The sequence below is a fragment of the Hemibagrus wyckioides genome, linkage group LG13, assembly GCF_019097595.1.
Source record: "Hemibagrus wyckioides isolate EC202008001 linkage group LG13, SWU_Hwy_1.0, whole genome shotgun sequence".
NCBI lineage: Eukaryota > Metazoa > Chordata > Actinopteri > Siluriformes > Bagridae > Hemibagrus > Hemibagrus wyckioides.
In genome coordinates, this window is record NC_080722.1 from 17,592,621 (window position 1) to 17,722,515 (window position 129,895).

The following is a 129,895-nucleotide window of genomic DNA, read 5'->3' on the forward strand; positions in this document are numbered from 1 at the left end:
TGCCAGAATTCATTCTATATCATTGTACCAGAGTTAACACAACAGAGATTTATGATTGGTATCTGATTCTGCAATTTTCACAATTATAATTATTAGGATCGTGTGACAAAAAATTGTAAAATTATAACCTGGAAAATGATACTATATTTTTGTGTTGGAACTGAAAGTGATGTTCTTGGAGACAGAAAGGTGAGACGTGAATAGGAAAAGCAGGCATAATAAATTATAATAAAGGTTTATCACCAGCTTTTGATAGTGGAGATACCATAGTCTACAGAGATAAGTGAGAGACTCGTGCAAGGCTGCTTCGGTCAATGTAGACTGTGGTGAAGATCACAGGCTTTTTTGGGGTCGTGTCGTGACTCATCAGGCGGTGTTCAGCATAGGGCTTGAGTGGCTTCATGTACGCAGTGAAACAGTGAAACTGACTGTCTTTTTTTTGCTCGTCTGCTTTTAAGGCTGTTGCAAGAGTGAAACAGGGTTAAACACGTAAAGAGATCTAGATTCAGAAAGTGACTCATGAAAAAGTTAAGATTTAATTATGCATAGCATGTATATTAATGCATGTATCAATGCATGTAGCATGTATATGAATGCAATACAAATAAAACATAATTCATCTGATCGTGCTAAAATCTTCAGATTAACAGGAGTTACATATATGAGAAAATGTGGTTATATGACACTAAGTGAACAAATAGTAAGTGGATCTGAACATTTGGAAAGGCACACTTCAGAGTTGGGCTTGGGAAAAGTAAAACAGCCAACAGCTCCATCCAGTGGTATAAACACATCCAGAAAAAGAAGGTTACCATGTATTCATTACTTAGGTTTTCTACAAGTATCTATAATTCTAATAACTGTAAATTTGATTAAATGTTATTTAAATCTCAGGACATAACACATAAACACATCTCAGGGAAAATAAATAAAATATGAAAAACCTCCCATTTCCATAAGATTTCCATTACACAACAAAATAACAGAAAGAAAGAGAGAAAGAAAGAAAGAAAGAATAACTTTGTTCTCTGAATGTAAAATGTGAAAGATTATCCTAATATTCATGCTTGAATGGAACGGCATTAATGTACAGATATCTTTATCTTTGTTGCTTGTAGGTCACAATGAACTTCCAGGTCTCCACCATGTGGTTCAATTCGATCTCATCTGGGAAGGCTTCCTCCACATCTAGGGGAACATCAAGATTTTTGCGCTCCATATAGGAGGCCAGGGTTTCTTTGACGCTGATGAAGAAGAAAGAATGAATTTAGCAAACATCCAATACAATTTGGTAGCTGATCTACTTGACTACTAGAGTCAGTTCATGTTCTCACCTCCAGGAAGGTTTGTAGGTGTTAGTTGCTCTCTGGCTTTTCAGGTTCAGCAACATAAATTCATGCATTTCAAGAAGCCAGACATCCACAGAGCTCTTAGTCACAAAATTGATCAGTAGCTTTTCCTCATTTTCCCTTAGTGCGTGCTGATACTCTGCTGGAATTCCTAAGAATGGATCCTGAGTAGAGGAGTAGAAAATAAATGAATAAAGATATTCATGAATCTGATGTGAAGGTATTACATTATCTTGCTTTATGGATAAAAAACATTATTCTTTACCCTCTTTAGGCGAAGCATATGTTCAGACTTGAGTGAAGTAAGGAGCTGCCATACAGCCACACAGTGCTTCAGACTACATCTACCCAGAGTCTTCACATCATATAATGGAAAAAACACAGTAGATCAGATAAAACACTGTACTGATAAGAATTATGGATTTCTTATCACACCTTTTATTATATTATATATACCTTTTATTTTATTATATATTAAGTTCAGTTTTATGTTAAAATCTTTATCTCTATAACCACTGACTGACCTTAAGGATATGAGGAGCAGTCTGGTTCCCCATGTGTAGTCTTGTTTCCAGGTACTCCTCCAGAGGCATGTGCTCAACTCCTCCAGTCATAGCCAGGAAGCCCAGAGCAACCTCCACGGCTGAAAGAGTCTCACAGACATCACTGAGAGACTGTAGCTCAGATATCAGTCCAGAGGAACTCAAAGAGGTCAGGGGTTCCTGACAAATGCACATAAAAGCTCTAATATTAGTGCCTTTATTTGCATAGAAATGGTGTTGAACTTCTACATACTTCGAACAATCCATTTAAGGCTGCCAGCAGGAGTTAAGTAGATAAATTCCCTTTTAGAGTTGTTGGATTTTAATCATCTTTATACTTTTAATAGCAAATTATGTTTATATGCAGAATATGCTGATGAATGTTCAACATCTCTTACATGCTGTTGAGGATCATTGTTGTAAAGTGATTTGAATTGAAATCCATGTGTGTTTCTTACCTGAGACACTTTTTCTCTTATCTCTTTTAATATATGCTCATAATTGCGTTCTTGTCTGCTGACCAGAGTAGGAATTCCCTGAAATAAAATGACAAAATTCAGTAAAAATTACAATATATTACAATCTGATATGGATGTTTTTCTTATCCTTCACAGTGTAGGATATTACTATCATATTAATAAAACAACATATTACAATATATTATCATATATCATATACAGTGGTTTGCAACGAACTGGATTGCAACGAATATCGGATAATGAGTTTTCATTTAAGGGGGGCTCAGCCCCCAGTAAGGGTATAATAGTAAAACATAAAAAATAAAAAAATAAATAAAATAAAATAAACGTTTGACTAACAGGGAGTACTGAACAAGCTAAATACGAGACTTCCTGATCTCACACACACACACACACACACTTATCCTCTAGCCCTCGCTCTGCGACGCTGCGGTCTGCGGATTGAAGAATGCACTGAAAGACGGGGAGGAGCCGAAGTCTGCCGCCGTTTTCATAAGAAATTTAAAAGGGGCTGAGGCGATCACGAATTTGTGTACAGTTTATGGAGAATCACAGAATTTTTTGGGGGGGTTAAGTAGAAATGTTAAAGCTCCCCTAAAAATGGCCTAGACAATAGAGATGAAGCAGTTTACACGGGTCGTCTGTTCTGAAAGCATCATCTGTGATTGCTTGTGTTATAACCCCACGCTATCTGTTCACTAGCCATGTCTCCGAAAAAGGGTAAATCAGGCATCAGTGTTGCCAAGAGGAAAGTTGTGAGATCAACCATCGAGTTGAAACAGATTAATTTGTTTTACATTATTTCCAATGGGGAAAAATAATTTGGTTTTCGACCAGACTTTTGGAACGAATTAGGGTCGAACACAGAGGTACCACTGTATATCATATCATAGTGTGCAAACATGCAAAGGATTCAAATAGGGTTTTATCACTCGTTATTGCTGTTCACTTACAGTCAGCGTGATCTGGGGTTTGCCTTGTAAGAAGCGGGTGAAGACTTGTTGCTGGATCTTGTGTAGGTCGTATTCAGACAGTGTCTCCTGTCCACGCTCCATGCTGTATTGGCAGTTAGACAGCACCAGGGGGAGCAAGTCTCTGTCCACCTCATACCGGATCACATGCAGGTCACTTAGTTCTGCAAGGCTTACCATGTAGCTATGCAAGAGGACAACCAAAGATCATCCATGTTTAATGATTCAAAATATAAAATCCTATTAAAATCCTAATACAGTATACAGTACCTGTTATTTTCCCCTGTGTGTTGGCTGGCTGCACTGACCAGCTGGTTATGCAGAGAGACCAAGTAGCTGAGCAGTGCAGTAGCACACAGCCCAGCTCCCTGCCTCCGAGGAATCAGCACTTGCAACTCGCTACTCTCATCAAGATCCGCATTGCAATAATCTCCAGGTACATTCACCTCATCTACACAGACACACAAGAGCCAGAACTTGACTATATATATATAAAACTCTAAACAGTAGAAGTCTTAAACTGTACTTGTTATTGTGAGGGTAAGGATGCTCAGAGGATGCTGTTGTTCTCTAAATAGTAGACATCACACACTCACAGTTGGCCAAGGAGGTCCGCAGCTGATTCCATGAAGTCAGGAAAATATGAATGCGCTTCTTGTACCAGCTCCGGGCAGATGCTAGCAAAGTACAAAATGTTATGTTGTTTAGCCAAATTACAAGAAGAAGAAGAAGAAGAAGAAGAAGAAGAATTACCAGATGGCTGTTTCTCAATAAAATCCTCGATTGTTCCACAGATCAACTCAGGCACATTCTGAAACTTTTTAACTAGGTTCCTCTGCAAAGCCAATATGTCTGGAAGGAAGCTGACCAGCCGGAATTCAGGCTCCTTCACAGTACAACAGAAAAGACAGTCTTATTGCAACATCACAACTTAGTCATTAAAACTACAGCTTATTTCCACACACAAGACATAGAAATGGGATAAAGAAGCACTGAAATGAAGACGCAAATAACCTTCTGTAGAAACCTCCAGAGTAGAGGAAAGTGATCTTTGCCATCATTCTGCTCAACAATGTGTGTGAGGCTAAGCAGAGACCCTTTTTCCCTGCAGCTCCATACAGAAGAGCTGTGAAGTACAGACTGCTGGGGCAGGGAGGGCAGGAACGTCCGTGGGTCTCTGTACATCAGCTTCAGGATGGGATCAGACGACACACGGGCATCTTCCCTCATGGTTTCATTCACCTTTTTAAGCTTACGTTCCAGCTTCTATAATCCAGCATGAGAAAAGTCTTAGGGACTCAGCTTTCATGACCAAAATGTAAATGCAAAAAATTAAGCATTGTGGTGATAGTAAGCATTGTGAGATTGTGGTGTGAGTGGCATTTTCATCACCAGTGCAGGAAGGTGTAAGCATGTTTTTTTTTGTATTAACTAATTCATATTAGCTGCTCTATGCTCTATAATAGCAATTAGTTTTGTTAGCCATTATGCTATATATTTAGTTCCATGTACAGTGGAACTTAGTAGCCAACTGAGTTGTTTGTTTTAATTGTTGCAGACAAAATAATTTAATCTGTTATATTTAGCAGTAGTTATATTTTTACTAAAACAGGATGTTATTTGCTTGTAGTCAGGAAAATTCTGCCCCTGTGTCTGCATTCCAACAGATGATAAAATGTTATCCACCCTTCTTGTGCCACTTCAGCCACACCATTTAGATGATTTCTTTATGCTCTAGAAATTCCTAATGGGTAAAAATGGAAAATTGGCCTATTTTTAAACCAAATTAGCAACATGTCATTTTTATCTCATTAATATACATTTGCAACTGCATGACAATACATCAAAAATATACTCATTGGCTAAGACTTGATAGTACTTCTGTAAGTCTTTCTGGCTAAGGGCATCTGCCAAATGATGTAAATGTAAATCAAAGCCTAAAACCATTATATATTTCTTCCTAAATGGACCAATGTAACATCCTAGTGTTGTGTAGTACATCAGTGCTTGCCTTCAATTTGGGATTAATGACATTATGAGCCAACGTTATCTCCCAGGCATTCCTGGCTTCCTTGGTTGAGAGGAGGTTATCATAGCCAGCAGGCCCTACAAAGGATCATTATTTTCAACAGGTTACTTAAGAAACTAAGCACTTGTTGCAAACATCCTCTTATATAACAAGTCTTACATTGAACATTCTGAGGAGGCTCCAGGGCCCAGCTGAGCATCAAGTGTACAGAAGTGACTGTGTCATCAACTCCTTTCCCCAGAGCTCTGCCTAGATGTTCCAAATCCTTCATCAGATGCCTCATCAAAAACTCATAGGGATCCTGTACTTGAGGTCGGATGATCTGTGCGATATACTGGGAAATGTATGCAGTTGTGTTTTAGTGTAAAGGAATTGTGAATTTATGAAATTAGCTTTAATTATTGTAGTGCATTAGTAAACATACCTGAGGCTGTTCTGATGCTCCAAGCAGCATGGCCAGATGGGTCATCATTCTGACCAATGTAAAGGGAGTCAGAGACAAACTTTTTGTATCAAGAGCATTTGGGTTATCTCTTCTCTGTGGATCTCCCAGAATGTGGCCTGTCTGTGTCCGATCCCCTCTAAAAAACACATGCTGAGTTACTCTAGGTATTTTAATCTTTCATTTGAACTAAAATCTCATGGTTTTATTTCACATTTATACCATAAAAAATATGTCTTAATTTATTAGATGACTCACTCTTTACGCATTTTATTGAAACCTTGCACGGGTTGATGACTGATTCCTCCCACAGTTTCTCCACACTCCAAACATCTCCCCAGCCGAGTGGGTCTGCCACACTGCAGAAGACAGCAGTGATCAATCTCCTTTTATCTTAAATTCATCATTACAGTCTAAAACATCAAATTAGTTAAAAAGCAGTTGAATCTTAGGCAGATGCAAGTTCATATACATTTGACTCTATTGAATTATATGCATGCCTGTTTGTCATATGTTATTATTTCATTTTAGTTCCTGGACAGCCTTTGGACACAAAAAAGAGGTTGTGTCAGTTTATCTATTTGACATAACAGTAACACAAATGTCCATATGGCAAGCTATTTTTTTCATTTATAGCTTGAATTTATAATGACTCTATTTGAACTCAGATTTCCCCCAAAAATTCTGAGACAATTTTTACAAAAATAATAGCTTAAATAAATATGATTACAATTGTATAGATCATAGTGGCTTCAAAAAATACAATTTTGGTGCAAAAGAAAGAATGACAGTTACCTTGTCAACAACACATGGGTGGCCATTGGGACAGGCTGTAAGAGGGAACAAATAAACAGTATAAAATCATATAATCATATAAAGACTTAAAATTCAACTTAAAATTCAACCTAACTGCAAGCTAGGAGAAGATGTTGCACTGGTGAAACCAGTGAAATTGTGTTAGATTAATTTAAAAAAGTGATTACTAATAAGCAAAATTCTTTGTTCAACTTACTATACCAGGTGAAACCTAGAACCTTTTGTGCTGTTGCCAGCATGTCTTCAGGCATTGTGGGTATAAACGCCATCTGTACAAAATGAGAAAGAGCAACATATAGATACTTATATTGTTGAGGGCAGATGACTCAAAATTCATATTTAGTATAGTTTAGGGTAGTTATGTTGCAAGGGAAACAGGATCACAAGTACCCGCATTGTATCGGGGGAAAAAGACAGTTGTCTAAGGGGAGCCATCACTCCCTCAGTCCCACACAATAGCACAGCCTTCAGATGGATGCACAGTTCTGTGAGGGTGAGTTTTGTGTTTGACTGATGCCTGTCAACACTTAGCTCGCCCAGTCTGTTGTTTATCAGAGTTTCAGCAAACACCTTCATCTCTGGCGTGAAATATTGCAAGCCATGGATGTAATCCTCAAGAGCCTGGCGCTGCTGCAAAACAATAAAACAAAAATACTTGTAATACCGATACATGGAATATAGCTGTTGTGAATGTGGTAGATTTTCTGCTGATTACATGATTTACAAATTAAACACAAAATCCTCAAACCTCTGGTTTGGGATGGGCGACTGGGTTGGCTGCTTGAAATAGACTGGTAACTTCTTGGAAAAGGGCCAGAAGGATATAGAAGGCCTTTCTTTTTGGAGTACAAGTACATGTCTGTAAACAAATGATATAGTACAGAGTATATAAAATCAGAGCCAATGAATCAAAACTTTAAACAAATAAAAACAACCAAACAAAAAAAACAACCAAACAAAAAAAAATACCTTGACCGCTTCATCTATGCTCTGTGTGCTACTCTCAATTACAGCCTTCGCAACTGCCTCACGTACAGATTTATATTCTTTACTATAAATAAGGTACTGGTCCACATGGCCCGTATGCTCTTCCTAAAACACACAGGGTTTTCAGTATATTAGATAATTAAGCATTAACCTAAAAATCAGAACTTGCTTAGTAATTCCCACATAAACATTATTTACTTACCTGTTGTATAAGTTCTTGTGGGAAAAGCCACTGGAACTTAGTTTCCTTTTCCATTCCCCGAGCAGCTTCAATTCCCTTCAGGCTGCAAATCTTTCTGATCAGATACACTCTGTACCAGTCATTCCTACTCTTTTTACAAAGCTCTATCACTATGTCCAAGAACTCCTCCTGATGTTTCTCCATGCTCCCTAACAAAGACATAGAGTGCTACAGGTGATACCCATGCATAGCAGCCATCAACTTCTACAACCATCATTACATTCTCCATTTAACAGGTTCCTAATAGTATAGTACTGTACATCATGATAAATATAAACCAGGTTTAGTTTTGTAGAACTAACTGCTACCTGGTAACATGGTGAGTAGCTGAGCACCCATGTCCAAGCATATACGCAGTCTTGCAATCTGCTTCAGGCTCTCTATGGAGATCTCTTCTGTGGCCATTCCACTTGTGTGCAAAACATACTGCAGGACATCTCTTCCCTCTTGCAGGTATGCCCTCTGCTTATTCATGCAGCACAACTGCTTTTTCTCAAATATAGAATCCTAAAAAATAGATTTTACATATAACAAAATAAAACTTGTAAAAGGAAAATAATCAATTTTATGTCAATTATGAAATGATTAATTACTAAAGTGTTTCATTCCTCTTATACCATATTACAAGTACAATTTTAGATTTATTAATGAATCACACATACAGTTAAACTTATAATATATGTGATGTTAAATGTACATGATTCCGGTTAGTTTTGTTGTTTCCTCAAATTTCATAGACGATAATAAAATAATGCAGAAGATTTAACAAGAAACTGCAAAACGCAACATTCCACATTCTTAGACTCATCATACAATGGAAAAATTAAAGGAAAAACTTTATCTCTGACTGTTTTTTTTAAATAACAAAATGTTTAAAAAAGTTTTTTCTTATTAGACTTAGTAGGAGCATGCACTATATTATATAGAGCTGCTGTTACAGAAAATTACTCAACATCTTCTGACCAGCAGCACTGTGGTGTCCATCTAATTGCATGTTTGTTTGTGACCAGTGTTCTTACCTCAAAGCAATTGATGTACAAAGCATACAGTTCGGTTTTATCAGAGCCATCCAGAATTTTGCTCTGCAGAATATTCGCCAGGTGCTGTTCGAGGTATTCTTTTACTTCATCAAAACTGAGAAAATGTGACACATATATATTAACTTTATGCAGCAATATCTAAAATGTTTTTGGTAAATTATTGCAATGAGCAGCTGGCTAACATATAATCACTGAGCAAGAAGCATTCGGTAATTCATACATATCCGAACATACCTGTATTTGAGGAGGAGTTTAAGCACCATAGATCTTATAACAGGATTTCTGTCCACGCAATCATTGAATGGTGAGAGAGCTTTGGTATGGATATGACTGTGTGCTGATAGAGAGGACAGGAAATACATCTTACTACCATTGGCAGTAACATATATTACTGTATGTCCTATTGTACATATATGTATATGTGTGTTTATTTACAACAGTCATACAGTGTAGCTTACCTTGAGATAAGGAATCTGGCTTTGCCTCAACCATGAGGAAGGACAATAGGTGCAGAATGACACCTCTGGATGGAGGAGAATTATCCTTAAAACAAACTGTGGACACTACCTCTATAAAAAAGGCATTGCACCGCTGTCTGAACTGGGCGTTTAATTTGAGACCAGCTCTGAAAAATCATCATACACAGATAATTACATGTAATAGATCTGATAATGTCTGAGCACAAATAAATATATAATTGGAACTAACTTATTTAAAACTACTGTTGTTTTAAGCCATGAGTGTAGAAACAGAGACCTACCGAACATCCTCAGAGACCTTCTGCTCAAAGTCGTCTGGCACAGGTTGTGTACACAGAGCACAGAACATCTGGCCTGGAATAAGCCACCGTCTGATGCAAGGCTGGCAGAAGATATGATTGCATGGCAGTTCCACAGGGTCTTGAGGTTCTACCCTACATATGGGGCACGTCTGGTGGCCAAACCTTTGTTGGACAGGGATTAAATGCATTAAAATAAGACTTAAAAAAGAGACTGAAAATGACAGGTCAGAGGAGCATCAGTGGACATCTTACCTGAATATGAGATCAGTCGCTGCTTCCTTACAGGATCTGAGTATGTCAATCACACCCACAAAGGTTTTCTCCAATTTCATGTCTGAACTTTTCTCAAGCACCTGTGACAAAAAATGAGAAGTAAAAACAGTGACTTAAACATTACTTACTCACATTACTTACTTATGTATTTTACATTACAATTAGTAAGTGATAATTTGTATAGAATATCTTTGCATGTGTAGAACCAGCTAAACAGTTACTGCCTGTACGTCATCATAGATGCTACAGACAGTCTGGGAGTTGACAATGCTGCTACTGGTTTAAGTAACACACAAAACTGATTTGTCTTTTCGTCAGATTTTGCAGTAATAAATAGATGTTGCTATATTGTTATAATAATTTATAAGGATCATGTTTTCATATTACTGAGTAAGAAATGTTTTGCTGGATATGTGTGTGTTCTGCTGATAAACAAGTATAGATCCTCACCTTCCCTAGGTTTCGAGCGCCCTCCATAACCAGCGATTTTAGCCTATCGTCTTCAGCCTCAATATCCAACAGTACATGCTCCACAAACAGAGCCAGGGTGAAGATACGTCTCCATCGATTTCTGGCACACACATTATAGGTATAATAAGTGCAAGTAGTGTAAGAAGAAATTGGAAATATTGATGACTGTACTACTAGTTATAACGCACAATGTTTTATAAAAATAAAAGAACATTGTTATAGTAATAATGAAATTTAGTTAACTTTAATAATAATAATAATAATAATAATAACAGAAATCATCCAAACAACACTGTGCTGAAGAAACTATATAATGAATCATCACTAATGACTAGATGAAAAATTATCACTAGAGAACAAAGCAGTTGCAAATTGGAAGTGATTGTCCTGTTGAAACTTACTGGATAAGCTTCACCATTTCACGACTCCTCTCGCCGTACTGCTTAAGGCTCTGTTCTGAACACACCACTTCAATAGGGACTTGAAGTTTCATCACCTGCTTCAGCCAGTGTTTCTGGAGGTCCTGGGTCAATTCCTGGAACTCAATGTGCTCCAAACACGCAAGAGCACCAAACACATCTAAAACCTTTAAAAAAAATAGTACATATATTTTAAAATAATATATAGCCTGGAAGAAATATCAATTCATATTATATGTCATTATAATGCCAACAGGAAACATAATACACAAAATTATCTATTGTTACAGACACTGTTATATGTTAGTAAATAAAAGAACAACTAATTATCATCTACACAGTATAATGATATTACAGTAAAGAATAAACCATGACAGAGGTCTTATTGAGAAAGTTGAAACTAGATACTAGACAATACCATTTCAGTTGTTTGCATCACATGCGGATTTCCTTGTAAAGACAGGACCACTTGAGGCAGGATGGATATCATCCTGGAGAAATTCTGCAGTCGTTTCTGGAACTCGTGATAAGCGGAGTGGACCAGTGGCAAGGAGAGTTCATTTTCCACTGAGCTGCCTCGCCTCCTGCACAGCTCATGCACACAGCTTGTCATGGCTGCACACAGCAACTAGAAGAGCCAATTATAAAGTCACTATATAATATAATATAGTTTATATAAGAACAGTTTAACCTTACAGAATGTGTTATTAACATCTATTAAAAATAATAAAACCTAAACACTGAATAAGCTTACTTGTTGTTCACCAACAGATGACACTTTCATCGTTAAAGCAACAAAATCTTGAAGATATCTTTGGAAAAATTCTTTCTGCATTTTTTTGTCCACACTTTCAAAATATTCGCCTAGAACAGTTCGCTTGAAGACCTCCTCAAACTGCTTGTGGGATTGATCTATGGGGAGGGAAAAATCTCTGTTTATAATATTGTTAATCACTTAATTAGGAACACATCCACATTTGCTCATGGAATTATCCAATCAGCCAAACAAGTGGCAGCAGTGCACAGATTTTAGGCATTGTGTTTTCAGCATTCAATAACTTTAAGATATGATACATATGAAAAGACAGTCACCCTCTTTCTGTAAGGTGTGCTCCCAGAGGTCATCTAACAGATCTTTAATCCTCCAGCTAAAGGGCATAGTGCAGGACATAGTTCTTCCTCCGGACATATGGCTTTGGATCTGGATGGTCTGTGGCTCAGAGCTATGCACAAACATTTAACCTTTTTGTAAATTCATGGCAGTGATAACAAGATGTACAGCACTGATTTGGTAGTTTAATTAACATACATTTATACAACACAGTGAATAATTAAGGTGACTTACATTTGCCTAGTTTGGATGTATGGTATATCCAGCACTGCTTTGTTGTCAAAAATGAGAAGCCATAGATTTTTTACTTCATCCTCGCTGTTTGTGTCAAGCAGAAGGTCCAGATTGCAGTTACGGTCGATGACAGAAATCAGCTGTGCCAGGAAAGGAATGATCACTGCCTGTACTCTGCGCCACAGGGTGTGTCTATCAACAAATATTCACAAAAAAAGCATTAAAATTAAAACAGTACTGTACATTAAACGTGTAATCACAAATAAAACAGTTGCTCTATAAGTAAAATGTGACATTCATAAAAACATTCTGTTCCTCAACAGTGTGTGCTTACTTAAAGGTTCCTCCCTCTTGTAGAGCATCAATATTTAATGCTTCCCTGGACACCCAGTTTTTCGGCATATCAGCATTCTCCTCACGAATTTTCAACAAGAGATGAAGACGCGTTTTCAATATCTCCATGAACATAACTATTACATAGGAGAAAACATTCTTTATTAAAATGATGAAATTCCTCACCAATATGCAACAGAAAACCAGCTAAAAAAAAGAAAAGACAAACCATTCAGTTGGTCGCTGTTGTCTAAGAGTATAAGCAAAATGTCCACCCTTCTTGTGCTAAGAGTTCCTCCATCTTCAACATCCCTTAGCATGCCCACAGAACTCTGGATACAACTGCGCAGCAGTGCTGTTGTATCAAACACTTTCTCCAATGTCTAAAATACAATTAGTGATGATATAGCCTTGATTATGGCTTAAACAAATAATGAATACTATTTATTACAATGATGCTCTACTTACTGAATCATCAGAATGTTCTTCTGTAAGAACAAAACAGCAACAAATACAACAATTAAAGATTGAAGAATCTTTTTAAAAAAAAATTAAAGAAACTTTCATATTCAAATTATGATTCTGAACATTTCTATGGAATAATACCAGAAGTTTCGTTTGTAGTTTCCTCAAAGAGCTCACAAATAGATACATTTCTCAGATTCCGGACATCTGATACAATCTCTTGAGAACTTCTGAGGTCATCAATGTGAACTGACATCCAATGCCCTATAAAAAAAGATGGGTATAATTTGATTTGATATAATACACTCACAAAAGTGTCCATATTTATATATGCATCAGATATATCTACTTTGTTAATCTACAATTTTAGCAGCTCTGACAGCTTTAGCTACAAGGCAGCTCACTTGTTTATATTTACATACTTTATAATATGTTTTAATTAAACCAAGGAGTTCAGTTTGAGACCAAAGAACCACTGTCGACTGAATATTTTGACTGCTTGTCTATTCTCATTGTGGTGTTTAAAAGTGTTCCACTGATGGAGAGAGGAAGGTTTAAAAACTATGCAAATTAAAGTCTATTGAGATTATTAACGTAATAATGTGAGCACTGAGTAAATGTTTCAACATGTTTAATAGTAAATATTAGGTAAAAATAAATTAACCTCCATGAAATCCAGTGTAGAAGGTTCCACCCTCCATTCTTGGTAGTTTGATGATGAAATACACAAACACCCTGCATTCATCTACTTGTTTAGATCGGATGATTTCATTCATGGATGAGTACCTGCATGGAAACCCAATAGTTTTTTACAATTAAACATATTAATCTCTCTGTGTAGTATATGGTAATCAGTATATGTCAGGCAATATACCACATACCTGGCAGATGCAAGAAGATTTGCACTTGCTGAATCATCCCCAAAATCCATTTGAACTAGAAGAATCTTATCTGTACACTGTGTGTCTAGGAACTGCCTGAAAAGACCATTCCAAAACAAAGAACACCAATAAAAAATAATATTTTTTTTCTTTTTGGTATCTAACCATAGTGGGTAATATTATCCATAGTGAGTGGAAATAGCTGAGGGACAAATTTATACCTTATTTTTTTGAGGAAGGAAAATTCTGTCTCAAACTGTCGCAGTGACAGGAGATCAATGTTGTTAATCCCTGTTTTCTGCTTAAGCTGCTTAATATCTGCAGCAGTCAACAACCTTGAAAAAGTTGTAACCTTCACAAAGCACATAAAACAATAGTGAATATTCTTCACTAAAACCCATTTTTAAATAAAATAAAATATAGCACATGGAAAAAATGGAAAATCCTACCTCTGTAAAAATGTATTGGCTCCAATGTCCCTTTGGGATATGAAAGGCAATGAATTCTGCAAGAGAGTGGTGTTTCTGTTCCTTAAAGTATGTACTGAACAGTTGCTCTGTCTCTGCATCTGGCAAATCGGTATACTCCAACCGTACCACAGAATCTGGGGTGGCACAGTTCAGTAACACATGCTTGGCTTCATTTAACAGTAGGTTTTGGACGTCCGCATCCTCAGTTTCATCTCTCAGTTTCTCCACTACTTGTAGTATCACAGAGGAACAAGTATCCGAATGGTAACCAATGAAAACATCTTGAGGCAAGTATTTGTGTGAACTGGAATGCTGACTTTTTGAAGCCACAAATCGTTCGACCCAGCTCTGTAGTTGAGTGACAGTTTCTTTCTTACTATTCATTAGGACACTGTTGAGGTCAAGGTAGTGTTTTTCGAGTCTGTTAATTAATGGAATGGGGAATTGTTTGTAGACCACGTCTTTCTCCTCAATGACAATAAGTCGGAAGTTTTCGTGCACTCTGCACTTTACACGGTGTGTCCCAAGACCAAGATCAACATATTTCTGACCACCCAGGAAAACATAGTACTGGTTTAATGCATCATAGAGACTTTCGTAAAGATTTTGAAGGTTCAAAAGCACAACAGTCTGGCCAGTTTCCATGCAGATCTTCACACGGTTGATATTCTTACAGACTTGTGTGTACTCCTGATCTTTAGGAAAGCTTGAACCAAAGATGATCTCTGGAAGATTGTTATCCATGAAGATATTTTGCTGAAGAATTTGAAGGCCTGCAAAGTTCTTGGTTAGTATAAGAAGGTAGCGACAGTCCTCATTCTGAGCTTTGCCAGTGATGTTTTGCCTTACCAAATTGATAGTACTGAGATTGTCCATGCAAGGTTTTATGTGAAGCTTTTTGGCAAAGATTTTCAAAGCATCCACGTTATCTAAGCCACTGAAATTTCTCAAGACCGCATGAACAATTTGCTCTGCAGAAGGATTAGAATCTTTGGAAACACCATATAGCATCTTGATTAAGCTGTAGTAATCACGTAATCCAAAAAATCCTTTGTCTTGTGTGCTGCAGATTTTTAGGTAGGCAACTGCCAAAGGCTGGAAAAGATGCTTGATGTTTTCCAGAATGACTGGTTGCAAAGAACAAATTCCAGTGGCTGTTTCAATGAGTTCATTCTCATCTGGGTCCCCTCGGGAGACAAAGATTCCCCTATTCATTTTAGCTGGATCCAAAGCCCAGTTGGAGATGCCAATAAACCCAACCTTTTTATGGGGTAGTGGGTCATCATCAATGCAACCTTCTTCCAATAAGGGATGAAGGGTTTTGAGAGGCATTTTTGGGGAGTCTTCAGCTAGGCCTATCTCATCTAGCACAACAACAGAGACATACTCTTTTAGATTTTTCCCCTCTTGAAAACGAGCACACTGTTTAAATGTGTTAATGATTCCCTCTGCAGTTGAGTGTGGACTGCATTGGTAGGATGTTAGGTGAATCTGTTTTAATTTCCTGTACAGTTCAGAGTGTGCAGCTTGGCCTTGCATTGCATCTGCTACTAAGGTCTTTGCCAGAGACTTTGAGCTCCCAGGCTTACCAACTAAGAACAGTGGAATTCGCAGTTCAATGGACACCACCATCATGAACACATTTTCTTTCAATGCCTTATTTTTAGCAATTGTACCACCTAGGGGTACATCATGAAGAAGAAGGTCTTGTATTTGAGAGATTTCTTGCTTTACTTTCTGGGATTTGTTGTAGCTTGGAAAAAATTTGCAGAGTTTTGTCCAAAATTCCTTTTTCCGCTCCAAGCATGCATGATAGCACACTGCCACTGCCATCAACAGAGCCCATTCAACAGGATCTTTGTCATCTAAAGAGATTGTTTCACCAATACCACGCTTTGAGTGTTTTTGTTTCTTCTTCAAAAACTCTCCCAACTCTTCAAAAAACATTTTGGAATTGGTGTAGAACCATGCAAATACTCGCATGCAACGTTCAACATCTCTTAAACTGACAAAGCTACATTCATCTTTGCTCTTCCGCATGTAGCACTGCGATGCAGACAGGACATCAGTCATCAGCTTGATGTAGTCTTTATTAACTGAATTGTTTTCAACTACACTCTTAACAATTTGATGAATGTACATCTTTTCTGTGTTGTCATCAAGCTGCCCAAAGTCCCACACTAATGGAACCATACTTGGGGGCAATGCATGAACTCTATACACCAGCTGACGGAGAGGAATAGAGCCCAGTTTATCTTGTGTCTGATTAGCTTTCACAATGTATCCCAAACCTGCTCCTTCCAACCTTTCAATCATCTCATCTGAGTGTTTTCTGTAAGGATTGCAAGCTGCGATTACCTGTAGACCAATTTGGGGTTTAAGTTTTTGCCCTTGTACAGAATTGTCACAAAGCACTTCTTTCAGACAGCTGATTGCGTCAGTAGTATTGGCTTCATCAAAGAAAATTACTGAATCAAGGTCATGTTTCTCTTTATTCAAGGATGCAATGGTCTCAGCTTCTTGTACTTTTGTGTAAATGTTATCAGGAGTTGTTCCACCATGAACCTTTACCAATTTCATATTGTCTGCTGGGATTCCACTTCTTTGAAGCTCACACATGAATTTGATAAGTCTTGTCTTTCCACAACCAGTTTCCCCCATGATAATGACAGGAATGCCACATCTAAACCTCATGTGAATTGCCATCATCTTTAAAATATTGTCCATAGTGAGCTGGTAGGTCTCATCAGGATCTAATGCCCATTTAACACCAAGAACACTGCACAAATTCTCAATTTTGTCACTTCTCGGCAAGTCATCAAAATTAATGTTAAAAGGGACCTTGTTATGCTGGAGACCAGTATAGAGCATCTTTGTCATAATATTCTTTCTTATGACTCTGTTAGTCACTGGATCAAAGGCATCAACACCATTCTCATTATTTAACCTGAGGTGGAATCCTATGAAGGTCATGGTTTCATGGTCATCATTGAAAAAGATGTATGGATGGGGCTCTGTCTCCCATCTCTTCCTGATGCGAAATGGAGCCAGATCTTCCTCGTTAGCATCAGTTAGGTCTACTTGCTGTCTTCCGAGACTTTGATCCGAAATGTTTAATGATGGTGTCGCAAAGTCTTTGGCCATTAAAATCATGAAGTCAACCACAAATTTTCTGAAACCTCTCAGAGTGTCTCCAACTATGTCCATGTTGCAGAAAATAGATGTCTCACAATCTTGTAACTGAAGGTTAAGGAACCATGCAAAGTTCCTCAACTCTGCCCATGATGGATCAACAATTCCACAGTAAAAAAACAACATCTGAAGGCATTCTGTATGGGAACCTTCAACTCCACTGAAGGTGAAGTTGTCAAGGTCAATCCCTTCATGAAAGCGCTTCAAATACTGATAAGGCCTCTGATAAGCCTCACTTCTGAAATGCTCGTCATCCATAAGTGGATCTTCAAACTCAAAGCTAGGATCATCTGTTACTCTCATTTCCAGTTCCAAAACTTCTTTAGGTGGTCTGCATTGCACTTTAGGGAAAACTTCAGTGAATGCTGTCTTTGATTCCTGTGAATGAAAATATATTAATATCATAAAGGCGCTCCTATTTCAAAACAAAGTATTGAATAATTTTAATAATTAAGAAAAAAATAGTAAAAAAAAAACAAACAAAAAAAAACACTTACTGTTCTTGAAACAGATCTTCGAAATTCTGTGGTGTGTTCTAACATCTCAATGACATACAAGTGCTGGCTGCTACGTTTCCACATACGTCCTTCAGTATCCATTAGATAGCCAAGTACTAAGAGTTTAAATAAAAACTCATGCAATCCTTTTTGCACCTAAAAAAACAGAGCAATTAATCAAAATATTTACATGTAAATATTTTGCAACCATTCTTTCTGAGTTTCATAGAACTAAATGCTTACCGCTGTTGTAACATCAATATGAAAGATCACAAGTCCATTCTGGTTTTGTGTGTTAAGCAGTGAATGAAGGATAACACTTTCATTAACTACAGGCTCAGTTAAGCGAATGCACTTAAGATTTGAAGTTCCAGGTCTTTCGTATGCCTCAAGCCTTTCATAAAGCCTCTGAACATACAAGGATTTTCCTGAAATAACCAGCAAAATATTTGGATGTTTTTATTCAATTTTACAAAACTATATTAAACTAATGATGAACAATTTTACAGTTTTCTATTACTCACCAACTCCTGCTCGTTTTGATGACACAATTCCAACACATTGTCTGTCTTTGAATACAGTAGCTGCGCTAGACTGTTCTGCTGGCACTGTATAGTGTCTGCAAAGATACATTTGTAGTCTCTCTAAGGATTCTCTTGGCACTATGTGCAGCTTGTAATGACTAAATGCTGAAGGGATGTAAGCATGTTCTTGCTCCAAACTACAAATAATCACAAGTTTGTAATCCTTTCTTGATCCAGAATGAAGTTTGTGAAACAACTGCTCCACAGCATAACTGACTTCATAACTCAAGAGATCAGCATATAACAGGGTGTAGATCTTCTTGCTGATATTTCCAGCATCAAGGCAACGTCTTAGAAAAAGTTCCACATGCTCGCACGGAGTGGTTGAACTGCACAGTAGGACTTCATCGTATGATGGCAGTGGGGCATATTCGCTGGCAGAGTAAACACTGATACAAGTTGTCAGGATTTCTTCTTTAGGGCAAACTATGAGATTGGGACGACCCAACATCAGCCCTTTTGGCAACTCTCGCCTAATCATATTCTGTTCTTCATCTGGGTGTAAAGACATGAAATCTTCTTGGTCATCCTCTTCCTCATCATCCTCAAAATTCCACTTATTGTTCAGCCTCTCAAGAAGTTTCCCTAACCCTGAGATATCCAGTGTATCTGGCAGGAAGGTCTTCATATCTGTGATATACTTATCCCAAATGAAATCTAATTTACCTAATCCAAAATCTTTGTCAGAGACATCTTGCACACTTATATTTAAATCCTCCTCAGATTGTGAATCTTGAAATACAAGGTTCCATGTTTTCCACACAGTAGATGTAGAACACTTGGGGTTGATAAAAGACAGCATCATCAATGCACACTCATCTAAGTCTTCATTTAAATGTTTCAAAGACAGCTGTTCACAAAGATAGACAATTTGCTCAGCGGTGTAATAATTGAGGAAGTAGTTCTCAGACCTCTGTTTTTCCATAAACTTCCTCCAGTCACTTAGGTACCTTTCCATTTTTTTGCAAAGTTTGGGTAGTTGTTCAACAACATTACCATCTATTGCTATTTTTTCAGGAATGCTACTCAAATTAAAGGCTATACTAATATTTTGATTGGTGAGATGATCCAAGCAGTTGATTTTTGCTTCCCAGTGCCTGAATAAGGGGTTTCCAGCAGAAAGAAGCTCAAGAAATATCCCAGCTAGTCTCTGAACATGGTCAAAAACCTTAGGAACAAAGAGAAAATTTTATGGCATCAGAGGCAGCCAACAAGCAGCTCCTAGGCGTGACAAATATCTGACAAAGGCAAACATATATATAGATAGATAGATAGATAGATAGATAGATAGATAGATAGATAGATAGATAGATAGATAGATAGATAGATAGATATAGATATATAGATATAGATATAGATATATAGATATATATTTTTTACCTCAGTGAAATATTCAACCTCATTGTTGTGCTCCGCCTTCCCAGACATAAGCATGAGTTTGTTTTGTAGATCTCTAACATCTTCTAAAGAATAACAGCGTATCTCCTGTTCTTTTCCATGTCCCTCAGGAACATAAAGTTTTAGAGCAGTTTCCATGTTGATCTGTTAAAGAAAATGTATTTATGTATATATGTCCAAATATATTTATAATATTCCAAACACTGCATTTAATTAAACACTTTGTTAAAAGAAAAAAATGCAACCCAGTTAAAAGCAAATAAATGCATATTCATATTCACAAAGTAACATAAATATAAACCTTTTTCTGGTTTTGTGCAGTGATGGAATACACTCCTCTTTCATTTATGGCTGTGGCAAAAGAAAGGGAGGACAATTCCACCGAGCCATGACTCTCCTTCACTGACTTTAGCCAATCCAAGTGTCGAGCAGTATCTCTCTGTTTAGAAACAGTAGATGAAATGCATAAATTTCTTAAATCCAAACATATATGATGGTATTTACAATTCTATTCAATGACTGACCCATAAGCAAAGAAATCTCTGACTTTGTAGCATTTTATTGAATTTACTAACTTTATTATTATTGTTGACTGATTATTAACTTTTGAATTCAAAATACTTTTAAATTATATTGTGATGTACATGGTTTCACACTGATTTCATATTACTTTCATATTCCATAATATGTTAATAACATATTTATTAACTGAAAAAGTCAGATAATACTTAGAAACCAATGAAGGTATTGATTTACTACAAACACAGGCAGAGCACATATTTCCCATTACTGGCAACACAGGCAGAGCACATATTTCCCATTACCGGCAAAAGTAACCTAAAAAAAACAACCACATTGCATACCAGCTTTTTTGCAATGTTGCTGTCACTTTCCAGGGCTTTCCACAGTTTTTCTAGGGCTTTCTTAAAAGCATCAAAATCAGAATCAACATTTAGCCCATAAAGAATGGAAGAATATCCTTGCACGACATCATGAAAACAGGCCACGCGATCGACATCCATGGCATTCTCTCCAGCAGAGATTGTTGCAAGATCAACAAACACTATAAGCTGACTGATATCTGTGAATATCAAAGAGTTTTTAATAGTTAAAAAAATAGTACAAATTAGTACTAATCTAAAATTATTTAACAATTGAGTGATATCTGATATCTGAGCTCAGATGTAGTAAAAGGTGCAATTGCTGAACAAAAACCTTGAGATGTAAAAGTAAAAATCTACATTTAAGGCAAAAGACAATAGAAAGGAAAGCTAAGTGAATATGTTTTAGCCAAGTAAATGGATTACTTTAAGTTTCATATTTTTAATATAGAAACTTGAGTTCAATATCCAAAATGTATCATGATAGATTTAAAAAGACGGAGAAAAATTCCCATGATTTAATCAGCCTACGATTTTACAGTGTACATTATAAACCAGGGTGCAGATAACACATTCCAATTTGATAATATAAATAGATAAAAAATGACACTATCTGTTAGTACTGTCTGTTACAGTATAGTATAATGCACTACAGCCTGTTAGTACTGTCTGTTACAGTATATAGTATAATACACTACAGTCTGTTAGTACTGTCTGTTACAGTATATAGTATAATGTACTACAGTCTGTTAATACTGTTTGTTACAGTATAGTATAATGCACTACAACCTGTCAGTACTGTCTGTTACAATATAATATAATGCACTACAGTCTGTTAATACTGTCTGTTACAGTATAGTATAATGTACTACAGTCTGTTAATACTGTCTGTTACAGTGTAGTATAATGCACTACAACCTGTCAGTACTGTCTGTTACAGTATAGTATAATACACTACAGTCTGATAATACTGTCTGTTACAGTATATAGTATAATGTACTACAGTCTGTTAATACTGTCTGTTACAGTATATAGTATAATGTACTACAGTCTGTTAATACTGTCTGTTACAGTGTAGTATAATGCACTACAACCTGTCAGTACTGTCTGTTACAGTATAGTATAATACACTACAGTCTGATAATACTGTCTGTTACAGTATATAGTATAATGCACTATAGCCTGTTAGTACTGTCTGTTACAGTATAGTATAATGCACTACAGCCTGTCAGTACTGTCTGTTACAGTATAGTATAATACACTACAGTCTGATAATACTGTCTGTTACAGTATATAGTATAATGCACTATAGCCTGTTAGTACTGTCTGTTACAGTATAGTATAATGCACTACAGCCTGTTAGTACTGTCTGTTACAGTATATAGTATAATGCACTATAGCCTGTTAGTACTGTCTGTTACAGTATAGTATAATGCACTACAGCCTGTTAGTACTGTCTGTTACAGTATAGTATAATGCACTACAGTCTGTTAGTACTGTCTGTTACAGTATAAAGTATAATACACTACAGTCTGTTAGTACTGTCTGTTACAGTATATAGTATAATGCACTACAGCCTGTCAGTACTGTCTGTTACAGTATAGTATAATACACTACAGCCTGTTAGTACTGTCTGTTACAGTATACAGTATAATGCACTACAGCCTGTCAGTACTGTCTGTTAAAGTATAGTATAATACACTACAGTCTGATAATACTGTCTGTTACAGTATATAGTATAATGCAGTACAGCCTGTCAGTACTGTCTGTTACAGTATAGTATAATCCACTACAGCCTGTTAGTACTGTCTGTTACAGTATATAGTATAATACACTACAGTCTGTCAGTACTGTCTGTTACAGTATAGTATAATCCACTACAGTCTGTTAGTACTGTCTGTTACAGTATAGTATAATGCACTACAGCCTGTTAGTACTGTCTGTTACAGTATATAGTATAATACACTACAGTCTGTTAGTACTGTCTGTTACAGTATAATATAATGCAATACAGTCTGTTAGTACTGTCTGTTACAGTATATAGTATAATGCACTACAGCCTGTCAGTACTGTCTGTTACAGTATAGTATAATCCACTACAGCCTGTCAGTACTGTCTGTTACAGTATAGTTTAATGCACTACAGCCTGTTAGTACTGTCTGTTACAGTATAGTTTAATGCACTACAGCCTGTCAGTACTGTCTGTTACAGTATAGTTTAATGCACTACAGCCTGTTAGTACTGTCTGTTACAGTATAGTATAATGCACTACAGTCTGTTAGTACTGTCTGTTACAGCATAGTATAATACACTACAGTCTGTTAGTACTGTCTGTTACAGTATAGTATAATGCACTACAGCCTGTCAGTACTGTCTGTTACAGTATATAGTATAATGCACTACAGCCTGTCAGTACTGTCTGTTACAGTATATAGTATAATACACTATAGTCTGTTAGTACTGTCTGTTACAGTATATAGTATAATACACTACAGTCTGTTAGTACTGTCTGTTACAGTATAATATAATGCAATACAGTCTGTTAATACTGTCTGTTACAGTATATAGTATAATGCACTACAGATTGTCAGTACTGTCTGTTACAGTATAGTATAATTCACTACAGTCTGATAATACTGTCGGTTACAGTATATAGTATAATGCACTACAGCCTGTTAGTACTGTCTGTTACAGTATATAGTATAATACACTACAGTCTGTTAGTACTGTCTGTTACAGTATAATATAATGCAATACAGTCTGTTAGTACTGTCTGTTACAGTATATAGTATAATGCACTACAGCCTGTCAGTACTGTCTGTTACAGTATAGTATAATGCACTACAGCCTGTTAGTACTGTCTGTTACAGTATAGTTTAATGCACTATAGCCTGTTAGTACTGTCTGTTACAGTATAGTTTAATGCACTACAGTCTGTTAGTACTGTCTGTTACAGTATAGTATAATGTACTACAGTCTCTTAATACTGTCTGTTACAGTATAGTATAATGCACTACAACCTGTCAGTACTGTCTGTTACAGTATAATATAATGCACTACAGTCTGTTAGTACTGTCTGTTACAGTATATAGTATAATGTACTACAGCCTGTCAGTACTGTCTGTTACAGTATATAGTATAATGTACTACAGTCTGTTAATACTGTCTGTTACAGTATAGTATAATGCACTACAGCCTGTCAGTACTGTCTGTTACAGTATAGTATAATACACTACAGTCTGATAATACTGTCGGTTACAGTATATAGTATAATGCACTATAGCCTGTTAGTACTGTCTGTTACAGTATAGTATAATGCACTACAGCCTGTTAGTACTGTCTGTTACAGTATATAGTATAATACACTACAGTCTGTTAGTACTGTCTGTTACAGTATAATATAATGCAATACAGTCTGTCAGTACTGTCTGTTACAGTATAGTATAATGTACTACAGTCTGTTAATACTGTCTGTTACAGTATAGTATAATGCACTACAACCTGTCAGTACTGTCTGTTACAGTATAATATAATGCACTACAGTCTGTTAGTACTGTCTGTTACAGTATATAGTATAATGTACTACAGTCTGTTAATACTGTCTGTTACAGTATAGTATAATGCACTACAACCTGTCAGTACTGTCTGTTCCAGTATAATATAATGCACTACAGTCTGTTAATACTGTCTGTTACAGTATATAGTATAATGTACTACAGTCTGTTAATACTGTCTGTTACAGTATAGTATAATGCACTACAGCCTGTCAGTACTGTCTGTTACAGTATAGTATAATACACTACAGTCTGATAATACTGTCGGTTACAGTATATAGTATAATGCACTATAGCCTGTTAGTACTGTCTGTTACAGTATAGTATAATGCACTACAGCCTGTTAGTACTGTCTGTTACAGTATATAGTATAATACACTACAGTCTGTTAGTACTGTCTGTTACAGTATAATATAATGCAATACAGTCTGTCAGTACTGTCTGTTACAGTATAGTATAATGCACTACAGCCTGTCAGTACTGTCTGTTACAGTATAGTATAATACACTACAGTCTGATAATACTGTCGGTTACAGTACATAGTATAATGCACTATAGCCTGTTAGTACTGTCTGTTACAGTATAGTATAATGCACTATAGCCTGTTAGTACTGTCTGTTACAGTATAATATAATGCAATACAGTCTGTTAGTACTGTCTGTTACAGTATATAGTATAATGCACTACAGCCTGTCAGTACTTTCTGTTACAGTATAGTTTAATGCACTACAGCCTGTTAGTACTGTCTGTTACAGTATAGTTTAATGCACTATAGCCTGTTAGTACTGTCTGTTACAGTATAGTTTAATGCACTACAGCCTGTTAGTACTGTCTGTTACAGTATAGTATAATGCACTACAGTCTGTTAATACTGTCTGCAATAGTATAGTATAATGCACTACAGCCTGTTAGTACTGTCTGTTACAGTATAGTATAATGCACTACAGTCTGTTAGTACTGTCTGTTACAGTATAGTATAATGCACTACAGTCTGTTAATACTAACCATATTATATTTACAGATTAAACCTCAGGTTAAGAACTTACCTGGCAAGGCCTCTTTGACCCACATAGCAAAGTTTCTGCTACGGTAGAGCTCCTGAAGACACAGTCTGCGACTGTCTGTTATATCTGCCAATACTTTTTTGGCATTTATTAAGTTGTCATCAATCTGATTTAAGATTGTCTCCCTAAAGTCAGCTTTACTCTGAAAAACAGACAATATTTAAATTACATTTCACATCTGTATCTTTTACCCGTAAATTCAATATTTACATAATGTTCAGCATAAAGATTCTTTAATCAGAATTATATTACACATTAATAGATTTGCTTTGATAACTCACAACATCAAGCAGTTTGTTTAGTATTTTGAAGTCTCCTTCTGGGCATAGGGTTTCCTTGACATCCATGATTACTTGAGCTGATTCTGCTGCTAAGTGGAGTTCATGGTATTGTTGGATTTGATGGATTCTTTCCTTAATCCACCGCTTATTATCTCTAGGATTTATTTTGCACATGATTTCCAGATCTTTTCGAAGACCATTGTATTTGCCCTTATAGACCTCAAAGATGCTATCGACCATCTTGAAAGTTATAGAACCATTCATCAAGCTAGTGTATATATTTTGGTACTGAGTGTCGCAAGGCTGAAATATTTTTGCATAGATATCCTCCAGAGTGCATGGGACCATATCTCTAATTGGCTCTGTGTCATCACCATCATCCTCATCTTGCTCTGTCTGTGAGAGTGCTTTGGCTTGGTTCTCCCAGCACATGGAAAAGATGTAGCTGTCTTTCAAATCATGCAGGCGTTTTGCCATCTTTCTAGTAAGCTCGCACAGGTTGAAATATGTGACCATTCCAGTCACTTCTGAAGAATTCTCATCAAGCTGATGAACTTCCATGAATTCATCCAAGCACATTTGCTCCACATTCACTATGTGTTTCTTTTCAAGCTCCGCAATATCAACTGTGAATTATTGAAAAAAATGTTTTTCAAAATCCCACAGAAATTAATTGCATGCCTTCAAGCTATTATTATTATTATTATTATTATTATTATAGTTTCTATAGCATCATTTGTATAATTAATTTCAGAAGTAACTATAGAATAGTTGTATAGCTGAATAGTACTTATTCAAGGACTTGTCTGACAGATGCTCTTTTTAAATGGAATTTTATGAAGAGTCTCCAGTGTTAACAAAGTGTAACATTGGTTTAATGTCAGTATGACTGCCAGGGCTCTCAAAGGCACAAGTGTAAATGATAACAGGAACTAACATGGTTCATGGATGATCCTCTCACATACAGAGCCTTATTAAACTACACCTTGGCCATTACTTCACTAATTGATAGTACTGTGCAGTAAAAGATTTAGGCTGGTGGCAGGGAGTGAATTCAACTTGTGTTTGAAGTCTCATATTTCTGTTTCTGTCTTTAACTAAATAATAATTTGTCCTCTTGCCTCTGCACAAGGTTCTACCCTGTTACACTTTGTATGTTCTGGAGCTACACATAACATAAATTATCAATTAAAATACCTTTGATATGGTTTTGGAGTTTGGAGCACACATGCAGTAAGCATGCAATGAACTCTTTTTCCTGGTAGATGTTCTCAACTTCTTCTTGCCTTTTTCTAAGCAGATTTTTCACAGCTCTTTTGTCTTTGCACCGACCGTCATCACACAAAGCATCTGTGGGGAAGTGTATATTAAGATTTCATTACAATAAAGACCTTGACTAATATCTTACATTCAGCGGGGGTAACATGCATATACTGTATAAAGCTGAATAATTATTGTCTGTCAGGTTTGAGTGATTACCAATCTGTAGAAGCTCAATGAATGCACCATCTCTCTCCAGGATCTGATTCAAGACCTTTATTGTAATATCTCCTTGGATAAATCGTTGTGTGACACAGATGAATGCAGAGCCTGCTATGGCCATTAACTCTTTGGCTTTGTCTGAGAGTTGATCAGTGAGTTTCCCATTTGCACCTGAGGAAAAACCCGATTTAAAACATTGTGCAAAAAAATAACTAACTAACTAACTAACTAACTAACTAACTAACTAACTAAACAAATAAATAAATAAATAAATAAATAAATAAATAAGACTAACAAAGTAGGAGCATGTATCATTCTAAATTCACACCTTGTAGTTGAAAGATTTTACTTGCTGTAGGCCACGTCAGAAGATGTTGTATTACCAGCTCCTCTCCATCTTGATACTTTCCATCCTCAGTCTTTGGCCAAGATTTTAGTACAATTTCAGATACCAGTTTTCCAAACTTACTTAAGTCGCGGTTTTTGAGATTCTCCAGCAAATGCTTCTCAGATCCACTCTGAGTTGTGAAAACAAGAATGACTTTAAACTCACATATTTGTGTAGAGAAATGTGTTTCTTTCACTTTTAAAGAAATGGATAAGATCAGTACCTGACACACAGGTGTGACAGCTTCTAATGCACAGTTTTCAAAAGAGGGAATTAATAATGGAACCTTGGAGTTCAAGTCCTCTACTTGGTTGAAGTAGATTTCAATCTGATGAATTGGCCTTTCCTAATGACAGTAAAATAGTGTGGTGTGTGTAAACATGTGGCAACGTGGATTCAGGTTTTCTGTACATATTTTGTAAGAATTAAACGCTATGCAATTACATACCTGTTTCAATTTTCCTTCAAACTGATTTAAGAATGTTTTACTCCATTCTGAGCAAAACTCCTTGTTAGCAAAAGGCAGTGAAATCAGCTTATTCCACACCTATTTATCAAAAAGTCACAAGATCACAACTATATTCTTAATTTGTCAGCAATGTATATGAAATGAACAGACTACCTACCTCAAGTTCCCAGGCAAAATTGAAACTTAAGTAGCTGTGTGAGTGGTTCAGTAAACGATTAGAGAAGGCGTTTCGGAGCCATTCTCTTATAGTTTTTTCCGCCTGCTCAAACAACTCCTTGCTCTTCCCACTCTGGGCCTCAGCTGATTCCTTTAAAACAACAACTTGTAGTTAAATAAAGAAATAGAATCCTGGCACTAAAGAGACTGGAAAATAACAAATCCCCTCAATCCATACCACCATATGCAAAAAGAGGCTGTGCAACCTAACAAATGACTAAACCATTAAAGTTAATAAGTAGACTTATAAGTGGCACAAGTACAAATAAAGGTACATATGTAAACACTCAATCAACATTTTCATTCTTTGGCTCTCCAGCAAAACACTTTCTTGTGTGTTTTCAACTGACATACTGTGTACTTGTTTTGTGCAATATTGTTTTATCATTTATCACAATTTTTTATTTCGAAATATTATAATAAATCATTTCAATGTACAGAACCAGTAGCCTAGAAAAGACAAAAAATATCAATACCCTGTTAAAGATCAATACTAATATTACTAACTGTGTAGCCAGAGCCTGTAGCAATTGCTAAAAGTCAGGTTAATTGATTCTGCAGTGATCAGAATTAAACAGTTAAAAAAAAAGACAACAGCAAATTTTATTTACTCCTTTTAATTGGTGATCTAATGTTCAGGTGGCCAACCCTTTTTCTGTTAATATTGCTCAGGTTTAGTAGGGTAAGAGACAGCCGATAAGAAAAAAAGACAAAACACAATATTTAATCACCTGCTAATTATCGCTAATAGCATTGTTCCTAAACTATTTTGGTACTTAATTCTAACCCTGGATCACAATCTATATCCATTTTCTCTGAGACTTAACCTTATGTTAAATATATACTTGTCTAAAGTTGCTAAAGTCAATCATACTCTGTTATATCAATCACAACTTCTGAGTTTTAGATATTCCTCCTTGTTTAGTCTTTCCATTTCCTGTTTGCATTATATATAGAGCACATGAACATCCAGAAATATTATATAGCTTGGAACTTTTTTTCATGAAGTTTTTTCATGTCTGTTAATATAATCCTGCACAATATTTCCCTGAGCCTCATTTGGTATATAATGTTAGTTTTTATTTCACATAAATGAACCTTATATTTTCCATTTAACACTGCAGAAAAATAGGGAGCCTATGTGAGCATCTCCTTGCAAGATGAGAGCAGTTAGTTTGGGGAAGGGTGCATGGCTTCCATGATCTTAATGTTGGAGAGTTAAAACACCTGCCCAAATCATTTACATTTTGATTGACTTATCTGCATTTTTATTGGAGAGAAAAAGACTGTACTTTAGGTATCTTTTTTGAGTGATAACTGGTACTAGTGTTCCCTTTCGTTCCTGTTCAGAGACCTCGAGGTACAGAGTGCATTAAAGTGCATTATGTTCTGTGCTCTGTGGTAATTTCCATATTTATGGGTCTTTTCCCTTCACAGTGATGAGTCAGAGAGTGCTACTGAATGGATGCCATTTATTCTAGTCAGTTTTACTTCCACAGACAAAAAAAAAATGCAAGCTAGCAGATTTATAAAAAATAAAATTTCCCTGCAACTCACACACACTCACAGTTTCAACCATTTCCCAATACTACAATAGCCATAATGCAGTTCAACAAGACAGCAATATTTGTTGTCTAGCATAGCATAGCAAAGCTCTGACACAAAATGTGCAATATTCATATGTCCACTAATGTAAAATAAATGACAATAAACATCACAGGATATCGTACCAGTTTAAAGGTCGCGCAGGGATGATAAAATTGATATATTGCACAAGACTACCATGTGCGCAATTATATATAATAACAAATGCAGTTTCAAAAAACACTAAACTGACATGTGAGCTAACATATTAGTTACCATAATATGAAAATGTGTACATTGCACTGGGTGCTGTGAAGTGATAAGAATACACCAGCTTGAAGAACTTAGTTAACTTGAGACAAGTTACTATCACATACACCGAGTAAGGAAATAAAAACAAAATTCTTTTACATTTTTAATATATATTTTGGAAAATAAATAATTTGATCATTTGGAAAATATTTTGGAAAATTATTACCTTTTCAGTGAGATATCCTTTCAGATCCATGATCAGACTGAAAAGTTTCAAGCACTCCAGAGGAACTTCAGAAGTATGTGCATGCTTGTAATGTTGACAAACTTTAGCCAGAAGAGTGAAACACTTCGTCAGGCAAAGTTCACCAAAGTTTTTGTCTTCAAACCTGATAAATATAAATGAGGTTACTTATTGTCTAATTTTTATTTCTTGTCAGTAACATATGGAAATATATAAGGACATACAGTAACAATATAAGGCATTTTGGGGAGCAGGACATATAATGTAAGGCATTTGGGGAGCATGCAAATCCATCACTCAAATGAATTGCATTTGGAAATAGGTTATCATTTACATGCTAGTGCAGAAGTGTTATATAAAAATTCTCAAGGTTGTCTAATGTATTTTAAGGAGCTCATTATTGATACCTGAACTTTTGGCTTTTTATTCTAGCAGGGAGATCTGAAAACAACCGCATCAGGCCCTGTGAAATACATGTAAACATCAATCAAAATGCTTTCTTATTCACTTAATTCTGAGGAAAACTTTTTAAAAAATAGCTTCATAAAATATTAGGTTAATTATTAGGTCATTAATCAGTACTAGGACAGTCATCAAACTGTCACAAATGTGTGTCTGGAATAATATGCACAGACAGCATGCCACTATTTCTACATATTGACAGTCCCACTGTTTTAATTGAAAGACTCAATATTTATGCATGGTAAGATAAACTAAACAAACAGAGTAAGTCTGAGATTTACTTTACCTCTTTGTCATGTTGCAACTCTTTATTGTCCAATCTGTAGTTTAGCATGACCAAAACATCCAGGATATTCACAGAAGACAATGTGGTATATTCCGGCAAATTATTCAAACCCAACACACACATCCAGGAACGGACGAGTAACTGATCTATGACAAGCAGATATTTATGGTTCTCCATAACCTTCAAAAGCGCCCTGTAAATGAGGGGAAACAGAGAGCTGTTTATTGTAAAGGAACAATATTAAGTCTTACATTTTTTCATTCCATCTTGTAGAATATCCGGAAAATGAGTTAAGGTCTTCACCAAGCACTTGAAATAGTTCAAGTGCTATAAACACATTATCTATTATTTAATGAATCTTTGCCCTGTGTTTCTTGTAATAGTGCACTAACCTGTTGCTTAGATTAAATTAGCAATAAAACATAACAAGGAAATACATAAATGATGCTATTATGATATAAACATATGATTAAACACATTCATGAAGATTTGTCAAGTAAAACAATTACCTTGAGTGTTGTGAGTCAGTAACAAAAGGATTTCTGAACCTTTTAAGACCTGCCCAAACCTCAAACTCTTGTCCAGCAATGTTCATATTTGGCTCAAATGGTTTGCTGTCTCTTTCCAAAAAATGCAGAAAAGGAAGAACAAGAATCCAGTTGGTAATTTTTCTGCTCAGTGAAATGTGACAAAACTTTCTGACTGTATCTGCAACCCTGTTAAAAAAAACAAAACAAGTTTGTCTATTAAATAATTAAGAGAGCAACAAATATACCTAACGCGTGTGAGGAGAATATGACAATGTGCATACCGATTTGGCACAACATTATGACTAACACAACCTGCCTAATATTGTGTTGGTACCCCTTTTGCTGATTAAACAGCCCTAACCCATCAAGGCATGGACTCCACTAGATCCCTTAAGGTGTGCTGTGGTATCTGGACTACCAAGATGTTAGTAGCAAATCCTTTAAGTCCTATAACTTACAGAACTTAAAGAATTCTTAAAGGACATTTTTGATAGATACTGACCACTGCAGACCAGGAACACCCCACAAGAGCTACAGTTTTGGAGATCCGCTGATCCAGTGGTCTAGCCATCACAATTTGACCCTTGTCAAACTCACTCCTTACTCCTACTCCACTCCTTACTCCTCACTCCTTACTCCTCACTCCTACTCAATCCTTAGGCTTGCCCATTTTTCCTGCTTCTAACACATCAACTTTGGGGACAAAATGTTCACTTGCTGCCTAATATATCCCACCCACTAACAGGTGCCATGATGAGGAGATAATCAGTGTTATTCACTTCACCTCTCACTGCTCATAATGTCATGCCTGGTTTGTATATGTATACACCACACAATAAATAGAATCATGCAGAAACAGATCAAGAGCTACAGTTAATGTCGATATCAAACATCAGAATGCAGTGACTTTGAACATGATATGGTTGTTGGTGCCAGAGAGTGGGAAACTGGTATTTAAAGATATTCTGGGAGTATCACACAATATGATAACAGTCTCTAAAGTTTACATAAAATATAATGAAAAACAAAACAAATTAAGCAATGAGTATGGGCAGAGGAATGATCTGAGAGAGGTCTGAGGAGAAGATGGCATCAGAGTGCCCAGACTGGTTCCTGTTGACAGGAAGGTTCTCAAATATCCACATCAAACCTTGAGGCAGATGGGATAGAACAGCAGAAGACCATATCAGGTTCTACTCTTGCCAGACAAGAACATAATTCAAGGCTACAGTTCTACGCATGGCTCACTGAAACTGGACAGTTGAAAATTGAAAAAAAAAATATCAGTGTTTTTCCAAACTAAGTCTGTTCAGTTTTGAGCCACCTTTGCTTACTGTAGTTTTAATTTCCTTCTCTAGATGGCCATGAATGGACCCTAAAGTGGTCTTCTGCTATGTAAGCCCACTTACCTCAATTTTGATATGTGCATTCTGTGACATATTTTCTGCTCATCATGTTTATAAAGACTAGTTAATTGAGTTATTGTAACCTCCCTGTCAGCAGGGACCATTCTGACCACTCTCATCAAGAACATATTTCTGCCTGCAGGACTGACATTCAATGGATGTGCTTTTTGCTTGTACCATTAAACTTCCGAGTTTTGTAAGTGAAAATTCCAGGAGATAAGCAGTTTGTAAAATCTGTCCATTACCAACATTCATGCCACGGTCAAAGTCACTGCAATCCCATTAACTGAAAATTAACTGAAACTCTTGATTCATGTATTGCTATCATATGTTTGATGATAAAATAATTGCAAGACTGGGCAAAGGAACAGGTATTCTTATTAAAATGGCCAGTGCATTATATACAACATATACAACATTAATTATTCCTAATGTTAAGCACATTAACTAGAGCAACTATTTATTGAGACTAAAGCCATACCATTCCCCTTGAAGAGGCTGTAAAATCATATTCCAGTAGGAATGGAATTCTTTCTCTGTCAGTTCAGGAAGGCAAAGCAACCAGCCAATATCAAAAACTGTTTTTTGATCAATGTGTAGACTGTATTTTAGATAAACCATCAGAAAGATGAGAACTGCTCTTTTCTGATCTTGATCTTTTCTGCTGTTTGCTTGGACAGAAGAAATCTTGTAGGTCAGAAACTCTGTGAGAAGCCCTCTCACCTAAAAAGCACAATTGATGGAGATTAGAAACAATTAATTTAGTGTTAAAATGCTTTTGTTAAAATGCTTTTAAAATATTTTATGTGGTATATTTATGTTTTTTCATAGTGTGCCATACCTGACTTTCACCATACTGCAAAGAGTCCCATAGTTTTGCTTGTTCTTCATATACATATGGATTTGAATAAGTTTTGAAGAACTGCTCGAGCTGGACAAAGAAGTTTCTCACATTTAGCTGACTCCATTCACCAAGAATATCAATGATTGTTTCCAACATGATCCATCCTGCTATATGTTTTCCTCTCAATAAATCAGCCTTAGTGGTTCCAGTCCAGTTTTTTAATATTCCAAGCACAATGTGTGAAGGCTTTGCACATATTATGTCATCATATTGGTGCCATTCCCCTGCAACACACAAATAATATATTATAGGTATGTCACTTTTATATAGTTCCCTCTAAAGTACTGGAAAGGCAAGGTCAATTCTTTTGCTTTTGGAAAACCCAAGAGCTATATCTTGTGACTTACAGGCCTCTGTAAGCACATAAATGTTTATATATACAACCGCTCAAAAGTTTGGCATCACTCAAAAATTTTATTGTTTTCCAAGGAAACATACACGAAATTAGTCTGAATAGAAAATATAGCAAAAGAACAGGACATGCTGACATGTCAGAGTTAGAAATAATGATTTTGATGGAAATGATTAATGTTTTATTCAAACTTTGCCTTCAGCAAAAAAAAAAAACAACAACACTTTTTGCAGTAATTACAGCCTGGGCATTCTAGCTGTCATTTTTTCAAGATAATCTGGTGAGATTTCACCCCATGCTTCCTGGAGCATCTCCCACAAGATGGATTGGCTGATGGAGTCTTCCTCCGTAGCTGAAATATGCAAGTGATCCCAAACTTTTGAGCAGTAGTGTACATGACAGCACAATCAGAAAAAGACTGAACAAGTATGGCTTTCATGTAAGCGTGACTAGGGAAAAGCCCCTTATCTCAGGAAATAATATGGCAGCAGAAATTAGGTTTGTAAAAATTCCATCTTAATAAAACCACAAATGTTTTGCCTACATAACATCAGCGTTAAGAGTCCTGCCATTTGCACAGGCGCTTCTTATCAACATAAATTTAAGCTTAAATAATTACCTTGTTGTGTAAGAAGTTTTTCCATGATTAACAGACAGCGATTAACAAAGCCCCTTGAATTGTCTTTGTAGATATATTCATATTCAGGTTTTTTTCCTTTCTTGTGAACAACATATTTATAGGGAATAAAATTCCCAACCCACTTTCTGTTGATTTCCAGTTTTCCATGCACAAGAAAACCATTATTTCCTAGGTTTCTGTAGAAAATGGGGGAAAAAGACACCCATAAAAGTGATGGAATTTAGTGAGACAAATCAGAGATTTACCTGGGTGTTCACATTATTTTAATTTTGTTATTTTTTGCTATACATTCATGGTAATGCTAATTCATACTGGCATGCTAGTCCACTCCAGACAGTAGAGTAATGTAAATGAATTCTGAATGGGCTTAATTAACATTCGTCAATTGTAGGACGTATTATTTACATTAACTAAATAACAAAATAATTAAATAATGGTAATCACATTTAAATTATCAATCAAACAAATAAATAAATTGATAGTTAGATAAACAAACAAACAATAAATAAATGGCTTACCTTGTGACCTCCATAGAAATATCCTGAGTCCAGTCCCCAGCTAAACCACCTAATCTTACAGAAACAAAGTCTACTGATGGGTCTATGTTAAAGTCTTTGGATAAGATGGCATGAAAGAAAATGATGATGTCTTTGGGATCCATTTGTTGGTGTGAAGTGCTACTAAGAAATTAAAGAAGTAACCAATTAATAAATAAACCTGTTCTTTAGTGGCTATTAAGGAAGTTGAGAAATTAAATTAAACATACTGCTTCTGGTTGTCCTTTTTCTTCTTTGATGACACTTCTTGAAAACCCACTTCATTATTTTGGCCTGAAGGAACACTTTTCTCCTGAGGCAACGGTTTCCCTGTGTTAAAGCCTGGTTTAGGGGTCTCTGTATCCCTTGTCTTTTGAAGGTCATATGTTTCTTTTATTTGTGATTTAACATCCTCATGTTTAGTTTGCTGTTTGTTGCCAGTATTGTCTGCTTTGGGTTTAGCAGCAGTCCCTTCCTAAATGTTCATTAAACAAAAAATAGACCTAAGGAAGTGATAATAGTGATGATTAGGGTTTTTTTTTAATGTATAACACTTACCTCATTATTAAATGGCCCAAACAATTTTCTGTTTGAGGGATTTTGTTGTTTTTCACCCTGTCCAGTGGTACATTGCAATGTGTGTGTTTCCTCTTTTTTGCTTTCAGTAGTATAGCTGTTTGAAGGCTGTGGAGGAACTGAAGATTGCTGGTTCAGGTTTTGAGACTTTGCTTTCGCAAGATCCCCAGGAGAACCAGTGTCGGGTTTTTCAGTGTTACAATCACATGAAGGAGGCAATAATCCACCTGTGGAAGGCTGTGTCTGACTGATCAACATCACTTTTGTTTCTTCATTCACACTAGGTGGTGACTTGGTTTGGTCCTCTGTCTCTGGTTGTGTTGCAGATTCTGACAGAGCACAGTGTACAGGCTGCAACTTATTATCTGACCTGGGAGGTGAAATATCATCTGTAGTACACTCTGTCTTTAGATTGTTCACAGGATTCGACTTAGAAGAGATATTGTTCATGTTCTTCTCAACATGAACGTCAATGAGTTTGCACTTAGAGTCTGGCCCTACATTAATCTGGCTGGATGCTTCAGATGAAGAGGGCCTTATACCAGGTGGTGCTGGAAATGGCTGGGTAGAGCAATCACTCTCTCCATTTCTTGTACTCCCTGGCAAATCCTGGGGACTTGGAAAATCTGAAGAGGAAGTTTGATGAGACATTCTATCCTGGACAGGGAGTGATGTCTGTGTGTTTTGGGAAGCTGTATCAATCGACAGCCTAACTGTTTCTTTAATTGCGTTTTCACAAGACAAACTGGCGCCATCTTGTGGAACATGTTCTTTGATAGTAGAGATTTCATTGGGTGCTCTCTCAGTGGCATAACCATCTTCACCTTCATTTGTGGCAGCCAGTGATGAGGTGAGACCTGTATTTGAAATTCCCTGCAGGAAATAGAGAGAAACATGTTCCCAATAGTTAAATTCTAGGACAGAAGCCATTTAAAACCATGTTATTGATTACTCTAATTACAAGCTAATTACATTTTCAGATCTTATTACTTTTGTGTGACCAACTCTGTAGCCACACTTGCTTTCAGCTTTTCAAAAAATATTTTGAATGGTAATAACAACTATTAACAAAGAAACACAATGGTTTATCTATACCCTAATATACTTTAAGTTGTCTTTTTTTCTCACATGCACATGCACAGTGAAAATCTTTCTTCACATATCCCATCCTCGGGGGCTGGGATCAGCTTTGATGCAGCACCCCTGGAGCATGTGGGGTTAAGAGCCTTGCTCAAGGGCCCAACGGTGGCAGCTTTGCAGTGCTGGGGCTTGAACCCCAATCTTCTAGTCAACGACCCAGAGCCTTCAATTAACTTTCAGATTCTGTTAAGTTAGGACCAAACATACCAAAGGTATGTTTACCTTTTCTCTGACTCCAGTACTGGGCTCTGAGGATGAATTGGCATCAGTGCCTGTATGTGGTTGGTTTCGTTTTCCCTCTTGTTCTTGTTTAACAAGCTGTTCCTGGGGTTTTCCAACTGCAAAGGGACATCGTTCAGTTATGTATAGGCTTACACTACAGAATATTACTTATTAATGCTCTGATTTTAATCCAGTCTTCTCTGTGTTTTTTTTTTTATTCACAAGCATATAAACACATATTCAGAATCCATGCAACAAAGTTCAGCGTATCCCATTACACATTAGACCAGGTGTGTTACAGGAAGAGAGTCCGTACAGATGTTCTTTTCTTTTAGGATGCAGTATAAAGCTTTAAACTCTCACAAATTGAGGCTCTAGTCTCAAATATAGAAATTTAAGATAAACATAGTGAACACAATTAAGAGATGTTCGTGCGTCTCCCAAAGTCCACTTTCTCATGTTACATTTGTTATAGTTTACGATTTATTATGAGCAAGGCCTATATATTCTGTTGAATTTATGAAGATGAAGTGAATTAGTTTCTGCTGTGTAATATCACAGAAGCATACCTGCAGTGTTGGATGGCTGTGTGTTCAGTCTGTGTCCGCACTCGGGGCAGAAGCGGAAAGACGCCTTTAAAGCGTACCCACAATCTGGACACTGCATCTCCAAACCAAATAAAAAATAAAAAAAAACTCGACTCGAAAAAAAGCGACTACGATTGAAATCAACTGGGGTAGACGAAAAGAAAACCTAACTGCACTGAATGAACTGCCATACTTGCGCACAAGGTTTTGTTGTCCTGTCACAGTCGAAAATAAAAAGAATTTGATGTTTCGCACTACAGCGTTAGTGTCTTGTGATCCACAGGCAGAGAAGCTCTGATAGCAAGACTGGGCGGAATTCTGACGACAAAACCACTACAATTCTACATAGTATGCCAAACTAGCTCAGCGATTAAATGGACTACATAATCAGCCATACTGTTTAGTAGGGTAGTAGGCTAGTTTAAATCGTAGTCTAAGTTTCGTTTTCCACAGATATGACCGCTTGCTTTTGTTTCCTGCCTCTTGGGTGTAGACTTTTCGCATTCAAAGTAGGGCTTTGACATACACCACATCACACTAACAGGCAAAGGGAAAGTAAAACCTATGTACACTTTAAAAAGACACAATTAACCAGATCCATGCTGACTATTCTTTGATAATTTATGAAAATCTTTCTGTTGCCAAAAAATGGAAGTAAACAATTGTACAAAATGAAGACTTCTCTTCAGTGGAATTAAAGAGCCAGAACCTGTTACATCATCAAAATGCCCCTGTGCACAAACGAGGTTCCATAAAGTCAGGGTTTAACAAGTAAAAGAAAAGACCTAGAGTGACCTGCACCTCAACTTTTAGGATGAACTGCAACACGCCTCCTTACCTGGCATCAGTGACTGACCTCACAAATGCCCTTGTGGCTGAATGGACACAAATCCCAGCAGCCATGTTCCAAAATGTAGTGGAAAGATTTTGATTCCTGAACAAGAGAATAAAATATATATATGAAGACTATTCTTCATTCAGAAAACACAAAAACTGTTAGGATAGTATACACAGATCAGGCATTGATGATCAGTGACAGGTGAAGTGAATAACACTGATTATCTCCTAATCATGGAACACCTTTTAGTAGGTGGGATATATTAGGCAGCAAGTGAACATTTTGTCTTTAAAGTTCATGTGTTAGAAGCAGGAAAAATGGGCAAGCATAAGGATTTGAGCGAGTTTGACAAGGGCCTGTGTAACTGTGATGGTTAGACGACTGGATCAGAGCATCTCCAAAAACTGCAGCTCTTGTGAGACTGGTGTTCCTGGTCTGCAGTGGTCAGTATTTATCAAAAGTATCCTTAAAGTCCTGTAAGTCTTTTAAGTCCTGTAAGTATCCTTTAAGTCCTGTAAGTTGCGACTTAAAGGATCTGCTGCTAACATCTTGGTACCAGAAACCACAGCACACCTTCAGGGATCTAGTGGAGTCCATGCCTCAGGACTGTTTTGGCAGCAAAAGGGGGACCAACACAATATTAGGCAGGTGGTCATAATGTTATGCCTGATTGGTGTATGCAGCATATATGATTTTTTAAACTTATTTCTATAACTGTTAATTCACCCCATTGCTCTTTTATTATTATTATTATTATTATTATTATTATTATTATTATTATTATTATTATTATAGGTCTTCATTTACTCTGACAGTGTGTTTGTTATACTTTATTGAAACTCAATAAATATGGGGGGGGGGTAGAAAAAAATTTAAAAAAACAAAAAAATACCTTGACGTCTGCGCAATGCGTCTGCAAAAGCGCAGGCGCTGCTGTGACGTAAGCGCGGGGCGACCAATAGCAATGTAGATGTACGCAGGAAATTTGCGCAGTTGCATAGTGAAGGGTGCAGCCATTATTTTTTTTTTATTATTGGGTGCTTCACTCTTAACTGCACGATGTAGAATAAAACAAGGAAATAATACTAATAATACCGCGTATATTTTTACTAAGCTCTTTTTTAGCTCTTGCTAAACTGAGATTTCTGAGGCACTTTTAAGGGAAGTAGACGCAGGAAGCCCGAGGAGAGTGTAGGTGTCTGTTTGTGCGTAGTTTGTAACACCCACCATAACACGGAACCCTAACATTATTAACACGCACTATTTGAGTCCCAGTGCAGTGATGGACGTGTCGCTGAAAATCGAGTCATCTGAAAGTATTATGCCTCCATCCTGCGATGAAAGTCCAGCTGCAACTGAGTCGACTGCGAGCAATTCTTCCGTAATTGCGGCTCATCATGTCGAGCAGCTTAAGGAGCCGACCCCTGTGTTACTTTGTGAGTGGTACTGGTTACACTTTGTCCAGTAGTCACGAAAACAGTGTTGCATTTCAGATTCTACAGAAAACATTGGTTTAAATACTTGTCATTATTAGCCGCCATACTGACCCTTTTAATACTGTGAAGCAAAAAAATAAATCTCTGTCTCTGATTGTCTTTTATGTGTTCGTGAATTGCAGACCCTATCAGTATAAACAGTGCTGTATCTGTATTTAGAGACCAGAAGGTACCCCATGGTGAGTCCTCTCATATAAGTATGTATAATACATATATACAATATCAACATATCAACTGCATGCATTACAGAAAGCCATGAACATGTAACTAAAATATAACAACGTGTATTACTTTATTATTGTGACTCGAGATGCATCTATATCGATATCTGGTTTCAGTTCAATACCACATCCATTTTTCTTATACTTGTAAAAATGCCCTGATTCCACCATAAGCTAGTGCATGTTGCAGGATGATCTGGATGTATTTCACAATTGATAAAGAAAAGCACACTGTGCTCCCTGAGGAGCGTTTTCTTACAATGCTTCTGAACAAGAGATTAAAATATATATATGAAGACTATTCTTCATTCATAAAAAATGAAAACTGTTCAGGTAGTATACACCGATCAGGCATTTCATTATGAGCACTGAGAGGTGAAGTGAATAACACTGATTAAAATATTTCCTCATCATGGCATACCTGTTGGTGGGTGGGTTATATTAGGCAGCAAGTGAACATTTTGTCCTCAAAGTTGATGCGTTAGAAGCAGGAAAAATGGGCAAGCATAAGGATTTGAGCGAGTTTCAATTGGACAAATTGTGATGGCTAGATGACGGGATCAGAGCATCTCCAAAACTGCAGCTCTTGTGGGGTGTTCCCAGTGTGTATTTCACAATTAACTATGATAAAAAAAAGCACACTGTGTTCTCTGTGGAGCATTTTCCTACAATGCTTACCTGATAGTAACCTGATAAAACACCATTTGGTGTTAAAATGGTACATTTCAAAAGTTGAGGCGAGCGTTGAGGAGTAACGTTTGCATTTAGTGAAACTGTGACTACTGAGAGCGCTTAGATTATGTGACCACTGAGATGCCTTGTGATCACCTTGCATTAATTTTTAATGACCACACTTGCTGTTACCTCTTTGCATACTCATTTAGGTTAACCTTGCACTCTCTCTTTTAAAAATACTTGGTAACTGTCAGTATTGACAGGTACCATGAGACATGCACTCATATTTGGTTGGGAAAACATGATACCATTGCATTCATAATACTTTTCCTAGTTGTTAGCAGGGATGAACCAAGAAAAGGTACTGCAGCACGAGGCTACCCTGAAGCTGTGTCTACTTCATCCGAGTTTACCCACCGTGCTATTGTGCACCTCATTGAAGCAATGCATCGTTGCTGGGACATGTATGGATCGCATGAACGCTCTCGACTCTTCCAGAATGTCCAGAGTGAGCTGGAAAACCTTGGCCACTCACTGCCAGTAGAAAAGATCAGAAGAAAATGGAACAACCTCATTGTCACCTACAAGAGAGTAAAAGAGCGCAGCAGGTTGGGCAGAGGCCAGGCCAAGACCTCATGGGAATACTTTGAGGTATGTTGAATTAGATGGGACACTGAATTGAAATATTATTAATAATTATAGAGTACTTAAACAATACATTTAAATTGTTTTTGCATGGTTTTCATCTTCTAATTTTTTGTGTTGCTTCACATAACAGATGATGGACAAAGTTTTAGGAAAAACAAAGATCAATCAGAGTGACCCTTCATCAGCCACTCTTGTTGGTTATGCAACCACCGCTAAAACAGCTATGAGGTCTGAAGAGCATCAGCCGCACAGTGTGTCAGTCGCTGCAGTGGCCACCCCATGTTTGCTCCCTAGTGGACTCTTCACAACCCCTTCCCCAATTCCTACTCTGGTGACATCCCCATTGCTTTGTAACACATCCCCAAAACCAAATCCAAGCACTTCATGCAGTACAGACACTTCCATGCCCACTGTTTCCCCCAAACCTGCTTTGAAAATCACAAGGCAGCCACTGAAACGAAGGTTTCGACATCTTCAGCTCGGCTCAGTGGCCTCCCGCCTTGCCCAGCAGCAGGGGCACGCAGGTGAGCGTACTGCCCTTCTTCGCAATTTCATCAGCAGTCATGAAGAACGTGCACGCCTGGATGAACAGCGCCAACGCAAAAAGGATGCCCGCAAGCGGAGACAAGAAAGAACATTGGGTAGCATGGCTGAATCGATGGGAAGGATGGCAACAGCCCTGGAGTTAATCTCATCCAAGCAAGACACCATCATTGCCCTGCTCCAGAGACTGTCTGATAAGCATTAAGGAACAAATCAAAAATATGATTTTATTAGATGCAAATGGACCTATGTATATGTGCAATGTTGTTTTTTGCATTTAATATTGGTTATTAATTACAAGTAAATATAAAATATTACTGAAAAGCTGTAACGGTAAAACGTTTTTCTTTTCCTTATTTTGTTAAGCATACTACATTTTCAGTCCAGAACTGCAACCGGTCACCACCTTAAATTGTTCTGATATTTTATTCAAGATATATGTGATTAGAATAGTTTCAGAAATACACATTATGCATATAATGTTTTTGGCTAAGCTTACCTTGTTGACTTTGAGCTAATGAGTCAGGTTGAGCTGTAACTCTTAAATGTGAGTAGAGCAAATAAAAACAGAAGTAATTGATTTTTTCTTAAATACTCATGTCTGTTATTTCACGTGTTTATAGTATTTATCCATAATATCCATTCATACAAAAAAAACATTTTAAGTGAAAAAGGCTTTTCAGCTAAATAAATGATGCACCTTTATGACAAAAAGGAAATCGTAAGGACTAAGAAATTTTACAATAAGCAATAAATGCATGAAATTGTCTAATTTTTTCCAATCACATTACTTGAAACCTAGGTAACTATTAGACGGTGAAAACGTGAAAAGAAAAACGTTTGTGAAAGCTGATGCGACGCTGTCACATGCGCTTCGTGTTTCACTCTAAAAACGGTTCTGATACACGTCCGATGGGAACTGGCCTGAAAAATGTTCAAGTAACTGTAAGATTATATACTCACAGTAGAAAACAATTGCATATAGTGACCGCGTGGCCTAATGGATAAGGCGTCTGACTTCGGATCAGAAGATTGAGGGTTCGAGTCCCTTCGTGGTCGGTTTTTTTATTTGGATTTTCTTCAAATTCCCAAACTAAAACTGGCGAAAGCGTGGCATTACGTATTTTACAAAGAATGTAACGTCTATCGATAAAAAAGATTGCGTACCCAAATGAATGGTCGGCGGCAATAGCATTGTTGAAGAATTTGTAGGTGCAATACCAACGCACAGCAGAGTGGCGCAGCGGAAGCGTGCTGGGCCCATAACCCAGAGGTCGATGGATCGAAACCATCCTCTGCTAATTGCTTTTCACTCCAAATAAGAAAACGTAAACACGTTTACGTACAGAACAATAGTACGTAAAATATGCTATATATAAATAATTAGTTAATTTTGTATTTGGTATTTACTTGAAATAAAACGCTTACATAACACAGTAATACTGTTACATGATTCTTCTCTCAGTGCAAATATCAGACATATCCTAAAAAAGGTATATAAGGTATATATAACTTTAACAAAAATGTTACAAAAAATATATTAATTATAAATAATTAAATTATCAGTTTAACCCAACTGAAGGTATAATGCATATGAGTTTCACTTTTTTTTTTTTTCTTTACCAAATTAAAGCAATAACTGTCATTTCAAGCTATCCAAGTCAAAGTCAATCTGTTCTGTCGATGTTGTCTATCCTTACCTGTCAATTATCTCGGCCAGCAGCTGTTGGCCACTGTCTAAATGGTGAAGTAAAAATAGATCGCAATTTAATCTAGATAATATTTGTCGTGACAGTTCAGCCCTGTTTGCGAACTGTACAGATCGCAAGAAACATAAAAATGCTGTTATAGGAGCTGCAATTTTGTGTTGAAGAAAGGTACGTACTACTTTTGGTTAGTGTACTTGTGTAAATATTTATTTTATGTTATTTTATTTTTTAATAAAATAAAATAAATTATTAATCATTCATGTCCCACCGAGATTCGAACTCGAATATCTGGATTCTGCGGCACGAACGGCTGGTTCAGTCGGCTAATTAGAGCTCAGAGATTGCATTTTTCTCTCGCTTTCTCAGCAAATCACATCGGCCCTTTCCATCTTTCGCCCCCAATCCCTGCGCTGCAAAGATAGACGGGCCAATCCCTGCGCCGCAAAGGTGGACAAAGAAAGAAGGCCGCGCCCATAGCGAGCCAATCGAATCTTTAACGTTTCCATCTTTCTCCGCTAACGTGTGGTCAAGCAAATGTTTCTGCTTTATTTCTGTTTGATGTTATTGCAAAGCTTATTTATTCTGATATAACTATCAGACTCGACATCACGTGGTGTCAATTATAGCTACGACCTCCAGCCAATGAGAGAGCAAGTCAACAGAGTTGAGCGTTGTTGTCAGATCGTGTGGTGTGCGACGCCCTCTTGTGGATCATTTACGAAGCGTCGCGTAGTGTGAACACCACAAGGACAAAAAGACATACAGTGAAGTCACGTAGTCTGAACAGCAAAGCGATCTGCCCACGGTTAAAGTCTTGTAGTGTGACCAGGCCTTAAGAGCTGTTTCTTGTTTAAATCCATGCCTCGATGTTTATCATGTGTTGATTTGCATTATAAGTACATCATAGTGTACTATTATTGGATGGAAATTCCATAAAATTGCATGTTACTGTTCGTTTTTTATTTATGTAATTATTGAATATTATGGTTTAATTATTATTATTCAATTCAACATGCAGAATTTAACTTTCACACTGTCTATTGTCTTCATAGACACTGTTTAGACCAACAGTGGGCAGGCCAGGGGCAAAGATGGAAATTGTGAATGAAACCTACGCCAATTTTAAAAATAAAAACTGTAGAATTTGTTTATTTTCAACAGGTTTTCTACTACTGAGTCTTCAGTGAAGTCTTCAGTATGTCTAAGCCACAAAAATCTCATAAGGCCATGGCAGTTTTCCAGCTGTGGAGGGCAACACACCTGCTCCTTACCAGAGGGTATGCATAGAAAAGACGTAAAGCCACACCATGTAGTATATAGTCTTTTTTAAAAAAAAAAAAAAAAAGTTACAGATAAGTAAATGTCCAGTGCGGGCATGTGACGTCACTTTTTTCCCCAGATTCTCCCACCCAAGTTATTGAGGATCTCAAATATCTCACCTAAACACTTTACCCATTGCTTAAATTTTACTGCCATGAATGTAGTCTGCTAATGGATATTTTATTCATCATGTTGTTTTAGGCATACTGGGGCAAGCTGGTGCTGTTCCCATCGGGCCAGGACTTCTATCAAGCATGGTCCCCACACCAAACCCACATTCGCTGTGTTTGTGGACCCTGGACCCGCAGCCACCAGCACTCCCCAGCCCAGCAGCACTCCACCGTCTGTAACGGTCCATCAGCCAAGCAGTGTTACTCCAACAGCATTTCAACCACTTGTGCCATGTCAGCCATGTGCATACCACTCAGGTGAGTGGAGGGCCAACACTTGCAGAAAGTGTGGTTGTTACAGGACATCGCTAGTACAAGGGCAGAATTTACTGTCCAGTGACAGAGACGATGACAACTATAAAGACTATAAATGACAGCTATAAATCGTCGAAATGGCAGTAAAAGCTTCTTGACTTGACTTGATTTGAACGTATTCTTTGCTTAATCATTATTAATATGTTTTGGGATGTTATTGCATATTTAGTGTGCTTTAACATATATTTAATAATATAAATATTTGTAGGTTTTTGTTTCTAGATTTATACTTTGTTGCTATTTTATAATAAATTGTCACTTCTGTATATTGTTATGGTGTGTGTCTTGTGCTGTATTATTCTTATCTCTGTAAAAAAAAAAAAAAAAAAAAAAAAAAAAAAAAAAAAAAAAAAGACAATATTTCTAACAGTATATACATATAGAGAAGCCATATTTTGCATATAATTAAATAATCGAAATCAACTAACTACACTGGAGTTAAAACTTGACTCATTTTGACAGCAGGAATGTTTCTGTAGACTAACAGTTGCCATTTTAAAACTGATTGCAATGTTTAGTTCTTGTCTGTGCTGGGATTCCAACCATGTCAGTCTTGATGGCAGAGGGACTTGAATTTTTTGTGAATTTTGAGTAAATAAGCAGTGTTTTTTTTAGAAAAATTTCAAAACAAGCGCATATAAATCACACATGGCACTCTATCTTTCCTTTATCGCTTTTATCTTTCTTTTCTTCTCTTTTCTTGCATGCTGGGCCCATAACCCAGAGGTCGATGGATCGAAACCATCCTCCACTAATCGTTTTTTGTAACGTAAAAATTTACTCCAGATAAGAAAAATCTCATAAGCATGTGTACCCAACTGATTAATGTCATGGCTTAGGATATAAAAACATGTGATACGCTAATTATAACATATTAATCGTTATTTGATCTTGTATTAAGGTTGCAAAATGTAGTTTTCACAAATATTTATTTACTAGAACCAAAACAGTTACATAACACATGGAAATACTGTTACATAGATGTTATCACTTTTGGGTTTAAATATGTGTGGTAACAGAGGATGTTTCTTCTATCAGTTCAAATATAAGACATATTCTAAAAAAAAGTATAATATTTACAACTTCAAATTTAACAAAAATTAATTTTAAATAATTATATATATATATATATATATATATATATATATATATATATATATAAATATATATATATATATATATATATAAATATAAATAATTATATAATCATTTTAGTCAAAGTTAATCTGTCGTGCTTGCTTTGTTGAAGATTGGATCTTTTTCTGTTTCAACCTTTCTAAATTTCTTTTCTCTAACCTGTGGAAAAAATAAAGACAATAAATATCTGCAAAGGCAATTATACAGTGGCTTGAATAAGTATTACTGGGTTGCAACCTAGGAATGAAATGGACTGAACCCGGGATAATATAATTCCTCTACACATTTACATAAATCAGGGTTTGGATATAAAAATAAGATCCAGGGGAACAAAATTAAATCTGTTATTTTAAAATGTAAAAAATATGGTACAACAGCAACTCTGTTTAAAGGAGGTTGTCGAACAAAGGCTAGTGACCATTAAAGAAGGCTTTAATCAGAGAAGCAACCAAAAGGGGGCTAAATATTCACCCAGGGCACAGTACATTCATGAAAATGATTCCCGTATGTTAATGAATGGTTATTTAATTGGTTTGATTTCACTAACAATTTTATAAGCCTTTGTCAGATTCACCTTTTAGCCCTCAGGGCAATATCTTCCGCTGATGGCTCTGGTGGTTGCTGACTGGATTCACTAATGATCTCAGAGATTTTCTGTACACAGTCATCCAGGTTCCTCTGTTGGCTTCTGCTAACCTCTGAAGTTACTATTAACTCACCAGCTTTATTGATCCGAGTTTTATTCTGTAAATACAGAAAACGACAGAGCAAATGTTAAAGGGATTAACTTGCTTAAATGCTTATATTGTGATGTACAGACCTGAGCAATGTGTAATAAGCACCATAAAAAATGTTTTTGTCAAAAATACTATTGGATCACAGTGTACTATTTTAGGAATCAGACATTTCACTATTTGACTACTTCTGTGTAAACAACACAATGCCACTGTCTCTTTCTGTACCTTTACGAGGATCTCCTTTCTCACTTCCTCTGGAATCCACTCTGCTGTCTGAACATGAAACCGAACCTCTGCTTTGGTATTGACTGGATTGTGAAGACAAAACAGTAGACAAATAAAATTGTCGCATTTTGGCGTGCACAAAATCGTTAATGAATGGAAATTATAATTCTGTGCATATTGACCGACTAAATACCCATGATACAACCTTTGTTTACGTGTTGACCCCCTGGTCCGCTGCTCCGACTGTAAGTTATTTTAAGTTTATCTGTCATAAAACAATGTAATTTAAGCAGGGATTAAAACACATAGTTGCTCTTATTAGTCACATTAATAGCACGTACGTACCAACTGGGATGTCAGCAGGCGAACCACCCTGTTGAATGTATAAAGCTAATGAGTGTCACTTTTTCCCGAATTAAAGCAATAACTATCATGTCAAGCTATCCAAGTCAGTCAGTCTGTTCTGTTGATGTTGTATACCCTTACCTGTGAATTATCCCAGTGCTTGGCCAGCAGCTGTTGGCCACTGCCTAAATGGCGAAGTATAAATAGATCACAATTTAATCTAGATAATATTTGTCGTGACAGTTCAACCCTGTTTGCGAACTGTACAGATCGCGAGAAACATGCTGTTACGGGAGCTGCCATATTGAGTTGAAGGAAGGTAAGTACTACTTCCGGGTAGTGTACTTGCGTAAATATTACTGAATTCAACTGTCATAAGGTTAGTTTAGGTCCCACCGAGATTTGAACTCGGATCGCTGGATTCAGAGTCCAGAGTGCTAACCATTACACCATGGAACCACACACTCAAAACCACGCTGTAGTGGCAGCTGGGTACAGCTGAGCTATAGCTTCCGGTTAATGGATGTGACTGTTGAAATAAGAGGTTTAACTCAAGCGTTGCCAGTGGCTCAGATTAATATGCATGACATAAGGGCAACGCAACATATGGCTATTTTAATAATTAGATTAATTATTGAATAAAAATTGAATCTGCTTTATTTATTAAAATAAAAGGGAGAAAAAGCTAGGTTCCACCGAGATTTGAACTCGGATCGCTGGATTCAGAGTCCAGAGTGCTAACCATTACACCATGGAACCAGATGATAACACGTGTTCATTTTCGACATTATAAAATTACTAAACTTGTGCTTGGCTACATAGGATTGGACGTCCCTTGCAGAGCACTACATTCACAAACCTATGGTCGAAACAACACACGGAAAACGCTAGATATGTGCACAGATAAAACATCTCAGGGTACTCCATCAGGATCGTAGGGTTAGGGTTAACCCATACATTCACACACTCATTAACAACTACGGCCAAGTTACATTAACCAATCCACCAACTGGCAGGTTTTTGGTAGATTGGAAGAAACTGGACAACCAGGAGATAACCCATGTACACTTCAGTTTCATCACATGTATGTATCCATTTGGTATCCAAATGTAATGTGTTGTAATTTCATGCAAAAACAGAATGACAAGCCCAGTTTCCCTTTAAGACTTTCTGTTGTATGCATAACTGTTGTCATGATCTGTGTCTCATAACAAAATATCCTCACCTAATGTAGAAAATCCAGAATACTGGTACTAAAAACAGATTTTTCTGTTGTTTAAAGGCTATATGAGAGGTTTTGTTGTTTTTTTGTTGAATTAAACAACAATAGCAAAACAGTTTGGCAGTGAAAATTTGTGAGCAGCAGTATGGCTTCATGCCCAGAAAGAGCACAACAGATGCAATCTTTACTCTGAGAATTTTGATGGAGAAGTATAGGGATGGTCAGAGAGAGTTGCACTGTGTGTATGTAGACTTGGAGAAAGTGTATGACAGGGTACCAAGAGAAGAGCTGTGGTATTGTATGAGGAAGTCAGAAGTAGCTGAGAAGTATGTCAGAGTGGTGCAGGATATGTATGAGAGGAGCAGGACAGTGGTGAGGTGTGCTGTTTGTCAGGCAGAATTCAAAGTGGAGGTGGGACTGCATCAAGGATCCGCTCTGGGCCTCTTCCTGTTTGCTGTGGTGATGGACCAGTTGTCAGAGGAGGTCAGACAGGAGTCTCCTTGGACAATGATGTTTGGAGAGGTGGAGAGGTGGAGGTTTGCACTGGAGAGAAGAGGAATGAAAGTCAGTTGTAGTAAGACTGAGTACATGTGTGTGAATGAAAGGGAGAGAAGAGGAACAGTAAGATTACAGGGTGAAGAGGTGAAGAAGGTACAGGAGTTTAAGTACTTGGGGTCAACAGTCCAGAGTAATGGAAAGTGTAGGAAAGAGGTAAAGAAGCGAGTGCAGGCAGGTTGGAATGGGTGGAGAAAGGTGTCAGGAGTTCTGTGTGATGGAAAAATATCGGCGAGAATTAAGGGGAAGGTGTACAAGACAGTGGTGAGACCAGCCATGCTGTATGGTTTAGAGACAGTGTCACTGAGGAAGAGACAAGAGTCAGAGCTAGAGGTAGCAGAGCTGAAGATGTTGAGGTTCTCTTTGGGAGTGACAAGGTTGGACAGGATTAGGAACGAGTACATCAGAGAGACAGCTCATGTTGGACGTTTGGGGGACAAAGTTAGTGAGGCCAGATTAAGATGGTTTGGACATGTTCAGAGCAGGGAGAGTGAGTATATCGGTAGGAGAATGTTGGACATGGAGCTGCCAGGCAGGAGGCAAAGAGGAAGGCCAAAGAGGAGGTATTTGGATGTAATAAATGAGTATATGAAGCTTGTGGGTGCAAGTGTTGAGGATGCAGAAGATAGGTGGAGAGAGATGATTCGCTGTGGCGACCCCTGAAGGGAAAAGCCAAAAGAAGAAGAAGAAGCAAAACAGGTTGGTGTTAGACACAAGTTTCATTTGTTTATTCTGTAGGGGCACAATAATTGACAGTTCTATTATCCCTGAACTATTTAAGGTGATATTGCACCACAAAGAATTAATTTTTGACGATTGGCACAAGTGATGCTCCAAACAGCCATAAGATCTATCGTACACAGCTAAAAACTAAATCAGTCAATTGATTAACTCATTCTGGACACTTATTACAAAAAAATGAAATGCTGTATATTTTTAGTAATATGAGAAATGGAGAGTTTTTACTAAAGTAGCTGTTTGGCTAAAGTTTGTGTTGTGTTAACAGAAATATTGTTTGTCACCTTAAATTTCAGTGACATCGATGTGATGAAATTGTTCATAAATAAAGCTCACCCCAGATGGGACTCGAACCCACAATCCCTGGCTTAGGAGGCCAGTGCCTTATCCATTAGGCCACTGGGGCGGTATTAATAGTTGTGTTTACATAAACTGGGTATAAACTAAACTTAAATTACATTACAAACATAACACTTTGCAAATTTGTAATTTCAATTTAAACTTGGTAAAAATAGGCCTATATTTATGTTATTCATGGAACTCTGACTGTACTGTTTGTTAATTTTACATCGTGCTGTGTTCCCTGCGACATCTATTTTATTTAAACTCATTCGCATTTTACTCATTCTTGAATCTTGAATCTGTCACTGACTGCTTTAGTGTTGCTGTAACTTTTCGTCTTTGTGTACAGCGTGCAAATACACCTACATTACATTCAGTAACAGTTAGCTGGTGGTTGCAGCTCAGAAGGGAGTGTTTCAGCTCGATACCGATTTAACACTGCATAGCACTTTGGAACCAAAACGGATATATTTCAACCTTCAAAATGGGGACAATTGACTGAAATCAGTTGTTAGCTGGGTGTCTAGCAATTCTTAAAACACGGCGTCTCCGATCCGTTGCTCGCTTTGATTATTTTTCCTGTGGATCTTCAGAGCTTCCTGCTGAGAAAGGGGGAGCACAGGAGCGCTTGGTGATACAGCAAAGGGTGTACGTCCCATATCCTACATAGAGCCTAGCTAAAGGAATGGTGTCTTTTTTGACAGTTTCGAGTTAAATCACTTTCACGCACCATGAATTTACTACCATCCAACCCCCACGGAAATGGACTTCTTTATGCTGGATTCAACCAAGATCATGGTAGGCTGTTTTTTTTATTTTCCTTCTCGTTGTTCCTGGTGAGCTAAGCTAACTAACGTCACCATCGCTATGCTTGTGGAGGCGACAGCTTTATTAGCATGCTAGCTAATAGTTTGAGGTCGACTTAGTGTAATTTGGATTGATGGCTCTAGACGTGCTTGTTTTTATTAAGTATATAAAGTAGATAGGTAGAAAAATAAAGATCGCTAGAGTTGTCTTTATCAGGTTTTTTTAAATGACAGCTCGATTAGTTCTCGGTTTGCTAGCTAGAGAGCTAGCTAACTGGCTACCCTTGGTTTGTTTATATACCGAACATGTATGTGTATATATATATATATATATATATATATATATATATATATATATATATATATATTTTTTTTTTTTATTATAACGCCAAGACAACAGTGTGAGCAAAATATTTGTTGTTAGACTGAAAGATATTGCCATGCAAAACATCTAAATATTTGTTTGCTTGGAAAATATATAACGTTATTTCATTCGTATGAATGGCTGCTTGTTTTTTATTAAAATGAATATGTTGGAAAGCACACATTTATAGCTTTCTTAATCTTTTTTTTTCCTCTCCCCCCTCTTCGTTTTTAGGATGCTTTGCATGTGGGATGGAAAATGGCTTCAGGGTGTACAACACAGATCCTCTTAAAGAAAAAGAAAAGCAAGGTGATTGACATGTGACCTGACGGATCACTAAACATTATTAACTTCATCACTGTGCTGTAGAACTTTTATTCTTATATCCATAATATTAACGCAACATCACATTCAATACATCACATCATAAAGGCATCATCACACTCAATACATTATAGCAATGATGATAAATGTATGTGGAAGGCTATATAAGGAAGTCAGTCTACAGTCCAGCACATGATTTTCCAGTATGATCACCTAAAATACACACAAGTATCATAAGTCTCCTGATTATAGCATAGCACAATTTTTTTTCCTCCCCATATTTCTCAACCTGGGTGGATTTCTTTGGATGGTGTCTCTCCAAAATGCTCATGACTAATGAGACTAGGCTTGACTGGGCTTGTGTGTGTTAAACTGCAGCTTATTAAAATCAGCGGCTGTTTGCACACAAGCTTTAGCTACGTCCGCTGTGTGAAAAATGTTTACACCTGTTGCATGGGTGTCGTCGTCCACATCGACAGATTCTGCCACAGGAACGGATGCCATGCAATTTGTGTTGTTATACTTACAATCGTACATTTACTCGCGCCAACTAATGGATTGAAAATGTCTGCCGAGTGTGAAACAAGATAAATGATCAAAATCTACAGTATGTATATGTATGCTTTTAGAATGCAAATAAAACAACACCATAACTAATATGAAAATCAAGACGTCTGGTAGATGATAACAGAGGCAGTCAACGAAGCCAAGGGTGGATTAGGAAGCTGGACAGTCGACTATCTTTTGTATGTTTGCAACAGAGACTGGTAATTTCAATAATTCAGCCCTGCAAAATCTTTTAATAAGCCACTATATCCATATATATATATATATATATATATATATATATATATATATATATCCAGATTACATGTCTCATTAATTATTCATGCTTAAAACCCTGTTGATCATCTAGCCTGTGTATTAGATGCACCGTTGTATTAACGTTTTTTATCGGAAACTAGCCAAGATGTTTTACTTTACAATTACATTTGACTAGACGTAAGATTTAGTCTTGGCTGTAGCACTACGCATGGATGGTGCAAAAGTTATTCATTCTACGTAGGACTTAAAGTGAATTTTTACATCCAGCTGAGTGCTTAGTGCTGGTTTATCTGGATTCACATAATAATGATTTTCAATTCTAAAGGTGTGCATCATTAAATTTGTTCTTTCTTGTGATGGTTTAATAATTCTAACATGCAAATAGATTATATAGCCAAAAGTTTGTGGAAACCTGACCATCACACGGTTCCTTCCCAGACTGTTGCAATAAAAGTAGAAGCATACAAATGTTTTTTTGTTTGCTGTAGCATTAAGATTTCCCTTCACTGAAACTTGAGGTGTAAACTGGTTCCAGCATGACAGTGCCATTGAGTATAAAGCAAAGTCCTTGAAGACATGGTTTGGCAAGTTTGAAGTGTACATTAACCCCAATGAAAACCTTTGGGATGGACTGCACACAGAATGTAGTGGATAATGGAGGTTCTTATAAAATCAAAATGTGTTAATTGTCATGGTTTTGGAACAGGAACATGTGTGTGTGATTGTCAGGTGTCCATATACTTTTAGCCATATAAGCATGCTGCTGTATATGATCACATATGGTTTGATACGCTAGTGGAATTTTACCTCTACACATTGTGTCTGTTACCAGAACTTTTTAACACAAGTCGATTTTAAAGACACAACAAATGCTGCTGAAGTCCTTGAGCTGGAATCTCGTCCACTATGGAAAACATAGCATGAATATTGTATTTTGTAGCACTTCTAGCTTGAAACCATGACTGTGCTACACAAAAATACACAATCTTTTTTTTTTGTTTGTTTTTTTAAATTTCTTTACATAGAACTACATTAAAAAAAAATCTCCTGCCACCTTATCCATATTAAAAGCGACCCCAAGACTGTGCATAAGTAAGTGAGACACAATGTGAGTTTAGAAAGTGTGAACTACGACAGCATGGAGTTGACTGCTGTCATCCGAGCATAAAATGTTCATAATGTGGTCCTGTGACGTTGACTGAAGTTGTGTTTGGCTCACAGAGTTTCTTGAGGGTGGAGTCGGGCATGTCGAGATGCTCTTTCGATGCAACTACCTTGCTCTTGTCGGAGGAGGCAAGAAACCCAAGTACCCACCTAATAAAGGTATGTACTCTTGCATAATATAGGTAAAATAGCATATTGCATACCTTTGCACAGTACATTTTATGTGACATTCTGTATAATGAATGAATGAATGAATTTTGAAGCATTTGTTTGTAGAGGTTCTGCAGAATATTGCAGTAAAAAAATTTTGTAATTTTTGCTGAAGGCTTGGGAAGGCAAAATCGAAGTTGTTTAGGAACAAAAACAGTTTTGAGAATGCTGTGTTAACAAATCTGTAATGTAATGACCTGAAAAAAAATTGGTGTGTTGATGTCTAAGCGTCTTTAAATAACCTTGCGTTTACGTGCCTGAGGCAACCACTTCCGTATCTTGTGGCCTCAACCCAGTCTATCTACACAGTACCTCTTATATGCTTATTACTTATTATATAAACATTTACAACTCTGATTCAAAATGTAAAAATCAAAGGTTGTATCATTATTAATATAATTTACTGTTAAAATGTTACACTGATATGTACACATCCTCCAGCTAGACATGAATTTGATCATACCGATAAGGGGAAAATGAAATGAATAGGAATGTGACTTTGATTTTAAAAAGGCCATTGTAAATCATACTTCCTCAGTAATTGTTTTTGTTTTTTTTTTCCTTTTGAATTAGTTATGATCTGGGATGACCTTAAGAAAAAGACAGTGATTGAGATCGAGTTTTCCACAGAAGTCAAAGCTGTTAAGCTACGAAGAGACAGGTATTTGTCTTTAATTACAAAATGATCAAGCCATACATTTCAAATATTGCATTTCGCACTCATTTCAGCAATACTTTTAAAGCTCTTTACTTAATGTAAAAGAAAGAACCTTTTATTTTTTAGTTAAGATAGTTGAGAACGCATCGGGTAGAGGTGAGATCTGTTTTAACGGCTTCACCGCAACTGAGGAAACTAAAGTGACTTCTTTGCCTTTGCTTGAGGAAATTTCCATTATATGAATGAATGAGTGCATCAACACAGCTCAGCACTGTCAATCCTACACGCCTTTTACTTGAAGTGTTCTAGCACTAACGCTTCAAGTAACTGTTAGTCATTATGCGATCTGACACATCCACACAGTTTTGAACATGCAGAAAATATGACTATTATTTAGACTTAAAAGATCGGTAAATTGCTTATTTAATGAAAGATCTTCTTCATCGTGTTGCCAGGGACTTTTAATTCTGAGGTCAAAACCCAGCCTCTTATACACAAGCAGTATTTTGCAAGTCATGCAGCTAAGAATCAGGAAGCAAATCTACATTGCATCATCTTTCAACTGTAGCTCTTTATATGACTGATGTGGGTGCTAACATCAAATTTAAAAAAAAAAATAGCTGATTACAGCTACGTGATGGTTAATAAAAAATAGCAATCGTCATTTTTGCTCAGTATTAAAATCATGATTGTCACAGATATTCAGCCAGTTTTTCAGCAACAAAACTATGAAACATTGAGTAACATTTTAATCTAATAATAAAATCTCCCATTGTATAAGACTATATTCCTTCATGTGTGTAAAACCTTTCATCAAAATAAGATGAATTACATTTAACACCTAAACCATTTTGAAATATAAACCAGGAGCAAGTCATTTATTGAATCAGTGCCAGTATCTAACATTAGCCTTTATTTAACCTTAGTTGATGCCAGCTAAGATCACCAGTATTGCAATACTGAAATATAAAAAAAAAGGTTTATTATATTATATACAATATGCTTATTATATTATAAATAGATTTGGCAATGAGAACCGACTGACTATACAGCAATTTAGATGACAAATTCTGTATTAAACATTGAAGTAAAACTAAAACTTAGGCCCTGTATTTTATTTTATATTTAACTACAGCTATCCTAAGTTTATCTGATGCATAAGGGTTTTAGGTGGTAGGGTGGTTAATGCATAAAGTTAGAATTTGTGTGTGTGTTTGTATGCTTCCAGAATTGTGGTGGTCCTGGATTCAATGATCAAAGTCTTCACTTTTACACACAACCCTCACCAGCTGCATGTCTTTGAAACATGCTACAACCCTAAAGGTATGTCTCTATTTCACACTCTAATAAACTGTGCTGAAATATTTCACGGGCCTCATTTATCAGGTCTGGAAATGTTTTTATATACCAGTCCGCACTACAAACTGGCACAAGATTTGCTCATGTTATTAAATGGCAGTCATGTGTAACTTACCAAGCGTGATTTACATTCACACCCACAAAACTCTGTAAAAGAGAACTGAAAATGACTAAACAGTGAAAGTGTAGCATTGTCTTAAAACTTCCAGTAAGGCAGCTAAGCTTGTGCAGCATATCAGTTTCTATTGACACACTAACTTTGCCGTCTGTTCTTTGGCAGAATTTCTGTTGTCTATATATAAACTTGACACAATAAGTCATATATAAAACTGAAGTAACTCATACCAACTCACAAGCTCTCATAGGATATGAAACTTTTTTTTTTGTTGTTAAATATATGCCACATTTCTTGTGTAAACACTCTTGTAAATGATTTATGGATGCAGTTGTTCATATCCATTTCATTTTTTTATCAAATCTATTTGTTTCAGATAATGAGGATCATTGTTAGTTTGCACGTTGCATGATGAATTTTCAGTTCTTATTAAATTTAAAATTCTTACTAGATACTGATTTGTTTTATTCCCTAATATCAATATCAGATTGTCGATACAGTTTTTGTCTTTTTGTCTTTGCAGGTTTGTGTGTTCTGTGTCCAAACAGCAACAACTCATTGCTCGCATTTCCCGGCACCCACTCTGGACATGTGCAGATAGTAGACCTAGCCAACACAGAGAGGCCTCCGGTGGACATTCCTGCCCACGAGGGAGCTCTGTGTTGTATTGCCCTCAACCTCCAGGGCACACGGATAGCCACAGCTTCAGAAAAGGTTAGAACCGGATGTGGAAGTATTGACAACAAGCATGAAGATTTTGAACAGTTATTGCTCTCTGAATTTTTTCTGTATGAATGTGTTTAGCACAAAGCATCACAAATTAAAAAATAAATCATGATTTAAAGAAATGATTTATGAGATGTTTTGCTAAAAGAAAAATATGAAGAGGTTTATGGTCTAACTTGCTTTTCATTTCTTCAGGGAACTCTAATCAGAATATTTGACACATCTGCGGGTCATCTGATTCAGGAGCTAAGACGAGGTTCGCAGACTGCAAACATATATTGGTGAGTTGTCAGTTATTTTTATGCTGTGATTCGAAACTCCAAACCACATACAGGTCTCCAAATCACATACAGGTGTGCATAGTAACATGTTTATAACAGTGCATAGTAACGAGTAACATATTTAGCACCTGTGTTTTTTTTTTTTGGCAGCATTAACTTCAACCAGGATGCGTCTCTCATCTGTGTGTCGAGTGACCATGGGACTGTCCACATATTTGCTGCAGAAGATCCCAAAAGGAACAAACAATCAAGGTTTGGGAGAAAATTTGAAGGCAATTGCTGGACATTTCTTTAAAGTAACTGTGTCTTCTCATAGATTCACTGCTTCTTACCTGTAGCCTGTTTTTTTGTTTGTTTGTTTGTTTGTTTGTTCTTTAAACAGTTTGGCCTCAGCCAGTTTCCTCCCGAAGTATTTCAGCTCCAAGTGGAGTTTCTCAAAGTTCCAGGTCCCATCTGGCTCACCCTGTGTCTGTGCCTTTGGAACGGAGCCCAATGCAGTCATAGGTGAAGAGGAGTTGTGTGTTAATTTAGCAGCCTTTAGTTAAAAATTATCCAATCACATGTGACATAGTGCTATAAAAACATCATTCCTGTTGTGAGTAAATATATTATAGATTACAAAATTGGATTACAAATGAATTTGTGGGAAATCATTTCCATTGCAAAGAGTTTGGTGATTTTCTAAGCACACTTACTAACCATTCCTTTTTCTGTTTTCTCTTATCCAGCCATTTGTGCTGATGGCAGCTATTACAAGTTCCTGTTCAACCAAAAAGGGGAGTGTTCCAGGGATGTATATGCCCAGTTCTTGGAAATGACTGATGAGAAGATCTGAACACAGACTGTACTTGGATTCAGTTGATTTTGCTTTTTCATTTCCTGACATTTTTGAATTTTGAAGAATGTCAGAGGAATAACTATATGTGGCATTCCTGACTAAGTGACTCCCGGGTGCAGGAAGACTAAGAGATCTGTAATCTCAATAGTCAGTTTTTAAAGAACTCAAATGAAACTTTGACCACTGAAGAGATGGATGAATAAACTGACTGCAGTCATTCAGTGGAGTGCGAAGAGGGAAACTATTTTTGAACGACAACACTTGCTTTTTAAAAGGTCTTCCATGAGAACTGCTGTTTTATAAGCATAGAGTTGGCTAGAAGAATATTTGTCCACTAACTATCCTACTATAGTGAGTGCCTCTGTCATTACTGAAGAGGAAGGATGAGTGTATGCTTATTCATCAGTCACAATATGTATGTGCATAATAATGGTAGCATTAGGTTTTGTTTTACCTGTTGTATAAATACAAAATGCCAGGCACATGTAACTGCAACAATATAGTACAGCAGAACAACATTTACAATGTAGATATGGTGTTTTTTTTTTCTTTTTCATTCTTTGTTACTTACATGTATGTGCAATTTTCATTTTTTTTTTTTTTTATCAAGTGTTGAGTTGATCTGTCACAACAAATTAGTATTTGCTTATGGCATTTTAATAGTATGTGCATAGCCATGTGTGTTCCATAAATGGATAACAGAGTACAGTCTTTTTCATAATTAGTCTAGACAGACAGAGATCCTATAAAATCAGAATTTGATCAGATATTTTGCATCGCTAAAAAGAAAAAATCAGGGGTGGTTTGAGATTTCAGAAATGATTGGCATATCATTACAGATTTGGAAAGGTGGTATTAATTTCAGTTAGCTAGAGAGAATTTAAGAAATCACCTCTCCTCCATTTTTTGCGCTACCAATGTGACAGGAAACATATTACCAAAGTGCCCAATAGTAAAACCTATACGCTTGAACTGTATTCATTCATTTTTTTCCCCCCAAACCTTGTTGATTAGAAACTTATTTCAAGCTTTTGTCGTGATTGTAAATGTACACGTGATTACACATAATGCAGCAATTGACCATGCTGTAGTTGTACGCTATGACTGAGTTACGCAGGGATACATAGATCACAGTGTATCATGTAACAAATTAAACACGTTGTAAAACAGGGAGTGGTAATTGGTTGATCTGTGCGTGTGCTGATTGGCTAGTTGCAGTGTTTGCCACGCCCACCAATGAAGTCACATATTTACTAACACCAGTAGCTTCTAGTGCAAAGAACCTTACTGACTATATAATTATACTGAAATGTCTTTATTATTATTATTATTATTATTATTATTAGGATGATGTGTTAAATGATTCGAGTCACTTTTCTATAACAAACTTGAGGATCTGATTAAAAAAAAGACTGGAGGTGGCATATGATAATGTTTTCCATAACATTCTCTGAAATAATATGGTTAATAACGATGTAGAAAAATGTCTTTTCTAACCAAAACAGCCTGGAATCTGATGAGTATATGTTTTCTAGATATTTAATTACTAAACCATTACCCCATGCCTGTGTCTGTCATATTATAATTGTCAACTTGTGTACTCAGGTACAAGGACTACAGCGGGCAAAATGGTCTTTTACGACAAAAGCCTTATCTTCGGATGATAATGTCATTTAGTTCATTCTCAGTAACATTGTTTTATACACAGGAAACTGTAACGCAGCCTTCTGGTATCAGACTGTACATTACTAGTGTATTTGAGGAAACAGGACAAGAATCTCCCATTACATGGTGTGACATTAGTGATTAGTTTTTAATACCCAGATCGTTGTAACGTGGTAGTCGTTTAGCCCAGATTTATTTTATGAAAGTAAGTGGCTTCTCAATGCATTGAAGTTGAATCTCACCAATCCGTCTCTTACAGCACACCATTAACATGCGTGTCAGGCTCGAAGTGCAACCTAACCCATCACATTACTCTCTCTCTCACACACACACTCACACACACTCACAGGCTCGCTGTTCAAGCTCTAACCGGTGAAAAGCCGCGTCGCCTACATCATCTGGAACGGGATTGGTCCGTCGCGCTGTCGGTCATCCTTAGCCCCGCCCCCATTGTTTGTTTGGTTCGGTTTTATCCTGTCCTCTTTCTCTCTGTTGCGGCGGTGGGTTGGAGCCGCTGTCCCCGCACTGGCACGCTCCTCCGTTTTCATATCCATCCTCCGATTTGATTCCCCCCCAAAGCCAAATTTTTCAAATTTGTACACCCACAACAAAAGTCATCACGAGCACCCCACTGAAAAGCCTCGTCATTTTAAACCAACGTCAAAAGACTTATTGCCAAGAAAAAAAGATGGCGGGGACGTCGGGGTCGGCAGTGGCCCGGCTCGAGGGCCGAGAATTTGAGTACCTGATGAAGAAGCGCTCGGTGACCATCGGCCGCAACTCGTCGCAAGGCTCGGTGGACGTGAGCATGGGCCACTCGAGCTTCATCTCCCGTAGACACCTCGAGATTTTCACCGCGGGTGAGGACGGCGCCGGCGGCGGAGACTTCTACCTGCGGTGCCTCGGCAAAAACGGGGTGTTCGTGGACGGGGTATTTCAGAGACGCGGGGCTCCTCCTCTCCAGCTTCCCCGAGTGTAAGACCACCAGTGCTTATTACAGCAGTAGATTCAAATCAGCCCTGTATGCACGGCTGAACGCATTTTACACGGTTGCCCCGCGGGTTTTTTTGTTTTGTTTTGCGCGGCAGCACGTGTCTGTTTGGACCAACACACGTCTCTCATGTTTCCTGCTAAAGCCGCACCAGCGTTGCTTAGCATGTTGGCTAACGCTCACTTGCCCCTTCATTGGCTTTCTTCTACACGAATTTTCTACAGCACACATCCCTCGGAACAGTATAGTTTTCTCAAGGCAGGCGTTTGTAGCTATATGCATGGTGTAGATAATGAGTTATTTCAACTAGAACGGCTAAAACTGATTAGCTACAGGGCAACATCCTGTCCTTTAACCCTTTCAGCTCCTCATCTGTGCGCATTTTTTTCGGTATCTGATTGCATTATTGTGTTTTTATATAAACAAATGCAGTGCCCAAGACTTTATCATTACAACTTCAGTCATTTTTCTGCTTAATTTTGCTGGTAGAGGGTATTCGCGTATTGTGAATAATTCTTGTAACGCTGAAGCAATATCAGGACTTTGTGTATCCATACTATAGGAAGCATTGCTTATAACAACACAGCTTACTGTACAAGTTATACTTGGAGACTATAATTTGAGATTTTCAGTCAGATATCAGTTTTACTTTTAGGAATTCCACAAAGCCAATCTAATGGCACTATTTATTTACACCTTTCAAAAGTTGTCTTTGGTTTAAAACGTTTGTTATACCTGAGGACACAGTTTCACAATAGAAAGTTAAGTCATTTATTTCATTAAAAAATGTTGAACATGGAGTAAAGCCCTGTGGCTGTTTTAAACCACAAGTCTTAACTACGTGACATGTTATTTTTACCCACGTTTTACAAATACTTTGGCCATGCAATATTTTTTGTTTTGAATTGCATGAAGTGCACCAAATGTCATTCAGTTCAAGCCAGTCTCAGCGTGGTCTATAAAGATTTAGTAATGCTTCAAATATATCTTTGTGTTAATAAAAAAAAAGAAATATGCCTTATGTAAGCTGGTCATGTTTGTATCCATATATAAACTACAGATGCTTGTGGGTTCTGTTACTGCCTGGCAATTGGGCTTGTGCCTTGTTTACTTCTCTACTACTTTGAGTCTCGATGATAGTAAGGGTCCAGCTTTTTTTATTTTTTTTATATTAGATCAAGTGGTTTTATTATGTCATTGCAAAATATGCTATTCCCTGCATGTCTCTTCAGAGACCAGGTCCAAATGACCCATGAATGTCATCCTCTTTTCTTTTAAAGGTGCACATTTCGCTTCCCCAGCACAAACATCAAGATCACATTCACCGCCCTGTCCAGCAACAAGAAGGATAAGAAGAACGCCGCAGAGTCCCCCGTGAAAGCCGTCCAGCCTCAGATCTCACCACTGACCATCAACATTCCAGATAACATTGCCCACCTGATGAGTCCTCTTCCCTCTCCCACAGGGACAATCAGGTACATCATCACCTCCATGTTCATATTCAGCACCTCTTCATGTGCGGTGTTGCTCTTAAGGAATAAAATCCTGGTATTTTGATGATTCTCAAGAGCAGCCGATTGGAGAGTCCTGCTCCACTCAAGCTATGTTGGTAGAATTGGAGAGAAAGATTTCGAAACTTTCTGCAGCATTTTAGAATTAGAATTTACCTGTTCATTGACAAGTTTTGCTTTTTAGCATGTTACTATGAGTGAACCAAATTCTGCATTTTTGAATATTAACATACTTATGTCAATTGTCAAATGTTTGCTTACTGAATGGTTGCTTTATAAGCCAGAACCAGTGGCAAATGTGCCAACATCTGTTTTAGCTATAGCACTGATTATTTCTAACCCCTAGCTACAGTGATATTGGATACATTTAGAAAATTATGCTTTTCTGCTGTTTGTTAAATCAGTAAGACTGAAGTATGAATTCAGCATGAATTAGAAGATAATTGACTGAAAGGGAAAGGTCTGGGGTTGTGAAAGATGCACATTCGCTTCTGTTAGCGGATATTTTTACTTCAGGTCTGTTTTAATTTTATCTAGGTAAATTTATGAATTTGCTAAAATACTTATTAATTTGTTAGTTTCAGTCTTCAGCCAGCAGATCCAATTAGATGGGACTGTGGTTACTTTAGTAAAAGTGGGGGAGCTTATTATTAGGCAGCAGACAATGGACTATTACCTCACTGTGTTATTACTGTTACATGCCTCTTAAAAACTTTTAATGCCTCATCTGCGACATGCTCATGCACCCACGTGCGTCTGACTGCTAGGATTTTCATAGTAGTAACGTTTGAATTTCATGAGGAAAATTCTCATTGAGTATGCTTTTGGGAGTGGGAACAGTCATCGATGAGAGCTTTTACAACTGCCTTTTGCTTATTCAGAAACCTGGACACAGCTTGTTTGGGTGGACTTGAGGTTGAGCCGGTGATGTAAACAAAAACGTATTTCAAGTGTGTTTCACGCAATCGTCTCAGTATTTAGACAGTTGGCTTTGCAGCTGTTTCTTATTAGGAAGGAACATCTATGTGTAGTCACAGAGCCTGCACAAGATGGGAGTCTTTATTTTAAGCCTAAACTTGTTTTATTAAAGCTGTGAACAAATCTCTAAATAAATCAGCCGAACATGTATTAAAAACATATTTTGCAGGCAAACATTAGCACACAATTAGGAAGAAAGCAGGAAATATGTTAGATAAGGCATGTGATGGTCCACATTCACACCATGTTATGAGTCAGTAATTGCGTACTGACCAATATTTTATGTTTAATGAATTTATTTTATGGAGCAGTTATGAAATCTCTAATGCAGTTGTGTGGTAGCCTAACCTTCAGTTGCTTAGTTGTATAAAATTAAAATACTGATGCTTTAGGTTCATGTTGCCCTTCTAAATGTTATGTGACCTATTAAAACAATTTTTTTTATCCTACCATTTTATCTCAAATTATAGTTATCATAGAATTTCATGTGACATGCATTGAAATCCAAAAATAATAATTAAATAATTTAACAAATTAAGTCATTTAAATTTGAGACAGCAGCATATAGTCATCATGTTTGACTTCCACACTATGTACATTATTAGTTCAGTTGCGAATGCTGATTAGCATAAATCACAAATCATCTTAAACATTACTTGCAGTGAAGAGCAAGCTGATGAACTGGATTAGGCCTGATCGATAATGATTATACTGATACAATATAGAATCAAACGCAAATATAGATTATAGAGTCTGGATGACAAATAGGCAGAAACTAATAGCTAATGTAATAGTGTGCCTTTTATTATTTCTACTTTATTTTTTTTCTATTCCTACGATTATTATATATTATGTCCCGACATTAGATGTGGGTCCACAGTGTTTGGGACACACCCTGATAGTTAATGTGCACTAAAACAATCAGAAGTGTCCGTGTCAACCCTGTTGTCTTTGCCAAAGAATGGCTGCTGATTGGGATATGTTCTTTGAGCATCTACATGATCCTATGCTCTCACCACTGTCCACGTCATTTTAAGACAAGACCTCAGATATTTTCAGAAATGTCAGGACACTATAATAATAAAATAAATGACTGCCTCTATTTTGTACTGCTACCTGAGCAGGTTTGAAAGTCGTTTTTTGTAGACATTATTTTGATGTTATTCCATTGCAATACTTTTTGTTTTGTAAATGACACTTAATAAAACAAGCTTTTTTTTTTTTTTTTTTATTAATGGGTAATAACACAGTGTAATACTATCTATAGCTTATACAGAAATTGTTTGTATCTTTACTGAAGATGAATGAACCTCTTTATCTTGGTCAGGGATGTGGTGGTCTGGATCCTCTTTTAGGAACACCAGGAGGCAGGGACAACCCCTGGATGTGATGCCTGTCCATCACAGGGCACCATGCACACTCATGTGCACTCGCACCTATGGGCTCCTTAGTGTAGCCAGTCTACCTGCTGGCATGTTTCTGGGACATGGGAGGAAACCCACATAGATATCCTGTTTATATTCACCCACCTGCTGACTCTTCAGTAGCTTTAATAACACACTGATCTTGTATTTAAACTTGAAAATTCTCATGCATATGTGATTTGTAGTTTTTGACTATAAATATTTGTAATTTAATTCAGTTTTGTTACACATCCAACAACAGGAAATAATTTCCTGGCCTGCTTTGCTAATAATATTAAGAAAGCATTTATTTTGTTTATCTGATCAGTCATCAGATTTTTTTTTTTTTTTGCTAGTGTTCACTTGGAGGGCTAGATTTAATAAAACAAAACAAATCTGGTCTTGGTCAACTGATGCTGTTCTCCAAGGATGTTTCGGGGTACAGATTGGGATTTTTTTCCTTTAGAAGAATTTCTGTATTGCTACATGTCTTCAGAGAATAAAAAGCTTTGGCTTATCTTGGACATAACCACTAAGCTTAAAGTACACATGATGCCTGGACCAAGCCAGGTACAAACTGGCCAGATATGAATTAGAGTGCTTTATCAAGGCTAACATGTGGAAAATTTTAATCACTTTAGCCCCTTATAAACCTGAATCCAGAGTTGCTGGCAGAGGGTAACCATGCACTGCCTGAATTTATGAATACTAATGCCCACTGGTTTGCTTTTACTGATTTCAGCAAATTAACCAATCTAGTTTTATCGGTGCTTGAAGGGCAGAAGGCTCTTTCGAGTACGCTGGCTGGGAAACTGTCCAACAAGACATCACTTCTCATGGAACAGTTTACTGCTGTTCTTACGGACATTTATAATCCCTCGTTATAATAATAATAATAAACACTATATGCCTAGAACTTTTAGAACATCTCCGTGTTCTTGCCTAAGTCCTGTAACGTTTCTTTAATATTGCTTGAACGACTGATTGGATTGTATCACAGCCCATATATATCAGCAGAAGGTACAGTTTATTAGATGACAGCTCTGCATTAAATGCAGCCATTCCCTCAATAATTATTAGTGAGCATGTGAAAGTTGCTTATAAGCTGTCTCTAAGTAAAGGATCTTCCCAAGGCTCCATACTCAGCCCAGGTCTGGATTGTTTTGGTACCCGTGATTGTACAGCACTGTGTGATGATAAATTGATTAAGATTTTAAGATTTGGTGCTGATTACATGGCAGTAGTTGGGCTGGTTACCTCAGATGACTAGATTGTAGAAAAAAGCTCCGGGACCTGGAAAAGTGGAGCAAGACCAATCTTTAAGTTTCAAATGTGACAAAAACCCCAACATGGTTGTAGATTTTTGAGGCAAATAGTCACCTCACTCCCCCATTACAATAAACAATAAGTCAAAATGAAGGAGAATTTAGCTGTTGTACCTGATGGTCACAATAGACACACAACATTGCTGCATTTTGGTCAGTGTGAAGTCACTTCTCTGAAGCCAGGTAATTTACTTTATCATAGATCCATTTATAGTGTTTCAAGAGACCTGAACACATTGCTGTGTGATATCTTCACTGTACATGCGCACATCTCAGTAGATGTGTTAGCCTACTTGCAAATTTTTTCAGGGTTTTTATAGATAGTGTCAATTAATGTATGACATTTTTTTTTTGGATATTGCATTTTGTGTTGATTATGTCCTACTTCTGACTCCTGTATAAATTCACGTGTCGTTTTAATATAAATGAATTCTTGACTCTCTTTAGGCTTCATACCCGTTACACCATTACCTTTTACAAATCCGAGCATATTTGGCTACATTCGAGTCATCACTTAATGAAGATTAGAGAGCATTATGTTGGTATGGATGCTGTCCATATCATTGGTACGGCTAAATCTGTTCCAGCTCCCAGCTGTGGCTCTGTACCTTATACACTGTGGTTGAAACATTGTGGTTTTTTAAGAGGTGAATTATTGCTGCTCAGGGATTGCCAAGCTATTAATAATGCACAACAGTACTGTAGTTATGGACATGCTTTAGCTTCTTTACCTGTTCCATTTGGCTCCATTACCGACTTTACATGAAAGACTATCAGCATGAAGTACTGTACAGCTCATTGGTAATTATTCTTCAGCATTAATAAAGCATTACACTTCACACAGAATAAGTTCAGCTGTATGATTGTAAGTGTTTTGCTTAGTCAAGAAGTCAGCTTAGTTGAATGACCTTCTTTAAAATACCCTGGTCTGGCTATAGTTTCACTGATATTTAATATGACTTTAAAATGGCTGTTCTATTCTAGACAATAAAAAGCGAGTGTTCCTGTGACACGACAAACATTATTTACAAACATTGTGCCTCATTTTTACTGTGGCTTGATGAACCAGTGCGCTGCAGAAATACCTGGCTGGGTTTTTGACAATTTGCCATTTTTGCACTTGAATCAAAATGTTGACGAATGTTTCCTCCGGATTGTACATTTGAATATATTCAAGTTTAGAGGAGCAGTTCAGTCCACCAGGTGTGCAGTGCTACCTGCAAATTCAGCTAAAAATTACCAGCAAACATAACAAAAAGTTATTCTTTCTCGATGGGTCTACCGAGGCAATTCTCTGTTAAGATTACAAGGGTTAGTGTAAGAGAAATTCTGAAATCTGCCTAAAAATCATGTCAGTCTGTCTCAAAGTGTATTGAACAGGGCTTGATCATGTGACGTAAAGATGACGCATTGTCTTGGTAAACAGGCTTTGAGGCAGAAATCCAGGACAACATATTTGTTTATCTGGTTCAATCTTCAGCACATGAAAACAGACTGGAACAGATGATTACTGCTGCACAGTCATCAGATGGTCATTTATTCAGTATTCGAATAAATTTAAAATGACATGCAACCAGATATTGAGATATGAAATGATGTGCTGTTACGCATAAATAACCTTGGATTCAATATACCAGCACAAAATGTGAGTCATGTGATTCGGTGGTCAATTTCATCCTAGCAAACCTAAGCATTGTTGTGCAACGGGACTGAATACATTTTAAGAGCGGTGTTTAGAATGTATAAATTTTTTAAATCTCTCTGTTCTGTCTTCTTGTTTCCTAAGTGCTGCAAATTCATGTCCATCCAGTCCTCGAGGGGCGGGACTGTCCAGTTACAGAGTAGGGCGTGGGCTCACAGCCGAGCTCATAGGGGACAACTCGCAGTCTGAAAACGATAAAGAAGCCTCTGGAGGAGACAGTCCGAAGGTATGACAACTCTTCTTGCTTAAAGATGACCAATAGTAAAAAGATTAGCACTAGAGTCTCAGTCATTGTGGATAATGTCACACCCACAGACAAATCCAGAGAGTAACTGCTGCATATTTGAGAAATAAATGTAGAAATAGTGGAAAAAACACTTTTTATAATGAATTTCCTGAGAAACAGGGTGTATTGGACAAAGATTCTTCAGTTCCTGAATATTTTATTGATGACAAACTTGATATCGTTGAGTTTTGTTTTTGTTTGATTGTTGTTCTCATGTTTTTGCAAATGTGACTTGAAGGCCTTGACTGATGATGTCACATGGCCCAAAACTGCTGTAATGATGAAGAATTGCAAGCATCTTCAAATATTGCAGCATTTGCTTGATTGACTCCATACTTCAAACCTCATTCTAATGAACACACTTCTAGTTTGCTGCAATATTCAAAACAAGTGGAGTGAAACAGATTTCTTGTAAATCAATACAGAGAATATGAGCCTTTGCCTGAAAGTGATGTTTTCAAGTGATTAAAATGTTCAACATTACAGTACAGTAAATTAAAAAAAAAAAAAAAAAGGACAGTTTTGACTTGATGCACACCCAAGACCCTTAGCATCATATGAGGTAACAGATAGATAGGTAGAATGTAACACATTTGAAGCTTTTTCTGGTGTCGTTCTGGGTGGGATGTCTGGATTTATTCTGCTGTTAGCTAGCTGCGATCGCAGTCACGTAGCTCTCTGTAGACTTGGACCTGTTTTTGAACCCTGTGTTCTCCACTACCAGATATTTAGTTCCCAATTGCCATGGTGATTTTTCTCGCCTGGATTGAATCACACTGTAAGGTTTCGTTCTACCAGTCATTGCCTATGAGTCTCTAACTTGTCAGGATGCCAAAATGCTCCCATACACTAGACTGTGGTAAGCTTTGGCATTGACTATAGGCATTGCTGTTTGTCTCAAGTTAGTACACCAGTGTCTCTTGTGGAAAAGGTTGCTAAGCAGACACCCCTGTAGTCACGTCTTATTCAGTATAAAGAAAAGGTTTACCGAAGCTTGTGTGGACTTGTTTAAATATTAATTTGACCTCACTTAGTTATAAGCAGTATAACACACAGTCTGCTTTTTTTTTTTTTTTTACGGTGTCTGCTGAACGTATGTGGTTTGATACAGACATATTGAATATACAGCCTATCGAATGATGGGTAGCTATACCCAAGATGAACGTTACCCAGTTGAAAGGGAGAAATGGAGATGTTGTAAAGGCACCGATGTTGGTCTAATTCAAAGCTGTCACAGATTCAAGTTCCCTGCGGCTTTAAGCATTAACTGATGCTGTTTTAAACATAATCTGGTTTTGTCTCATACAGAATCAGATGAACAGTTATCTTTCATTCTTTCTAAAGTGTTCACACTACAGTAACTCACTGGATACATAAACAATATAATCTGCAGTATTGGACTTTTCAGCAGAGCTCTGATGCAATTTTGTCCTTTTTCATAGAAAAATGTCATAATGAAATCTGCAGTTGCATCATTGGTTTCATCAAGGAATACAAAGCTGTTTACCACATGGTGTGCATTAGTATGCAGTCTTTCTGCAGCAGAACCGTGCATAGGCACCTTGAGACACAGAGACTAATGCAAAATCCATTCTAATTACTTCCTGTTTTAAAGCAAGTGTACTTTTTCAGTATACTTTAATGAACAAATAAAAATATGATGCATTCCTCTTTTGTATGTGTACAACAGGATGACTCCAAACCACCCTACTCGTATGCCCAACTGATTGTCCAAGCGATTACCATGGCCCCAGATAAACAGCTCACACTGAATGGAATTTACACCCACATCACTAAAAACTACCCATACTACAGAACTGCAGACAAGGGCTGGCAGGTTAGTATTTACTGACCTTTTGAGAAATTTCTGTTTGAAGTATTTTTTAAAATGTCATGTTTTGCCAATCCGTTTAATTTTGTTTTTGTATAACCTCATGTTGCTTAGAAGAGTATAGATAACATATTAATTGTCTCCTCTTTTCTTTTTTTTTTCCTTCCAGAATTCTATTCGCCACAATCTGTCCTTAAATCGCTACTTCATCAAAGTGCCCAGATCTCAAGAAGAGCCCGGGAAAGGCTCATTCTGGAGGATAGACCCCTCCACAGAGGGCAAGCTGATGGATCAGGCCTTCCGTAAAAGAAGGCCTCGTGGTGTTCCCTGCTTCAGGACCCCACTCGGCCCGCAGTCCTCCCGGTATTCAAAGCCACAGGCCCCTGAAGCTAACTCTCCATCAAAATAAATTCTAATGCTTTATTATTGAATTTAATGATGTCTTATTTTTATTATTTTTCTTCCAGGAGTGCCCCAGCCTCTCCTAACCACACGGGGGCACTGTCAGCCCACTCTAGTGGTGTACAGACTCCGGATAGCCTGTCACGAGAAGGCTCTCCTGTTCCCACTGACCCCGAACCCTCCCCTGCCTCTGCCTCTGCTCCAGCTGCTGCAGTTCAGCCCAAATTAGCAGTCATCCAAGAGGCTCGCTTTGCACAGAACACATCAGGTGCGTCTGCAGCAATGAGTAGAAATTTTTTTTTTTTTTTTGCGTTTTAAAGATTTAGAATGTGTGGCTGCCAGAGAAAATCTGTCTGATGTTGCTGCAGTTAAATTGTTAAACTGCCAAAACAGGTTTTATTGACTATAATCTTCTTTGGCATGTCTGCTTTAAGAAAACATATTTCCCTTAACCTATGTGGAAAGGATTTTATTAATGTAAACTTGCCTAGGCTTTCTGCAAATAATATGTTGGGTAAATAAGGAGCCAGTTTCTCAAATGTGGCTGTAAAAATGGCTATGCATATAAGGCAGGTATAAATATAGAGACACAGATGTAGTATGAAAGCTACCATGCCATGGTTCAAAAAAAAAAAAGGAACAATAAAAGGTACTCATTCATCTTCAGTCACAGTGCTCTGGAGCCAGTCCTGTGAACACTGGGCATGAGCTGGGAATACACTGTGATTGGGATGCAAATCCATTGCACCATGCACACATGAAGACATCACACATACTTATTCACACCAATGGGCAATTTAGTGTAGTCAAGTTGGGAGAAAACCCTAGGGGACACAGCAAAAACATGTACAGAAACTCCTCAGAGGCAGTAACCTGAGCTCAGGGTTGGTATAGGGTCCCTAGAGCTGTGAGGTTGCAACACTGTCACAGTATGGTAGTAGTGGTGCTGTTTTTGATTTTTTGCCAATTTCCTTCTTTAATATTTAAAAAAGAGCAGCAGATAAGAAAAACAGACAGAGTTTTATTTTGTGTCAAATATTGAAAAGGGGTTTTAAATTATGCTTATTTTTGTGGTTGAAGGTTATTAGGCAGTTTTGTTCCAAATTGATGCATGTAGTTTATCCTTAGCCACCACTGGCATTGAGCTGAAGTTGATACTGTTTCTCTCACAGGTTCTCCAGTCTCCAGCCAGCCTGTGCTAATCACCGTCCAGCAGCAGCTCCCACAGAGCCTCAAACCAGTGAGCTATGCCGTGGCTACACCAGTCACCACCTCCACCTCCCAGCAGCCCATCATGCAGACCCTCCATGTGGTGCACCAGATCCCAGCCGTCTCAGTGACTGCCGTTACGGGCTTCGCTACAGCCAATGCACGCACACCAGACGAGAAAGTTGTGTGCAAAACAGAACCACAGGAGAATGGGGATCACCAAGAGATCAAAGGTGAGCACTTGAATTTTGACATCGCATTTAATGTAAATTGCCATTGAAGTAGTTGTAAACAATGTTTAGTGCTAAACAATGCAAGATCAATTCACCTCCTCTATATTATTTTTTTTCTTTTTTAGTGAAAGTAGAACCTGTGCCTGCCATCACAACTGCCTCTATAGGTGCAGCTACTCGTGTCCTTCAGACGTCTGCAGCCACTCCCATACAGACAGTTACTATAGTGCAGCAGGCACCGCTGGGACAGCATCAGCTTCCTGTTAAGGCCATCACACAAAACGGCACACATGTAGTGGCTGCAATCCAAGGATCAACAAACACTGGTAAGGAACCTGCACCTGTTTCTTTTTTTTACACATGCTATACAGGAGTTTTAAGAGCATAAAGCACTGCAAAAGATGCAAAGATTGTGTGTTGGATGGGAAAACCCCGCACATGCTCAAATATAGACTCCTGGACCAAAATTGTTTTTTAAATGCATCTCAATCACATGGAATGTTCTAGTACTTTAAAGTTTTATGCACCCAATGTGAAAAGAGAGAGGTTTTCTATGCAAGGTAAAAGTCACTTTTTCGTGAGTCGCATTTAAACATGAGCCTCATTGTCATCTCTTCACTCAGCTGACCTCTATTCTCATATGCACCAGTGCAGAAGTAATCGCTGATTATTTCAGTCACTTCTGTACTGTTCCTGTTGCTGATGCATTTTTATAGGGCCATTTAAACATTTTAAAACTTTGTCTGCTGCCATCTGTGCAATGTGAAAGTGATATTTGTTTGAATTATGTGACAGCCAGAGGTATCCCCAATATCATATAACTGAAAGCTTAGGCTTATTACCATTTCACGTTGGTGCATAGTTATAACATCTTTATCAAATAAGAGACCCTGTGCACGTCTTTAGGCAGACTGACTGTTTCTACTGCTGTTTGTTAAACTGGCTCATTACCCAGCATGATCACTGCAGGCAAACAGCCTAGGAAAGATTACCACAATGATGCAGAACTGTTTTTTTTTTGTTGTTGTTGCAGATGTGTATTTGCTTAGTTATATTATCTATAATATACATGTCAAACTATTATTGGCCGAAAGGTTAAAGTTTATTTGAGATTGTAGGTCAGATTAATCATCTGTGTTTTCAAGGCCATTTGACTTAACTGTTTCAGAAACTTTGCTAGAGGATAAGCTTGAGCACTGGGAGAACCCTAGGATTAATATTACACACAGCTGGTAGTGAGAATAGAATTACATAATTACTACCCCGACTAGGTTCTCTCTGTTTATAACCATAGGGTGAATAGTTTCTCTACAACACATGACATCCAGAACTGCAAAATAATAAATAATATAATCAGTCCCCACAGGATTTTGCATTCATAGACATTAAGCAAACTTGCAATATTCAAAGGGGCTTGCAAATTTTCAAAATTACAATGTGATGTAATAACAGAAATCCAGCCAAAGCTCTCTTCACTTCACATTCATTGAACTGGAGTACACTTTCGTTTTCTGCAAAAAAAAAAAAGCACAACTGTAAAATAAACTTTATTGGCCACAACAAAACACAAAAGACCTGCAAAATCCTTGAAGGACTATATTATAAAAATGGCATCTCAGAATAATATGGACATTTAAAATTCTTTTTTTTAATTGTTTAAAATTAATTTTGTTGTATTTTCCTCTGTGCCCAGTAGCCAGTCCTCTTCACATGCTGGCCACTCACGCCTCTGCGTCAGCTTCTTTGCCCACCAAAAGGCAGAACGGTGACCAGTCCGAGCAGCCTGACCCCAAACGGCTCAAGGCTGATAACGGAGGGGACACGGGGGCCGTTCCCGCCGCAGCAGAGAGGGACACCACCGATTAGAGCTGCCACGTCACTTTCCTTTAACCTCACAAACCCTTCTTAGTTGAGACCACACCCACCATAAAACCCACGTTATCTGTTGTTCAGTCTAAGGTGCCAAACTGGAAAGTGAGAAGCAAATTGGCAGAGAGAAGAGTGATTTAAAGATGGCACAGACACATGCATGATGTGCAAAGGTGAAGAATGACGTGATGAGGTTGTGAGGAGGACAACTAGAAGTGGATGGCAAGAGAATGACAGGAGACCTTTTTAGCAAAAATATTTAAGTACTCACTGACATATGCATACATATATTGATATAGTGTACTTAAAGCTACGAAATGTACTTTAGATCAAACTTAGCAGGAAGGTCCATGCCCCCATCTCTTCTACCTCTGGGCAGAACTTGAAGGTGAAGAGATTGCGATATGGATTTTGCGTTCTCTGGACGAATAGCTGGCAGCCTAACACGCTGGAAATATAACGAGTCCGTTTTAAATTTCAGGAAGCAGCAGGTAACATCCAAACATTCCTGTGTATGCAGGTAATTACACCATATAGGCTGGTCATCTATGGTTTACCTTAACCGTAGCATAACTTTTGATGGATTTATATTGTACATGCAGTAGATCTAAATTATAGGCACACGTCCTTCGTATCCAGCAAGTTGTTAAATATACTGAGAAAATGGGTTAAATTTAAAGAGGTCACATAAGAAATTGCCAAATAGCAAAAAAAAAAAAAAAAAAAAGGAAGAAGAAAAAAAAGAGGTTGGTTGTTAAGCTGTGAACCTGCACACAGTGGCAACTAAATGAGTTTTCATTTTCTTTTAAATACGACTCTCTTCAGCAAAAGTAGAATGAGGAGATTTTTCCTCTATCATGGCAGCTAGCCTCGCTCAATGTCGACCTACCTAATCCAGTCCTTAGTAGATATGCAGTAATTTGTTGTACATGTGTATCTTAGGATATAATTTGTCTGTATTTATGTTCTCCACAGCACAGGTATTTAACAACAAAAACAGTGCTAAAGTGAGTTCAATGGCATTTATCACACCTTTTTCTCGCTTTTTTTTTAAAACATGGACTCGTACATTTATAGAAGTGAATGTAATTGCTTCCTCAAAGAAAACACTATTAATAGAGGACTTGTGTTATTTCAGTTGAAACAAATCCAAATGTTGTTTCTCACCTCCTCAAGAGCTTTTTTTCATATTTTAACAGATAACCTATGAAATAAGGAATATACTTCCATTTGTATTTCACCGAAATATTTCATCAGAGCTTGCATGAAATTGTGTAGAGAGCATATACTGTACCTGAACTGGTTCCTTAGAAAGGAATCAAAAAGGAAGAGAGAGATGGGGGGGGGGGGAGACCAAGAAGAATCTGCTTTGATTCGGACCACACTGCACTTAAAACTCATTAAATGCTATTTCCTTTACTCCCTTGACCCTTTTATGTTTTCAGTATGTCCTTGGCTGTGTTCACTTTGTGTTACAGTTGACAGTTGCCCGTTATTATTATTATTATTATTTTTATGTTCGAACAGCTGAAAGAGATGGCTCGAATGAGATGTATTCCACAAGAAAAAATATGTGGTAGATGTTGTTCTGCTTCAGTGGGTAAATGCATTTTTTACATAAATTAAAAGCTCCATAATTTCTGTTCTAATGGTGTGTGTCGATTGTTTTTGTTGTTTTTCCTACAAAGGCTGAAAATGAGCTGATTATTCTAGCCTGAACCTGGAGAAGACTTAGGAATGTTTACTTTAGAGGGCGCTGTAAGAACACATGATCATCTGACAGCTGCACGTATAAATATAGCTGCGATAGTCCAGATATAGCTGTGTAAATATCCTGCACTGTGAAAAGCTAGATAACCTTTAAAATATTTTTAATAAAGTGTTAGTTTTACAAATATTTATGAAGATAAGGCATCAGAATCAACAAATAATTGCATGGAGGAACAACAACAAAAAGATCTTTAATTAAAGTAAGATCAGCCTTAATGTTAAAAGAAAGCAAGCCCAATTTCAAGAAGTCTACCATTACATGTATAGTAAGTGAATTCAAATATCGGCTTATTAAACTGAATCATGTAACAATACAGTGCTCAAAAAATTAAGGGAAGTCACGCAAAGGATCTTGAATGAAATGTTTAAAAATATTTACATTTATGCATTTTGTAATTTGTTGTGAACTAAATGGTGTGACAATAGTGAATGGAAACTAATATCAATACCCAGTGAGGGCTTGATTCAAAATCACACCGAAAAAGAAAAAAGAAAAATCAAATACAAGCCGATCCAACTCGAATGGATTTCATCATGGCAACTCATAATGTTAGTCAATAGTGTATATGGCCTGTATGCACTCCTGACAATGTACAACCCCTGGCAAAAAGTATGGAATCACCACTCTTGGAAGATGTTCATTCAACTGTTTAATTGTGTAGAAAAAAAACAATCACAGACATGCCACAAAACTATTTTCATTTAACATTCCAACCTTCTGGCTTTATGAAACACAAAAATAAAAAAGAAAGAAAACTGTAGTCAATTGCAACTGTTTTTACAGATCAAACAGATGAAAAAAATATGGAATCACTCAATTCTGAGGAAAATATTATGGAATCACCAAACAAAAACACCACTAGTACTTTGTTGCACCACCTCTGGCTTTTATAACAGCTTGAATTCTCTGAGGCATGGATTTAACTATCGACTAAACTATCAAACAGTATTCTTCATCAATCCGGCTCCAACTTTCTCTTATTGCAGTTGCCAGATCAGCTTTGAAGGTTGGAGCCTTGTCGTAGATTTTCTTTAATTTCCACCACAGATTTTCAGTTGGATTGAGGTCAAATCTCAATATAAACTTGTGCATTTGTTGAGGATGTAATGACTGTCATCTCTCCCATACCTTTACCTGACATACAACCCCATATTAATGATTGTGGAAATTTGCATGTTTTCTTCAGGCAGTTGTCTTTATAAATTTCATTGGAACGGCACCAAACAAAAGTTCAAGCATCATCACCCTGCCCAATGCAGATTCGTGATTCATCACTGAATATCACTCTGATCCAGTCATCCACAGTCCATGAGTGCTTTTCTTTAGCCCACTGAAACCTTGTTTTTTCTGTTTAGATGTTAATGATTTTCTATATGTATATCCCATTTCTTTTAGGCGATTTCTGCCAGTTCGGTCACAGACATTGACTCCACTTTCTGCCCATTTGTTCCTCATTTGTTTTGTTGTGCATTTTCTGTTTTCAAGGCATATTGCTTTATGTTTTCTATCTTGACACTTTGATGTCTTCCTTGGTCTACCAGTATGCTTCCCTTTTACAACCTTCCCATTTGATTTGTACTTGGTCCAGATTTTAGACACAGCTGACTGGGAACAACCAACATCTTTCGCAACATTCCGTGAAGATTTACCTTCTTCAAGAAGTTTTATAATCCTCTCCTTTGTTTCAACTGACATCTCTCGTGTTGGAGCCATGATTTGTGTCAATCAGCTTGGTTCAACAGCTCACTAAGGTGTGCAAGCACTCTTTTTTAACTGCAGACTCATTAACAGATGTAATTGGATACAGCTGTTTGTTTTAGAACTGCAAAGGACATGGTGCTTCCATAATATATTCCTCAGAATTGAGTGATTCCATATTTTTTTCCTCTGTTTGATCTGTAAAAACAGTTGCAATTGACTAGTTTTCTTTCTTTTTTTATTTTTGTAAGTGTTTCATAAAGCCAGAAGGTTGGAATGTTAAATGAGAATAGTTTTGTGGCATGTCTGTGATGTTTTTTTTTTTCTACACAATTAAACAATTGAATGAACATCTTCCAAGAGTGGTGATTCCATACTTTTTGCCAGGGGTTATATAGGCATGCTCCTGATGAGATGGCAGATTTTGACTTGAAGGATCTCGGGGCATCAGTACGTTCCTGGACAGTCTGTGACGCTTCTAGGTGGCTTGGGAGGCACCAATACATAACGTCTCAAAGGTTCTTGAATGGTTTCGATTGAAGGCTGGGCAGAGGTCAGGGCCCACTGCACCAGCGTAAGGTTTGATTTTATCCAAGTACTTAACAGCAGTAAGTGTACCATTGGCTGGCGTGTAAAAGTCTGTGTGACACCCCAAAGATATTCCTTTCCAGACTATCACGGACCCACTGCCAAATTGGTCAGGCTGGATGATATTTCAGGTAGCATAACATTTTCCATGGCATCTTTGTCTGACAATACTGGAACACACTATGGATATCTGCATCACCGATTCTGTTTCTCATGACTGGATGAATTATACGGTGCACAGAAAACTGGCACGCTTTAAATGAGTTTGTAAAGACAAGCAAATTAGTTTTGTTTTAAGCATGGCAGCTTGCCAACTACTGTGACCTTCAGAGTCTTTTGCAATTTATATTGCTTCACTTGTAATAATTACACATTTCTTATTATTATTATACTGGAAGGAAAATATTTTCTAGATAGGCTAAGAAAGTAGCCCAGTGGTCAGGAGTCTGTTGTATTGACTGGGAGGTTGTGAGTTTAGATCCCAAAGCCACAGCCTTTCATCTTCTTATGAAGATTTTTAACCTGTAAGTTGCTTTGCATGAATAAACAATATGTAGAGAGTAAGTGAATAGTAGCAGTCTGTGCTGTTAACAGGCAAAACAATGAATGTTCATTCATTTATCTCCAGGAACTGTTTTATCATGATCAAGATTGTTATTGATCCGGAGCCTATCCCTTCAAACACTGTACATGAGTTAACTGTAGATGGAATGCCATCACAGTACACTATATTCCATGCTCATTCATGCCTTAGGGGCAACTTAACATAGCCAAACAATACACTGCCTTTTTTTTTTTTTTTTTTAGAGGTGAGAGGAAATCAGGTTGTCTCAATCAGTGCCCTAGTTCAGTATTCAGGACACTGATCAGGGAGCTGGTCATTTTAAGGGCTGTTTCTTTCAACTGCAAAATCCTGAACATTTACTTCCTTAAAAAACCCACAGTGAAGTGCAAAAACCAGGGACTACCAGTGCTTACTATGTTCCCTCATTGTAAATTATGTCATATTTTCTGCACTGTCCCAGCTCTATAGCCAACTCCACCTACAAATGTATGTAGCTTGTTATTATTGTTGTAGCTCTCAAATGATTACTTATATTAGCGATTTTTAACTTTATTTGACGTTCTATATATAGTTTGAGTCTAATGACTTTTAATTTAACAAATTTACTAGCTCTGATCCTGCTTGAGGTACCATGACAAGTCATATACATTTGTGAACAAGCTAACAAATGTATATGACAGAAAATTTAAATGTTTGATATGTTTAGGTTTTTACATTGGTGACTGATAGGAATTTAGAATGTCACCAGAAACTGAGTCATGAATATGTCCCAGTGTGTAATGAGGCAGAGTCCTTACCATTGCCAAAGTTGTGTGCATGATATACTGATTCACGACCTAGGGAGCTGATTGAGCCGCACCCTCAGAGAAACCAGAGGATACCCACAATGACACGTGCAAATCCACACAAACAGTAACCCAAGCCCAAGGTCAAACTGGGAACCCTGACACTATGAGGCAACTTTGCTACTCCTCATGTCTCCACACCTTTCTGCCACACCCCCTCAAATACAAACACAGGAGATAAAGTCAGTAATAATTACTTTATGCTTGCCATATACACAATTACACATGGGCTCACTGATTTCACTGACTCACCGATAAGAATTTGTAATTAAACTGATACAATTGTATTCATAGTAGAAAAGTACATACAGTTTCAGTCCCATCACAATAGGTAGCAGAGTACATTAGGTATGTAGCCTTGTGCAGAGAAAACCTGAAGGCATCAGTGACGAGTCTTCCTGTTACACTCTACAGCGCCCTGGTGCTCTGAATTATTCATTGGCAAAATATTACGCTTCATTTTGAGACAGCACCTGATTCCTGCATCATCAGATTTGGTAGGGATCCAATATAAAAAGACTAGAGCCAACCTATAACTTCAGTATTAACGTAATATTTGCTAAGCAATACAGGAATTGGCATGAAGCAATATTTATTATGAAATCGTGTACATAACATAAAGATTATTATCTCTTTAAATGCTTGAATTTCTGACCAGGAAAGAAAGTCTATATGCGAGTAAAGCTGCTGAAATATGAAACTGTGAAATGTGCATGTTCAGGGTAATCAGGATAAATGCAGGGCATGTTTGCTGTACGTCCAGTCAGACACAATTTGATCTCACTATTCGTCTTAAATGTCCTGTTCTGGCACTGCGCAGTTGGTGGTGTCATGTTGCCCTGTTCAGAGGTGTTGGAACTGGATATCTAGACGCCTGTGTAACATGTTTGATGTGTATAGGAAATCTAGCCTGCAAGTCCAACCAAGTTTTTCGGGAAAAAACAAAGCAAAACAAAATAACACGCACCTGCCACAAAGATGTGATGCAGGATTTGTCAGGGGTGCCTTTAATGCTTATAAAGCAATGGATATTAAAACTGACTGAGTCAGCATTGGTCTTATTTACAGTATACAGAACAACCCGCAGAACAAAGCGTTCCTTTAGTTAGCAAGCAACATCTACGACTGCTCATAAATTAGGCCAATGCAATTCAAATTGTGTGGTTGGAAAAATATTCCTGGTGCTGATTTTGATATAAAAGGGAGTTATGTAACACTATAGAGAATCAAAACGGAATAAGAATATTGGCTTTTCAGAATGACAGTTTAACAATAAAACTTTTCACTGACTAAAACAAAGAATCGGTAGCCTGAGGTACATTCATTCCCCAAATTTATGTGGCTTGTCTCCAGTGGAGGCGTCTATTCACCTGCTTTGTGTATGTAATAGTGTTATCTGAAAGACGTGGGTCAAATGACTGTTTTCAAAGCAATGGGGTGTGCCTCATGGAAAACCTGTTTTCTTACATGTCAGATGCCAAGTTTACCAGGATGTAGTTCATATTTCCCATAGTAACGCTTCTTCCATGGCAACATACACAAGAGAGACTTTGAAGGAGACTCAATTCAGATATAAATCTCATAAATACTGAAAATTATTTGATATTTCTACTGAATATTCTTATCTGTTTTGCCAGTATTTTAGAGCATACATGTGCCTTGCAAAAGCACCGTATGTCACTGTAGAACCACAAAACTTCTGCATTTAACCATCATTCCCTGAATTTCAGATGGCATTGTAAAAATGAAAGCCCATTAATTTCCTTAGAAATATACATTAATCAGCCATGTGAATGTGTACAAAAATTAAATAAATATAAAAAAACAAACAAACATCAAGTTAAGTGAGTAGATCAAGTTAACTATTATATAATAGTTTAATTAATAATGAATAGAATAATTCAATAGTAATAGTAATATTAAAGTCATATCAACTCTGAATTATCTTATCTATAACTATCTTTGAGATTTTGCCATTACTGATTTTTGAATATGGGATCATGCTAATCAACAGGAAAAATCATACAGGGAAAAAAACCCCCAGTGTTTCATGAAAGTGTGAAAGTATGAAGGAGACTCTATTCAGGATGATAGTAAAGCTCCAAAACATTTTTGACTAGCCACAGCAAAAGCCATTAGACATTAAATAAGTCATTACCTTACCATTTTCCTGGGAAATAGGAAAGTCCTTTCATGAAGACTTTTCCACTGCAGAAAACTTTTCTGAAGTGCTGACTCTGAAGCCTTACTATACCAATGATTAAATTAAAAAATAAACAAAATATTTTTTAAACCTGTTTTTTTAGCAGGATTATATAAAGCATCATGCCATTCTACATTGTATTTCAAAGAAATACATTTTTTAATTTTAGCCCCCCAGGTATAATCACCATAACTTGTTTCAAAGCGATCTTTTAGGAGTAGCCGTTATAGTTAGCAGTTTCTGTTCTGAATTTCCTTATTAGAAATGTAAGTATGAAAGAATCAATTATATTTTTCTGTGTTTCATAATCAGTTTTAAAATTCTTGTTATTTCTAAAAAATAATGTATTAATGATGTATTATCAGTATTATGCTTGCTTTTACAAAAAATATAGTCAGGTTGGGAACTTCTCAGTTTAAAACACACCACATCATTCTCTTATATAAAATATATTTAATTCCTAAAGATATATTCAAATAGACAGATATTCACATACAATCAGCCATAAAAATAATATTCTGTTTAAAGAACATACAAAAAGAATCTGTGCATCAGTGTGCAATATTAAGACACCGTTCCCTGAATAAAAGCAGTTGATTTCTGTGAAAACCAGTGTCGATCTTCCAAAAGACACCTGTAAAACAGAACAGAACACCAGAGTCGTACTGATTTCACCTCATAACTATTATTAAAAGTTAACTTATTACTACAATCTGAAAGATTGTACAAAGGTAGAAAATGAAACTGTCGCAAGCAGCTCCATTTTTTTTTTATCTTGTCAGGCATTTGAATTCCATTTATTACACTTGAAACTAATGCAAATGTTTTGAGTACAAAGTACGCCATAACCTATTGGTTAATTATATACCTCGAATGAACAACACACGCCCAGAAACAGCTTGAGTTAAAAAATCAGCACACTCAGATTCAAGTCCAGAGATGCAATAATAAGATCCAGAAATCATTCTGAAGTATGTGCACACAACTATAAAAGTGCTGAGTAAACACAAGCCACTCTTCTGGAACGGCTCACATGTACTGCTGGTATGGAAGGTCAAATGCCTGAATCCATACATCTGATACTGATCTGGAGGAGAGAAACCTATAGAACATGACTATAAAGCTCCACCTACAAAATACAGTTAATGGGACATCAAAGTTTTTTGCTGATACTGAGCTAGAGTGCCAGTGTAAACAACGATTTCACCTCTCATTAACTCCTCATTAAAAGTTAACTTATTACTTGATCCGAAAGAAATGTCGGCTGGTAGAAAATCAAACTGTCACAAGCCACTCCTAATGCCATTTTCCCCCCTTAGCCAGAAATTTCCATTCCGGTTACTTCACTTGAAGCAACTAGTGCTAACTGTAGCTTTGTCTGTCAACAGGGTGGAACACTCAAGGACACATCTTTTGTGTGTATCTTACACCTATATTTACCAAAGGTACATAATTGAACCAGTTAAGTAAAGCATAAAAAGGTACACTATATGCACCTTTCTATGTAAAATAGATGAAATATATATGAAATACAGATAAAATAGTATGCTTGAAATTTCCGTCCCAGGTACAAGGAATGGTACAGTTACAAATCCTTTTGTTTTCTCAGAGTGTAAGCTCTCTAAAGGCAACCAAAACATCGTGGAGATAGTGTAGTAATTGTTATGCCTTAAAGACATCATGACAAGCTAATCCTAAACTTTAGTTGCCATGTCACGTCCCTCACGTTTGCCATATTAAGCAGAGGAATATGTGACTGTGTGTTTCGAACTTTACAAGAAAACAAATAACACAATTACGATTTTGACAATGATTTGATGGACTTAAAACCCCCCAAAAAGAGTTCAAAAACTTCAGCACAACTCAAGTTCAAGTCCAGAGATGCATTAATATTAAAGTGCTGAGTAAACAGAAGCTGCTCCTGTGGAACAAATCCTATGTAGTGCTGAAGGGTACAGAAAAGGCTGACTGCATGGATCCAAACAACTGATACTGGAGGAGAGAAACCTACAGAACATGACTGTAAATCTCCATCAGAAAAGCTCAGAGGTAACCAGTAAAAACCCAGAATGTTTTAGATAAAGTTTTGTTGATCAGAGAAGTCTCTCTATTCGTCCGTTCCTCAGAATATCCAGGTCCATTGTTTTCCCACTTGGTGCTGTCATGTCAATGCTTCTTTCGAAAGCTGCGTTGTCGTAGGTCTCCATGCCCGAGATCTGCCACGCCGTCCTAGTGGGAATGTGAATATACACAGGCACGGACCCATTCATCAGCTCTTGGGTACCCACGCACTTGTTCTTCTCCCCCCCCTCCGTGGATTTGGCCCCAGTTTGCCTTGTGGAGAATCTGCGCGCCCACAGCGCCAGATTGTCCAGCGTGTTTTTCTCCAGATCGTCCGAGGGGATCGTTGCGTTCCCTGTGTACCAGAGCACCCACCATACGAGGCTCAAGAACACCACGAGGGAGCCCGTATAGATGAGAAAGTCGCCGTAAAAGCGGCCGTCCAGGCGCAGATCGGCGAGAGCACCGACGAGCAGCACAGTCAAGCCGACCACGTCAAAAACCACTCCGAGCACGAATAAGGGCACACAGCTCCCGATGCACCTCGGCACCATGGCGCATGACACCGTCGCATGTGAAAAATCACGGGGTTCTTGTGTCTCTCAGCAGCTTGTGTTTCTTTCTCTCACTCCTGCTGAGCAGACACCTGTTTGCTAGCCCCGCCTTGAAAATGACGTAACACACGTAAAAGCCACGCCTTTGTCCAGGACGAAAATTGGCCTCAGGAGTTTAGGTGTTAATGCTTTTTTTTTATTTTTTTTTTATTGTTATGCCAAAATTATATACAGAATTGTACAAGTATAACCACTCGCAACAAGTACAAATTACCAAAGATACATTTAAAGAGTATCAAGTAAGAGATAACGAATAGAAAAAACGGAACAAAAAGGAAAAAAAAAAAACAGACAAAAAACCAAAATAAACAAACAAAGGGTCCTTTCAAGCCAGGGGTAGGTGTTAATGCTTCTTTACATAGGATTTACATAAAGGTTTTGCATTGCATCCCGGGAATGCGGTGGGGTGTAAACAAGTAAACAATGCATTTATTTGATCATAAGTATTGTAATCATGGACGCAAATTTGTATAATAGCTATAAGATGGGTCCTATAACATCAACCACACAGTTGATTGTTTTTTTTTCTGTCATGTTTTATTGCATTTATTAACAATTGGTCAACAATTACATTTTTAATCATATTAATTATACTTTTTATCAATACAGTTACATCTAATGTTGTCAAACATCCATTACATACACTATATGGCCAAATGTGTTTGACCACCAAAACACATATGTGGTCCTTCCCCAAACTTTTGCCACAAAGTTGGAAGGACAAAATTTTATATCATGTATTTCCCTTCACTGGAAATAAGAGTCCAAGTGGAAGATTGTGAGTGTTCTGTCCTGTACTCAACCCCACAGCTCATCTAGTATGAAGTTGAATGGCAACTTTGCCCCAGGCCTCCTTGCCTGACATCAGTGCCTGACTTCACTAATGCTCTTGTAGCTGAATGGTCACAAATCCCCACAGCCACACTCCAAATTCTAGTGGATAGCCTTACCCAGAAGAGTGGAGGTTATTAAAACAGTAATGGAGAATCTGGAATGGGACGATCAACATGCACACGTGTTTTGTTAAGCTGTTCACCATATATCTTTGGCCATATAGTGTGAGTTATAAATAGTTGCTCACTCACCAGCCTGTGTTTTCCTCTCTTGTGAAGCAAATGTAGCTTGTTATAGAGAAACCATGAACAATTGCAGAATGAGTAACAAATCAAAATGAAAATGAGTGACAAATCAGAATCGAGCATCCAAAAGATCACTGGTATAAGTAAACATTTTACTACATTGTCATGAAACATACCACAGGTGCACTTATTATATAGTTATATAATTATATAATTACTATCTGTATTCAGTCTGCTGTATGGATAAATTGCCAGCCTCCATGCAGCTCATACAATGGAAAGGCCCCCTTCAGTGACCTGATAACTGAGTGATGGTTCATTTTCAGCACAGCAAAAATTACTGGCAAGATAGTGGATGTTGCTTATCCTTGGTGTAGATTATGTTCTATCTTTTAAACCCTGACTATTTGTAAGATTTACAGTGTGCAATTTACAACCTGTCTTTGTGTTACTGTCTCTATTGCTGCTGAATATCTTGAATTTCCTTCGGGATCACTAAAGTATCTATCTATCTATCTATCTATCTATCTATCTATCTATCTATCTATCTATCTATCTATCTATCTATCTATCTATCTATCTAATTTACACAGCATTCTAAACCTTCATCTGTGTCATTTTTTTTTTAAATAGGGTGGTTGGCATACTGTTGGGTAAAGGTCAACTGGGCAGTGACACAGTGGTTTTGGGATCTGAGGTGCTTGATACATTTCTACCTGTACAAGATATGCTACAATGTCACATATCATAGGACAGTGACAAATCATTCAACAGGGTTAAAAGCTATAGTCTGTATTTGTATAGGTTAGAGGTGTGTATTTTAATATATACTATATATTTAGTACAGTGGGATGCACCAGTTGATTATAATCACCACTGTAAAAATAATGCTTGATTTATTCATTATTTCTGAATATAATATAATGTAATTATATTTTGCTGTAAAGTCTATAATATAATTTTTGGTGTAATCATCATCTTCATCTTCATCATCATCATCATAAGATGTAACATTTTTTATTGGTTTAGTTAGCATGTGCCTCAGGATAATCTCGTCGAATTAAATGAAAATGTAAATATTTCTTTAAACTATTAACTCTGTAGTCTCAATAATACATTAGACGAAGGTATCTTTTATGGGCAGCAGGTGGCAGTAGTAAACTACACAAAACCCCTAAAAAAGAAACATTTGCCTTATTTAGCACTGAACATTTTTCAGCACGTTTATCGAACATCAACAAAACCCTGAAGATTTTCTGAATTATTTTGCAGCTTGTTTGATTCAGTGCAATATTTCGTTTATATTATTGAAGTCTTCTAATAAAAAGCATATAATATAAACAGGACAATATTCTGTGAATAGGTGTGTACAATAACAGTATTGGAGCAGCTATAATAATGGACAGATATATTTTTCATATCCCATAATACTCCCTCTTCTCTTGAAACTCAATCAGTCATCAAAACCTTACCCAGAGTGGTTTAATGCACTGTTTTTTTTTATTGTTGTTTCATGTTAAATTACACAAAGATCGCATTTTAAAAATGATCTATACCACGAGTCAAATTCATGGAAGATTCATGTTCGGTCACGATTTTTATCCAGTAGAAAATAGAAGTTCGGATACTGAGGGAATTCCGGCTCTTTTCAGTGAGTCATTTAGCTCAGAGCCGACTCTTGCGGCTCATTACCATTTTTCTAAAAGGGACAATGTCTGCGATATTTTGACCAATGTTTTTGGCTGTTATTGTCTGCCCCACCTCTATCCTCTATCTGAAATTGCTGGCATCATGCACTGCTGTCTTGCTAATAACCAGATAAAATTGGTTTGCATTACATTTTATAGGCAAAATCAGCTATTAGGTACTACAAATGTGCAGTGACAGTAATACAGTAAGCATTCCTACATTAATTTTATCGTGCATGCTGCGTATTTGCGTCATTAAGAAGATTGGCTCTATTTATTCTGGTATCTGATCGTTCCTTTGCAGCGGAATCTTAGTCATACTTCACACACACACACACACACACACGTCTCACCATGAACCCCAACGGACAGCTCAGATTCTAAAAAGAGGTTTCATATTTTAACTTAAAATCAAGTTACACTTCACACTTTTTTTTTTTAAATAGGATAATTAAACAACAAAAAAGCAGGCGTTTGTTAATTGCATATGTATTCACTCCACTTGGTAAATACTCACCACCTGTAATTACAGCTGCAAATCATGTGGGACATGTCTATTAGCTTTGCAGATGTAGGTCTTGATATTTTTGCTCATTTTTCTTGGTAAAATAGCTGTAGCTCTGACCACTGTGGTGAGCAGCCCTACCAAGTTGTGCCACTAATTGTCAATTAGTCTTGGGTCTTAGCTTTGCCCGGGCCTTTCAGTTCTTTTGTTTTTAGCCATTTCAGAGTAGTTTTGGCTCTAGTTAGTGTTGTTGTTATTTTGGACAGTGAATCTGCATCCCAGTCTCAAGTCTCTTGATGTGTTCTCTCCTGGCATTGCAAGAAATGTAATTTCAGTCTAGCTAGCAATTTTATTTTCTCTTGATATGTTTAATTGCACACCTGGATATCCTCCCTAGCTCTAGGCTCTGTTGCGGTATGTGCCATATTCTTTCTAATTTTTTTTAATAAGGGAATCGCACAGCTGTTGAAGAGAAGTTTTCTCAGAAACAAACTAATTGTTTATTTCCAATGTTTGTGAACCAAGCTGGAATTTCACACTATAACAAACAGAAATTATTCATACAATGAACATACAATGAATAGGTTCTGTGAAACAAAATGAATCCAACACCACTGGACCTTGTGCATAGTAAAATGCTTAGAATTAATGTCTTTAACGAAGGGGAATAGCAAAATGACTTTTTGGAACACTTCCAAGTGACGTTCTTTTTCTCTGAAGCTAAATGGACTACTTCTGGTTAATCAAGGGCAGCTTGTAATTTGGGCATTTACAGGCAGCAATTTAACAGGCTGATGTCAGACATAACTGTTTACACAAAATTTGGTACTAGTTCTGCACCAAAGAATGTATTTTTTATCTGTGATGGGATTTTTTTGAGCTTCCGAGATGTACAGTCGGACAAAATTATTCACTGGAAAAAAGTTATTCGCTTTGCTGATCATTTTAATGAATCTATAGTCAGCATTATAAATTGCTTCAGACAGTATGCAGCATGAAATACAAGACTTTTTAACTGTTTAAAGCCAACTTGCAGGTACTGCATTGCAGGGACAGTGTTGAGATCTGACGGTCACTCCTTGTGAATAAAATTGGCTAATTGTCATTGTGTAATTTGAAAGCAAATCAATCAGACGTGATTGAAAAGCTAATGGTTCATCATTAGATAATGAATGCAGATATGTGTGCAGACGAGAATGAGGATCACTAGGGAATCCTATAAAACAAATGCTGCTGTGGATGGTGTAGTCATTTTTTTACTCCCACGCTGAGTTGGTTTAATCAATGGCCAAATAAGTCAATTCAAGTCCTTATAGATGTCTGTGCTCATTTTAGTTAAACAAAAGTAATATGCAGTAGTTTACAGGCTTTGGCATACAAAATATTGATGCTTTACACAAACTTAACCCTGGCAGAGTGCCAATATATTGTGTCCCTCATATTTCAAACCTGTCACACATAAAATGCACATATTTGTTTTTCATGCGTGAGCTGTTTTAATTTGTGTTATGCATCACACAGTCAATCACCAGGCAGCATATGCATGCTGTAGGGAAGGACAATAAGCTCATATGCATGTCTTGCATATGGGCAATATCTCATCACAATTACCTTCACTGAGTAATATTAGCGTATTGTATTCTCTTTCATGATCCGGCAGTAATGATACATATGGCACATAAAAAAGGCGCACAGATATTAGGTGCAGTCGTGTATCCGACTAGTGCAATTAGAAAGTCAAGTGAAAATGAAGATGTACTCCTGATAACAAAGAACATTATCAGTGGATTCAATTAAGTATGTGATATTTTTTTTTATAACATTCCCACAACGTTCTGAAAAGATCTGCTGTGATAATGATTTGCTTTTTAATATTCCTCACACAATGTTCCTAGTTCACGAATGCAAACCATTGTGTAATGCTTTCTGACAATTTTAAAGGTTACACGCTGAAACATTTGGAATAGGAATGTTTATTAGTGTTGCATAAAACCCCCCCCAGAAGAACCACAAAACCATAGAGCCATAAGATTTAGACAAATTTTTGTAACCAAAGATTGTTAGTGGAGAGCACTGGTTCTGTGGTAGTGATGGATTGACACATACTAGCAAATTTGTTTATTTATTTATTTATTTATTTTTATTAAATTGGTTTTCAGCACTTATGAGGCACCTTCTCTGTAAGAATGGAAACTATCTATCTATCTATCTATCTATCTATCTATCTATCTATCTATCTATCTATCTATCTATCTATCTATCTATCTATCTATCTACCTATCTATCTATCTATCTATCTATCTATCTATCTATCTATCTATCTATCTATCTATCTATCTATCTACAAGGTAAACATTTTCTGTGCTAATACTGTGAAGTATGTCAATAAAAAAACAAGTAGTTGTTGTACAGTATTGGATTGGTGTTGGCACTGGCTGACAATCACAGTTTTGGTATCAGTATTGATACTGAAAAGAAAAAGGTAGTTTTCGGGGTTTAAAGTTAATTTTACAATATTATTGAACACTTTCTGAGTTCATATTGTCGTTAAGGGCCTGAATAAGAACATGCGTGTATCAAAACTTACAAATAAATAGAATCTGATCTCTAACGAGGCCTAGCGACAGATTCCAGTTCACTGCAGGTGGTTTAACGCTCAGCAGTTTCCAAATGTCATATCCTAATGCCTGGAATTTAACATCCTTCCCTCCAACAAGGCTGTCTTTTGCCCAAGCCCTGATGTCCCAGTGGGTTTGAAGTCCAGACAGGCATGAGCCTCCTTCAGCATTTCAAGCAGACGGTTCTGTAGTCTGTGAAGACAGTTCTTCTCCTTGTTTCTGTTTCATTCACCTTTCAGTGTGTAGTGAAGCAAAAAAGGAGATTTATGTCCAATATTACACGGCAAAAACGTGTCTGATGTTATAGCATGATAGTACAATACAACACAATACAATAATATATTACTCTAATACTGTTTAAAGTCCAGCTGTCACTGGGCAGATTGCACTGCTCTAAGTGTGACTCAGTTTGGGGCTCATGTCAAGAGCATGCTGTAATTTCTTGATGAGATTGTTGACGCTGCAGGCAGGGAAGCAGATTTTCAGTAACGGTCAAACTGGACTACTTCTCAGAGTCAAGCATACTTTAGTAGGAAATGTCCCCAAGGTCACTTATGCTTTGATGGCCTTGAAGAGTCAGACTACATTGTTTATCAGAGGACAGAAAAAGCTGAATTTAGTAAAAGCACCATTCTCTTCCTTTCTCTCAGCAGCCACTGTAAGCTTTACCAGCATCAAATAAATCAAGGGGTGGAGGAATGAAGGGTAAAGGGGAGGAAGCTAATTTGTATTTTCATTATCCTGCTCAAGGTCAACTCAGCTAATGGGATTTGTGTGCTTGAAGTATGTTTGTGGGTATCAGTGTGAGTGTGTGTGTGTTGGGTTAAAGCTTGCAATTTATAGTTGCATGTATATGTACCGCATTTATCTTGTCTGACGTAGACTTCGTATTTGCCATGGTGTTCCTTCAAACTGAAAGATGGAACAGTGTCAGTGTATGTGTCATGTCTTTCCATCAGGCTAAAAGATGACACACTGTCAGTGTATGCCAAGTATTTCCATCAAACTAGCTGAAAGATGATACAGTAGTCTTCGTATGAAGCCAGCATGGCTATAATTTTACCGGCCTAGCCCTAGAGAATATGTTGACTGACAAGCATGGGTGTAAATTAAATGTGTTGTGTGCTGGCACTCAATAAAACATGGCAAAAGCAAAACAAAGGGCAACCCTATCCTGGCCTTTCTACAAACAAAAGCAGATATGTAGGTTTTTGATCAGGTGCTGGTGAACATACACCCTGGAGCTGGAAAAGGAGCTGAAAGATTTGTCTTATCTCTCTGAGCAGATCCTCATAATGCTGTTTTATCTCTCTTAGCAGATACACATGTGAAGAAGATTCATCTAGTGCTGAGATGATTAAGTCTTTGGATACTGCTTTCTGTGCCAAGGGTTATTTTTTAAAACTGTACTCACATACATAGGATACCTTTAGCCCGGTGTATATTTATTTATGCGCTGATACAACAAAGCAGTAAAGTCAATGGACACTGTCCTTGGCCACTGACATTAATGAATGGAAATATTATAGAGATATAATATTTTAACTGCCATCATTTCCCAAAGGGGAAGGACAATGAGTAGCCTGTAGTGGCATAGCAAACATTCAGGTCCCTGAGGTTGACATCATGTTTTTCTCAGTAACAGACTAATGAGTGAAAATAATTTAAGAGCTGATTTAGCTGATTCGCAGATTATTTTAAATATAACTTTTGTCGGGTTAATGATTTTTATAACTTTTGTTGGGGTTACTGGTTAATGATTGTCAGGGTTACTGTATGCGCTGTAATGAGCAATATCAGTAATGTTGGGTAATTTAGATCTTGTCATCTATAAATATATACATTATAGAAGAGCTGATGCTAGTCTGGAGATAGGCAATGACATTTTTAGTGGACCTTTTAGTGGAACAGATGGGACTCACAAAAATTCAATAAAATACCAAATGCAGTATTTAATTAAAGGGGGTTTGGGATATTCTTTCAAGGGGCCCATAACTGCTTGCCTTTATTTCCACCTTTTTAACACCATTTTGTGGTGTTAATTAGTTTGTTACAAAGATTCAAGACTACATTGAAAAACATTCTATCTATTACATTAGCTAGTAAACATTCACATTACAAAATCACAAAAGGGTTAACCAGGTATCTAAAACAATCATACACTGAAAAAGAGGCTAATTTACTCATCAACTAACTAACAAGTGCACCAATGTTAAACCCAACTGAAAATATAGAACACACTTCTTTTTGGACTTTGATTGGACCTCATAATTTTTCTCTGGTTCTCTGGTCCAGATAATGTGATGCAAACTAAGTCAAAAGGTCTCCTTTCAAATGTCAATATAATAATCCTGATATTATAAAAATTCTTCTTTTATGGAAAATCCTTGACTTATGAATAGATGAAAACTCTGAGTAAACTTTTGGCACTCTCAAATGACTTCCCTAGGAGGCACTCTGGTACATTTATAGGAAACCATGGTATACTGTATATACATATTGCCATGGAGTACAAGGTACAGGTATCTGGATATGAAGCACATGTCATTTGCATAAAGGTTTCATGAAAGTCGCAGGATGTCATACGATTTCCATAATCAACTCCATACAAGACCCATATTGCATGTTCTGCATTAGATATTAACATGGAATAAATATTTCACAAGAATTACTAGCACATAAAATATCCAGGAGAAAGCCTGTAAAAAAAAAAAAAACAACCCGAATATATCTTAAAGCTAACATATAGTTCCCATAGTGTCCTCTTAGAAATTCCACATTCCAAGTGTAACTCATAAAAATCCATTTGGATCATAAGATATTTATAATTTACTATGAAATCCCATTAAAATCACATATTCTGCTGGTGCTAGTTCACTGTGGGAATTTTCTTTAAGGGTTGAATGAGTTATTATGAAGAGGCAAGCCTGCCTACTTTGGATTAAAAACCAGCTAATATAAAAGTTGTTTCAAGTTATTTGGACACTAAATGTAAGCTTTAGGGAGGGTAAATATGTACCCAAATTGCAAATTCCTTCTCATATCCTGTGCAAAGCAGTTCTTTTCCGTTGTTTTCTTGTTTTTCGGTCAAGCCAGAGCAACCGAGCATGAATCTCTGATCTCTGGAACAGTTCACGCTGTGGCAGCCCAAACAGACTGAGCACTTATGTGGAGAAAAACAACAGATTTTGGTGTCCTTGTTTTAGGGGGGAAGGCCATTCTGTCTCAGAACAGAGCGGTGCTTACGTCTTTTGGTGGCCAGTGCATATTTTAGGCCAATTTAAGTCCTGGCAATGACAGGGCACAGGTTACCATTTGTGCAATTATGCAGTAGAATATTTCAATATATGACATGAGAGAAAGCAAACATCTCTCTCTCTTTCTCTCTCTCTCTCTCTCTCCAGAGTTCTGCTTGAGAGGAGCTCAATTGAAACGGGTTTCATTTAATTCATTTTAAATCTAACCGATTCTCTTCGGGGCAAGCTCTCATATGCAGATAAGTGGCAGACACTATGACCCACACAGCCTGCAATCTTTAAAAGAAGGACCATTTTAAAATTAAATGGAAATCATATTTCAACTTAATAGATGAACAAGCTACCAGTGAACAATCTGACCAAGTTTTCTTAACATAAGCAGTTGGCACTGTCATTTGTGTGGGCACTAGAACATCTTTTGTCACAGTGACAGTAATTAAAGGAATTAAATGTGCTTTCGTGCATGCTGCTATCACTTTCCAATTGTCCACGCATAAGTTTCAATAGTTTGTGATTCAATGGGAGTCATTGCTCTTTGAAGCATCTGTCTTATCCCATTGTCTGTGATCAGACACCGTGACCCCGTGAATGATACCAGTGGTGTCAAGGACGTGCGGTGTATTCCTCCCGTCACACCCGAGGCCGCAGGTCTGGCATGATGAGATTTCACCCGTCACTTGGAGAACCCCAGCTGTCAGGGGCTTACCTATGGCCACGGTAAACAGAGCTCACCTCTTGAGACAGCCGCACAGCTCGCACGCCACCTGGAGATGTCTAATTGCAGGATAAATCCACTGACAGCTCTGCAAAAATGCTATCGATCACATTTTTTGTCCTCTGCCTCGTGTATGCTCTGGACTCGAGGCTCTGGCAGTCTAAGAATGATTTGTATCCTTTCCCCTCCTCTTCTCTAGCATTCGAGGGCCTATTCTCAATCTCCTTCTCATTCACACACACAAAAAAAATAAATAAATGGCAAGGCATTTCCAGAGTGCTCCTGCCATCCAATAAATGGATGCCTGTATTTATGTGCAAGGGCGTTCTGCACGTGTATCAGTGAGAGCGTATGAAAGAGAATAGGTCTGCTTACTCACCACCATCACTGTCACATATCTCAGTTGGATGGATTATGTGCTTTTTTCCTTTTTAACCTGTCAGAATGGAAAGACAAAGCCTTTAAAGAGAATGGTGCACCGCATGTATAATTGTATCCTGAGAACAGCAGGATAGTGTCTCCTTCTCCTCATCTCTGTTGATCAGGTCTTTGCTGTAAAATCAAAGAGAGGGGGTTAGTTATCTGAACACCAACAAATGTAAGTACAAGAATCAATAATCTGTGGTACAGAGATTCATTTTCTCCCCAGTTTGAATTTCCTACCAACTAGCCAATTCTCCCCTATCGTACAACAGAAACCAACAATGCCGATCACATGCTTTCTGTGAGGCACAGACTGCTGCATCACACTCAGAGGAAAGCATTATCTGCACTTTTCCACACATGACTCATATATTCCCATAATTGAGAAAGTGTCTGCCCTTCCTCCTACCCTGAAAGCACAGCCAATTCTGATCTCTTGACTTCCTGGCCATGGACGGCTGTGACATTGATGGGATTGGACCTCACAATCTCCTGATGATAGGGAGTATACTTGTACCAGTCGAGAACAGAGAGAAATTATCAGGGTTTGAAAATACAGGCACCAAAAAAAGTCTCAGATGCAGACTGAAAATCCATGTACAAAGAGGCTTATTATAGATCTTGGCAGTTCAGAGTGAAATTGTGATCCAATACTAAAAAAAGAAAAGAAAAAAAAAAAAAAAAAAAAAGAAAAGAATAATGATCAAACCATAACAATAAATTAAACAAGGCCAGAGGATAATCGGGAGAATAATCCATAAAGGGATCAATACTCAGTACAACAGTCAACATTAAAAAACTTATAACTTGCTCAAAGACAGAATAGCAAGACCATGCATATATATAGTGAAAAGAGAAGGAGGAGGTTATGTTAAGAGTTATTGTTACAAATACTCATATTTTGGCAAGTTAAATAACTATTACAATCATCAGCTGTCGGCAGTGTAAATTTGATTTAAACAGAGATGACAAGGCATGGCATCAAAGTCTGTAAAGCCCTTGTGAGGTTTGCAGGCACTCTTCTTGCCGGCTCCACTCTAATTAAAATGCACTGTGCTTTTAGGCAGGCGTGCTACAGGATTAGTGTTTATGTGCGTCTTCTGACTTGAAGAAGAGTAATATTTTCCATGTGCATTACTATGCAAACTAGAATCAATCTTGTGCACTAATATTCCTGTAGGTTTTATTCGGTAACATTCACACGCGTCATGCTTTGGCAAGGCCTATCAGCTTTGGATTAGATATCAATAAGAAAATAAAGCTGTGTGTTAGCTCAAACTGGGACACACCTTGAAAACCAACACACACTCACACACACACATACATAATTGATGGTTCTAGCAGATCTTTACCAGATCTGAAGACATCCGTGCTTACCTCAGTATATAACCTCTGTACATTTTTTTCTAGGAAAACTTAATAATAACAATTCAGTAAACTAATATGTATTAGGAATAAATGTTCTCATCTCCACCTCCAGGAACAATCAATAAAGCTATGTTTTTTATATTACTGAGCATTTCACCGAGAATAAGACCATTTGCAGGTTTATGAAGGAAGGCAGGGTTATGAAAGATTTTGTATGCTGGTCATGATTCTGAAATTCCACTGACTTGTACCTTGGCTTTTGAAGCAAGCCTATCTTGGCCTTCAGGAAAGGCCATGGTGAGACAGGAATACTGATAAATCAATGCACCATCCTGAGGCCTGAAGGCTTCATCAAAGCTGAAAGCTACATAATGCATTGTTAAAGAAATGAGAGTCATGTTGTATGCGTGCACACACACACACACACACTTTATGATTCACTCACCTCTTATTCCCACACTACATGAATGTGCATGATGTTCCCCTGACAGAGCAATGAGGCAGAATACTATTTGTGTTCTGATGACACAATACTCTTTCTGTAGACTCTAAACAATCTGTCCTACAAAGATCAAGTATTTCTGCATTACTTTAGACTTCCGTCTTTGATTTTCTTTTGATTTGTTGCTTTTCTGTGCTAGAAATCATGTTCATGTAGCAATGTAGAAGTATGGTTTAACTTCTGGGTTACTTTGTAGATTCCTCAACACTTATATGATGGAAATGGGATTTTGATAAATCTGTCTCTGTCCTAAGAGACTGAAAGAGTGGCCAGAATTTGCAGTGAGCAAGTTTTTCTTGGTCATGTTTTGACATGAATATGCTATCAGGGGAATATTCTTCTTCTTCTTCTTGGCCATTTTGTTCTTCCTTTTTGCTGGTAGTTTTATACTGAGAGTCCACCAGACACCTTACATTTTTATTCTCTAATAGTAAGGACTTTTCGAAGAATGTGGGCTGTAACAAAGATTGCAGTATTCTGTACAATGCCTAAAGCTCTGACTGTGACCAGAATCACAGGAGCCTTAATGTTTCCTGCAAAAGACATCTCAAACTCAAGGTCCTTGCATTTACTTATTTTTCCTACCTCTTTCACTGAGACAGTCAGATATTATGATTAACGTCGACAACCGTGTCATACATGATGGCGATGTTCTCCTCAAGGTCCCTCTCTGGTTAGCTAACTATCCAATTGTTTGATGAGTATATTCATTCAGGGCTAGCACAGAAGCAATGTACTCTTTGTGTTGCTGGCACAACCTGCATTCGAGATCAACACCATTCTGAAGATGTTCCTTTAGTGATAGTGTGTGCTGAGTGTCTGATCTTGCACAGCCATGAGAAATGTTGCAGCCACACAAATGTCAGTTTCTTATCAACATAGTCGCTGTTTATCTGCTTAAAGAACTGGCCATGGAGCAGCAAAGAGGCTAGGTTGTTTATTTTCTTGTCTATCAGTGAAGCCTTCATCTTTGTCTTCAGACTAGGGGTTGTTGTCTGGTTGCTGGCATCAGGTGAGCTGTATCAGTGCTTAATCTCGGTGCTGAAAGAAAGCATTTCTTTTTCTCTTTTTTGGCTTTAATTATGAGCCTGGTGTATTTGTAATCCTATTGTTTGAGGATTTCGTTTAAGTTGACCATTGCACGCTTATACATGCCTTCTAGCTCAGTAAGACCATGGCCACCACTGGCCATGGTATATACTTTATATTCAGCCCACATAAGCTTTTAGGTACAGTAGACTGAATTTGGTTAGCAGCTTTCTACTCTTCCTGTCCATCTGGCACATTTCTTTGATGATCCCAGAGCTGTATTGCAACACTTGTTCTACTAAGCTGTTGATCACTTGGTTTTTTTTTTTTTTTGTTTGTTTTGTTTTTTTATGTTTTTTTTCTCAGTGCATCAGCTCAGTGCCAAGAATGTGTCTTATTCTGAGGTAGCAGTCTTTGCGGATCTTTTCTATCATTGTACTGTGCTGAATATCATCACTCTGGTCTACACTTAGATACTTAAGAGAATCTGGCATCATAATTTAGCCTTGCAAGTCATCCTGAGACAAACTTGCCTCGCTTGATGGCTGCTTTGGCACATAGGTCTAGTTCGAATTCCATCTCCAAATCACCACTAAATGTCTTGGCTATGTAGAGATTATGATCCAGTTGGCTGCTATTCTTTGCAAAGAGCTGTAAGTCATCCATGTATAGTAAGTGGCTAACACTGATCTTTTGTCAGAACAGGTCCTAGGTTGTCATTGTTCATCATGTTGGTCAGTGACAACCGCAAAAAAGCGGTTGTGACAGAGTGTTGCCTTTGTTGTAGTAGATTGTAGTAGATCATTACAACCGGAGGAATCATGTCATGGTTGGCTCTGTATATATCTTAAATATCTTACTATGATGATCGGACAATGTGGGACACCATCAAAAGCCTTCTTCTAGTCGGTTCAGGCCATTATGAGGCTGAGGTTGTGCTTTCCGCTTTTGATATTCTCTGTGACTGCTTTATCCTCCAGAAGTTGAATTACAACCTGGTGTTGAACTCCTTTTGGCAAGTTTCTTCTTCTTTTTCTTCTTCTTCTTCTTCTTCTTCTTCTTCTTCTTCTTCTTCTTCTTCTACTTCTTCATACAGTCACTGCCCAATGTACTATTTTTAGGTACCCTTTTTGTTCCAGAGAAAACGCTAATATATTTTTTGAGAAAAACAGGTCTTCAACATGTAATTCGTTATTCTGAATCTCTCTGAGATATTATAATGCTAAACCATTTCTCACTGAGTGCCTTACTGACCCAGACATCCTCCAATCAAGGCAGGAAGAGTCCCTGGGATTATGCAGCTAGATTAAATCCATAAGGTATAAGCGTCAGCCAAGCAGCTGTGCATTAACTCAGTGACACTAGACTATCTCTGGGCACAGGTCCTGTGTGATTGCAATGGCTGTGAGTCTCTCTCTCTCTCTCTCTCTCTCTATCTCTCTGTCTCTCTCTCTCTCTCTTAAAGCCCAGCCCCCTTTTTGGATGCCAGCGAGATCAAGGCATCCCAGATTTATGAGCATGGTGCGAAATGGATGGCTAATTCAATCAAGTCTATTATTCCTCAGGCCTTGCACTGCTATCTGCACTCACCGCATAGGCGTTTTGATGCATTGCCTTTCTTCCCAGCTTTCCACTTTTCCTGAAATCAAAGGGACCAGTGGTCCAAGAGGAGGAACACATCAGGGCAATTTCAGCATTATGGATGTGACATTTGAACTCATATTGACTTGCAAAGTGTCACATTGTTTGCTCAGTGAAAAAGTAAATGTATATCTTGTAATGTAATCTGTTAAAGAGATTACAGAGGAATATGCAAAAGTATGACATTAATCCACATATTATGGATTTAAAGCAATTTATTAAGGTATGTATGTAACAAGTTTTTTTTGGGACACATGTGAAACAAAGTGCACGGACATATGCAAATAAAATATGCAAATTCACAAAGCATGTCTATGGGCAGCATGATCTAACTATATAATAACTTTAGTGTGGAAACATTTTCCTGAGGGTAACATTTCCTTCTCCTAGCTCCCCAGTTCAGTCATCAGCTCAATTTACTGCATGTGTAGAGTTTCACATGTTCTCTTTGCACCCATATTGATTTCCCTCTTTGTTCTCTAGTTTCCTTTTACCAGCCAGAGTGATGGATTGGTGTGAATAAGCATGTGATTGTGTGTGTGCATGGCTTGATTTACTGGTGTCCCATCCAGGAATTTTTCCCATCTCGCTCCTGGTGTTTCTGGGATAGCCAGCTGATCCACTGAAAATCTAACCAGGATAAATTGGCTACTGATGATGAATAAATGGATAGATGAAAGTCCCCCAAATCCAACATCGTCCTTAGCCTTACTGATACCATGAACTAAAAATGAGTCTAAAATTTCTTTTTTAAAACAATGCATTGCTGCTGGATTCCCACTGGCAAGGAAACAGTCCTCATATCTGATAGATAAATGGTACAATTTTCATGAAAAATACTTTCAGGACCATTAAATAGAGACTGAAGTGGGTAATTTTGCCCCCTCTATGTTCGCAACTTTTATTTTCCACTGTAAAGTTATTACATTTGCATGCAATTACACATCACTATCTAGTGGGAAAGTGCAGAGATGTATTTCCGATAAATAATATCCATTCCGAAGCTTTGAGATTTAGAGAGTCTGCACTGTTTATTGGCCAAGTGGGTCTCAGGTGCAGAAGGGATCTAAGAGCTGGAAGTGTCTTTATCAGTTCCTTATTATGACTGGCAAAGTCCCAGTCTGAGCATTAGCCAAGGCCATATTTCTACAGCGATCTTCTTCCATTCCTAATCAACAAATCTTCATTTAGTGAAATTAAGTTAAGAGACAAAAACCCTTTGGAGACTAGGGAGGATGAGTGTTTTGCATTTTTGTAATAATGTTTCTGTACCAAATTCAAGACAGAGACAGTAAGATGTAAATTTATTGTCTTATTTTTGGGGAGTATTTCCAGAGCTGGAGTGGGCAGTGGGTCGTTTAGTTCCAAGTGGTGCTGTCTCACACATATAAACAGTCTGCGTTTTATTGATTAAGACAGCTGTATGTAAATGCAAAATATATTCATAAAGTTAAAGACAATTTATATAGTGACTTTCCTTTTCCCACTTCAGCTGCTACCGGTAGGGGTCGCCACAGCGGATCTGCATATTTTGATTTGGCATAAGTTTTATGCTGGATGCACTTCCTGATGCAACCCTCCTCAATTTATCCGGGCTTGAGATCAGTACTGGGAGTGCACTGTCTTGTGTATCCCCATTGACTAGGTGTGAGTTCCCTGGCCAGGAATCGAACTGGTGCTGTGGTAGTGAGAACACTGAAGCCTGACCATTAGTCCCCAGGGACCTTATAGTGGCTTTATAATTGTAAAATAATGTGTGAGGGAAAGAGAAGGGAAATTTTAAGAATGGGAAATGTAGAGAAGTTCTCTCTACTGCACAACTAAATCATTTGTCATTTTTCCAACGTTTTTTTTTTTTTTAATCAGCAAGGTCAGGAGCAGTGCAGCACAGTGCGTCTCTAACTAAAATAATTTATTCCTGAATAGATAATAGTAGGGATTTGGAAATGACCTTCAATTTGACCCCTGTGAAAAAAAATCACTAAATATTTCATAATGTGGCATTAATACAAATCAGCAAATAAATTTATGATAAGGTGAATGCAAATGCATTGTGTATTTTGAGTGGGCTGGATTTTCTATACACAAGGTTAAGAAACTGCTCCTCATGCGTCTGTATAACCGACAGCTAAAACCAATACAAATTCCCACAATGCTTTGCTTGTTGTTTTGTTTCCATGCCCTGAGTAAGGACTGGAAATATGCATAATGAAAAAAACTTTATAATTACATGTGTGGCTGTTTACCTCTCTCCTGTGTACCTTTTCTATGTAAATCAAAAGTACAGAGCTTCAGGCTCACTATTCCTAGAAATGGATCAAGTAAAATTGGACTATTAGGTGAGAATTTATTATACCCATGCACTATATTTTGTCTCTAAAAATGCATCGGCGATGTTGAAGATTCACACTCTTTTACCCATTTACATGGTATTACAATTATTCTCCCATCTACCCTTTATTACAGCTTAGAGAATGGGCGTAATTATTGTCATTACCGTCATCACCATAATGTGGAACAGCGGTGAGCTGTCTGAGCTTTGGGCGTTTTATTTTGACTTAGCTTCGTGAATCATTTTTAGCTTCCATGAATATTTAAATCATTTCCATAATTTCCTTTCCATCAACCATACCTAGAGCCTGACTTTGTAGTATTTCTTGTCTCTTACTATAAGCCTGCTTGCCAAGAGTCAAACTTTGCCCAGAATCCTGCTTTTTTTTGTTTTTTTTTATTTAAGGAGAGACTTACACCTGGGTTACAGCCATGACATTAAAAATGGATTAATTCTTAGATTCAAAAATAAGTAATAAATCTTAGATTATAGATCATTCTTTGTGATTACAGTAAACTGACATAATCACACTACTTATCACTGTAGGATTGTTTTGACATTTTGTTTGGATGGTAAATAATGTGTAGGCTTCTTCCCTTTAACAGAATTACTTTCAATATAAAATTATAAGAATTAGTTGTAATAGATTGCAGTAAAGCCGTCCATCCCTTAACTAACGTCATTTCTTTCATTAGGTAACATTAACAAACAATATAAATCATAATGTTAATGTTAAGAATGTAACACAGTTGCTAGAGCATTGTAGCATTGTCTCCTCACAGCTCCAGAGTTTCCAGTTTGATCCTGAGCTCAGGTTACTGTCTGTGTGGAGTTTTGCATTTTCTTCCTGTGTCGTCACTCGGTTTGCTCTGGGTTCTTTTATTTTTCAACTCCTTAAACGTTAGTTATGTGGACTGACTACTTTCGATTGCCTCTAGGTGTGATTGTGTGTGTGTGTGTGTGTGTGTACATGATGCTCTGGGATAAACTAAACTGAACCAAAGAACCCTAAATGTAAATATGAATTATTAACTATTTTCAATAGTGGATTAAAAACAGAGCCTTTTGGTTGAAGCAGCTCAATCATTACAATTTTTGTTAGATTTTTTTTTTTAAATGAAAAGAAACACACACACACACAAATTTCATCAATACAGTATTAATAAACAAATATGGCCTGTTTGAAAGATTTCTCTTTTTCTTTTATGTATGAAATAATACATAAATATATATAGTAAGTGATAGATTTGCATTTATGATGTATATGATTAAGATGAGTAATAATAACATATTTAAACCTTTACAATGTTATGAGTGTATGTATGTAGGTAGGTAGGTAGATAGGTGGGCTTGTTTTTATTTTTATTTTTCTATATTACTGTTGTAGATTACATTGTAAGCTCAGAGTGCACCAGGATCTAGTCTGTGGTTGAAATTGCAGCCTCTGTCATCATTGTAAACTTGTCTTGCAATCACTTCCCTTTAAACTTTTTTTTCCTGCAGTGTGTTGTTCCCTCCATTAATCTTGCATCTCCAGGAGCTGTTGGATCAGAAAGTGATCAGCCCCCTGCTGTAGTGCGCCCCCTGACATGCCAGCAGTGGAAATGCGCCAGTGCTCACATCCCTGCCACTGTCAGTTACTATGGTAGCAGTGTCGTGTCCAGCAGCAGGGCCTGGGCAGCCAAACAGCTCTATTCAGCTTCCCAATATGTCCTGTTCTCACGTCTCACTTACTGTGGAGGAGAGATGCACAAACAAACAACAAGCTTCTATAATGCTCCTTGTTCAGGTGACTTTTTCCCACTTAGAGAAATGTATGCGGCGATGTCTGACATACAGGAAGCATATTTTAATTTTACCATGATTTTGCTGGGTTGAGAAGACAAATCTAACCAAATTTCATTCACCTCCCCACACCCCAGGATGCTTAAACCAACAACAAAACAAAAAAATCATTGCATTTAATTAGCATTTCATATATGTACCAGACACAAAGGGTTTAAATATTATTTATTAAATATCTATAAAATTTTAATTGTATTCTGAGTCTGTTTAGAGTAATTTCTATTTTTGTTTGAAATAAGAACATTATTGTACACAATATGTGGTGAAAAAAAATCAGAAATCTAATTAATATTATGATACCATGATCTCCTAGTTAGTTAGTAGTAATTAGTCAGAAACACCAAGTTAGTTAGTTAGTTAGCACCAATTCAAATATAGTTACATGATTATTGTATAGGCACACATAAGGAGAACTTTGGGCAATTAGTAAGTGTTTTGTACATCAAAAGTTACTGAATTGTGAGCAGTCACTTTCAAGGTTTCACAGTATTTGGGATCTGGGCCGCATTAAAACCCCCCAGTACAACCAACCAAATCTAATGCTTGCTCTCATTTACATTTTAGCCTGAAAGTTGTTTTGTTCGAAGTAAATTGAGAATCTGAAGGTGTCTTTTTGCTCAGTAATGGCGGTCCATCTATATCAGCAATGACTCGTGACCAATAGATTTTGGGGGGGCGGTACAACATTAATAAGGGCATAGCCGCAAACAAAATTAGGCTGAGAGACAATCAGACTTGACTTATGCTTTAGGATACAATTTAGTGATTTTTAAAAAATAGTGTGCCCATATTAGGTTTTGAATGGTTTTAAATGTACTAATTGTTCAACTGTGTCCGATTCAGTAGTTTTATATCAACAACTAACATCATTATCCAGGGTTTCTAGATTTCAACAAAATGTCCAGGTCAACTGCACTGATTCAACACCAGACCTGAACCTAGTACAAAAATCCAGACATTGAAAAAGACCTCAAACTTTTAATGTGCAATAACTCAATATCTGCCACACTACAGACCCCTCATGCGCCATACGATAGGAATGTACACTCATTGTATAATTACTGTTTACATTGCACCATTGTTCTTTACTATTACTCTTTTTTTATTTATATTTTTACAGTTTTATATAATTTAATATTTATAGTTTTTTTTTCTAAGTTGTATTTTTTTGCCTGCTGTCACTGAGACCTAAATATTTAGTTTTGTTCCCTTTCAGAAACCTTCCTTGATCCCAGATCCTTGATCTTTCCATTCCCTTTCTCAGCATTTGTATGGGAAACAAAGTCACAGAAAACCTTGATAAATTTTTTTATTTTTTAGGTCTGAAAAATGATCTATCACGTAAAATATTTTTTAAGCAACATCCAAATATTTTACTGCAATCTTCGGAAATCTAAATTTCGCCTCGTTCTACTGACACGCTAATCCAGAAAAAAAAAACTTACACTAAATACCCATTTATAATATATCTAGGTGAACAGGAATCACAGAATTGTATAATCATTCATGTTTCTTAGCCTTAAAAAAGCTAATCATCGTGTAAAGATAGAGCATATCACCTTGTGAATTGAGACCATCTAAGAAAAACATATAGCCAAGGCAAGGTGACAGACAAGGCTGCATAAAGATGTCACCTAGGATAATATACACTATGCAGCCATAATAATACTCTTCCATTTTAACAAATGCTTCAATCCACAGCAGCTGTGCTGTGTGTGATGTGTATTAGAGGTAAAATGTGTGTAAGAGATGTAAAACACAAGCCAGAGAGCCATGCAGCACTTGTTTTATGAGCTAATCTCTAATTTTGTTTCACTCCTGCACATAAATACATTATGAACTCCACAGAAATCCACTGAAATCACATAATCACACTTTCAAAAAGCTGTGGGAAATTTCTTTATTATAATATTTTATGATGATGTCATGGGCATGGTGGCTTAGTGGTAAGCATGTTTGCCACAGTTCCGGGTCAATTCCTGCCTCTGTGCGGTGTGTGTGGAGTTTGCATACTCTCCCTAAGCTTTGGGGGTTTCCTCCAGATACACTGATTTCCTCTCCAATCCAAAGACATGCACTGTAGGCTGATTAGCATGCCTAAGAGTGAGAGTGAGTGTGTATGCAATTGTGCACTGAGATGGTTTGGCATGCTGCCCTCCACCTCTTGCCCTGATTTCTTTGGGATAGACTCTGTGACCCTGTGTAGAATAAGTGGTACAGAAAATAGATGGATGATGTCATGACTGTGCAAGCTATAGCTGTATAGGAAGGTGTTTGTAAGCTAATACTTATAGATAACCAGTGGAAAAGATAGAAGTTGTTGAATCACTTGCTCACTGTCTAATATTTTATTGAGGTGTTTTGCTTGTCCTCATATTGCTTGAGACACATTGAAATACAAAATGAATTCTTAGAAAGTTTGCTCTATCATTCTTTTTAATATTATCCTAATTGTTATGTCTGCATACAACTAGGGCACCAGAATACGATCCTCTGTGTTGTTTTGATTTAAGAGAAATTATTTCTGATTATAAGTCTACTTACCTGTCTATGTTGCAAATTGTTTAATAGGCCAACATGTCATATTTCTGATAAACCTTTTCTCAATGTTATTGATTTATTCATAATTCACAAAGAAATGTCAGTCATTCTCACTGACTAGTGTATAAAGGCTCACTGGACCTTCTGATTTCTGCTGGAACCTGCAGCCTTTCTATAAAAGATAGTTTTTTTTTTTTTACCTGCCTCTGAGACATGTCTGCCATCACATGTGCTATGGATAAGGAAGAGAAATCCTCACACAGAACTTCTACAGAACAGAACTCAAATGGCTCAAACAGAATTTCGAAATGTTAGAATATAAATGATTTCACATTTATCCAAAATAAATTCATATATTCAAATATTTAACACGGCATGGAAGGAACGCCTTGCCATCTAAAAGAGAATTCTTATGGCATCCCAATTATTATTACAAATCAATAGCAAGTAACAAAGCTTACCCAAGCACTGGGACTCATTTGTTTTTTCAAGTTGTTTTGTGTGTAAATGTTTGCATAAGCCAAATCGAACTCATTTTAGAAAAGGGCTGATTTCTTTGTACTTCATGCGTATATGTTGAGTGGAAGTTATTTTGACTGACCGCTATGCTAATAAAAATATTCAGCAGTGTAACAGCACCTAAAAAAAGATGAAAATCTAGAGACAAATTACAGAAAAGTTTAATTAAGAGCGATGACATGAAAATGATGTGACATGAAGAAGATGGAGGAAAAAAAAGATCCATCCTGTTCAGACTGTACCCAAGTGATCAAGGACACTGAGCATGTCACACGACTGCTAATTTAAAATTGTTTTATGTGTCTCAGCACAGCATTAAAAGAAGGTGCCATGGCAAACAGAACTAATTTATAAGTCAGCGTTCATCCTCTGAAGAAATCATACCGGGCTTTAAACATGCTTTCCATGAAAAGCGTTACCTTAATTTTCCCCTACGGCATTTGATTACGGCTTACGGCTGTGTACAGACAGCCTGTCCTTCGTTTAAACACCAGCATTTCTTTTGTTATAGTTGTACAACTAGTTTTATCTGTCTTAATTCATGGACGTATGTTGGACTGCTTTCTTTCTTTATTTTTTTTATACCATAATATGAACCATTAATCATAAAATAAACTGGGTTTCATAAAAATTTCATGCTGGTACTCTTAGTCTCTGAGTTATATTATTTGCGATGATCAAGTCGAAGTTTTCATTAGTTATCTTTCTTATGTGTAAATTTACACACACTCTGGAGCATTTTTTTTCTCTAAAAATTACGAGATTTTCATGTATACCAAATTTCTTGTGTAAATACTCCCACAAGAAATTCACAAATAAATCTATTTTTATAATTCTATTTTTTATTTTATTTTATTAAATTAAAGTAGACACAGAAACCAATCTATTGATCTGCATACTCAATCCAGTTTCTATGGATTTGGGGGGAAAGAACCAGAAATGATTAAACGTCTGTTGATGATTAATTAATTTATAAGAATTTGTGCTGTCTGACAGATCACTGCAAGTTTACAAGTGCAAACAAAACATATTCTGTTTAAGCTAAAGTGTCCCACAGGGCTCTTGCTATTTTTGCTATTGCTATTTTTATACTTCTTCAATTGGCTACAGTTAAACGCAAGCTCAGAATTGTCTTTTGTTACTCTACAGTGTATAGATCTCTCAAATTGTAGTTGTATAAAGTACATAAAAGAAATCAAGCAATACATTTCTACCAAACATACAAAGTAGTCATTTGTACTGCTTGATTCTGTGCTTAACCTTGATAGCTTTTCAGCTGCTCTAAGAGCAGAAGTGGAAAGCTTTGGCATCTCTATTGCTTCAAGTGAGTCTTTTCAGGCACATACAAGCAACATTGCTAGAATTTACTATAAGTACATTTAAATATGCATAATACAAGGAAAATGCAATTTCTAGGTTGGACTATTATAATGTCAGGCTGTCCCGGTACACAAGTTCCAATTAGCTCTTACTACAACCTGAAAATGTGACCATGTTTTCAAGATTTTCAACACTAACTTTTCTACTAATACAATTCCACTGTAATACCCAAATATTGCTGCTAACATTTCTCAGTATCGTAGTGTGAATGAAATAATAATCTCCAGAGTTTCATCTTGCACCCTGGTTGGCATGAACACATGCCAAACCCAGTGGGCCAGAGTGGTCCAAACAGAATTAACAATCATTTTGCCAGATATAATGACTTCTGCTATCCAAACGGCTGGTGTTGTAGGATCCTGAGGTGCTACTCATACTATTTGACATGCTGATGCAAGACTGTGAGATGATGCTCCTGATTTCTGATACGTGTCATCCATCCTGTTCATACTCTGGACTCCCTGGAGTAGCTATAGACAAGTTTCACCTCCTTTATAAACTCCTGATATTTAATCATTTGTAATTAACCATGCTTGCTTGAATGTCAAACACTGATTGCAATTAGTTTTCATTTGGCATGCCTTAACTTCCATGGTGTAGTATTCATTTATCATTCAGTATATGTTGAATAGTTTTTGACAGCTTTCTAATAGACTTCGAAGAATCTTTGTTGTACCTGAAAAAAATCTTGACCACTGGTAAACTGGTAAAGCATGAGGTACCAGAGCCACACCAATGCAGATGTGGTCCAGCAAGTGGAGGGAAATGATGCTGGAACATTACAATGATTTTCACACTGGGCATGTTTGCCGGACTCTGAATCCGAGTGTCATTGATCCCCCAAACCTTAGATCTAGTTTCAGACTTACTTGAGTCTATCGCGTATTTGCATTAATCTCCCATCATCAGAAATGTGCATGGAGAACACAACACAATCACCATATTTTTTTGTGTTTTTATTGTTTTTGTTATTATCTCATCTCATCACTTCTGTGTCCCAGAACGTTCCCCTGCTCCTCACATTACATGTGTGTTTTTGGAAACTACTGTTTCCTCATCAGCTAAAACACACACATAGGTTACTTTACTTCCTGAATAAGTGTGTCCCTGAGTACAAGTTGCGTTCACGTTCACAGAAAACATGGCAGTGCAACCGAACTCCACCAGTACAACTGAACACCTCCTATAGGTAGTCTCATGAGTGGTATTATGCTACATTTCTTGGTTTTGTGCTCTGTTTTGGACTAAACTGCCAGTGTGAAAGCTTCCTTATAAACAACAGTAACTGTGCTCCAATTGCTTCATGTGATGAATAGGGTCATGCCCAATGACAAAGGTATTTACCATGGTAAATTTTTTATTTTTTTTTAACAAATTGGTCTAGGCTTGGAACAAGGTGAAACAAACAGATACAAAGATATGGCTAGCAGTTTGGGGCTACTTTAAAAATATTTGCAAAGATCATGTTTTACAGCGGCGGCACGGTGGCTTAGTGGTTAGCACGTTCGCCTCCAGTGTCCTGGGTTCGAGTCTTGCTCCTGCTCACTGTGTGTGTGGAGTTTGCATATTCTCTCTGTGCTTGGTGGGTTTCCACCAATCAATTTGGATTCTCTAAATTGCCAGTAGTGTGTGAGTGCCCTGTGATGGGTTGGCACTCTGTCCAGGGTGTATCCTGCCTTGATGCCCGATGATGCCTGAGATAGGCACAGGTTCCCTGTGACCCGAGTGTAGATCAGGTGAGCGTTACAGACAATGAAAAGAATTAAATGTTTTACAGCAAATAATGTGGATTAAATCTCATCAATTTCCAAACAATTTCCATCTAATCAGTGGGCAAACAATAAACATTTTTGCTATGAATTGAGTATAAATGTTAAGCTCTAACTTGCAACAAATACTTTGTTAGAACACTGGGTCTTACAAAAGTACATTATGCTATTTTAAACTACTGTAAAATGAATATAACAACACAATATCACTGATATAATAAACAATTACTAGCTAGCCTAATTATCGAAATTACGCATTCAAGAAACGTCTCCTTCCGGTGTTGCAGTTTGTTCTGCTAGTGTGTGGAAGTTGCATGTTCTTTAGAAATTCAGAAATGCACACATAGGAGACAGGGTTGCATTTTGTAAGCAATGAGTCAACAAGCTTCAAGAAATATAAATGACACCTTCCTTGTTTTTGTAGCAAGTTGTTCTGCCCCATCACTTCTGTTTACTTCTATAAGAAACGACAACAAAATCATCCGCCTTTATTCCTCATCCACGATGCATGAGCACATGTGACTGATAAGACGAGGATACGATAATTAGGCCTACTAGCTGGAAAGGAACTGACATATAAAGGATGATCATTCATTAAAAGCATTTTTATTATGATTGCTTTGTTTGGTTTTCTTTTCATTTTATTCAAAAGAAATAAAGCCTCACTGTTAATCTCATTTATGCTCTTGAACTCCATACTTGCACTTTCTACTGTAATTCCACTATCCATTGCTGACTGTATGTTCATTACAATTTTTTTTTTATATCTGCTGTCACCATGAACATGCTCATTAGTGATCTAGATTTCCATAAAACTGCTTCGTGACAACTTTTGAACTTAATTATATACTGGAAACCAATAATCTTTTGATCCCTGGTGCATTCATATAGCAATCAAAAAGGGCTTTGATGAAATCTTCCATTTCTGTGTCAACACAGTATAAACAGAGCATCCAAAAGAGTGTTTTTTTTCAGCATGTAGGATATGTGATGTAAAAGTGGCAGACATTAAGTGCTGGGATGGATGTGCGTAACTTGAATGAGATGTGATGTAGAATATCAGGGGTTAAGGGCGAGAATGAGAGTGCTGCCCCTGCCATATTCATTATACAGCCTCTGCCCTCACTAAATCCCCATTAGCAGCCTCTGGAAGGAGAGAGAGAGAGAGTTGCAAGTGAAAGCAGTCTTCATGAGCTTTTTAAATATACAGTCTTTGATGAGGCCTTTTTCTTTCCTGCAGCGTGCGTCCATGTGAGCATCTGTGTATATGTATGCAAGTGGGTGTAATTTCTTGCTGACGTCTCTCACATCTCTTATGAAGCTTTAAAGTGTTATTCTTGAGTACACGATGGTTTGTTAACGGAAGAACAACCTTCATCTGGGGGCGTTATTTCCAGATCTGATATACGGATCTTGGTTTTTATCAAAAGCTTCGCTGAAGTAGGGCATACTGTGTCAAAATGGCTTTTGTTAAAAAAGACTGTGATTCAGAGCTGTGACAGAGGAATGCAACAATACTTTGAATGCGTGATTAAATTAATATTCATTCAGTGTTAAATGCCTCTTATGAACAATGTTTGTTTCATTTCTGAGCGTGAAAATGAAAAGCAAATGTAGTCAGCGAGAAGAACAGTCATGTTAACAAGAACAGTCACTCAATGTTTACTTGGCAAACGGAAGAATGATAAAGTTATATATATATATATATATATATATATATATATATATATATATATATGTTTAAAATATATCTGGCCATAAAAGTCTATTTTCCATTAAAGAATAGTAATGCTATGCAATAAACAAATAAATAAATAAATAATATTAAAGGGTCTAACACAGGTGTTAGGAGAGATAGTGGCTTCAGAGTCTGTACATAGAGTAGCAAATGTATTTAATCCAAAGCCAGCACAACTTTCCTGAAGTTTAACTAAACCCTGAGCCCAAGGAGAAATTTGAGGCACCCTGGAAGCAATCCTACTTTCAAGAGAACAATAAAGTACAAGGACACTTTTTAAGCATGTTTTTTATGTAATCCTTCTCTCTCTTTTTCTTTATATTAAATTCAGCATTGACAAAAAGGCAGTTGCACCACATATCACAGCCAGTAGGCTGCAGATAGACTTGGGATTTAAGAATCATGTCACTGTCTTTGAATTGATAGCTATCTGCTTGCCCTTGATAAATGGTTCAACTATGTAATCTATTTTCATTTGTTCCTCTTTTTCTTTCCGGTGTTTCTACGCCCGGTCCTGGCAACACTTCTCGTGTGCCTCTGTAGAAAGCAGTGTGATGGAATTCCAAGTGGTCAGGAACACTCCTGTGTGTATACTTTGTTGCAGGTAAAGTGTTTTAAGGCAGTTTTAAAACCAGTGTTTACATATCAAGCCCACTGCAATTCAGAGCTTTAGACATTTGTTTATATTAGATTTACGTACGACTGTGTCGTGAAAGCTCCTTTTTGCTAGGTGTCAACTGTTTTCTGTTTGTGTTGTAAAGCACTAAATGTTTTCTCCACTGTCAGCTCGCTTTTACACTTGAAATATCATTTAATGTGACCTGTGAACATGCTCCAGTAATAGACAGAAAAGCAGGGATCGCAGAGGGTGGGAGTGAGGAGGGTCAGGATCTGAAAAACCCATTTAACTTCACTGAGGCTGAATTCTAGGAAACAAGAAAAAAGGTAAATAATTGCGTTTTGGCTAAAATTGAATTTTTCTGCCTGTAGCACACTTTGCCACCTCGACATTAGGAAAGCTGAGAAAATATGATTCACCAAAATGACCCAGAATGTTTTTATTCCCTTTTTAACATTGCCTTGGCTTTTGTTGTTGGGATCATAAAGACTAGCTAAGTGTGATTTTCTCACACAGCGAATATCAGATAGCTCTGTGCCACAGCGAAACAGACGTAAGCCTATTCAATTCAGTTTGTAATCAGATACCAGCTGTCAAATTTTCCATGGTGTGCATCGCATTGTCTTCGAAAGAAAGAAATAAGCTTACGCACGTAGAGTTGATAGTGGACAAAGTTGGAAATTTTGAATGACTTAATGAAAATTTATTCAGCAGTGCAGAACTCGCTGCATGAACCAGTTAAGACAACTTGTGAGGCTTGTGTTTAATGGTCACAAGTGCTTTTTAGCTCAGCTGTTGAGACTGATGTGAATGATACTGCATGATCACAGGGATCACTCATTTCCTGCAAAGTCTTTAGGAGAATTATTGTTTATTAAAGTGTCACTTTTTTTCCTTGAGTCGATTAGGTTACAAATGTACAGGAGGGGTGGACTGTTTACTTGTGATAATCTGATATAACCTCAGGAATATATTACAGATAAAATAAAAAATTCATAATAAAGATAAGATCATTCCAATTGAGCTCGCATAGAGGGCTCATAAAATCACTTATATTCTATGAAAATATAATAAATTCAAATAATATACAAACTAACATCGTCTTCCTCATAGACATTTGCAGCCAGCCAAAAAGATCATTTCAGGCTGCTGCTCATGCTGCATCACAGGGAAGTGTAACACACTCGAAGGAAAGTGCTATCTACATATACATGACCTTGTTGACACCTACGATTGATTAGTGTCACTGTGATTGACATGGAAGTGAGAGTATGCCATGCCTCCTTCCCAGAGAGCACAACCTCATTTGCTCACTTGACTTTTGGCCACAGATGGTTCTAGAATGGTCTGGATTCGAATATGCAATTTTCAATGCCTAAAAAATTATGAAATGAATATTATTATTAAATGCTGAATGATTCCTGGCTGGTGTCTGAAAAGCCATTCAGTCTGTATGCTACGCTATGAATGCTGATATAAAGAGAAACAGTTTTCAGGGTCATTTTTAGAACTTTTATTCTTAGTTATTACATTGAAATACTAAAGAGTTTAGTAAATGATATAGAAATAGCTTATGAAATAACTTTAGACTAGTTTTCTACCTTATTCCCTTTTGCATATAACCAGACATTAAAATACTTCAACTTATTTTAGATCAGAATTGTAATTACTTTGTATAGTAGGATATATCACTATCTAAGCATGTGAAGGGTTTTCTCAGACCACCATACATGAAGGAGAACTAAATCTCAGAGATAATGCATTATCAGTACTTGGGAACTAAATTAAACCTGTTACCAAATTAAAATTGACATCTTTCCCAATTACTTGGCAGTGATTGCAATACCCAGTTCTGTGATTCACAGTGTAATAGGTTGTTTTCCTCTTCCTTCTGCTATACCTATTTCCCTTACGAAATATCACTGTGATTGCTTGGCTGGAACTGGAGCCACTTCAATCAATCGCTTTCATTCATCTATTACTGGTGACTACATTTCTTCAAATTTGTTTGAAATAAAAAGCTTAGACACAAAATATCCATTGCAACCCAGCTGAACTTTCTGATATTTCACAAAATATAGTAGAGATAGGGAAAAAGTACAACGAGAATCTGTGTGCATTATGTCATATTCTTTAGAAGCTCTTATGTAATATTTTATCTTACAAAGCTTGATACTCTGCCAAAATGTATGCACAGTTCACTTTTATACAGATTGGAGCCTGCAGTAATTCAAAGTACAACAAATTAAGTTTTATTTTAATTAGAATTTAATTTATTCAAGCTTTTAAGACACTCTAATTATAATGCAGCAGCTACTACTGTAAGATGAAGGGCAAAAATACTGCTTATGCAGATCATGCATTTAAATTGACCCGTAGCTTGACATTTATGCAGAATGATTATTATGTCAAAGTGGCATTAATGAGTGCCTTTTACTACATTCAGGAGGAGCGAAGTGTGTGGCTGGTGACTGTGAACTGATATTTTATTCAGTGATTTCGACAATTAGAAATCACTGCTGAGCAGCTTAAATCAATTCGCTTCATTGCTATGGAAATTGGCTTGGCTGCTTATTGATTATTGACATTGTTAACTAGAACAATCTGACTGTCGTGAGTATATTTGGCAGCTTGCTAAATTTATTACTTAACCTTGGAGAGCCTTATGAGATTGGCCCCGTTTTGGAACAGTGCAGCGATAAGACTTATTTGACACTGCAATTACATCAGTGATCACATGACCAGCTCCACATTGAAAGATAATTCCAGATCAATCTTCAAGTATTCAGAAGATGGTAAAGCACTGACATGGAAATACACTCACCAGCCATTTTAAGAGAAACGCCTGAACAGCTGCTCATACATAAACATGTCCAATCAGCCAATCATGTGATAGCTCTGAAATGCATTAAAAATGATCAAGTCAATGTTTTTCGTCAAATCTCCAGTTTTGTTGAGCCTGTGCTCACTGTAGCCTCAGATTCCTGTACTTGGCTGACAGGAATAGAGCCCGATGTCAACCCCAATCCACCTCAATGTTTGGCATGTTGTACATTGTGAGATACTTGTCTGTTTACCAAAGTTATAAATAGAGGTGTGATTATAGCTGTCCTTTTAGCTCAAACCAGTCTAGACCTTATCCTCTGACCTCTCTTATCAAAACAGTGTTTCTGGCTGCAGAAATGCCACTCAATTATTTTTTTGTTTTCTCACCACTCCAAAGAACAGTGAAGCAGTGTCTGAAACACTTAAAACTTTGTTGGTGCTAGAATAGCCAAGTGATCAACATCACTGATATTTCTTTTAGCCATCCTGATGTTTGATGTGAATGTTAACTTAATGTCTTGACCTGATGTTTTGCATTGTGCTGTTGCCACACGATTGGTTGAATGAATAATTGTCCAAAAAAAAAAGAACAGATGGACCAGTGATCCTATTAAAGTGGCCGGTAAATGTATCTCTAACAAATGTTCTGTAACGTTTCTCAAAAAGAAAAAAAAGTGATGATTCTCAGCATGAATGCGCTGAGCATCAGTGAGAAATGATTCTGGTAAGCATCCTATATACCTGCTCGTGATTCAACAGTCCCTTTGAAAAGCTTTTACATAACAATCTGATCAAACTCAGATAGCTCTCTTCCTGACGGTGCATTTTAGCTACTTTACAAGTATAATTCCTTCACTAAAAACCAGCCCCTGGGCTCACCTGTAAAAAAGCACTGAAAAGCCAGAAATAGCTCAAGGCTTGTTAATGGTGATGTTTTGCAAGAAATACCTTCCATTTTTCTTTTTCTTTTTGCTTCACTTTGAAGCTTTTACCAGTAATATGTCCTCTGACTAGAGATTTCCAAAATATAGAATGCAAGCTAAACCCCTCCACTCTTTCCTGAGATATGATTAAGCAGGACTGGGCCTGGGGCACTTTTAGTTGTGGAGCATTCCTCCATGAAAAATGAAATGAAAAATGAAAAAAAAAGAAAAGCCCACGTTGCACCAGCCTTTACTGTATGGCATTTATATTTTATTATTTGAGCTATAGCCTCTAAATTGGTCATAAATATCACAGAATTCATGTGCAGGCCATCATGCTGGAGCAATTTCTGCTAGCATTATTCATTCCACTATGGCACAGGCTAGGTCTCTAAACACAGGATGTAATCATAAATAATAAAGTCTTATTAAATGGTTACAAGAAGAGACAATTAGATGCTGCCCGAGAAAGAATTATATATTATTTCTGTGGATCTTTCAAAAAATATATGATCTCAAATACAGCCCTGACCAAAAATATTGGAACAGCAAGGCCAATGTATTCATTTGTGCTATACTCCAAAGACAATTGGGTGTTTAAGATTCCAAGATGTTAAGATTTCAGCTGCTATTTCCTGGTATTATTTTGTGTCAGACCACCAATGTTTAGGCAATTGAAAGTATAGGAACCGACAACTATTAGTATTTGGTTATATATCTGCTACATCAAGCCTGACTCATTGACATCACCAAATTGTTTGTTGCCTCATTTGTGATATTTTCCAGACTTTTACCTTAACCTCTTTTAATTACTGCTTGGACCATTGTCTTGGTGCCTGATGAAGTTTCTTATTATTAATTTGGTGAGCTTCGGATCATGAGCGGATCCTTTCTTCCTCTGCACACCTTCACCCCTGGGCTGTGGAGAATGTTGGTGATGTCACCTACTGTTTTTTCTTCACAGCTCTCTCTATATTTCTGTCAACGACTGTTCTTTGTGTCTGTTAGTGTTCTTCGGTGGAACCCTTAGATGTCTGTTGCTCAGTACATAAGTAGTCTTTCTTTTTCAGTACATTCCAAATTGTTGTATTTGGTATGCCCCATTTTTGTGCAATGCCTCTGATTGATTTCCCTTTCTTCTCAGCTTCAAAATGGCATGCTTTCTCAAATCGACAGTTCTATGATCTTCATCTTGGCTTTTCCTTTAGTAATAACAAATGCAGTCTTCACAGGTGAAACTGATGGCTAAAACCAAGAGTAGTGCTATTTTTTGTTTTAACAATCAATTGAACTGGACAAACATGGGGAACAAATAAAAATATTTTGATATTTTTTCTTAAAAATTGGGTTGTCTGATACAAAATGTGCTATGCTCTGTGTCTTTGAAGATATTTACATAGAAATACCAGGACATCATATTCATCTTTTAATCTCAAACCCAAATATCTTCAGCCTATAGCAAAAACAAACAAATTGGCCTTGGTGTTCCAATAGTTTTGGAGACAATCTAGCACAAGAACCTGATGCTGCTTGCAGATATTCGGAATCTATATGTGTAGGCCCTGTTTCACCAGTCACTACAAGAAATGACAAAATGCTTGTTACAATCTGACTGGTCCTCTCTCTCCCTCTCTCTCTACTCAGAGTTTGAAAAACATCTAACATTAATCAAGTAATTATTATTTGTGTTGAGGTAAGTTTTCCTTCATATGGCAATACCGCTTCATGGAGTACACTTAAACATAAAAAAAAGGGGGGGGAGACATTGTTTATGAAGTGCTGGTATGGTTTTTTAGTAAGTCATATCTAGTAAACCTGATGGGAGAAAATCTCTAGAGTGCGCCTAGCAGCCTTTGTAATGAGGAAAGAAAGCACTCAGCCATACAGCACTGTACCTTCAGTCAGGAGTCTGAAATTAAAGGACCAAATGGTGCGTGCATTAAATTTTCCCTGAATCTCCAGGGTTCCCCTACGCTCGCTGGAATCAAACTCATTTTTGAGAGCCCCATCTGCCTCGTTGAGTCTTACATCTCAGCTATGAGTGGAAACTTTCTCTCCGTGAGCGCAAGCGTGCAGACCTTCCACTTAACTTGGCTGCCATTTACAACTCGAAACTTAGAAACTTGTTTTAATAACTTGAGACTGGTGCTATATTACCCTGAACATCAGTATTATTCTAACCCCATTTAAAAGCTTGACAGCTGGCTAGCCCTCCTACACTACTTGCCTTGTAAAGAGCTGCATTTCTACTCGTGTTTATGCACAGCAGTGTTCCGAAGTGGTTCATGATAACTGACGTCTAAACCCGAGGGAGAAGAACAAATGTGGTGCTGTATTTTCTGCAACTGTCAGCATAGCCAGGCAAACGACTAGAGTGTGTGGGGATCAGTTTCTCAAATGATGGAAGTTCTAGCCTGGAATTCATTTGTTCATCCAGACTCCACCTGTTTGATGGCTTTTTCTATGCGTAGGAATCGTTCAGTAAGCCATTATTTCAGCCATTACTTCAGATTCAGTCATTGATGCTGTTTTTTAAGGGTCTAAATACACGATTTTGGTGCACTGGAAAGTAGAGTTTGCAGACAATGTAACAATGTTAAAAAGCACATAGACACATTGTCCCATCAGAATCCATTGCTGATGCAGGAACCACCAAAACCCCACGCTGTCTAATCCGGATGTTATTTCGCTCCCACTCTCCTGTTTACTGACTGCATCTGTAGCCTTATTAATACCAGCTCACTCCCCTCTGGAAGATATTGCCATTTTCCAGCGTGCATCTCTGAATAATGTGACTCCTTATATGACTGCTGCTTCTGCTCATTGGTTTTGATTTTGATTTCCCTCCTCTCAATTGTCTGATTTTGACTACATCCTCTATTGATGGTGACTCTGCTTCGTGACGCAAAAGATATCTTTTTTTGTATTTTTTTCTTATTTTTCTTCTCAATTTTCACCCACCCACCAGCCAGATCACAGCTATCAAACAACAGCTACCAACTAGGGTGGTTGAAGGATAACACATACTTCCTCGAAGACATGTGAAGCCAGCCAACCGCATCTTTTCCAACTGCTGCTCAAGCTGTGTCATAGGGCAGCATAACACACTCGAAGGAAAGCTCTCTCTACCCTTTACTGCATACAGGAGCTCATAGACACCCACAATTGGCTAATATCTTTGTGACTGACAGGAGACAGAGCATAGCCAATTTGGCCAAGGATATCTGTGGCATCTCCCAAAGATGAATGCTTTTCTGTTGCGTCACTTGTCACTTGTGAACTCTCAAAGGATATTGTTAACAGGAAGTGTTTTCATAGTGTGAAAAACTGAAACATATGACAGTTGGGAGCAGGAAATATTGCTGTTATATTCTCAGTGGGAATTAGGTGCTGCTCTTCAAGTGGCAAGTGTGGCAGCCAGTGAGTAACTTAATAAAAATATGAAGATATTATATATTATAGCCAAGCTCCCAATGTTGCTATAATGGTTTAATCTTTAGGTTGGGATCTACGCAAATGACTAATAAATCACAACACATACTAATAAATCACACATCCCACATAACATGCTTCTGAAATGTTCTAAAGTTCACAGCATTACATATCGCAATAATACTCACTGCTATAGTTGATGAATTTTTCAGTGATAAAAACTATTTTTTCCCCTAGATTTTCTAGTTCATACATTTCAGTTCCCAAGAAAATACACCAGTATCACCAACTGATGATCTGTGGTCTGTATGGCTACATTTATCAAGTGCTGCTTGCTGAATATGGATGAGCTTTCCCCCCCATAAAACTAAAAGTGAACACACGTAAATGTTCAACACAAAAGAGCATGATGAATGGTTTGTTGATGTTGAGACAAGTATTTTGTATCGTCATTTCCTTATTATTGTTTCATGGATTAGATTAAAATGTGTAAGGATGCCTCTGGACAGTAGCTTTAGTAGTAACTTACTAATCCTTGTAATTAACTGGTGAGCTGGGTCAGGGTTTCTTTTTTTAGGGAAATGTCCAAACTACCCACATTTTACACTATGGCATATGCTAGTAAGAGCAGTTGTTAACGCTGCTGTGTGTAGAGTACCCTCTATGGATCAGCCATAATTTCAAACCCACCTGCTTAATATTGTGCTGGTCTCCCTTTTGCCACCAAAACAGCTCTGACTCGTCGAGGCATGGACTCCACAAGACCTCTGAAGCTGTTTTGTGGCATTTAACATCAAGACATTAGCAGCAGAGCCTTTAAGTCCTGTAAGTTGTGAGGTGGGGCCTAAATCGATTGGACTCGTTTGTATAGCACATCCCACAGATGCTCGATCAGATTGAGAAGTGGGAAATTTGGAGGTCAAAACCTTGAACTATTCTCATGCTCCTTTTGGAAATACTCTCTCTCAGTCATCTGCTCAGATCCTTACGCTTGGCTATTTTTCCTGCTTCCAAGAAATCAACCAAACACCTAATATATCCCACCCATTTACATGTGCTACTGTAACTAAATAATCAACATTATTCACTTCAACTGTCTGTGGTTTTAATGTTATGGCTGGTTGGTGTAGGTATATATGTAGAGTACAGTGTTTTAATGTGTTTAACACTGTGTATTGATTTATGTTTCAAAGCACAGCTGAAATGAAACGGTAGACAATTATATAATTAATACATTATTTCTACTTATTTTATTTCCAGACCTCTTATAATAAAAGTGATGTTTATTAATACTCTAAGTCACTGTTTTAATTAACAGAAAGAGTTAAAACCAATTACTTAACTATCTCTAATAGTAATAGATATTTTCCGTAATCGTTAGCTGTTCATATAAGACTCACTTTGTTATTTAGATATATGCTACTTTATTTCCTGAAGCACTAAATATTAGTGCATGTATTAATTCATAATTAAGAAGGCACTAAAAGAGACTTATTTTTGAAAGTTTATTCTTAATGGCGTCATATATTGCAGCGGGTCAAAGGGAACATCTATTTTGAATTACACCGTGGCCCAGAGCAGCGACGCTCCCAACTATGTCTGGAAGTGTATGAAAAATTCATGTTTTGCTCCTTTCCATGATAACAGGACAGGTCATGGATTTAGGGATGTCATGCTATTGCATTTTCAAAAAGAGCAACATCAAATAGCATAATACTGCAGTGACTGTGCAAAGGGTATGAATTAGTTATGGAACCTGAACATTCCTTCCATAGACTTATTAAGTGGATTCATTCGTTTAGCAGAACAATAAAGAAGATATTGCATCCTTTGAATTTTACCTGGCATAAGTGTTCATTAAAGGGAGCCTGATTCAATAGTCTATCTATCTATCTATCTATCTATCTATCTATCTATCTATCTATCTATCTATCTATCTATCTATCTATCTATCTATCTATCTATCTGTCTGTCTGTCTGTCTGTCTGTCTGTCTGTCTGTCTGTCTGCCTGTCACACAGATTGAGCAGTTTATTAGGAATGCCCAAATCATTGCTGACCTTTTATCAGCTGCACCACCCATATAGGTCATTTTGTAGCAATAAAAGTATTAACTGTTGCCCATTGCTGGATATTTCTTGTGCCATAGATCATTTATGGTACATAAATGGCACTGAGACAAGATTTACAAGAATGTGTGGTGGTGCTGTGAGTGTATCAAGTAGAGAAAGACTGCTACTTTTTTAATCACCAAATTGTCAATGCTGGGTTGAGAACATTGCAAAAATAACCTGCAGTAATATATATTCTTTTACCAGCACCAAACACACTGGCGCAACAACCAAAAGTCCGGTGAGAGGTGTCCATTTCTGTTGAAAAGTTTATTTTATTGATCCTCCAACTGTTCTACCAACAGCTACATCTTTATATGATTATCATTTCGACATATTCCTTGCTCAGGGTTGGAATTACATCAGGTTACAAAGCACTGATTTCAAAGCAAATGACTGCGTGCCTTGATTTGCAAAACTGTCTTCATTGTTATTGTCTTGCTAATTCGCTGGAGTAGCTTCAAGTAAGTGAGTTTTCTAATTACTGCTGATAAACTGTAGTACAAACGCAACACTCCGAAACTTCCTGCTACACTCACAGTTGAATATTTTACATCTTATCGTCCTCAGATGCTGCATCGGACTCGTGGCTGAGAAACAGCAGCTATATATTTTAGGACTTAGGGTTGTCAAGTTATTCACAATATTGATGATGGTTGTGAATATTAATGGTCTCAGCTGAGGCTTGGTGGGAGGAAAGAGACAAAAACAGCCTACACAGCAACATCCTCAGTGTTGACTTATCATCAACATAAGTCTTATGTTGAACACTGTATGCGTTTATTTAACCCCAGGAATTTTGCTGTTTACACCAATTTTCCAAAACATATATATGTTAACATGATTATCTGAATCAAATTCCTGGGAGTAACACAAAAACGTCTGATTGCATATGGTTGCATATGGTTATTAGTCATACAATATTATTAGGTTTTCTTAGTCCTACTATTAAGTATAACAAAATATAGAGTATGTAACTGTGGAATCATCAAGCCGTATTTTTTCTTTTAGTGCAAGTCTGGAATTTTAAGATAAATGTAAAATTCAACAGCATTACCCCTCATGGTTCATGAATAAAAGAAAATCTGAAACCTCTTTAAAGTGTTAGCATGCTTTAGCAAACACTCGGCTACATTAGTATGTAGTGGAGAGAGAACTAGGCATTATTTCGTGTCTGTGGAAAATCACCAGCACCCTGTGACAGAGAAAAGACATTTGTCAGTGCTGTCTGTTTAAGTGAACACAGAGGCAGAACTAAATAACTATATATATATATATATATATATATATATATATATATATATATATATATATATACATAGAGAGAGAGAGAGAGAGAGAGAGAGAGTATTAAACAAGCAAGGGACTTTGGGTGTTATCCAGCAGTCCGGCAATTCTTATCCTTTTTACTAGGTGAAAATGTTTTTATTATTTAATGTAACACGATAAAAACAAGAGAAAAACTTAGATTTTTACATTTAAATAAAAAAACAACAACTTTGTATTAGAAATATTTATTAAATATATTTATTCCAGAATAAAAGTTTATGGGCTGGATTTTTACAATTCATGTTTATATATTACATGTATATTTCGTTAGGTCATACTAAACTAACAAAAATGATGTAAGCATGCTACACTGGTTTATTAAAACTTTCTTATTAAAACTTTGTTCTCAAAAACTTATGTAAAGACAACTTTATTCAAAATAAATCTTATTTTAAGAAGCATGTGAAGGTGGACTTGATACATGTTTAAATAAATATTGCTAAACATTTATTTCAACACCATCAAAGGTCCATGCTTCCTTCAAATCTGAAATCTATGCATTACTTGAATTATCAATAATTGTTTTTCCTTTTAAGAAAGCCTGTCAATAAAGAGAAATCACCAACCTTTTTTTCTGCCAAGACAGTAAAGAACGGCTTTCAATTTCAGGATTAGCTCCAACAGAAGCAGATGGTGGGATTTGGCAGACTTTGTTGGCTAATAAATTGCCTTTTGACTGATACGCCTATTTGCACATATTATTATCTGTGAAACACCATGACAAGAAACCTAGATGCGGGCAAAGAGTGCCAAATTCTTCTTGAATGTATTTTTGTGCCATCTGTTTTGATTAATAGTGTGGGGCTATTGGATTTGTACTGCACCTGTGAAATGGTACTATAGCTCGTCCTCCTCCCTCAAAATCATATGGCTCGATGTTTCCTAATAACTAAAAATATCCATTACATTTATCCTGCTTATAGCAAACAACCTGCCCCAGTGAACAGCTGCATAGCGGCCCCTTTGTACTTCTAAAGTATTTGGCCTCATTGTTTACTGTAGTTCCTGGATCACTACAAATCTGTTAACATTTAGTTTTTAAGATGTAGAATAAAAGGCTGGATAGATTGTACAGAAAGGCACACTATCAGACAGAACTCTTGATTAACAAAGGTGTAGCAATCAGCTAATGTGAGTTAAGAGTTTGGAGAAGCATGTTAAAGCTGCTGTTACCTTAACCATTACAGCTGTGATTGGAAGTGACAGCGTGGATTTGTCTAAGGATCATTTAGTGATCTGCTGGTCCACTAGCAATCTCCAATAATTGGACAATTGTAGAGTGTTCTTTTCTAATTACTCACATCAGAGGACAAACTTTACAAGAAGACAGAATAAAGTTAAGCTATGTGTGAACCATAGAAGTACTTTGAAGTGGAAAAAAAAAAAGGTGTAAAATATTGAAGTGAAATAATGATGCTCAAACGGTTGTTCTCTAATGAGAGCTGGTGGCTTCGACTTCTTTTTTTAGTTTCGTGTGATTACCTTAGCAGTGATTCTTATATTTATGATCATGCCAACCATTTGAAATTTGCCATCATTTCTGAAATCTGCAACCTGCCCAACCTGTTTGCGATGTAATGTGTAGTTTGTACTCCTGCATAAGTGATGATGCCGATATAAACACTGACCACTTTATTAGGATCACCTATACACCTATGCATACCGTATATGCAACATCCAACATCCAGCATAAGCCAATAACGTGGCAGAGGAGCAATGCATACATTCATACAGGACATGAGTTTCATGTTCACTTCAGACGTCAGAATGGGGAAGGGATGTAATCACAGTGACTTGAGCTGGAGTAAACCAGACAGTTGAAGATTGGAAAAATGTATTGTAGTCTATTTCCAATCTTCAGCTGTTCAGTTTTGGTTAGTCGGTGCTCACTGTAGCTTCAGATTCAATGTGATATTTTGTTGCTGTAGGCCATCCGCTTCAAGCTTTGATTCTAGGATGCTTTTCTGCTCACCACGATTGTAAACAGTGATTAAGTGAGTTACTTACCTCAGTGAGTTACTTACCTTACTTACCGTAGTGTAGACTTCCTGTCAACCTGAACCAGTCTGGTCATTCTCCTCTGACCTCTCTTATCAATACAGCATTTCTGCTTACAGTCTTAACAACAGATTTTTTTTTGTTTAGTTTTTCACACTATTCTGTTTTAATTCTAGAGACTGTGATGTGTGAAAATGACAGAAGATCAGCATTTTTTTTTTTTTTTTTTGAAATACTCAAACCAACCTGTCTGGCACCAACATCCGTGCAATGGTTAATGTTACAGAGATCACAAAATGGTCAGTGAGAGCATGCAGAGTTACTTAAATGTTATTACTGCTTAAATGCTATTATTGCCATGGACCAAAAAACTGATATGGAATAGCAATTAAATAAAGAAATCTAAATCTTTATGGAACTTATTAACTGGTTGCTCTCAGATGGGACTCTAAATGAGTGCTTCATTATTAAAGGAAGCCAATAGATAAAAGACTCTTAGACAGTTCTCGAATTATTAAGATGTGGTGTGTTACAAGTACCTAATTAGAGTGATAAGGATTTTGGCTTTTCCCTATCACATTAGGCTTAGATTGTTCCAGTAAAATAATGCCATTTCTCTCACGTCTCTTGCGGTTATGCCTTGGTTGCATATTCAACATTTACAATGTTATAGTATATACTGAGTCCTATATGCTATACAGTGCACATTATCTCTTTTTTTATACACATTTTCTTTTAGATGGTTATTTTCTGACTCCATTACAGGGTCAGTAACAACATTTTTATTATTTTATTATTTATGATTTTTATTATTTCTGAACAACTTCTTCAACCTAGTAATGTTAGCATGTCAGTAAAGAAAGTAAAGCTGAAGGAGGTTCAACAGTCAAACTCTCCAGAAGAACCACAGCTGATTTGACAAGATGCTTAGTAAAGCTGAATTGCTGAACAGTCTCTAGGGTTTACACAGAGTGTGTGTGGAGGGTCTGCAGGCTGAAACATCTTGGTGATGAGAGAGATCAGAGGAGAATGATCAGACTGGTTTGAGCTGATAGGAAGTCAATGGTAACTCTAAAATAACTCTAACTCTAAAATAATCACTCTTTACAAGTGTGGTGAACAGAAATGCATTTCAGAACACACATCACTTATCAAATCGTGAGGTGGATGAGCTACAACAGCTGAAGACCACATCAGATTTCACTACTGGCAGCCAAGAACAAGAATCTGACTCTATCATGGGCACAGACTCAACAGAACTGGACAGTCGACAACTGGAAAAAGACCAGGTGATTTTTTCTTCTAATCTTCAACTCTCTGGTTTCGATGAGCCTGTGTCGATGATAGCCTCTTATTCCTGTTCTTGGCTGACAGGAGTGGAACCCAGTGTGGTATTCTGCTCTTATAGCTCATCCACCTCAATGTTTGATGTTTTGTGCATGCTGGGATGTTTTTTCTGCTCACTGCAAATGATTATATGAGTTATTATATCCTTCTTGGCAGCTTGAACCAATCTGAACGTTTTCCTTTGACCTCTCTTATCAACAAGGTGTTTCCACCCACAGAACTGCCTCTCACTCAATTCTGTGTAAACTCCCGAGGCTACTGTGTGTGAAAATCCCTGCAGATCAACAGTTTCTGAAATACTCAAACCAGCATTGAGGCACCATCACCCATGCCATGTTTGATGTGAAAATTAACCGAGGCTCCTGATCTTTATCTGCATGATTTTTTGCATTGTGCTGCTGCGCCATTGGCTGATTAGATAACTGCATGAATGTGCAGCTAATAAAGTGGACAGCAAATATTTATAAATATTGTATAAACATACAGTATACACTGCACAAATTGCATTCAACCTGTTACAGGACCTATGCAACAAAGTGCTTACAGAACTCACTGAGTGCTGAAACAGCACTACCTACAATGAAAAAAGATTAACACACACAAACATCAAGGGTGTGTGTTGGGTCTTTGATGTGCACCTCTTTCTTTGACTCTTTAGTGTGTTCTGTGGGCATTCACTCTATTGACAGAACAAAGGAAAGAACATGACAAGTCTCTGCGGTTCTTAATCTGCATGTGCTGCGATGTGCAGTTCTGCTCTCACTTCTTCCTCAGAGAGCCTGTTCCAGACTGTTCCTTACAGCCCCGGTGCTGACGGCCTTTCAGAACTTCTCAGGCTTCTTCACTGAGCTTGCATGGCAGATGAAGTGCTGTTTCTGCAGTCATGTTAAAAGCAGAGATGAGATCATTTATCTTCAGGCCTCCAGCCATCCCACTGTAGTATTTAATAGTGGTTGTGCTCATATGCACGACAGCCTTTATATCATATCTGCCCGGGATGTGACAGCTTTACGGTAAGGAGTCATGTGGTCTGTAATAATCTTTGCATAAATGATGGCTCTCTTACGTCAGTTTAGTGGCGGCGGAAGTGGTAGTCACGTTTTGTCAACATGCACAGAAGGTCAAACACTGGTTACACATCTCATGAGTATTGTGTTTGTGTGGCTCAAGCTGTGAGGAGTAAATGAAAAGAGGTCAATCTCTGTGCTCGCCGACTGTTAAATCTGCAACCACGGAGCAGTAGAGCTGATAGAATGCAAGCAGCCATGCTGTTAAATGTTAATTGACAAGCAAAATCTAAATGCTAAATCTATTACAGCATTCATAAGTTCATATTGACTTGTCACAATGCATAGGTAACTAATTTATAATCACGCTTCAGATGAGGATGAGTTCCCTTTTAAGACTGTGTTCCTCTCAAAGTTTCATCTTAGGGAGTTTTTAATTGCCTCTGTCGTGTCATTAGGGATAAATTTATACATTTTAAAATATATATTCTGAATTTATATATTTCTATAAAGCTGCTTTGTGAAATATATATTATTGTATAAAATTAATTTTATATATAATATAAAATATATAAAGTATTATTATCATTATTATTATTATTATTATTATTATTATTATTATTTATGGATATATAGTTCTTATATATGAGATTTTTGACAGATAAGGAAAAAGAGGCACAGAATAAAACATTGCACTGGGGGTTGAGAAGGAACGAAAGCCTGTCTCATTTGGTAAATGAATGATTTAACGTTCCAGCTCATGCATTTCTGCTTTTGACAAGAAATAGGGCCATGAGGAAGAAACAGAGGTATATGTTTGAAACAGGGCTTTTCAATTTCACCCTGCCTCAGGAAAGTCCTGCAGAGAAGCCAAAATGTACTTCTTGTGGCAGCTGTGACCCACTTAATGCATTCATCCCACAAACAACGTCAAGAGTAAGCAAAACAGAAGCAGCTGTAATAGTATTCCTCTGGGAAGCTCAGGCGTGGATCACATAAGCTGCTAGCCATTTCCAATAACTCTTTTACTTCCGCATGCAGCAATCACACAGATGACAGGAGGCTGCAGAGGTGTCAGATGTATGTGATGGCAAAGTGGGCTTCTCTTCACGAGGCCAAGCAGCGCAGTGCTGCTGCAAATTAATCAATGCATGGCTTGCTTTGACATCAGACTTAGGGGATCGAGGGGGAAAAAATGAAACGATTTTGTCCCACATGATAACACAGAATATATATTTCCATCCATTAATTAATGCATTATTGCTGCATTCTTCTTCTTCTTTTGCCAAAAAAGGAGACAGAGGAAAACAAAGAACATATTTGTATATATATGTAACTCTGGAATTCAGGAACTGCAATTGCTTGTCACTTCTTTGTCTTCCTTATGTACCTTAACAGATTGCTTGTCTGGATTAGATTGTCACAAAATATATGTATGAATAATCACCAACAAGCATCATCAACTGAAATAAACCGGAACTCAGCAAAAAAAAAAATTGTGGATGTGATGAATATCTGGTTTGTTTGAAAGATGTAAACACTGAAATGCAACACTGGTGCCTTAACTGAAATAAATGACTTACACAAGACTTGAAATCAGTCTCACACTTCCTGTCTTTTAAATGATGCAGTCTTGTGAATATTAGTACTAGACTGCATTAATATGCTTTACACCACAGCACTATTGAACTCCCGAATCCAATTTGCCAGGAAGTGTTTTAATTTTTTATAAAAATCAACTTGACTGTAGTCCCTGTTTATATTTTGTTAATAAACTGTTATCACTTGTATAGCAACAGCTAATTCATACAGACTTTAATGACAGAAGCTCAACATAAACTGTTAAAAAAAAATGGGTGTAATTGCCGATTTTGTGAAATTTTCTGTGAGGAGATTTACTTTGCATTTTTGGAAGGAGTCACCGGTGTCAGTTGCAAAGTTTCTCAGCAACATGACAAGCTGCCTGAGAGGGAAAAAAAACAGACTGACAAAATGGCTGCTTTTATGTAAGTGTTAATAAAGTGATAATTGTGATAATGTTAAATCTACACTATATTGCCAAAAGTATTTGGGCACCTCAAAATCACCCCCTATATATGCTTGTTGATTATCCCATTACAGATTTAGTCCCCTTTGGGCTTTTATAATAACCTCCACTCTTCTGAGAAGGCTTTCACTAGAGTGTAACTGTGGGGATTTGTGCTCATTCAGCCACGAGAGCATTAGTGAGATCAGTAATTGATGTTTGGAAACAAATGCCTCTTCATATTCATCCAGAAGGTGTTCAGTATGGATGTGGTCAGAGTTCTGAGCAAACCAACCTTGACAAATCATGTCTTCATGGAGCTCGCTTTTGTGCACAGGGGCACCTGGAACAGGTTTGGGCCTCTTAATTACAATGAAGGGAAATTACAAATCTACAGCATACAAAGACACCCTATAAAACCTGTATATATCTGTGATGATCAGATGTGACTGTAACTGTAAACAGATTAAAAAGTATGTACCTTATTAAATAAGAATATTAGATTAGATTAGATCAAAGCCAATAAAATGCAGTTAGCATCTAACCAGAAGTGCACACTGGTATATTTATAATAAATTATGAATAGATATACTGCTATGAGGGTGATGTATA

General features: G+C 37.2%; 6 protein-coding genes and 5 non-coding genes across 15 annotated transcripts; 5 read left to right on the plus strand and 6 right to left on the minus strand.

Annotated features, from left to right (window-relative positions):
* Window positions 1-517: 517 nt before the first annotated feature.
* LOC131363544 (E3 ubiquitin-protein ligase rnf213-alpha-like) lies at window positions 518-38,481 on the minus strand. 3 transcript variants are annotated; one of them, XM_058406182.1, is made up of 66 exons: window positions 38,044-38,481; window positions 37,475-37,590; window positions 36,095-36,985; window positions 35,767-36,011; window positions 35,519-35,677; window positions 34,980-35,176; window positions 33,946-34,232; window positions 33,586-33,827; window positions 31,678-31,884; window positions 31,169-31,361; window positions 30,828-30,883; window positions 30,403-30,565; window positions 28,282-28,431; window positions 28,104-28,202; window positions 27,879-28,001; window positions 27,596-27,785; window positions 27,265-27,438; window positions 26,983-27,135; window positions 25,786-26,411; window positions 25,487-25,646; window positions 20,869-21,086; window positions 20,307-20,444; window positions 19,988-20,149; window positions 18,548-19,775; window positions 18,267-18,451; window positions 18,024-18,179; window positions 14,314-17,904; window positions 14,086-14,216; window positions 13,865-13,960; window positions 13,648-13,769; window positions 13,125-13,247; window positions 12,987-13,006; window positions 12,748-12,901; window positions 12,520-12,655; window positions 12,186-12,377; window positions 11,933-12,063; window positions 11,595-11,752; window positions 11,259-11,468; window positions 10,823-11,007; window positions 10,401-10,521; window positions 9,930-10,030; window positions 9,657-9,839; window positions 9,355-9,521; window positions 9,131-9,233; window positions 8,876-8,990; window positions 8,165-8,363; window positions 7,818-8,005; window positions 7,598-7,720; window positions 7,377-7,487; window positions 7,019-7,258; window positions 6,825-6,897; window positions 6,608-6,642; window positions 6,071-6,171; window positions 5,795-5,951; window positions 5,530-5,704; window positions 5,353-5,447; window positions 4,356-4,607; window positions 4,095-4,227; window positions 3,938-4,018; window positions 3,612-3,792; window positions 3,324-3,525; window positions 2,350-2,427; window positions 1,874-2,071; window positions 1,615-1,704; window positions 1,335-1,513; window positions 518-1,244 (listed from the first exon to the last, which is right to left on the minus strand). In XM_058406182.1, the coding sequence occupies exons 1-66, from the start codon at window positions 38,138-38,140 to the stop codon at window positions 1,100-1,102; spliced, it is 15,690 nt and encodes a 5,229-aa protein (XP_058262165.1). In that variant the 5' UTR covers window positions 38,141-38,481; the 3' UTR covers window positions 518-1,099. The 3 variants fall into 3 exon arrangements, with proteins under 3 accessions (XP_058262165.1, XP_058262164.1, XP_058262166.1); XM_058406181.1 differs by having other exon boundaries at window positions 35,519-35,680; XM_058406183.1 differs by lacking the exon at window positions 37,475-37,590 and having other exon boundaries at window positions 35,519-35,680; window positions 38,044-38,480.
* A 1,382-nt stretch (window positions 38,482-39,863) lies between these two features.
* Window positions 39,864-43,075, plus strand: si:ch1073-357b18.4 (uncharacterized protein LOC797129 homolog). Of its 2 annotated transcripts, none has more exons than XM_058405568.1 (4): window positions 39,864-40,335; window positions 40,518-40,592; window positions 41,626-41,942; window positions 42,070-43,075. In XM_058405568.1, exons 1-4 carry the CDS (start codon window positions 40,182-40,184, stop codon window positions 42,685-42,687), a joined length of 1,164 nt encoding a protein of 387 aa, XP_058261551.1. In that variant the 5' UTR covers window positions 39,864-40,181; the 3' UTR covers window positions 42,688-43,075. The 2 variants fall into 2 exon arrangements, with proteins under 2 accessions (XP_058261551.1, XP_058261552.1); XM_058405569.1 differs by having other exon boundaries at window positions 40,518-40,574; window positions 42,070-43,074.
* A 393-nt stretch (window positions 43,076-43,468) lies between these two features.
* Window positions 43,469-43,541, plus strand: trnar-ucg (transfer RNA arginine (anticodon UCG)). Its single transcript has one exon. It is a non-coding gene; the product is annotated as a tRNA-Arg (tRNA).
* Window positions 43,542-43,711: 170 nt separating this feature from the next.
* On the plus strand, window positions 43,712-43,783 carry trnam-cau (transfer RNA methionine (anticodon CAU)). Its single transcript has one exon. It is a non-coding gene; the product is annotated as a tRNA-Met (tRNA).
* Window positions 43,784-47,182: 3,399 nt separating this feature from the next.
* Window positions 47,183-48,780, minus strand: mrpl58 (mitochondrial ribosomal protein L58). Its single transcript, XM_058405943.1, has 6 exons — window positions 48,582-48,780; window positions 48,441-48,468; window positions 48,301-48,360; window positions 48,096-48,178; window positions 47,708-47,877; window positions 47,183-47,292 (listed from the first exon to the last, which is right to left on the minus strand). The coding sequence occupies exons 1-6, from the start codon at window positions 48,741-48,743 to the stop codon at window positions 47,208-47,210; spliced, it is 588 nt and encodes a 195-aa protein (XP_058261926.1). The 5' UTR covers window positions 48,744-48,780; the 3' UTR covers window positions 47,183-47,207.
* Window positions 48,781-48,827: 47 nt separating this feature from the next.
* Window positions 48,828-48,899, minus strand: trnaq-cug (transfer RNA glutamine (anticodon CUG)). The gene has a single exon. It is a non-coding gene; the product is annotated as a tRNA-Gln (tRNA).
* Window positions 48,900-49,127: 228 nt separating this feature from the next.
* trnaq-cug (transfer RNA glutamine (anticodon CUG)) lies at window positions 49,128-49,199 on the minus strand. The gene has a single exon. It is a non-coding gene; the product is annotated as a tRNA-Gln (tRNA).
* Window positions 49,200-51,288: 2,089 nt separating this feature from the next.
* trnar-ccu (transfer RNA arginine (anticodon CCU)) lies at window positions 51,289-51,361 on the minus strand. Its single transcript has one exon. It is a non-coding gene; the product is annotated as a tRNA-Arg (tRNA).
* A 356-nt stretch (window positions 51,362-51,717) lies between these two features.
* On the plus strand, window positions 51,718-60,529 carry wdr45b (WD repeat domain 45B). Its single transcript, XM_058405942.1, has 10 exons — window positions 51,718-52,095; window positions 52,702-52,776; window positions 54,838-54,939; window positions 55,564-55,651; window positions 56,877-56,971; window positions 57,646-57,836; window positions 58,044-58,129; window positions 58,280-58,381; window positions 58,512-58,633; window positions 58,858-60,529. Exons 1-10 carry the CDS (start codon window positions 52,029-52,031, stop codon window positions 58,962-58,964), a joined length of 1,035 nt encoding a protein of 344 aa, XP_058261925.1. The 5' UTR covers window positions 51,718-52,028; the 3' UTR covers window positions 58,965-60,529.
* A 575-nt stretch (window positions 60,530-61,104) lies between these two features.
* On the plus strand, window positions 61,105-76,021 carry foxk2a (forkhead box K2a). Of its 2 annotated transcripts, none has more exons than XM_058405940.1 (9): window positions 61,105-61,607; window positions 62,904-63,098; window positions 68,627-68,768; window positions 70,519-70,665; window positions 70,829-71,022; window positions 71,127-71,329; window positions 72,234-72,503; window positions 72,629-72,829; window positions 74,197-76,021. In XM_058405940.1, the coding sequence occupies exons 1-9, from the start codon at window positions 61,321-61,323 to the stop codon at window positions 74,367-74,369; spliced, it is 1,812 nt and encodes a 603-aa protein (XP_058261923.1). In that variant the 5' UTR covers window positions 61,105-61,320; the 3' UTR covers window positions 74,370-76,021. The 2 variants fall into 2 exon arrangements, with proteins under 2 accessions (XP_058261923.1, XP_058261924.1); XM_058405941.1 differs by having other exon boundaries at window positions 74,200-76,021.
* Window positions 76,022-82,503: 6,482 nt separating this feature from the next.
* On the minus strand, window positions 82,504-84,743 carry LOC131363261 (transmembrane protein 238-like). Its single transcript, XM_058405607.1, has one exon. The coding sequence runs from the start codon at window positions 84,655-84,657 to the stop codon at window positions 84,136-84,138; it is 522 nt and encodes a 173-aa protein (XP_058261590.1). The 5' UTR covers window positions 84,658-84,743; the 3' UTR covers window positions 82,504-84,135.
* Window positions 84,744-129,895: the final 45,152 nt, after the last annotated feature.

What these genes read in the sequence shown, in the direction of transcription:
- foxk2a (XM_058405940.1), top strand. Translation starts at nt 61,321, where the DNA reads ATGGCGGGGACGTCGGGGTCGGCAGTGGCCCGGCTCGAGGGCCGAGAA. An exon ending in CTGGAGGAGACAGTCCGAAG is followed by an intron (nt 68,769 to 70,518) that starts GTATGACAACTC and finishes TGTGTACAACAG; the next exon opens with GATGACTCCAAACCACCCTA. An exon ending in CCAAGGATCAACAAACACTG is followed by an intron (nt 72,830 to 74,196) that starts GTAAGGAACCTG and finishes CTCTGTGCCCAG; the next exon opens with TAGCCAGTCCTCTTCACATG.
- si:ch1073-357b18.4 (XM_058405568.1), top strand. Translation starts at nt 40,182, where the DNA reads ATGGACGTGTCGCTGAAAATCGAGTCATCTGAAAGTATTATGCCTCCA. An exon ending in GCCGACCCCTGTGTTACTTT is followed by an intron (nt 40,336 to 40,517) that starts GTGAGTGGTACT and finishes CGTGAATTGCAG; the next exon opens with ACCCTATCAGTATAAACAGT. An exon ending in CCTCATGGGAATACTTTGAG is followed by an intron (nt 41,943 to 42,069) that starts GTATGTTGAATT and finishes TTCACATAACAG; the next exon opens with ATGATGGACAAAGTTTTAGG.
- mrpl58 (XM_058405943.1), bottom strand. Translation starts at nt 48,743, where the DNA reads ATGGCAGCTCCCGTAACAGCATGTTTCTCGCGATCTGTACAGTTCGCA. An exon ending in AGCACTGGGATAATTCACAG is followed by an intron (nt 48,469 to 48,581) that starts GTAAGGGTATAC and finishes TACATTCAACAG; the next exon opens with GGTGGTTCGCCTGCTGACAT. An exon ending in GCCTGCTGACATCCCAGTTG is followed by an intron (nt 48,361 to 48,440) that starts GTACGTACGTGC and finishes GTTTTATGACAG; the next exon opens with ATAAACTTAAAATAACTTAC.
- wdr45b (XM_058405942.1), top strand. Translation starts at nt 52,029, where the DNA reads ATGAATTTACTACCATCCAACCCCCACGGAAATGGACTTCTTTATGCT. An exon ending in TAAAGAAAAAGAAAAGCAAG is followed by an intron (nt 52,777 to 54,837) that starts GTGATTGACATG and finishes TTTGGCTCACAG; the next exon opens with AGTTTCTTGAGGGTGGAGTC. An exon ending in GGAGCCCAATGCAGTCATAG is followed by an intron (nt 58,634 to 58,857) that starts GTGAAGAGGAGT and finishes TCTCTTATCCAG; the next exon opens with CCATTTGTGCTGATGGCAGC.
- LOC131363261 (XM_058405607.1), bottom strand. Translation starts at nt 84,657, where the DNA reads ATGGTGCCGAGGTGCATCGGGAGCTGTGTGCCCTTATTCGTGCTCGGA.
- LOC131363544 (XM_058406181.1), bottom strand. Translation starts at nt 38,140, where the DNA reads ATGCAGTGTCCAGATTGTGGGTACGCTTTAAAGGCGTCTTTCCGCTTC. An exon ending in AGGTTGAATATTTCACTGAG is followed by an intron (nt 19,776 to 19,987) that starts GTAAAAAATATA and finishes TTTGTTCCTAAG; the next exon opens with GTTTTTGACCATGTTCAGAG. An exon ending in AAGAACATTCTGATGATTCA is followed by an intron (nt 12,902 to 12,986) that starts GTAAGTAGAGCA and finishes ATTGTATTTTAG; the next exon opens with ACATTGGAGAAAGTGTTTGA.